This window comes from Loxodonta africana, chromosome 9, assembly GCF_030014295.1.
Source record: "Loxodonta africana isolate mLoxAfr1 chromosome 9, mLoxAfr1.hap2, whole genome shotgun sequence".
In the NCBI taxonomy this organism is placed as follows: Eukaryota; Metazoa; Chordata; class Mammalia; order Proboscidea; family Elephantidae; genus Loxodonta; species Loxodonta africana.
In genome coordinates, this window is record NC_087350.1 from 22,735,599 (window position 1) to 22,879,777 (window position 144,179).

At 40.6% G+C, this 144,179-nt stretch overlaps 2 protein-coding genes and 1 long non-coding RNA gene across 5 annotated transcripts; 2 read left to right on the forward strand and 1 right to left on the reverse strand.

Annotated features, from left to right (window-relative positions):
- Positions 1 to 36,838: 36,838 nt before the first annotated feature.
- On the reverse strand, positions 36,839 to 59,601 carry LOC111749811 (uncharacterized). The gene is made up of 3 exons (XR_002784989.2): positions 52,053 to 59,601; positions 47,754 to 47,873; positions 36,839 to 38,439 (listed from the first exon to the last, which is right to left on the reverse strand). It is a non-coding gene; the product is annotated as an uncharacterized LOC111749811 (long non-coding RNA).
- Positions 59,602 to 63,456: 3,855 nt separating this feature from the next.
- TUT7 (terminal uridylyl transferase 7) lies at positions 63,457 to 116,350 on the forward strand. 3 transcript variants are annotated; one of them, XM_064291156.1, is made up of 26 exons: positions 64,553 to 65,072; positions 69,172 to 69,353; positions 69,710 to 69,826; positions 70,547 to 70,724; positions 73,123 to 73,211; positions 74,885 to 74,936; positions 76,093 to 76,162; positions 77,097 to 77,223; positions 78,399 to 78,518; positions 80,896 to 81,069; positions 84,124 to 84,304; positions 85,712 to 86,802; positions 87,307 to 87,457; positions 88,852 to 88,938; positions 89,549 to 89,649; positions 91,304 to 91,361; positions 93,489 to 93,592; positions 94,054 to 94,143; positions 94,848 to 94,961; positions 95,123 to 95,200; positions 96,098 to 96,275; positions 98,418 to 98,465; positions 98,549 to 98,640; positions 99,492 to 99,607; positions 102,129 to 102,454; positions 115,995 to 116,350. In XM_064291156.1, the coding sequence occupies exons 1-26, from the start codon at positions 64,553 to 64,555 to the stop codon at positions 116,060 to 116,062; spliced, it is 4,512 nt and encodes a 1,503-aa protein (XP_064147226.1). In that variant the 3' UTR covers positions 116,063 to 116,350. The 3 variants fall into 3 exon arrangements, with proteins under 3 accessions (XP_064147229.1, XP_064147228.1, XP_064147226.1); XM_064291159.1 differs by lacking the exons at positions 84,124 to 84,304; positions 85,712 to 86,802 and having other exon boundaries at positions 63,457 to 65,072; XM_064291158.1 differs by lacking the exons at positions 96,098 to 96,275; positions 99,492 to 99,607; positions 102,129 to 102,454; positions 115,995 to 116,350 and having other exon boundaries at positions 63,457 to 65,072.
- Positions 116,351 to 121,429: 5,079 nt separating this feature from the next.
- ISCA1 (iron-sulfur cluster assembly 1) lies at positions 121,430 to 139,432 on the forward strand. Its single transcript, XM_064291160.1, has 4 exons — positions 121,430 to 121,589; positions 134,319 to 134,372; positions 136,196 to 136,301; positions 137,760 to 139,432. Exons 1-4 carry the CDS (start codon positions 121,509 to 121,511, stop codon positions 137,906 to 137,908), a joined length of 390 nt encoding a protein of 129 aa, XP_064147230.1. The 5' UTR covers positions 121,430 to 121,508; the 3' UTR covers positions 137,909 to 139,432.
- Positions 139,433 to 144,179: the final 4,747 nt, after the last annotated feature.

Genomic DNA, 144,179 nt, shown 5'->3' on the forward strand with positions numbered 1-144,179 from the left:
GGGAAGTTCTACTCTGTCCTACAGGGTCGCTATGAGTCGGAATCAAAGTGAAGGCAATGGGTTTATTTCTTTGTTTGATCACACTTGGAGAGCCCTGCTCTGAAGAAATTTAAAAAGTGACTGAACTTTTCCCATCTGGCCAGCGCATCTTTGGAACGCAATGTGAGAGAATATTTCCTAGGAGATGGGAAGATATTTATGACCCTCCAAGCTGTAGGTGAGTAAAGCAGGATAGACTTGGTAAACTAAATTGGTAAATTATGTTCTATCTTGGAAAAAAAATAGTATACACACACATACTCACTAAAGCTCCCTGAACTTTCTGGGGTTGTTAAAGTGACAGATTCCAAACCCAGAGAGTGCTGATATATCTGAAAAGGAATAATGTGAGCGATATGGGTGTTATTTCCAATCTTCGTTTTTATAAATACGCTTGGTGCTGCCGGAGTTCAAAGGAAGGAGAACGAACAACCGTAACCGTGTGATCCAGTTTCGGCGTAGAAAGAGCTTACAATAGTGACACTACCTCATATCGTCCTGGTTCTAAAATCATTCACCGCACTTCCATCGTTCTTTCCATTGAGTTACCTCATACTCTGCCCGACTCTCCCCTTAGCTTACTAATAAACCTGTCCATTGAGTAGATTCCAACTCATAGTGACTCTGTAGGACAGAGTAGAACTGCCCCATAGGGTTCCCAAGGAGTGGCTGGTGGATTTGAACTGCTGACTTTTTGGTTAGCAGCCAAGCTCTTAACCACTATGCCACCAGGACTCCATATATACAAATATACACATACATGGTGGCTTGCTTTGTTTTAAACTAGGTGCCATTGAATCAATCCCACCTCATGGCGACCCCATGTGTGTCTGAGTAGAACTGTGCACGATAGGGTTTTCAGTGGCTAATTTTGTGGTAGTATATTGCCAAGCTTTTCTTCTGAGGTGCCTCTGGGTGAACTCAAACTTCCAACCTTTTAGTTAGCATCCAAAAACATTAACAATTTATACCACCCAGGGACTCCCATGGCGACTATCCCTTGTCTAAATTTCTTTTTTGGGCCTGGAGCCTGAGGTGAACATGAATAGTTTATGGCTGGGTAAAGTAACTCTCCCCAAGGAGGACTTTTTTCCTGCTTCTTATTTAAAACATTAGTAATTAATCTAAACTGTCTTTCTTTTCAGGCATAGAAGAACCAGATTTGAACATTCTTCCTGCCCCATCTCCTACCCTTTCAGGAGAACAGGGAAGCATTTCTTCTGTCACACATTACCTTCTTGATTTTGTGACTTGTGTTCTCTGATGAATCCTTTGTTAGAACTCAGGCAGTTTGAACTCTGAGGTATCTGAGTGACAGGAAGTGACTTACTAAGATTTTTCCCCAGAGGACAAAGATTGGAACACAATGGTGATTTTGTAATAATATGAAAAGTGATTTTCTACATATAAATCACATAGGCATACGTTTCCAGGTTAAATATCCATAAGGTTCCAATTTAGGCTAGAAAGAAAAAAAAAAGCCACTCAACAATCTCATATGGTAGATTTGATACAGAACTAGTGAATTTTATTCAACATTCACCTCTAGGGAAAAAAAAAAAAGCTAGTACGATGAGTTGACTAAACCCCAAATATTTTGATGGTAAATTGTTAAAATATTTTCAAAGAAAAACTGTCAGGGGGAGAACCCTTCCCTAAAACACAAGTCTTAGATTCATGCTAATTTGTGGTCAGTTTGTCGACATTTAATAGCCCATTTCCAATTAGTTGCTTTGCCAAAATCTCCTCCTGGCCAAATGTCAGCAAGTAATGTATCCTTCGCTTTTTACTCAAAGAAGGGAGGAAAGAAAAAAGTCAGTCTGGCATCTAGATTTCTTCAAATTATTTCCCTGAAATGTTTAAGCAGCCCTGAAGTTGGAGCCTGAGTCCATTTATTTATTTAGAAACATGCATCAAGAGCCTACTAGGCGTCAGAGACCAATAAGGCCCTGCCTGCCCCTAAGGAAAAGGTCCCTGGGTGGCAAAACTAGTTTGCAGTTGACTGCTAACGGAAAGGTGGGTGGTTCGACCTCACCCAGGGGTACTGAGGAAGAAAGGCCTAGCTAGCTGCTTCGGTAAAGATGACAACCAAGAAAATCCGATGGATCAGTTCTTCTTTGTAACACATGGGGTCACCATGAGTCAGAATCAGCTCCACGGCAATGGGTTTGGTTTGGGTTTAGCCCTTTAGGAACTCATAGCGGAAGAAAATGGCACGTAAACACTTAGAATTAAATGTCTGAGTACTAGCACTAGCGCCAAACACTCCACAAACAACCCCATGCATTCACGACTCTTCTCCTCACTTCCAGGGATGAAGAGATTATTAATTGCATCTCTGTATATAGGAAATACGGGAATCTATCATAAGCGCTTTACGAGCATTATAGTAAGCCTAATCCCCACAATTTAGATAGGTATTATTTGTCCCATTTTACAGATAAGGAATACTGAGGTTTGGGATGTCTAAGGTCACATAGCTAGTAGGCAGGAAAGCCAGTGTTTGAACCCCCTCTGGCCACATGCTCCATGCTGTTTTTACTAGGCCATGTGCTAATATTTCTTAGTAAACTAAACCAGCATTCACTAGTCCTTTTGTTATACTTTTGGAGCTCTTTACTGAATTTTCAAGATAATCACTTCAGAAAATTATAACTCTTCATTCAACCATAGCATGAATTATAATAAACCATACAGAGTTTTAAGTTTCAGCTTTATAACCATACTCCCCCTGGAACCCAAAGACTTTGGTTTCCCAGAAGCTGTCCTGCAGGTCATGGGAATAACGCCACCATATCACCAGTCAGTGGTTAAGAGTTCAGCCACTAACCAAAAGGTTGGCAGTTCGAATCCACCACCCGCTGCTTAGAAACCTTATGGGGCAGTTCTCCTCTGCTCTATACTGTCACTATGAGTCGGAATCAACTGGACTGCAATGGGTTTGGGTTTTTTTATTTTTGTTTTTTAATTGCCAGCCCTCATTGTTTGTGGTTGGAACTACAACAGTATCTGATCCTGGTTCGAACAGAACAAGGGGGTATTGGTTGGTTTAAAGTTAAGAAGAGTATGCGTCAGGGTTGTATCCTTTCGCCATATTTATTTAATCTGTATGCTGAGCAAATAATCTGAGATGCTGGACTATATGAAGAATGGGACATCAGGATTGGAGAAAGATTAACTAACAACCTGTGTTGTGCAGATGACACAACCTTGCTTGCTAAATACGAAGGGGACTTGAAGCACTTACTGATGAAGATCAAAGACCACCTTCAGTATGGACTACACCTCAACATAAAGAAAAAAATCTTACAGTTGATGTTGCTTCGTGAAGCAACATTATGATAAACAGAGAAAAGATTGAAGTTGTGAAGGATTTCATCTTACTTGGATCCACAATCAACACCCATGGAACCAGCAGTCCAGAAATCAAAGGATGCATTGCATTCAGCAAATCTGCTGCAAAGGACCTCTTTCAAGTGTTAAAAAGCAAAGATGTCACTTTAAGGACTAAGGGGAGCCTGACCCAAGCCATGGTGTTTTCAATCGCCCCATGTGCATGTGAAAGCTGGACAGTGAATAAGGAAGACTGAAGAAGAACTGATGCCTTTGAATTATGGTGTTGGCGAAGAATATTGAATATACCTTGGACTTCCAGAAGAATGAACAAATCTGTCTTGGAAAAAGTACAGCCAGAATGCTCCTTAGAAGCAAAGGTGGTGAAACTTTGTCTGATGTACTTTGAACATGTTATCAGGAGGGACCAGTCATTCCCTAAAGAAGGACTTCATGCTGGGTGAAGCAGAGGGTCAGCAAAAAAGAGGAAGACCCTCAATGAGAGGGACTGACACTGTGGCTGCAACAACTGGCTCAAGCCTAACAACAATTGTGAGGATGGCACAGGACCAGGCAGTGCTTCATTCTGTTGTGCGTGGGGTCGTTGCGAGTCAGAACTGAATGGAGGGCACCTAACAACAACAACAACAAAACTATCCCTGCTAAGATCCATCAGGTTTTGCAGCAGGAGTTTACAAGTAGAGTGATTAGATGTTTAAATAATTGAAGTAGATGTTCAGTTCATTAAACTGCCAACTCACAAGTTCAGATAAGAAAGTTTTCCTCAATAGGTTCACCCCCCACTGAATTCCACACTAAACCAAACTCACAGGCGAGATGGCATTATGTCACCTTGGTCTCCAGTCACAGAAAATGTGAATCCATCTGATCAGGAGGCCTTCCTCCCACTCTCTATACCACAGGGCTCCCCTTTGGTCTCAGAGACTTACATTCAACTGACCTGCACAGCCATCCACAAATAGTGAATTTACCTGCTATCTTGACTGGTCTTTTAAGGGATACTTACAAATGAGTCACCTTTTTTAAAAAATACTCTCAAAGCCTCTGAGTATACATTGCAGAGAAGAGTCACCATTTTTAGAACAATTACACATAGTCATTTCCTTACCCTCCACTAAGACAGATGATAGATCGATAGATACATACAGACAGATATAGCTGCCATTGAATCAACTCCAACTCATGCCACGTTACATATAACAGAACAAAATATTGCCCAGTCCTGCGCCATCCTCGTGATTGCCAGCATGTCCAAGTCCCTCATTGCAGCTACTGTGCCAACCCATCTCACTGAGGGTCTCCCTCACCCTTGCTGGCCCTCTACTTCACCAAGTACAAATTCCTCTTCCAGTGATCTATCCTTCCTCATGACATGTCCAAAGCAAGTGAGTCAGACAATGCTCTGTTGTGATCGATAAGGCTTTCATTGGCTAATTTTTGGAAGTAGATTGCCATGGCTTTCTTCCTAGTCTGTCTTAGTCTGGAAGCTCCACTGAAACCTGTCCACCATGGGTGACCTGCTGGTATTTGAAATACTGGTGGCATAATTCCCAGAAGCATTTTGAGGGGAAGAGGAGAATCAGAAGCACACAAGCCACGACGGTACAACAAACCAACAGATGCATGGTGTCCCTGGACTAAAGGAGAAAACATACGTGACTGCAGCAAATTCAGTTGGTATGTGCTCCTGATTGTGCTTATTTTTAGGACAGTACGTTCCTTTTTCATGTCGGAAATATGACCAAATTAAAATCTACATTGTTTTGGCTACTGGAGATATTAAGAAATGATAGAAACAGAACTTTTACTGGTTTCATCCCATAAAATGTATAAAGACAATCTTATCTTTGGTGTTGAGAACAAGGTGTTATGAGATATTATTTCCTGGTACTTTTTTCCTAAAATAAAAACTGGTCTCATAATCTCCACCCTTCTGTCTGGTTAGGTGCCGTCAAGTTGCCCCTCCACCCCAACTCATTGCGACCTCATGTGCTGCAAAGTACAGCTATGCTCCTCTGAAAAGCTTTCTCGACTGTGATCTTTACAGAGCACTTTGCAGGACTTTCTTCCACAGAGCCACTGGGTGGGTTCAAATCACCAGCCTTTAGGTTAGTGGCCAGTTGCAAACCACTTGCACCACCCAGGCTCCTTCCACCCTTCAATACCTTGCCACTAATAATAGAATTATTAAGGGTTTAGTGTTTAATTTCATGATTGAGTTTTTGAGTGTGAGGGGGTATAAGGAAGTAAAGATGATTCTAGCTCAGGAATGGGGTGGATGGTCACTGATGGAGACAGAGATTAGAGGAAAAGAAGCATTTTGGGGGGAAGAGGAGAATCAGAAGCACAGGAGAAAAATCTACACTGGGATCAGATTTGGGAGTTACTCTGCTAAAGAGATATTGAAATGGGCTCTAAAAGCTTTACCCCACAAAAATATAGGGTGAGGAAGAGACTTCTTTGCAATCAGCGTGTTGAACAGATTTGTAACATTATACACACTAAGTGCGCTCATTTGCAGCTCCACATGGGATAGAGACAAATGCATACTAAAAAAGTCCATTGCCATTGAGTTGATTTCAACTCATATCAACCTTATAGGACAGAGTAGGACTGCCCCATAGGGTTTCCAAGGAGCGCCTGGTGGATTTGAACTGCCAATCTTTTAGTTAGCCAAGTAGCTCTTGACCACTGCACCACCAGGGTTTCCCCAAATGCATATAGTGGTGTTAAATCAATTTTACTCACTCCAAGACTCAGGTACATACAGCTTGTCTGAGAACTCGAGGCTGTGTGTACAAAGGACCAATGAACCTCTGGAGAAATAGCCAGTGTTAACTGATTCGAGGCCTATTCAATGTTAACGGGCCAAGGAAGACAAGAAGGTGGCTTCTGAATAAAGCACGTTTCTTTATTACCCTCCTAGTCTTCAGGGACACGTGCCCCATGTGCTAGGTTGACAAGGTTCCTAAAACCAAAGAAAAACTCACAGGTACCTTCACGGGGCTTACAGAGCACAAGATAGAACCCCATTGGTGCAATGGCTTTCTCAGAACTACCTCTGTGCAGAGGTTGGTGCCTTCAAAAAGATCACCGGCAATCTCGGTGTAAGTTTCTCTGCGGACAGCCCATTGGCACTGGTGCCATACTAGGTGAAGACATGGAGCATGGACGCTCACAACGCAGAGCTCAGAGACTCAATATCTTGTGTCGGGGCCATTGGGAGACTAGCTCTTCACTCTGCCGTTAGCAAAAACGGACAACACCACTCTATGACGCCACTTACAGAGAGCACTACCACCATATTAAGAATTCAAAGAGAGAAATGGCAGACGCCACATGGTATTCAAGAAATACATGTGAAATTATTCCATGAGGACTCCCAAAGCAATTGAAAGAGCATTTAAGAATCTAGGATTTCCTGAGTGTGTAACAGCAGAACCAGAGAAATACTGTTTAGTGGCTGCTCTTTTCATCTTAGTTTTACCCCCAGCCTGGTGTGACTTGCGGAATGCAAGTTATACTGATAAACTGGGTCACGTGAACAAAGTAAAAAAGGAGCTTTACAGCTCCCACCAGTCCCCCATGCATAAAGAAGTGGCCAGCTCCAAATCCAATCGCCCGTCACAGTACAGAGGTTTCTGATTTGTTCTCTTCTCTGAAAATGTAAAGATGGACACCACAATTCCTTTTTTACCCCTTCACAATGAAATGCTTACATGCAATCGTTCTTTTAGCCTGTCTTGGAGCCTTACGGGCCCCCTTTGCTTTGACGCAAGAAAGAAGACACTTGAAGGTTTCTGCTTTCTAACAGTCAGTGATCAGGAAAGAAAGTTTTTTTGGAGAATTCAAGGTAAACCTGAGACACAATAACAGACTCTGTTCTCACAGCTAACTGGGCGGACCTGGATGGTGCCCAGGTCTGAATTCACAGATAACACCAGGAAAGCATCCCCTTACATTCATGAAGGTTTCCCGCTACACAGGAGAAACTCTGGAATGTAACAGCTCAGCCTGCCTCGCCTAGATGAAGATCTGTCTCCCAAATTGAGTGCGTTTGTTTAAGCCCCTTTCCCCCCAAAAAAGTTAAAAGTTTAGTTCAGCTTTTGTTTTTTTTCCCCTTGGGGGCGGGGCGAAGAGATGGAATTTTATCAGGTTACTGGGAAGGCCATGGTGAGGATCTGCCAAAGAGTCCTGTTGCTCTCTTTTTATTTAAAAAACCAAAAGAAAAACTCCTGTTGATTTTGCAGTGGGAAGCCTGCCCACAGGACAAATTAGTTCAAGATGAAATGCAGTGGTTTGGCATTTCTGGAAATTTAATTCTCAGGTTTTGAAAAATCTGGGGAAAACAAGAAATCCTATTGTTCGAGTAGAATAAGTTAGCAGAGGGGTAGCAACCCGCTTGTAAGAAAAGCTCGCTTGCAAAAGGGAAAGAACATATGAAACGGAAAGGTTGTCTGTAAAAGAGCCATTTCAAATAACTAAATGGAGAGAATCTAAAACCTGGAGAGAAAAAACCACAGGAATAAAACAGCAGGAAGCTATGTCCAAGGAGCTGAAAGTCCTGTACAGTTTTTATACTTTGCTTCATTTTACCCAGATGTCAGAAGGAAGGTATCCAGGATCCTCTGACTGAGATTTTAAACAGACTCAGGACACCAGACCAGGGTTAAATACCTAAAGATAAAAATCTGCAGCAAAAGAGAATGAGAAAAGAGGAAGCAAGGTCAGGGACACAGGAGATGAGAACCAGGTCCGTGAGCCAAGATCAGGAACACTCAAGTCAGAGGAAAGGGGCAGGAATATCACCAGGGTTCAAGTTCACTTACTAAAAAAAGTCAAGACCAAAGAGGTCAAGGAATGCCTTAAAGCAGGGCTTTTCAAACTTTCCAAGGAACTCCTAATGATAAAGGAGAGTAATTCGTACCCTTGAAGATTCTATAGGTATAGCTCAAAGCAGACAGGTACACATCTAAGATGCATCAATTGGTCTCAACCTACCTGGAGCAAAGGAGAATGAAGAACCCCAAAGACACAAGGTAATTATGAGCCCAAGAGACAGAAAGGGCCACATAAACCAGAGACTACATCAGCGTGAGACCAGAAGAACTAGATGGTGCCCGGCTATAACCAATGACTCCCCTGAGAGGGAACACAACAGAGAATCCCTGATGGAGCAGGAGAACAGTGGGATGCAGACCTCAAATTCTTGTAAAAAGACCAGACTTAATGGTCTGAGTGAGACTAGAAGGACCCTGGAGGTCATGGTCTTCAAACCTTCTGTTAGCCCAAGACAGGAACCATTCACATAGCCAATTCTTCAGACAGGGATTGGACTGGACTGTAAGATAGAAAATAATACTGGTGAGGAGTGAGCTTGTTGGCTCAAGCAGGCACATGAGACTAAGTGGGCAGCTCCTGTCTGGAGGGGAGATGAGAAAGGCAGAGGGGGACAGAAGCTGACTGAATGGACACAGGGAATATAGGGTGGAGAGAAGGAGTGTGCTGTCTCATTAGGGGGAGAGCAACTCAGAGTATATAGCAAGGTGTATATAAATTTTTATATGAGAGATGGACTTGATTTGTAAACTTTCACTAAAGCACAATAAAAATCAAATTAAAAAAAAAGCAGACGGGCACAGGGGTGGCATTTTTAAATACCCTGTATCTTAAAAATTAATGCAAAATGGAAGTGCACAGGGCATTTTCAGGGCAGTGAAACTGTTCTGTATAATACTATAATGGTGAACACATGACACTGTGCATTTGTCAAAACCCCTAAGGCTGTATGACACAAAGAAGTGAACCCTAATGTCAACTATGGACTTTAGTTAATAATAATGTATCAGTACTGGTTCATTAATTGTACTGAATGTACCACAGGAATGCAAGATGTTAATTATAGGAGTAACGGGGGTGGGGAAGGAGCAGGAGGGAAGAGGTATATGGGAACTCTGTGCATTCTGCACAATTTTTCTGTAAAACTGTTTTAAAAAATAGTCTATATCTGGAGAGAAAAGTAAAGTTTATTAGCACTAGGAATATTATTTCCTTCTTCTCTTTAGGTGTCAGGAGCTTGAGAACAAGCTGAACTGCATTTGTTTTACAGATTCTCCTTAGCCTTGAAATTCTAACCAGCAAGAACCTTGTCGTTTAGTAGTTAACCTTGATTCTTAAAAGTAGACAAGTGTCAACTTTGGTGAAGGGAAAGATAACACACAGTATAGGGGAGGTCGGCACAACTTGACCAAGGCAAAGTCATAGATGTTTCCTAGACACATCCAAACACCTTGAGGGACTGAGTTACTGGGGCTGAAAGCTGGGGACCATAGTCTTGGGGGACATCTAGGTTAATTAGCATACCATAGTTCATAAAGCAAACGCTCTATATCCTACTTTGGTGAGTAGCATCTGGGGTCTTAAAAGCCTGCAAGTGGTCATCTAAGATAGATTTATTGGTCCCATCCCATCCAGAACAAAGGAGAATGAAGAAAACCAAAGACACAAGGAAAATATTAGCCCAGAGGACTAAAGGACCACAAGAACCAGAAACTCCACCAGCCTGAGCCTAGAAGAACTAGATGGTGCCCAGCTACTACCACAGACTGCTCTGACAGGGATCACAACAGAGAGTACTAGATAGACGTGAAGAAAAATGTAGAACAAAATTCAAACTCACAAAAAAGGATCAGACTTACTGTCTGACAGAGACTGGAGGAACCCCCGAGACTATGGCCCCCAGATACTCTGCAAACCCAGAGCTGAAACCACTCTCCCAAAGCCCACTTTTCAGACAAAGATTAGACAGGCTTATAAAACAAACAATAACACACGTGAGGAATGTACTTTAGTTCAAATATATGAGACCAAATGGGCAATTCCTGACCAAAAGCAAAATGAGAAGGCAGGAAGGGACAAGAACTAGATGAATGGACACAGGGAGCCCAGGGTAGAAAGAGAGTATTCTCACACTGTGGGGACTGCAACCAATGTCACAAAATAATATGTGTATAAATTGTTTTAATGGGAAACTAGGGCTGTAAGCTTTCACCTAAAGCACAATTAAAAAAAAGGAAAAAGTGGAAGGCTGCCCTTGAAAATTGGAATAATATAAGAGATGATTAAGATGCCCCACAAGCTTCACCACCCTAAGTTTTATATCGCTCCCATTGTCTTTAGGTGGATTCACGAGAATAATGCTAACCCCACGTTCTACCACCTACTCTGGAAGGCCTAAGGCTCTGGGGTGCTGGTGAAGGCAGGGAAGCAGTCTTAGCAGCAGGCTGTCCGGGTGACTCTAACCCTAGGCCAAAGTACTCAGGACACCGGACAGGGAATTTTTCCATCTTCCCAGGCCATAATTCCTTCCTGCTGAGTACCATGCGAGACATTCTACATATGTGGCTACAATGTGAATATGGAACACCTAAACTGCTAATCTGAAGTTGCAGATTAGCAGCTTGGCCCATCCAGTGGTACCCCAGAAGAAAAGGCCTGGCGATCTGCTTCTGTAAAGATTACAGCCACGAAAACCCCAGGGAGCAGTTTTACTCTGTAACACCTAGGTTCACCATGAGTTGAAATTAACTCAGCAGCAACTAACAACAACAACATTGAGTTGACCAAAGGCAGCAGGAGAAACAAGGTATCAGCAGAAGCTCTCTGGAGTTTACACCTCAAATTAATCTCGCTTTCTTGTAAATCGGAAAACCTGCTGGCATAGTGCTTAAGAGCTACGGCTGCTAACCAAAAGGTCAGTGGTTCAAATCCACCAAGCCCTCCTTGGAAACCAGATGAGGAATTTCTATAGGGTCACTACGAGTCAGAATTGACTCGAGGGCAACAGGTTTAGTTTTTAGGTTTTTTTTTTTCCCGTAAGTCAGATTTCTCCCTGTCATGATCACATTCTTTAAGGAACAAACCCTCCAAACTCCTTCCCAGAACTTTCTTCAAGGTGGACCTAACTCACCACATGGAAAATGCCTTTAATTACTCTTTGTGACATTTGCGCATGGTTTCACTCATTATAATTCTTTTACCAAAAGGAACCACAGCAATCGGAGAAGGCGGCACAGAGGGATCTTTGACTGTACTTGACCAGGTTTCTACCAGACAATGATAGATTGTAAACAAGCCCAGAGCTCTGTCAACATTTTCTCCTCTCTGTCTTACAATACAATAACCAGTAACTTGTTAGAACCTACTCAGCAGCAGCCAACATCAACAAACAGCAACAAAGTTTTCGTTGAGTTTAGTCCAACTCACAGCAGGCCCCTGTGTCTTAGTCATCTAGTGCTGCCATAACAGAGATACCACAAATGGATGGCTTTAACAAACGGAAATTTATTTTCTCACAGTCTAGTAGATTACAAGTCCAAATGCAAGGCACCAGCTCCAGGGGAAGGCTCTCTGTCTCTGTTGGCTCTGGAGGAAGATTATTGTCCTCAATCTTCCCCTGGTCGAGGAGCTTCTCAGGTGCAGGGACCCCGTGTCCAAAGGACACACTCTGCTTCTGGTGCTGCTTTCTTGGTGGTATGAGGTCCCCAATGCCCTGCTGGCTTCCCTTTCCTTTTATCTCTTGAGAGATAAAAGGTGGTGCAGGCCCCACCCCAGGGAAACTCCCTTTAATTTGGATCAGGGAGGTGACCTGAGTAAAAGCAGTGTTACAATCCCACCCTAATCCTCTCAACATAAAATTACAATCACAAAATGGAGGACAACCACACATGGTCTAACAAAGTCGATACGTGTTTTTGGGGAACACAGTTCAATCCATTACACCATGTATGTCAGAGTAGAGCAGTGCTCCACAGGGTTTTCAGTAGCTAGTTTTTCGGCAGCAGATCGCCAAGCCTTTCTTTGGAGGCACCTCTCGGTGGACTTGAACCTCCAGCCTTGGGTTATCAGCCAATTGTGTTAACTGTTGCACCACCCAGTGACTCCTTATAATACAACAATACTAACAGAATATACCTTTATTATAATTCTTTATTATAAATTATATAAGATAGCGACTGTCTACCCCTTTTTCCTACAGTGACAGCTTCTTAGTCAGGTCCAATTGCTGCACCCAAAAGCACAGTTTGACTGTTGATGATAACTTGGAACAAACGCTTATTGCCTCATTGTTCTTAGTGTCCCCACTTTGTCATGTTCCCATTAGCCCCCCCCCCCCCCCCCCCCCGCCAAAGAATTAACAGGATTTGTGGTTCAGGGCCTGTATTCCAGCTCCCAACTGGAGACTTCTCACACCCACAAAAGGAGCCCAAAGTACGACCATACATTTCTAACCATTGCACTCAAAATTGTATTGTATTCTGCCCCTTGCATCTCAAGCCCAGTCTGCAGAAAGTGGTCAGTCCCAGACAACTCAGGACATGGCTCGGGTGATACAGGGAGCATTCCCCAGCTGCATGGACCTCTGTCCTAGATGAGGCTCCGACAATGAATTACCTAAGACGTGCAGGATTTGGGGCGCCCTGAGCCTCCACAGTTTACTTACAGAAGCCACAGGGAGAGCTATCACACCACCTAACTCTCCACTGTGAGGAAAGGTGCTTTTGAAAAGGCTCATTGGAATAAATGCAATGGCCTGTCCTGTGCTCCGTTCTCTCATTAAACCACATTCTTCCATTTTCTCAGCAAGGCACATATTCTTCACTTGCTTAGAGCCCTAACTCCACAAACTGGCAAGTGCTTGCTAATTTAGGACTTCTTCCCTTTGGGAGTAAAACGCTGGTTTGAGTTTTTGCCTTCAACTTTCCATTGGCTGCAAACATCCTGAGCTGTTCCTATACTGGGAAAGGGGTGATGTTAGCTCTGTTTCCCTGCCCCATGGGCTGTGCCACCCCCCAAGGAAATCTGTGAACATTCACAACTGACAAACATATTTGAGAATATATCAAATCCTTGCCCTTGTGCAGTTCATCCTTTCCCCTGTGAATGAGAGCTGTCAAAAACAAATTAAGTAATTACATGGGGCTGCTGCAGCTGTGTGCATCCTTCTTGCACCCTATGACTTGTGGTTAAGGGGTGACTCCCTCCTTGCTTAGTTTTTGACATATTTATAATGGAAGGTGGCTTGTCAGGGCATGTTCTGGTGTTGCCAGAAAAAACAAAAAGTCAATGAAAATGATGTTAATGGCATGGCACAGCTCTAGAGTGTATGTGTACGTGTGCATGCGTGTGGGTATACAGTAAATGCTCTACCACCCTGTAAAAGTTATTCTGGTTAACTGGTTTTAGGAACTAATTAAAAAACACCCATAGAAATAGAGTGTCTGTCAATTTTCAAAGAACTCAATGAATAAAATATCTTTAGGACAAACTATAAAATTTACTAACTACAATTTATCATTTCTTTTAAAAAATGATCCTGGAAGATGAGTGTTTGATTATTTTTGTGATGGACAGATGGAAGAACAGAATAAGGGATAAAATGGAATAAAAATGGTTGACCATCCAGCATGTCTTGCATAAAACCTCCTGGATACTGATTTCCTCAAAATTCTTAGTTTCCTTAATTTCAGCATTCTGAAGTAATAAGGATGAGGGCAAAAAAGCAGGTATCATTTCAAGATTTGTGCCTACTTTCTTAGGGAAATTCCTCCATCTTGAGGGGGGTAATTTTCAACAAATTGGATTTTTACAGCTATGAAGCTACACAGATTTAATGAAAATCCAGGCAAAAGTCATCTGGAGAGAAGAAAGATTATTATATATATTAAACCCATTGCCGTTGAGTCAATTCCGACTCAAAGCAACCCTATAGGACAGAGTAGAACTGCCCCATATGGTTTCCAAGGAGCTCCTGGTGGATTTGAACTGCCGACCTTTTGGTTAGCAGCCATAGCTCTCAACCACTATGCTACCAGGGTTTCCTATTATATACATATAAAAGACCCATTGCTGTTGAGTTGATTCTGACGTATGGTGACTCTACTGTGTGTGTGTACTTTTTAATATAACAAAGCTTATATAAAAACATATCATCTGATTCATAATGTTAGAGCTTCAACTGGAGGCAACAACAAACACCAAAGAATGAAAGGACAACAAAGAAACACTAAGAAAGAGCACAGACAGAGCGTTCTAAATAGAAAAATCTCTGAGGCAAACAGGACTTTCCAGAACATGACTTTCTAAGTTGTTGTGGCGGGGTTGTCCTCTCATTATAAACATTTAGAAATGATGAGTAAAATGTAGCAAAAACAACAACAAATTAATAGAAAGCCAATCTAGAAAGACAAAATTCCTCATCTGCCAGGTAAGCAGAGAAGTCAAGGCAATGGGAGAAAGAGAAGTAGAGGGAGAAAGAGCAAGAGAAAGACCTGGGGGTACAATGGTTACGCACTCAGCTGCTAACCAAAAGGTCAACAGTTGGAGCCCACCAGCAGCTCCACGGGAGAAAAGATCTGGTCATCTGCTTCCATCAAGGTTTCAGCCTAGAAACCTTATAGAGCAGTTTTACTCTGTCCTGTTAGGGTTGCTCTGATTCAGAATCAACTCAACAGCACACAATAACAACAACAACAATAAATATAAATATATTATTGGTTCTGTTTCTCTGGAGGACCCTAACACAATAATTAATTTAAAAATATACATATTTAAAAAAATCTCACACTACAAAAAAGAAGGAAACCCTGGTGGCATAGCGGTTAAGTGCTACAGCTACTAACCAAAAGGTCAGCAGTTCGAAACCACAAAGCACTCCTCAGAAACTCTATGCGGCGGTTCTACTCTGTCCCATACAGTCGGTATTAGTCGGATTGACTCAATGGCAGTGGTTTTTGTTTCTGTTTTTTTTATGAAAAAGAACAGGCCAATTTGAAAAGATGCCAAACAGAACTACTAGAAATGAAAGACAAACTCATTGAATTTAAAAACAAATTAAAAAATTCACACTTAGACTTATTGATTTAAAAAACCTTCAGAACTTCAATGACAAAGAGACCAGAAAGTAAAGACAGATTAGCTATAAATAAATGGCAATTAGACTAACAACAGACTCTTCATCAGCAAAAATGATCCGAAAGGCAGTAGAATATCTTGAAAGCAATGAGGAAAAATAACCATCAGTGTAAAGTGTATTTCTTAGTTTCCTAGTACTGCTGTAACAGAAATACTACACGTGGTGGCTTTCAAGAGCAGAAATTTATTTTCTCACACTTCGGGAGGCTAGAAGTCTGAATTCAGGGCACTGACTCTAGGGGAAGGCTCTCACTCTCAGCTCTAGGGAAAGATTCTTGTTACTGTGAGCGTCAGTTCCTTATATCTTCAGGTGGCATGACATCTATCTTCCCCAATTTGTGCTTACTTGTCTCTGTGTCTATGCTGTTCCTTGTATCACTCAGAAGTGGTTAGGTTTAGAACACATCTTACACTGATACAGCTTCATTAACCTAGCAAAGAAACCCCTATTTCCAAGTAGGATTACGTCCATAGTATAGGGATCAGGATTACAGCACGTATTTTGGGGGGACATAATTCAATCCCTAACAGTGCATATCCGGTTAAATTATATAGGCATAAGGGTGAAATAAAACATTTTTAAATAGGCATTGAAAAAGTTACTACTCCCAATTCCTCACAGAAATGACTACGGGGTTGAACCATACGAAACTTCTGATATTTGATCATTTTTGACCCACAAAGCATACATAAAACATCCCAAAAGAACAAACTACGACAAAACTTTTTTTTTATACATATGGTCAGAATATGGTTGGCACAAGCAGCCATAAGAAATGTGGTCAAGTAGCAAGTGATATTTGCTTTACATCCTGGACTATTTATAGAAACTATTAAGTATTGATGATGAATAATAAGACAGCACTTACGTGTTCTGCTATAAATAACATGCACAATTTTAGCCAGTGTAAACACAATCCTAACAATTAGAATGAAAAAAGGCTTGAGATTACATCTGGTCCCCCAAAAAGTCAACTCCATGAAAAAAAAAAAAAAAGAAACAGGTTTCCATGTGATTAGAAAGCTTGCATGGGATTGAAATAAAGGTTGCAAACTCACCTGATTTTTACACAGTCCTATTTTATTGTGTGAGACCCCACGTGTTACAGAGTAAAACTGCTCCATAGGGCTTCCTTGGCTGTAATCTTTCCAAAAGCAGAGATTGCCAGGCCTTTCTTTCACAGTGCCACTGGGTGTGTTCAAACCTACAACTTTATGTCAGTAGTTGAGCATAAACTGTTTTCATCACCCAGGGATGGGGCCGCCATGAGTCAGAGTCGACTCGACAGCAATGTTTTTTTTTTTTACTGTATGGATGATGGTATGTTCTGTCGTGACTAACACATCTGGACTAGTGATCATTTCTAAAAGTTTATGGTTTCCTCACCACAGAAGACGCTAAACAACTTTGGGTGACATTAGGGAATCTATGCCCCCAGAAGAGCAAGCATTTGACTAGAAGAGGCTTTCCTCAGGTTTCATTTTTTGATAATCATGGCCCTGAAATTTTCATTTACCCCTAAATAACTCCTATTTCTCCGGCCCATTTTAACCAACTGAGTCCACTCAGAATTGTTGTGCAAATGTCATTTAGCTTTCCAACAACTCCACGGGCTCTACTCCAGGATTTAATCCGATGGTCTGGGCTGTCAGTTACTTTGCTTCATTCTCTTGACTGTGTATCTTGTGATATCTCATGAACGGGTTATGATCCTGCACCAGGGCATCAATTTCTAAGGGGCAGAAGGCCCATATTTTTTGTTTTGTGGAGAGTGTAGATAGACACATAGACAGCTGCCATCGAGTTGACGTTGACTTATGATGATCCTACATCATCCTCACGATTTCCAGCATACTTGAGTCCGTTGTGGCTACTGTGCCAACCCATCTCACCAACGACATCTCTTGCCCTCACTGGCCCTAACTTCCCCAAACATGATGTGCTCCTCCAGGGGTTGATCCGTCCTGATGACATGGAAACCCTGGTGATGCAGTGGTTAAGAGCTCTGGCTGCTAACCAAAAGGTCAGCAGTTTGAATCCACCAGGTGCTCCCTGGAAACTCTATGGAGCAGTTCTACTCTGTCCTATAAGGTCACTATGAGTTGGAATCAAGTTGACAGCAACGGATTTGGTTTGGGGTTTTTTTGGATGACATGTCCAAAACAGGTGAGTTGCACAATGTTTTATCGTGATTCATAGGTTTTTATTGGCTAATTCTCACAAGTGAGTCACCAGGCCTTTCTTCCTAGTCTGTCTCAGTCTGGAAACTCCACTGAAACCTGTCCACCCTGAGTGACCCTGTTGGTATTTGAAATACCAGTGGCATTGCTCCCAGCATCACAGCAACACACAAGCCACCACAGCATGACAAACTGACAGGCGGTAGAACACAAGGTAGACTACCCAAATAAAAAACAGTGAAAACCGTATAAAGATAGACAGAAAACAACCAAGAGCATTTTCTATCAAATCCTATCAGTTCAAGAAAATCCACTTCAAAAGCGTTCCTCGTAATCATTCTTTTGCATGGTGTTTGCCTTTATGATCCTGAGGATTAGAACTGAAGAACTGACATAGTGAGTTCCATTATTAAACCCAGAAACCAAACCCAGTGCCGTCGAGTCGATTCCGACTCATAGCGACCCTAGAGGACAGAGTAGAACTGCTCCGTCGAGTTTCCAAGGAGCATCTGGCAGATTCGAACTGCCGACCATTCAGGATCAATTATTTATTGAGCATCTGTAGTGTTCCTGGTGATGTGCTAGGCATTATGAAGAAACATAACAATACATCAACTGTGTCTTCAGACAATACAGCTTATCCAGGGAAACGAAACCATTTTTATAATAAAGTATTGGAAAAATATTTTTCAAGAATGAGGTACAATGAGGACATTTTCAGAAAAACAAAAATATACGGCTGTACTTCAGGCAAGAGGGTTATTACCTCAAATGGAAAGGCTAAGATATTAAAAAAAAAAAAAAAAAGGTGAGCAACGTTACTAGACTACTAAATAGGTAAGTCTAAACAAATTCACCATCTAAAACAATAATAATCTATTTTGTAAGAGAAAACATTCTAGAAATAAAATACAACTACAATAACATACAAGTTGAAAGGATATTAAACTTAGTTAAGCAAGTATTTTAAATTAGCTTTGGTACTGACTATAAGGAAAACCTGGTGGGGTAGTGGTTAAGAGCTACAGCTGCTAACCAAACGTTCATCAGTTCGAATCCGCCAAGCACTCCTTGGAAACTCTATGGGACAGTTCTACTCTGTCCTATAGGGGTCGCTATGAGTGGGAATCAACTCGACAACAAAGAATTTTTTTTTTTTCCACTGACTAAAAGGTAGCCCTGGTGGCGCAGTGATTAAGAGCTCAGGGGCTAACCAAAAGCTCAGCAGTTCAAACCCACCAGCCACTCCTTGGAAACCAAATAGAACAGTTCTACTCTGCCCCATAGGGTGGCTATGAGTCGGAATCAGCTTGACAGCAGTGGGTTTGTTTTGGTTTTAGTATCCCCTTGTTCTGTTCAAACTACTGCATCTTGTTCTATATACAGGTTCCACATGCGCACGATTAAGTGTTCTGGAATTCCCATTCTTCGCAATTTTATCCACAATTTGTTACAATCCACACAGCCGAATGCTTTTGCATAGTCAATAAAACAGGTAAACATCTTTCTGGTATTCTCTGCTCTCAGCCACGATTCATCTGACATCAGCGATGATATCCACCATTCCACGTCCTCGTCCAAATACTAAGCATACGCCAACACAAAAACCAGTCGCCACTGCGTCAATCCTGACTCATGGCGACCCCAAGTGTGCCACAGTGGAACTGTGGTCCATAAGATTTTCAAGGGCTGATATTTTGGAAGTGGATCAAGAGGACTTTCTACAGAGGTGTCTCTGGGTGTACTCGAACCTCCAACCTTTTGGCCAGCAGCCAAGTATGCTGTTTGCACCCCCCAGGGACTCCTATACACCAACAAGCAAAAGCTAAAATCACTATATAAGTATCAGACAAAATAGTCACAAAGGCAGTATGGTTTCTATTTCCTAGAAAACAGTGATTTTCACCAAACTTTGAAACTACCATGTCAACAGTAATGGCTCTTCAGACATCTTAACTCCATTTTCATCTTCAATCTCCATGACCCCCTAAACTGCTGTCTTCACTCCCCATAGACGTAGCCACTGAAATCCTCCTCTCAAAACCTGGTCCCTCATTCCCAGCTCTCTGCCTCTCTCTCCCATCTCTAAGCACAGTTTCCTTACTCTCTGGCTCTTCCTTTCTCCATCATGCTCAGCAAAGCCACTCCACTTCCTCAAACCCTCAAAACTCAACCTTTCCCATTGCACCCCAGTGTCAGGGATTTGACGAAACCAAAAACCAAATCTGTTCTCATCAGTTCTGATTCATGGCGACCCCATGCATTGCAGAGGAGAATTGTGCTACATACGGTTTTCATTGTCTGGTTTTTTGTAAGTAGATCACCAGGCCTTCCAAGGCATCCATGGGTGGATTCGAACCTCCAACATTTCGGTTAGTAGCTGAGTATGTTAACCATTTGCAACACCCAGGGGCTTCAGGGATTTGAGAGGCACCAATAAACAGCACCCAGTTTCCCTTCTTGAACCTTGCACCATTGCAAAATAAGAGAAAAGTAGATGGGAATGCAAAATACCACCTTTTTAAAAGGGAAAAACTTTGGTTCCCAGATTCTTACACTTAATGTCTTTTCTGAATACAGCGGCCAAAGACGTTTGCAGTGATTTTGTCACTATTAGTCTCTTTCACCGAGCATGTCACGTGGGGGCAAATAGTGATTAGCAATTAAGCATTAGACTAGAATTCTCCCTTCCAACCATAAAAACCGGAAACAAACATGTCAGAGAATTGCCCAGAAAAGGTGTGGGGTGGGGGCCTAAAAGTGTCAGCTAGAAAGAGCCAAAGAGAACAAGAACAAAAGAGTTTATTTACTATTTAACCCCTATTACTCCCAAAAATATTAACATCTTTTTGGAGTTGAGCATTTGCCTAAACCTGTCAGAGGGAAGGAGGAAGTCAGTTGAATCTCAATGACACAAATTCCTTTTCCTTTTTCAAAAGTAGAGAAAAAAGAAGAAAGAAAAAGATTTGTTGATGAGTACTGAATTTCTAGATCCTTCTTCTCAAAAACATTTTGAGCCAAGTAAGGCAGTGACTGTTATATAGAAGACCAGGATCCTAGGTCCAAAGCCTGTCTTTTCAGCCACAGGTACTAATTCACAAAAAACATAAACAAGAAAAACGCTAAATGAAGGAGCAGTTTAAACACCTGTTCCAGAAATAGAAGAGATAGCCCAAGACCACAAGTAACTGTTAAATAAATAGTATTCAAAAGAAATGCTAGAAATGTGGGCTGATAACATTATCGACACATTCATTTCAAAGCCAAAAGATAGCGAAGGCAAAGAAAAGAGCCCCCACAGTAAGACTATCAGAGCTAGGAAGTGGAAAGTACGGGAAAATTGAGGGGTGAAAGGAAAAGCTGAAGTGGCTGAAGGGGGTGCGGGTGGTGAGGCGGGGTCCTGCCTTGTCCACTCAGCCCGAGGCCCTGCTGAGAAGGAAGAATACCACTGTGGGAAGAGTCAGGGCGAAATAGCAAAGGAGTTACCTCTCTGATCGCCAGAGGTGGAGGCAGCAGGAGACAAACCCGGGAGACTGGAAAGGCCAGCAGGTAAGACGGAAGGCCAGCAGGTGAGACAAGCCGGAAGAACGCCTCCGAGCTGCCACACCGCAGCCCCACCGAAGGGTTAGGGTTAGAGAAAACACCCGATCCGATGCGCAAGGATTTTGCGTACCCAGAATCGAATCCAGTTACGAGGTTATTCAGGCCGGGTTTATGTGGGTTTGGTATACACGGCTCAGTCAGTTTGCTAGAGAAACAAAACCGAGGGACGGTATCAACATTCCACAGTGGTAATAAAGTATTTCACGCGTGGCTACTAATGGAAAGAATCCACCCAGAGGTGCCTCCAAAGAAAGGCCTGGCAGTCTATTTCTGAAAAAAATCAGCCGTTGAAAACCCTGAGAGCACCGTTTTTACTCCGACACACACACCAGGTCGCCATGAGTCAGAATGAGTGGTTGCCAAACGGTTTGGGGTTTTTTGTTTGTTTTTTAAAATGACTCTCTGAATACCTTAACATAACATCATTATTTCCAAAAATTCAACTCATACTCCCAGACTCTTTTCTCCCTAGATGAAATGAAATCTTGTTTATCTAGATTATTTTAATATTATTTAGCCTGAGGAGCCCTCGTGGTGCTGTGGCTAAAGCACTCAGCTGCTAACCGAAAGGTTGGCGATTCAAAATACCAGCGGCTCCTCGGAAGAAAGATGTGGCAGTCTGCTTCCTAAAGATTTACAGCCTCGGAAACCCTATGGGGTCGCTGTGAGTGGAAATCAACTCCACCAGGACGCGCTTCGTGTTGGGGAGGGGGCGTTTCAATTCTAGAAATCAAAGGACGGGTACACTGCTCCCTCTACTGGCCATAGGCTGCAGTTACAGATGAGTTTAACAGTTCTCAGCCTTATAGATTGCTTCTTCCCAATGACAAAGAAACGAACCGTGCAATTTCCTTGAAGTAAGTTTTTTAAAGAGTTAAGAATAAAAAATAAAAAAAAAATTATACCCTTAAAAATAAATTCTGTTCGTGTGATATTTGCTGGAACTACTGAAATTTTCAGATGTTGACTACCCTAAAGAGTCAAGGACTAGATAAGAGAAACTACGAAAGGAAAATAGAAAAAAAGCCTTTTTAGATGTTTCCAAGTGATTCAGGAGATAATATTGGAGCCATTATTCCCTGTCCCTGAGTATAAAGAATGGGCCCCAGCTGGAGCTGGATTCACAAGGACTCACAAGGACACATCAACTGGGTCCTGAGGTGTAAAGACAATAGCTGAAACAATCTTGGAAAGCATCTTTTAGGTAAACATAAACAAATCATAAAGCATACTTTCCACTCTTTTTCTGTTAGCATTTAATGAATATTAAGATTTCCTGGATCATGAAGACACTCCTGACTGTCATCGTTAAAACCCGTACCAATGATTATCAAGAAAGACAATTCAAAAGGTAGAATCACAGTGACTTAGCAGTTTCCAGCCAATCTGTGAAGAGGTGACGCTTTCGATGGTTTTGCCCATTTGAAATGTGAATGTATACTGATGTGCTGTAGTGTTCCTTGGACTCAGCAGACATGGCTCTGGCAGCACGCTCGTCCATTTCCCACTTTTGCCTCTTTGACTATATGACTAATAAAACCTTTCTTTTTGCTTTGCTCTAACTTTGTGATGTTTTTACACTAGAACAAAAGCAACGCTTCCCATCAGTCTCGTCTTAGTCCCTGCAGAACCTCTGCCTCGCTGTTCTCCCCCAACTGAAATGGACAGTGTTCTCATACCTCCCTGCTCTCCAGACTGCCTGGAAAGAGAATAGATGTAGAGATTTTTTTAAGTAAAAGTGAAAGCCCTGTGGCATTGCCAAGGGTTTTGCTCTAATGCCTTCAACTGACTGGATGAGACCCGCACACATTATGGAGGATGATCTTCTTTACTTCAAGTCAACTAATTTAGATGTTAACCACATCTACAAAACATCTTCACAGCAAACCGTACGTTAGTGTTTGATTAAATAAGTGGGTGCTATGAATTGGAATTGACTTGATGGCAATGGGTTTTTTTGTTGTTGTTGTTATAATCTAGCCAGGTTGGTATATAAAACCATCACAGATGGCTTAAAGACTCTGTTTCCCCCAATTGATTACCTAGCAAATGGTTCAAAGGTGATGCTCTAGAATATATCTTCCTCTTTCAAGGCCCCAATTTCACCCCTAACTCTCACTTTCAAAAAAGTTTCTAATTTTGATGAAGTCCAATTTATCTATTTGTTAATAAAAACCTAAAAACAGAACCTGTTGCCCTCAAAATCAATTCTGACTCAAAGCGAACTTATAGGACAGAGTAGGACTGCCCCATAGGGTTTCCAAGGAACAAGTGGCGGATTCGAACTGCCAACCTTTTTGGTTAGCAGCCGTAGCTCTTAACCACTGCACCACTAGGGCTCTATTTATTAAGAGGTAAAGTTAATTCTATGTTAAACATTTTGAAGAACGCCAAACTGTTTTCCACAGCAGCTGCATCAGCTTACAATCCCACCAACAATAGCTGAGGGTTCTAAATTACTACGGAGATTGTTGCACATATCTGTAAATATACTTAAAAACCACTGAACTGTAAACTTTAAATAGAAGAATTATGTGGTAGGTGAATTATATCTCATCTCAATAAAGCTGTTTTGACACCAAAGCAGGCACAACGACACTCAGAATAAATTGGACTTCATCAAAATTAAACACTTTTGTGCATCAAAGGACTTTATCAACAAAGCAAAGAAACAATCTACAGAAAGGGAGAAAATATTTGGTAACCATATATCTGATGAGATTTTAATATCCGGAATATATGACGAACTCCTACAACTCAATAACAAAAAGACAAACAATTCAACAAAAAAAATGGGCAAAAAACTTGAATAGACACATCACCAAAGACATACAAATGGCCAATGAGCAACGTCATTAGTCATTAGGGAAAAGCCAGTGAAAACCGCAATGAGATAGCACTTCACCCCCACTAGAATGACTATGGTCAGAAAAGCAGAAAACAGCAGGTGTTGGTGAGGATGTGGAGAATTTGGAATCCTCATGCAGTGTTAGTGGGATGTAAAATGGTGCAGCTGCTGTGGAAAACACTTTGGTAATTCCTCAAAAAGTTAAACATAGAATTACCATATGACCCACTCCGAGGCATATTCCCAAAAGACTCGAAAGAGACTCAGATACTTGTATACCAATGTTCACTGAAGCACTGTTCACAACAGACAAAAGGTGGAAAACACCTAAATGTCCATCAACAGATGAATGGATTAGGTGCACGGTTACTTAATATGGCCTTTCTAGCCATGCATAGCCACGCATAGCCTTTTGACTCCCACAAAATGATTGGGTGGGGCTATGCAAATAAGGCGCTGTAGCCTATAAGGTGATTGGACAGTCTGCTAATAATGCAAATAAGGTGCATGGAACCCTTGTAGTGGTGGGACCGTGCAAATAAGGTGTATAGAATCCTAAAGAGAGGATTGGTCAGTTTTGCCATCCTGCTAGGCTTAAAATGAGCCTTTCCAGAGGCTGGAAGGTGGGACCTCACTACCATCACAAGAAAAGCCAGGAACAGTGTTCATGCCCTTTGGACCCAGGATCCATGCACTGAGATCCTCCTAGACCCAGGAGACAGCTGTAACACCAGAAACAGTGCAAGATGGTGAGAAGTGGTGGCAGAGAATCAGCAGCAGCCGACCCAGGAGACCAGTCGGAGACGGTGCTGGGGGCTTCCCAGCTCACTGAGTGAGGCAGTTACAGTGGGTATGCGGACCCACGGAGCAAGAGAGCTGAGCTCCTTCAGGCAGGAGGCTTGCTGGTGGAGTGGGGTGCTTCTGGACACTTATCGGTGGGGCTAAAGAGCTCTGCAACACTTGCCAGGGCAGGGCAGAGACCAGGCCGAGGGGCCAGGGGCCAAGAGGCCAAGGCCAGTGAGAGACCTGCCTGTGGGCACAACCAAGAAGCTGTCCTGACTGAAGAACTGTATCCTGAGTCATGTCTGATCCTTAATTGTAACCTGTTACTTCCCTACGAAGCCCCATATTTGTGAGTATGCTCTGTGATTTCTGTGTGGCCATTGCGATGAATTATGGAACCCGGCAGAGAAGTAGAGAGTACCGTGGGATGGGATGGCTGGTGTCAGAAATGGTAAAAAGGTCGGAGTGTGGAGGTATGTTTGACCTCCACCTCATAGGAGTCAGCCGTGAGCTGATGTTGTTGGTGAAGCTGGAAGAAGTGGGACCCTGCACCCATTCCATTTTTACAATGGATAAACAAAATGTGGTGTATTCATACAATGGCCTATTATTCAGCCATAAAGAGAGATGAATTTCTGATACACACTACAACATGGATGAACCCTGAAAACAATATGCTGAACAAAATCAGACAGACACAAAAGAACAAACATTGTATGATCCCATTCATATGCAATACCTAGAATGGGCAATTGTATAAGACGGAAGTTTATTGGTGGTTACCAGGGGCCATGAGAGGAGGGGGAAAGTGCAGTTATTGTTTAAGGGATGCTGAGTTACTGTCAAGGGTAATGAAAAAATCCGGAAACAGTGGTGATGGTAGCACAGCAGGGTGAATGTAATTAGTGCCATGGAATTGTACACGTAAAAATGGTTGCAATTGCAAATGTTTTGTTATATATCTTTTACCACAATTTAAAAAAAAAAAAACTGTTTTAAAAAATCCAGTCTATCCTGGAAAACTGGAATGGTATAGTTCTTGTATTCGTTTTTCTTTTTAGCCCTCACAAGATGCTTTCTACATTGGAGGTGCCAAAATTACCCACGTAAATAAGTTCATAACACTTTTCATTGGTCACAAACCATTCCAATTGTTAGCTGAACTTTCTCAAGGGGTTCACAAGCTCCTTGAGGTGAAGTCTATGTCTTAGATCCGCATACATCCATGCTATCAGACGTTGGACGGTGATTGCCTTCATCACAAAATTGGCAGGCAGAGGTGCTCAGTGCCTTGAGTGGCCTATAGCTTCTGGCTCAGGAGGCAGCACTGTGCAGTGGTGGTGGTGGGGAGGGGAAACAATGCAGTCAGACCAGCTAGGTTTAAGCGCAGGTTCTACCATTTGATGATAATATGATCTTAGACAAATGACTTAATCTCCTTGAGCCTTGATTTTGTCTTGTGTAAATTGAGGATTAATAGTGATAGTAACACCTTATAAGATTGTGTGAGGTTTTGGCGAGGTAAGGTATGTAAAGCAGTTACCTGGCCTGTGGTAAGTGCTTATTATTCACTTAACCAACACTTAGTGGGCATCCACTTTAATTCCCTGCCCTCAAGGGGGAGAAGTAGAGGAAGAAAAGACATGTAAACAAACCAATGCAATAAAGTGCTCTCATGCTCTGAAAGAATTCCCAAGACAAGAAGGGAGGGAGGTGGAAAGGGGGTTTCCGTGTGGGAAGGGGAAGGGGCATAGGATATGAGAAAAGATCTCATAGAAGAAACACCACTTGAGAAGAGCTTTTATTTAAAAAAAAAAAAAAATTTTTTTTTAAGTTATTCGTCCACCAAGTTGAGGGAGATTGGGAATGGGGACATTTCAGACAGAGGGAATGATGAGAGGAAAGCATCATTTGTTCAGGGAGATGTGATCAGCTCAGCATGACAGAACTGCAGGTATTGGCAAAAAAAAAAAACAGTTGCCATCAAGTCAACTATGACTCATGGCGACCCCATGAGTGTCAAAGTAGAACTGCACTCCATAGGGTTTTCAGTGGCTCATTTTTCCAGACGTACATTGCCAGGCCTTTCTTCCAAGGCACCCCTGGGTAGACTCCAACCTCCAACCCTTCGGATAGCAGCTGGATGCAGCAGCTGGATGCGTTAACTGTTTATACCACCCGGGGACTCCAAAGCACAAGCACAGTAGCAGAAAACACTAGAGATGCAGGCAAAAGAAGGTCTTCTTTTCCTTTCTTTTCCTCTCCACCAGGACAGACTGAATTGCCTGGTGAATGGGAATCCACCCTTCCACTTTCAACGGAGGCACTTTCTTTGATTGGTTTTATTTGCGGCATTGCTGTCTTCAGAGGTCATAAGGCTAAACAGAAGAAGGCCTGAACCTTTGCCATGCTTCAAAATGCTTAAATATTTCCAAAGTGTTCCAGTAATTTTAATGCTGACATGGCCAGTCATTCATTGGTCAGTCATCATTGTGCACTTGAGGCCACAGGACAATTATTAGGAGTGAAAACTTTCCTTGAAAAATACATCTGCAGTTTCCGTTGTATGCTCCCATCATGCATTATTTCCACACTGGGCACCAGAGAGACCGAAACAAGATGCCTGCTCCCAGAGGAGTTCCCTCAGTTACCCAGAACAAGCTTCTGTACACAAGCCCTCATCATAGGTGATTATGGCCACGGGTTACTCCAGCGGTTCCTCCTAATTAATAGCTTAGAGTATTGAAGAAGCCAGAAGTGACCACAACACTCCAAGTTTTTGGAAACCCCCAGCTGGCTGAGTGTCAGCCTTCCATTTGAGTGAACCTTGGTGTGCTTTTTAACCACATCACCCTTTCCTGGAATCCAGCCCTTTGGCTGACACTCTTCTGCAGAGACAGAGTGTCCCTCTTGCAGCTCAAGAATATCATGTAGGGTTTTTTTCGTGCCTCAGCATTCCCATTTATCTTTCTTCCAGCTTCTTCAAATCCATTCTTATCTTCTCATCGAAATATGCTTGGTCTTGCCCCATTTTTTTTTCCTTCAGTTTATTATATCTAGAGGGGGTTTTTATTCTCCTTCAAAAGATTTACAGCCTCTGTTTTTCTCTGCCCCTTGATTTCTCTATTTCCCTTTTTCCCACTCTCCCTCCTCTCTTCCTCTCTTGCTCTCCCTTTCTTTTTCTTTTTTTTTTAATTGACTTCAGAAGAAAACAAATAAACCAAACCAAACCCATTGCTGTCGAACCAGTTCAAACTAACGGTGACCCCTTGTGTTACAGAGTAGAACTGCTCCACAGGGTTTTCTTGGCTGTAATCTTTACAGAAGCAGATGGCCAGGCCTTTCGGTGCCACTTTGTTGGTCTGAACCGCCAACCTTCAGGTTAGTAGCCAAGCGCAAACCGTTTGCACCACCTATAAACCTCTGAAAACAGATAGATGAATCATACACTGTGTTCCATGCATAGTCCTCTTTTATTTGGTCATTGTTTTTGTTTGTTTTTAATAACTTAATGTTGTTTTTGTTGTTGTTGTTGTGTGCCTTCGAGTAGATCAGAAATGCCCCATAGTGTATCCTAGGCTATTGGAGGAAGACTCATTAACAACCTGTGATATGCAGATGATACAACCTTGCTTGCTGAAAGTGAAGAGGACTTGAAGCACTTACTGATGAAGATCAAAGACCACAGTCTTCAGTATGGATTATGCCTCAGCATAAAGAAAACAAAAATTCTCACAACTGGACCAATAAGCAACAACATGATAAATGGAGAAAAGATAGATGCTGTCAAAGATTTCATTTTACCTGGGTCCACAATCAAGGCTCATGGAAGCAGCAGTCAAGAAATCAAATGACATGTGGCATTGAGAAAATCTCCTGCAAAAGACTTCTTCAAAGTGTTAAAAGGCAAAAATGTCGCTTTGAGGACTAAGGTGTGCCTGACCCAAGCATGGTATTTTTATCTACCTCATATGCATGCGAAAGCTGGACAATAAGGAAGACCATGGAAGAATGGATGCATTTGAATTATGGTGTTGGCGAAGAATATTGACTATACCAGAGACTGTCATAAGAACAAATCTGTCTTGGAGGAAACAGAGCCAGAATGCTCCTTGGAAGTGAGGACGGCAAAACTTCATCTCGTGTAATTTAAGCATGTTATCAGGAGGGACCAGTCCTGGAGAAAGACGTGATGCTTGGTAAAATAGAGGGTCAGCAAAAAGAGGAAGACCCTCAATGAGATGGATTGACACAGTGGCTGCAACAAAGGGCTCAAACACAGCAATGATTGTGAGTATGGCACAGGACCAGGCAGTGTTTCATTTTGTACACAGGATCGCTATGAGTCAGAACCAACTTGATAGCACCTAACAACAGCAACTTTACAGGAGCAGATCACAAGGTCTTTTCTCTCGTGGAGCCGCTGGGTAGATTGGAACCCCTGAACCTTTCAGTTAGCAGCCAAGTGCTTAAACACTGCATCACTGTGAATCTATCAACTATTGCAACACAAACTAGGATCTCAATAATATCTTACATATAACCATTTGGTAGCCCACTCTCCCACCCAATCCAGAAAAGGAGGGTGAGAATTGTTGCACAACTTTGAAGAACGTCATTAAATTATACATGTAAAAATTGTTGAACTGGTATATGTTCTGCTGTGTATTTTCTCAACAATAACAAAAAATAAAATAAATTTAAAAAAAAAGGAATTGCATTCAGTTGTGTCTACTTTAGTCTCTCCTTTAAGCTGGAATATTTCTTTAATCTTTCTTTGTCTTTCCTGACATTAACATTTTTTGAAGAATACAAGCCAGGTATTTTATAGAATGTCCTTCAGTTTGGATTTGCCTGGTGTTCCCTTATGATTAGATTCAGACTATGCATTTTTCACAGAAATAACACTGTGTCCTTTTTAGGGAATCACATCTGGTTGCTCCTTGTTGGGGACATTAGTTTTAGTCACTCGGATCCGGTGCTGATTTCTTTACTGTATGGTTTCATATTGTAGTATGTGAGGTCACCACGAGTCAGAGCCAACACAGCAACTAACAACAAATAATGGTTGCTATTTTTTATGTTTGCCTATATTCTTTGGGAAATTATTATTTCACTTCCTATTACATTGCTAAGATTTATCTATGTGTTTCATCTCATCTCATCTCTTTCTCTCTCTCTCTCTCTCTCGCATGCTCTCTCTCTCTTTCTCTCCACCTACCTCTTTTTCTCCCCCTTGATGTTCCCTTCCCACATACGTGTGCACACAAACACATATTTTCTTATCTTCTTTCTTCCATGTCTTTCATTTTCCAGGCACATCCTTACTCAAAATAAATTTGGAAGTATACAACTCTTAGCTGAAGTACATTCTCTTGTTTGATGACTACAGACTAAATCTCCAAAGAGCGGTATGTAAAGGGGCAAAAATATGTGTTGTTGAGCAGCCATCTAAGATGCATCAACTGGTCCCAACCCACCTGGAGCAAAGGAAAATGAAGAACACCAAAGGCACATGGAAAATATTGGCCCAAGAGACAAAAGGGCCACATAAACCAGAGACTTCATCAGCCTGAGACCAGAAGAACTAGACGGTGCCCACCTACCACCAATGACCACCCTGACAGGGAACGCAACAGAGAGTCCCAGATGGAGTGGGAGAAAAGTGTGGAGCAGAACTCAAATTCACATAAAAAGACCAGACTTAATGGTCTGACTAAGACTGGAAGAACCCCTGAAACTACGTCCCCTGGATACTCTGTTAACCCAGAACTAAAACCATTCCCAAAGCCCACTCTTCAGACAAAGATTAGACTGCACTATAAAACACTATAAAACTATAGTTGGAATTCACTCGATGGCAGTGGGTTGTTGATCTGGGTATAAAACAAAAATAATACTCATGAGGAGTGTGCTTCTTAGTTCAATCAGATACACAAGACCAAATGGGTGGCTCTTGTCCAGAGGCAGGGTGAAAAGGCAGGAAGGGACAGGAGCTGGTTGAATGGACACAGGGAACTCAGGGTGGAAGGGGGGAGTGTGCTGTCACATTGTAGGGATTGTTACTAGTGCCACATAACAATATATGTATAGATTTTTGTATGAGAAATTAACTTGAGCTGTAAACTTCCACCTAAAGCACAATTAAAAAAAGAAAGGGAAAAAAAGCCTGAAAAGTGTAAACCCTACCCCTGTCCTTCTCAGGAGAGTCAAGTTCCTTGAGCATCGCCTGGGTATTGCTTTTTTGAGGAGAGTAGACTCGACTAAAAAAAATAAAATATGTGTCGTTATGGAACTAGGTGGAGTCGCTGGGTGGTACAAATGGTTAACACTCTCAGTTGCTAACAAAAAGGTTGGAGGTTCAAGTGTACCCAGAGGCTCCTCAGAAAAAAGACCTGGTGATCTACTTCCAAAAAAATCATTCACTGAAAACCTTATGGAGCACAGTTCTACTCTGACACACATGGGGTCTCCATGAATCAGAACTGACTCGACAGCAACTGGGAAAAAAAAAAAGGGAACTCAGTGGCTCAGAAAAGAAACAGATCCAAAGGGATCAACAACGGAACCACTGGACCTTCACCTCTCTCACTCAATCAACCAACCAATCAACATTCATTAACTGAGTATCTATTAGTTCCCCCGCACCACACTTAGCTAGATGGAGGCATATGAAATACAAAACTACAAAGGGTTTACAAGCCCCATACTTCCCCTCCTATCAATGCACCCATGGAAATCTTTCTCATGTTTCAAGGCACAGCTCAAATGTCACCTCTCCTGTAAAGCTGCCCTTTATCGTTCTCATCCTAAGTACCTAGCTTGAGTACCTACTTTTTTCCAGTATTAGATGCTTGCCTCGCAGTAGTCCCAGAAGGTAGGAATTGCCATCTCCATTTTTCCAATAAGTGAACTGAGTCTCAAACTTTTAAAGAACTTGGGTATGGTCACACAATTATTAGTGCACACAGGTCTGACTTCCAAGTTCTTAGTCTTCTCACTGTTCCACATGGGTCCCAAGGGACTTAATTGCTTTTCTCTTAGAATTCTTGTAACATCTTGTTTATACCTCAGTTACGTGGTTATCATAGTTATGTTCACTTCCCTCCCCTGCAATTTATTTTATAATAAATTATAAGAAGTATAATTTATTATACTTGACCATAAAAATGAGCCTTATTCATCTTCGTGTTCCCAGAATTTACCAGAGTAACTACAAATAGTAGACAATGTTATTGATTGATCTGTGTCCTCCAAAAATACGTATTGTAAATCCTAACCCCTATACTTGTAGTTCAAACCCCTATACTTGCAGTTCAAATCTGCCAGACGCTCCTTGGAAACTGGGGCAGTTCTACTCTGTCCTACAGGGTTGCTATGAGTCAGAATCAACTCGACGGCAGTGGGTTTGGTTTGTTTTTTATACTTGTAGTAAACAGCCCTGGTGGCACAGTCATTAAGTGCTTGGCTGCTAACCAAAAGGTTGGCAATTCGAATTCACAAGCTGCTCCACAGGAGAAAGATGTGGCAATCTGCTTCTGTTTAGATTACAGCCTTGGAAACCCTATGGGGCAGTTCTACTCTGTTGGAATTGACTGGAAGATCTGGTTTTTGGTTTATACTTGTAATTTTAATCCCATTTGGGAATGAACTTTCTCTGTTACGTTAACAGGAGTTATCAGTGTAGGGTATGTTTTAAGCCAGTCACCTCTGGGATATGAAAAGAGCAGATTAGGACAGAGAAGTAAGCAGAGCTGGGGGAAGACTGAAGCCATACCACATGAAGATCACCAAGGAACCGTGGAACAAGAACTTTGCCCAGAGTCAACAGAAGGAGAAAGATTTCTCCTAGATCCAGGGCCTTAATTCAGACTTGTAGTCTTCTAAACTGGGAAAGAATAAATGTCTGTTTGCTAAAGCCACCTACGTGTGGTATTTCTGTTACAGCAGCAGTAGATAACTAAGACAGTCCATAAATGCATGATGAAAGAATGAAGGAGGGAAGAAACCTATTTGGAAATGACATCAACAGATGAAAAGTTGCTTCATGAACTGACATTATGAGGCCAAAGAGATATATAAATAGAATTATGTATTCATATAATTTTAAAAAGTGCCAGATTACACAGTAAAGGTAGAAAGTAAATTATTACCTAACAAGGACAGTACACAAACAGGACGGAGTAATCAATGTACATTTCCTACTCAAATGTAGTAGGAAGAATACATTCTGCAGCCATTTCTTTCCAAAGGGATGAATATATATACAAATACCATTATTATACAATATTTATTATACAAATATTATAGGACAGGAATGTGTTACGTTTATATACTGTTATACATATTTGTTATACAAACATATCTGGATGCCCTGAATTTAACAGTCCATAATTAATAACTTCATCTTGGTATCTCATTGAGAACACTAAAAACCTGTATGTTTTATGACAGCAAAAATGTAATACTATATTTTCAACCAGAAAACTTTTCAAGGACTCGCTATGACTTTTTCAAATTTTTTGTTATTCAAGTTTTCCTTACAAAATAACATAGCACGATTATCTCCACTTTTTTAAAAAAAAATATGCAGTAGAATGTTTTTCTTAGAGCTCTGCATAAAGCAAGGAGAAGGAATTTGTTTGATCTTTCGGCTGACTTTATACAGCAGATTCTACACTGTTGCTTGCCAGGGGAGGGCCTGACCTGCCAGCTCCTTATCCATGTGATTGTGGGAAAAGCAGACATAACATTATGGCTCAAACAGAACAAAGATGAGCTTACAAAAGTACATGGTTTAAATAATACCAGAGCTTTGGGACACAGATCTCTTTTTTCAAGATGTGAATCACATGTAACCATAATCATGATTGGTGGTGAGGAATTTTAAAAACAGAGTCTCCCCCCAGTCCTCCAGTTATACCACAGCTAAATCAGGTGATCCCAACACAGGATTCACATCCCACAAAAAGTGGAGTGTTTACAAAAACAAGATTCCCAAAGGACAAAGTACGCTTTTCCCAAAATCCATTCAAATTTTCAAGCCAACAGTTTTTTTCTGTGTTTTGTTTTCTATAAACTACCATCTCTTATTCTAAAATGAAAGGTTCACAGAAACACACATACACACAATTTTCACATGTAAGTTTCAGGGTTCTGACATACTTTAAATGCAGTCGTGTCTTAGAAGATAGAGGTCATGAATTCAAATCCATTACTGTAGTCTTATACACACACATACATAGTTTTTTTGCTTTGTTTTTTTTTAAGGAGTCCCTCAATGACTCAGAGGATTAAGCACTCAACCACTAGCCAAGAGGCTAGCAGTTGGAAGCCATTAAGAGGCACCCTGGAAGACAGGCCTGTCAATCTGCTTCTGAAAAGCCACTGCCTTGGAAACCCTGTGGGGCACAGTTCTACTCTGACAAGTGGAGCTGCCATGAGTTGGAATCAACTCGACACCAACTAACGACAACGAATACATTTTTTATTATGAAACTTTAAATCATGCACAAAAGTTGTAGGAGATATAGCATAACAAACCCAATGTACCCATCACCCAGCTATTCAAAAATTATTAGTGATACTAAACCCCTTGCCGTCAAGCAGATTCCAGCTCATAGCGACCCTTTAGGACAGAGTAGAACTGCCCCATAGGGTTTCCAAGGAGCGCCCGGTGGATTCAAACTGCCGATCTTTTGGTTAGTAGCCGTAGCTCTTAACCACTATGCTACCAAGGTTTCCATTATACTAGAGATTATATATTTAAATAAAAAGCTACACAGCCTACTATCCAGTACTGCCTATGCCCAGAGCAAACAAGACCACCACCAATCCTGGACGCTTTGTAGAATATGAGCTGTTTGACCTACAAACACATTAAGTTCTGCCATGAAATGCCTGCTTAGAATAGTTCTCCTAAATCCTTGTATAATAAAATTGTTGCTAAAAATTCATGCTGACTACAAAAATGTGATTTAAAAAGATTTTTCTTGTATTGTTTAAAGTTATGCATTTCCACTTTGTAAAACGTGCAAATACAATCATGTAAATTTGAATATAGAGAGTATTTCATAGTATCATGAAATAATCGTTCAGTTTCTTTGGTGTGATAATATCATGGTTAAGTAGGAAAACGACTATTTTTAGGAGACATGTAGTAAAGTATTTGAGGGAGAAATGTTACAACATCTGTAACTTGCTTTCAAATGGCTCACATGGTTGTGTCTTTGTGTAGATCAGGGGTTGACAAACTTTTTTTGTAGAGTCAGTAAATATTTTAGGCTTTGCCACAGTGTGCAGGCTCCTTGTGTAGATAGCTAAATAGAACAAAAATGGGAAAACCTTAATAATTATTGAATCTGAGTAAAGGGTACATAGGTGTTCCTTGTATTAGTGTTTTTTTTTTTTTTGTATGTTTGAAGATTTCCGTAATAAAAAAAATTGGAGAAATGCAAATGCTACAATTATAATGAAAATAAATCATTCGTAATACTAGCACCTAGATTAATGCCATTAGCATCTTGATAAATTACTTTTTACTTTCAGTTCTGTGTGTGTCTTCCAACTAAAATGAGATCGTACTCCATATAAAGTTTTATAGCCTGTCATTTTCATGTAATACTTATTCAAAAGCATTTTCACGTCATCATCATATTACTGGATACATAACGTTCTATTGAATAAGTGTTTTACAATGATTTAGCTATTTCACAATTATTGAACATTTAGTTTGTCCAGCTTTTCATGCTTACAAATAAGAATTTCCGTACGTGATTTTCATCTATTAATTCCCTCCTTAAGAAGAGACCCTTGATGACAAACTGAAAAAACCAGCTGTCGTTGCATCAACTCTGACTCCTGGTGACCCCATGTGAGTCTGAGTAGAACTGTGTTCCACTGGGGTTTTCGATGGCAGATTTTTTTGAAGTAAATTGCCAGGCCCTTCTTCCGAGGTACCTGTGAGCAAGAGCCCTGCTCTCTGACCTGCTGATCTTGAGTTCACCAGCCCCTGCAGCTATGTGAATCAGGAGAAGCCTTGCTGTCTTGCCTGCCAATCTCTGGGTGGACTTCAACTTCGAATATTTTGGTTAGCAGCCAAGCACATTAACCATCCAGGGATTCATTTGATGATAAGGAGCTGTAAAAAAATTACCAATTTTGTTGTGTGAGTGCGTGTTTCTTTTGTGAGCGGCTAGGAGTTAAAACAGTAAAAATTGATGGTCAATGTTGCAGAAAAGTATTTCAAATCTTTAGAGTCCTTGCGTAACAGTCATCTTGAGAGGATAAAGTGAAAATTGTGAATAATAAAAAATGAAGAAGGATATTTCATAACAGGCTTTAGGCATTAATGATTGTTTTTCTTCTCAATGTTTCTATGTTGACTTGCTGGCCTGATCTGGTCTGTCACCTGTCCATCCTCATCTACCTGGCTCCTTGCCCCTCACCTCACTCAAGCCACAGTGGCCTCTCGTTGACTCCTGCTCATCAGGCACACTCGCTCTGTCTGGAACACTCTTCCTCAGATATATACAGGGTCCACATCTCACTTCCTCAGGTCTCTCCTCCAATGACTCCTCAGATAGGCCAGTTCACCCTGACCATCCTAAAATGACCATACCCCATCATTCTTTATCCTAATATCCTACTTTCATTTTCTTCCCAGTACTTATCACTATTCAAACCTATGTTTATTGGCCTTTTGCTGTGTCTCCTAGTTGCCTGTAAGCTTCAGGAGGCATGCTGTTCACCTCTGTAACTCCTGTACAGCACCTGGCACTTAGTAGTTGTCCAATACATACTTGTTGTATGACAGACTGAATGAATACCAGGTTAGGGCCTGGCTATTACTCAAGCCTTGGCCTCGATTTACTAGAAGGATAGATCTCATCTTAAGAAACTATGCCAAGTGTTTGATATAACTGCAGTAGTGGTAAGAAAATATGCTCCAGAGCAACTCTTTCTACACACCTACTAGGTGTGTGAGTTCGGCCACCCATTTTGTGACTACTTTTTTCCCCCTATTTTCAATTTTTTATTTGAAAAAATTTTAACACTCCAACAAGAAATTTTTTCTGACAAGAATTTAATAACCAAAATATATATAAAATTTCAACAACTTAACAAAAAAAGACAAAAAACCCAATCATAAAATGGGCAAAAGGCTTGAATAGACATTTCACCAAGGAGGGCATTCAAATGTCCATCAAACACATGAAAAGATTCTCAGAGTCACTAGTTGTGATGGTTAAGATTGTCTGTCAACTTGGCTGGGCCATGATTCTCGGTGTTTATACGTGATCACCCCCATGATGGGATCTGCTGTGAGTAGCCAATCAGTTGAAAGGGAGTTTCCTTAAGCATGTGGCCTGCATCCGAATATAAGTGGACATTTTGGCTTTTGCCTCCTCTGGATCCTAGAGCTGGCTCCTGTTCATCCGACCTCTGGTTCTTGGGACTTCAGCTGGCAGCTTACCTGCCAATCCTGAGATGTGTCAATCTTCACAGCCTGTGAGCAAGAGCCCTGCTCTCTGACCTGCCAATCTTGGGTTCAGCAGCCCCTGCAGCTACGTGAATCAGGAGAAGCCTTGCGGTCTTGCCTGCTGATTTAGGATTTGTCGATCTTGACAACCTGTGAGCAAGAGCCCTGCTCTCCAACCTGCTGATCTTGGATTTGCCAGCCCCTGCAGCTACATGAATCAGGAGAAGTCTCTATCCTGATCCACAGACTTGGGATATTCCAGTCTCTACAATCGCCATTTCCTTGATATAAATCTCTACATATATTTATATACTTTACTGGTTTTGCGTCTCTAGAGAACCCAGCCTGAGACACTAGCCATCAGAGAAATGTAAATCAAAACCACAATGAGATACCATTTCACTCTCACTAAGATGGCTAAGATTAAAAAAAAAAAAACACAAACAATTGTTGTTGAGGATGTGGGAAAAATGGAACTCTTATCCATTGCTGGTGGGAATGCAAAATGGTACAGCTATTGTGGAAAACAGTGTGGTGGTTCCTCAAAAAACTAAAAATGGAACTATATGACCCAGCAATTCCACTCCTAGGTATATGCCCAAGACTTGAAAGCAGAGACTCAAACACTTATTCACCAATGTTCATTGCAGCACTATTCACAGTAGCCAAAAGGTGGAAACTACCTAAATGCCCATCAGCAGATAAACGGATAAACAAAATGTGGTACATACATACAATAGAATACTACTCGGCCAGTAGGAGAAATGAAGTCTTGATACATGCTGTGGTATGGATAGAGCTTGGAGACATTATGCTGAGTGAAATAAGCCAATCACAAAAGGACAAATGTTGTATGACCTTACTTTTACAAAAAGACAAGAAAAGGCAAATGCAAAAAAAAAAAAAAAAAAGGTAAAGCTACAGAAAAGTTACAAGAATAGTACAACGAACACCACATACCTTCTACCCAGGTTCATCAATAGTTAACATTTTGATACATTTGCTTGATTCCCTCACCCATATACTTATTGTTATTACTTATTATTATTGTTATATTTATTGTTATTCTGAGAATCCTGACAACATCACTCCTAAATTTCTTACTAAAACATCTGAAAACCACTGAAGGGCTGACTTCCTCAGGGCTTCCAATTTTCACATGAAATGCTGCTTGATCCTGAATGGCAGAAAAGACACAAAGAAATATTAACAAATCAGAGAGTTACTTTTAAGAACAGGGTCAAATTAAACACTTCACTTTGCCAACCGAAAGTCAACATCATATGTTAGGAGTTCGATTTAATAGTTTTTTTTTTTACTGCTGCCATCCTCACCCAGTAAAGACAGAGAATTCTGCCCAAAACACACTGCCTTAAAGAGCCTGACACATTAAAGTGTCATATCATGCCTCTATTGTAATTTAACTTTCTGTTATACCAACAGACTTTGTGGGAAAATTTAAGCCTTTGAACAGTTGTTTTATGAGTTTTTATTTAAATCTACTGCCCTCTAGTGTGGAGAAAAGAGAATTCTGGGCTCTGTAAAAAGAGAAACTGAATGTGTGTTAATTTTGCTCTCTTACTTGATTCAAAGCATTTTTTTTTTTGCAGAATAAACTCTTGGGAGCTATACTTACCATGGTCTTCCTGCTTTTATTTTAATTAAGTAAAACTTCTAAGGGAAAAAAAAATAGTATTTCAAAAATGAGATGATTTTTCAGATGACCCTGAAAACAAGCCAGGTAATAAGGATTAGTTTCCTAGTGACTCTCTGTCCCATTTGGCCTCAAGAGGAGTCACCTTTCACCCCATCACACACTATTTTGGGCCTTTGGCATGGTTATTTTACTTCTTTCTAGTGAAGAAGATTGAGAGGAGAAAAGAGGGAAAGAGAGAAAGTCAAAGGAAACAGAGAATGAGACAGGGTACAGATGATATTAAGAAAAAAAAAAGATAAAGGCAGTAAAGAGACTGGAAAATGGAATATAAATACAAGAAAGAAAGTGGAGAGGGAAAGTCATGCAATCGTAGAATAAGAGACCCAGAAGCCTAGAGAGACAGAGATAAAAGGAAAAAATGTTTTTGTTATTAGCTGCGGTCAAGTCAGCCTAGACTCATGGCAACCCCAGACACAACAGAAGGATACACTGCCCAGTCCTGCACCATCCCTGTGACCAATCGCAGATCAGAGCGTTGCAATCATAGGGTTTTCATTGGCTGGCTTTTGGGAGGGGATCACCAGGCCTTTCTTCCTAGACCATCTTAGTCTGAAAGCTTCACTGAAAGCTGTTCAACATCACAGAACATGCAAGCTTCCACTGACAGATGGGTGATGGTTGCGCATAAGATGCACTGGCCAAAAATGGAACCCGGGTCTCCCACATGGAGGGTGAGAATTCTATCACTCACCCACCAATGTCCCCCAATTAAGGGAGGCATCAGGGTAAAAAGGGGAAAGGAAAGAAACGGTGAAGGTGAAGGGTAGTGCTGGTCAGTTGGTTGTTCATTGGTTAGCCTCAAGAGGGGCCACTGGGCCAGGCCTACACACCTGGGGCCATTCACAGACCTTCAGCCTCCCCACGCCCCCACACATTCCTGATTCTCCCTACCTGCTTTATTCTTTCCGTGGCACTTATCACCTCCTTGCAATGCTGTGCTGCATAATTGACTTATTTCTGATGCTCGCTGTTCATAGTGTCTGCTTCTCCCCATCCCTGCTGAGAAGTAAGCTCCAAGAGAGCAGAGATGTTGTCTTTTTTGCCTTTCACTTTTCTGTTAACGAATAGAAGTCCCTGGATGATGCAAACAGTTAACTCACTTAGCTGTTAGCCACAATGTTGGAGGTTTGAGTCCACCCAGAGGCACCTCAGAAGAAAGCCCTGGTGATCTACGTCCAAAGAATCAGCGATTGAAAACCCTGCGGAGCACAGTCCCACTCTAACACGTACGGGGTCGCCAGGAGTCAGAGTCAACGTGACCGCAACCGGTTGGCTGCTTAACAGATACACCCCCAGTGCCTAGAGCAATGCCTGGCACATACACGGCAAACATTTAATAAATATTTATTGAATAAGTGAACAAAGGGATAAATGAAAGAATGGAGGGAACCCCCTAAAAATGGATAAGAAGATGTGTCTGCAACATTGGCTGTGCTTTGTGACTGTGACAGTTTTTTCATGGGGGCAGCCCACTGACGTTCAGTGACTGACCTTTGGCACATGCTTCCCTTTTGAGAGGATAAGAGCTATCACTTCTTGTAAATCACTGACTACATTTCTGCCCAAATAAATACTGCTGAACATTCTGAAAGTTAAATTTTAACATCAAACAAAGGGAAGCCTTTAGGAACCTTGTAATGCTAGAATCAATGCCATCTTTTAGAAACCACAAAGCAAATCAGAAGATACAGATTCTCACTCCAGCCTAAATGTTGGAAATAATGTTCTGGGACAATGAAGGCCAAGTTATAAAAGGTAATCTGGTGTAGCTTTTGTTCTATTTGACCTCTATCCTTTCCGCGTATTTTCTTCCTTTTAAATTATGCTAAATGTCTTAGTATCTTCCCAATTCCTGGCTGAAAAATATAAAGTGATGATGAGGAAATTCTGAGCCCTAATCATCAGGCTGCTGGCTCATAGGCTACAGAGGCCAACAAATCCCAAGATAGGCTGGCAATAAGGCAGGCCACTGGCTCAAGGCCTAATAACGGGAAGTCAGGTGATGACGAGCCAGATGCAGGATCCAGAGTGAGCAAAAAGACCCTTTTCTATCTAGAAGAGGCTGAGCCCCTTCTTCCTCCCACATGCTGCTTGTGGCTACGTCTAGGGTCTGTGAAGTAGGCAGCTCTGCTACTGCCCCAAAGGCTCTGATATAGGTCAGAACAGAATAGTAAGATAACTTCAAGGCCACACAAACTCTGGACTGAAATTCACTGCCTTTTCTATTTCCTAACTCAAGTTATATCCTGCTCCATTGCCCTGCATAACTCACCAGAGATTTTACAAAGAACACAGACAAAAGCCTAAAATACTCCAAATAATGCAAAGTCAACAATACAAAAATGCCCAAATTTGAACATGAACTCACAGCCATGATTACATTTTCAAAGAGAAGTTAAATTCCAAAAATGAAATCCTTTGAATCTGGTAAGTTAAAGTCAGAAGACATTTAAAGTTCAACAATTTCTCTCACTCAGATTTATCACATAGTAGGAATCTTCTCAAGAATATAATCCTGACAGCAGAACGGTCTCTTTCATGAGTGTTACAGAGGAACGATCATGGATCCCAGTGGTACAGAAGGCACTTCCAGGAGCAAGCCAGTGATTAGAGGTATGACCCACATTCAAGCTTACAGTGGGATGAACCCTGAGGGAGAAGCCATTGAAATGGTACCCAATGACTAAACAGGTGCTGTTGTATGTCCTTCTTGATTGCTGTAGCTCTGCTTTCTGGTCGAAATAAGGAATTTATCCCATGTCTTTACATACTCTCCAGCTCTATGCTCAGGAAGATGCTAGAACTGCCCAAGCAATGTTAGGCCATTGCCAGAACTACTGGTACACCAGGTGCCAACTGCCACATTGAGGGTTAGGCTCAAGCTCCCTTGGACAACAATCAGTTAAACGCTCTGTCACAGACCATCTAGTGTGCAGGCAGAAAAAATAAATAAACCAAACCCATTAGTGTAGAGTTGATTCAATTCCATCTCATAGCAACCTCACCCACCTCAAATGACAGATGGTGTTCTGTACATACAATCCTTTTCTATTAGCAAGGTTTTCCCAAACTGATGCTACACCAATCCACAGTTCTCAGGCTCTACAATTCCACACCCTGTGTTCAATGTCCTGAACCACTACCAGCCCTACAGTAGTGTTTCCCAAAGTTGTATTCATGGACCATCTGCACCAGAATCACCAGGGATGCTTGTTACAAAATGTAGATTCTGTACCCCACTCCAACCTACTGAACAGGAATCAAAATCTACATTTTTACTCACACTGAATTTGAGAATTTCAGCTGTATAGGATATAAAGGACTGCTTCTGTAGGTAGAACCTGGTGCATCTCATGCAGGTAATACAAGAGTGTACCCTTGTAGCTGTAGTGTCCAGCGGCGTCATGTTCCACGGCTCAGGTCTCCAACAGGACAGTGACAGAATGTTTAGCCAGTGCAACAAATTATTCTACTGTATGAAACTATTGTAGTGGAACAAGCCATGCGTCTCTTTAGGTTTAAAAAACAAAGAGTCTTACTATGGCAAAGAAAGCATTCTGCAAATGGGGAGACACAGTGCTGGGAGAAATTCAACAATGTGTTCTGGGGGGCTATAGGAATACAAAGACTTATGAAGGAAAAAACCACAAAAAGCACCTTATAGCTAAAACAATTTTGATTGGTTAACATTTACAAAGCTGCAGGTGGGAGGCACCTTGGCTGACCATCCTGGCAGGTGTGGAGATCTTTTGCAAGGATGGCTCCAGGTGACAGGATTCTGGCTGACCAGTAAAGGCACACGATTTCTGGTATCTAGACATCTGTAAGCCACGTTAAATTGAGTTACTTTAGCATTATGATGGAGAATTCTGTTGAAATATAAAATAAAATGTTCTAAGATGATTATAAGTAAAAACGCTAAGTATTCTAATGTTTAAGGAGGAAAAAAGGGTTTTTGATAAAGAAGAGCTATAACTTTGTAACATTAGTTTATTCTAAGTTTTAACAGGGATCAGGTCTCCCTCAGGTTTAGGCTGAACAAGGTTTTTAAAAAAAATGTAAGGACACAGGCACAGATTAAAAAGCAGTTTTTGAGGGAGGGCAAAGGGGGCATTTTCTGACAACTGGCATAGTTATTAGGGTCACGTGTTTAATACTTCTAACATCTGTATGATCTCTTTTTAACATCGGCCATTTCTAACTGAAAATGCTTCCTCTAGCAGCAAAACCTCATTTATCTAGGTAAGTCAGCATATAGTGGGAGGCTTTGAAAAAAATGACAAGCTGCATTACTTGACAGAAAAGAACTCAAAAATGAAGTCACTTAGGATAATAAAGGATTGGGTTCAGATCTTGGCTGGAAATTCCATTTGTGCCAAGAAGCTTCAGTTTTGGAAAGGCACTTTCTCACTCCCCCCTTTTGATCAAGAATTCTTTTGGGAATCCAATGATCACACTTAAGAGTATCTTTCTCTTGCTTGTACTTTGTCCTTGGGTCAGGATTGCTGTCTTGCTATTTATAGGGTCTCATCTTCAGGATGAGCTGGTCTCATGTCACCCACAAAGGAGTAACCCATCTTCTGGAAGGGTTAAAAAGGTAACTGCTTACCTTGTAAGTTATTTAAGACCCTGGACACAAACAAGAATTTGACCTCACACCTTGGTTAAATGTCTTCAGTCTATCAAGTTATTCCTTTCAATTTGGTCATGCTGTTATTCACTCCCCCTAATAGCAAGATCACTGAAAAACAGTATTTAAACAATAGTCTGGTGAAGAAACATGGTGAGATAATGCCCAGTCACCCTTTGCCTAGAGTCTTAAGAACTTGCAAATAACAAATTGATTCAATAACTTACAAAAATGCCTGCTATTGACTACATCATCCAGAGGCCAGAAGAACTAGATGGTGCCCAGCTACAACCAATGACTGCCCTGACAGGGAACACAACACAGAACCCCTGAGGGAGCAGGAGAGCAGTGGGATACAGACCCCAAATTCTCATAAGACCAGACTTACTGGTCTGAGACTGGAAGGACCCCAGTGGTCATGGCCCCCAGACCTTCTGTTGGCCCAGGACAGGAACCTTTCCCGAACCCAACTCTTCAGACATGGATTGGACCAGACAATGGGTTGGAGAGGGATGCCGGTGAGGAGTGAGCTTCTTGGCTCAGGTGGACACTTGAGACTATGTTGGCATCTCCTGCCTGGAGGGGAGATGAGAGGGTGGGGGGGGGATTAAAAGCTGGCGAAAAGGACACGAAACGAGAGAGTGGAGGGAGAGAGCAGGCTGTCTCATTAGGAGGAGAGTAATTGGGAGTGTGTAGCAATGTGTATGTAGGTTTTTGTGTGAGAGACTGACTTGATTTGTAAACTTTCACTTAAGGCACAATAAAAATTATTTTTTTAAAAAATGCCTGCTATCCGTCTGATGGTACCTGGCTATCCACTTGATGACAGCCCAGTCTCATCATTGGTATGATAGTGTCCAGGGTCTTAAATGACTTACAAGGTAAGCAGTCACCTTTTTAACACCAGAAGAATTCTTGATCAAAATGGAGGAGTAAGACAGGGCCGTTCCAAAACTGAGGCTTCTTGGCATGACTGGAATTTCTGGGTAAGATCTAAATCCAATCCTTTCTTGTCTTAAGTGACTCCACCTTAGAGTTCTTCTCTGTCATACAATGCAGCTTGTCATTTTTTTCAAAGCCTTCCACTATACCCTGACCTACCTAGATAAATGCGGTTTTGTTTTTACACCTGACATAAAAACTTTTGTTTGACTAGGATTTGAATTAAGACTCTTATTAATTTATTTAATTTGTATAAATTTTTATTTATTATTAAACCAATTAGAATAATACCATCCAGAGGTGAAAAACTATTATCTTTTCTTTTACATGTTATAAGACTCTTTGAAGAGTAATAATGTAAAGACCTTGTTGTACTAAATAAACAATTGATCTCTTTTAGTGTACTTTAAAATGGACTAATTTATGCGACTGAAAGTCTGATTTATGGCTTATACTTATACGAAACTTATACATAACAAACAAAACACACACACACATATTGTTAAGAAGTTAAAAACTTCAGGCAATGCTACAAACTACAAAAAGAAACCATTTGAAATATTTGGGGCTACCATGTTCTCTAATATATTTTTATGAAAAATCTTGAAAACAATAGTTGTTTCTAATTTTTTTAAATCTATATAAGCATCTATAAGCATCTGGAGCCCTGTTGGCACGGTAGTTAAGAGCTCAGCTACTAACCAAAAGGTCAGAAGTTCAAATTCACCAGCTGCTCGTTGGAAACTCTATGAGGCAGTTCTACTCTGTCTGATTGGGTCGCTATGAGTTGGAATTGACTAACAGCAACAGATTTGGTATGGGTTTTTATATAAGCATCTAGAATACATTATTTAAACGTTTAAATTCAAGAAGAGCTACAATTTCCTTCTTCTTTAAAACACTAGATTTTAACTGTGCAGGAGATAAAATTAGTAAATCAAGATAGGAAACTTGAAAAAGAGAAAGAGAAAAACCACATAAACGTGCTTCTATTTTTTAAAACACGTATAGCAATTCTTTAGTAACATTGACTTAACAGATAAATAAGTCTTAGATAAACTCATTAGGTTTTTAGGGTCTCAGGTAGAAGGATATTAGACCCTCTGACAAAACTTGAGTATTAAACAAAAATTCTCTGAAAAGGGCAATGTAAAGAGGAATTTATTTTCTTAAAGTGATCACTAAAGGTTTCTTAGAAAAAAAGGAAGTCATAAATAAAAAAGGAAGTTCAGACCAAGTAAGCTGTCTCCAAAAGAGCAGAGGGAATAGGTGCAGAGTTTGGACAAGTTTAGACAGAGTAGCTTCTGATTCTATGCAGTTAGCTAAACAATAGTATATTATTTTGATATTTTCTAAAAATTTAAATCTTAGGATATCAATTAAAATAGGCATTAGGTTTAAAAGAACCCTAACACAGTATTACTGCAACTTTGTTTTGAAGGTCAGGGCTCTCAGACCTAGTAAATTCTAATGAGGATTGCCGCGCAGTTTAGCTTTGCAGCTTACAGATTCTGAGATCCTACAGATTTGAAAACTCCCAGGAAAATAAGCTGTTTAGAACCTCATACTAAAAAAAAAAAACCTATTGAAGGTAAATTTTGTGTAAACAACTTTTGGGGACGTCTCCCCTGGTAAAATTCTTAAGGTAATAAAATGAAAACTGAGAAGAAAATGAAACAAACGGTAAAACAAACAATAATTCTCAAAGAACTCACTCTAGTTTTAAAGACTCAGTTTTTGAAGATTCAGCTGTAGAAAATTCAGTAGGATGTATAGATAGGGAACTGAAAGCAAAGGAGACAGAAAAAGGAGTGACAGGTGCTTGAGGTTTTACTCTGTAGAGAGGAGTTTTACTGTCCTGCTGATTTGGACCCTGTCTTAGTTATCTAGTGCTGCTATAAAAAAAAATACCACAAGTGAATGCTTTTAACAAACAAATTTATTCTCTCAGTCTAGGCTAGAAGTCTGAATTCAGGGTGCCAGCTCCAGGGGAAGTCTTTCTCTCCCTGTTGGCTCTGGAGAAGGGTCCTTGTCATCAATCTTCTCCTAGACTAAGAGCTTCTCAGTTCAAGGACCCTAGGTCCAAAGGATACACTATTCTCCTGGCTCTTGTTTCTTGGTAGTATGAGGTCCCCCTGTCTCTCTGCTGGCTTCTCTCTTTTAAATTCAAAAGAGATTGGCTTAAAACATAACCTAATCTTATAGATCGAGTCCTGCCTCATTAACTGCTACTAATCCCACCTCATTAACATCACAGAGGTAGGATTTACAACACATAGGAAAACCACATCAGATGACAAAATGGTGGACAATCCACAACACTGGGAATCATGACCTAGTCAAGTTAACAGATATTTTTGGAGGACACAGTTCAATCCATAACAGATCCCTCCTGGTATTAATTTAAAAGGCGATTCCATTTATTTACTTCCCAAGAAAAAAATTTGTTTAGACACGTCAAAAATTCTCTATTTGGGTTGTTTATCTTGTTCTCATATAAGGCATTTGTCTTTTCCTCTATTTTTCTCTCTTAAACATAGACTAGATATGCATCTGTTTTTCTCTCTTAAAGACAAAATAGGTATGCATGCAAACTTTAACCTGTTTCAGGGACTTTAAAGACCAGAAGACACACTCAAAGAGTACAGAAGGGCAAATGTCCAACTCCAGGTTGCCCTTCGAGTAGCAGGACCATAATGTTTGCTTATAAATTGTGCAGAAGTCCCCAAAGGGCATTCTCTGGTTTTCTATTTGTTATTCCCCATTTCCCTTGTTAACCAGAAGTGTGCACCAAAGTCAGAATCAAAATGTGTCCAGATTTGGGCTTGTAGGCAGAAACGCTTAATCCGAACAAGAGGACAATTTTTGCCAAAGTGTCCAGACCTGCAAGCAGAACACTTAACCCGAACCTGAAAGGGGGGCAGTCAATTACCGCTAATGGCACCCCAGTGGAGGGTAAATTTTTGTCTTGGGATCAAAAGTACCCAAACTTGCAAGCAGAGAACTTTGACCCAGACTTGCAAATGAACCAAGACTCAAGAGAACTAGAACACAGAGAAAAGGGAAAACAAATTCAGGCCAAATTAAAATTAATAATAATGAAAATACGCTAATAAGAATGAAAGTACACCACTAACAAAACTTGGAGGCCTTCAGATGCAACAAGTGAAGGTTCTTTTTTTTTTATCCAAGAGGTACTCACCCAGGCAGCTTCCAAAGGTCCACAGAAAAAGGAGAGCCCATTGGCTCAGCTGGATCCAAAGCCCGTTTTCCAGGCTTTCGGGGGGCTGTCAGAGGGAGTCTCCTATGGATCCCACGTTTTCTGAAACCAAATGTTGTAGTGTAAATACCACAAGTCTGTGTGAATTTAAAAACAATGAGTTTTATTCTGGCAAAGAAAGCATCCTGCAAAACAGGGAAACACATTGTTGCATTTTTCCCAATACTGTCTTTTTGTTGCAGAACGCTTTCTTTGCCAACAAAACTCTTTGTTTTTAAATTCAAACAGACTTGTAGTGTTTACACTACAACAAAACTCATCAGAATCTCCCCCTGGATCCCCTACCTTCCCAGGAAATGCCCTGTGGGACCACCTTCAATTAGCAAAGGTGAAGTGTCCCCTGAGCTTGAAAACGGGTCAGCCGTGCATCCACATACCAAGGTCCCTGGTATGAATTGAATTGTGTCCCCCAAAAAATATGTGTTGTAAATCTTATCTCCTATACCTGTGCATGTAATTCCATTTGGGGATAGAGTTTTTCGTTGTTGTGTTAATGGGGCCATATCAGTATAGAGTGTGTCTTAAACCAATCACTTTTGAGATGTAAATTGGCAGATTAGGCTCAGAAGCAAGCATAGACGAAGACAGATGTCACACCACATGAATATCACAAAGGACGGAGGAATAGAAGCTGAAAAGAGACAAGGACTTTCCCCAGAGCCAACAGGGAATGCCTTCCCCTACAGTCAGCACGCTGAATTCGGACTTCGAGACTCCTAACTATGAGAAAATAATTTGTTTGTTAAAGTCACCCACATGTGGCATTTCTGTTATAGCAGCACTGAGACAGTCCCCCACTAGCTTGGTAGGCTGGTCCTCTGAGGTGGCCGTAGTCCTCACCTCAGAAACCTACTGTCCATGGCTCCTAATCAGCCAATTTCAGAGTTCACAGCATTTCAACAATCCCCCTTAGCCTGATTACAGGATGAAAAATACAGCTCTAGGATTCTCTCCAAACCTTAGCTATCCAACAATGCACGAGGGCATCTCCAGGCTCCCCCAGCCCTCTCTGCACAGCTCACTTTGGTCCATGGCGGAAGGACCTTCCACCAACATTTCCACCTCTAGGAGAATGCTGACTGGGAAGAGCTTGAACTCCACTCTTCCTGCCATTTCAAAGGAAGAGATGCATCTGATCTGGTTGGTGAGAGCTGACATTTGAGGCCATGGGTCACTAGCAGGCAGGGGTTAAGGTCACTGTGCTTGTCCTTATACTCTGTGTGATAAACAGGAGAGGCCAGTCCCAGTAGAGTAAATCCATAACTCACCTCCTGCTCCACCTCCTCTGCCTGTGACTAGGCCTTTGAGTCAGGCTGGCTTATGGACTTGGCTAAATTCAGCTTGGCGGAGGGGTAGTAGGCTCCCCTCCAGCCTGTCAATCCAAAGCCATTCTCCATTTTAGTTTAAATGAGTGGCTTGGACTTAGAGTGCCACTGTGCCCTTACCCAACCCAGTGCAAAATTGGTACGTTGCTCCCCTTCTGGGTTTCAGCTCTTAAGCTTTCTTAAGCCTCTTCTCTTTTCCTCTGGCAGGAAAAGGGAGCAGAAATACGAGGGTAGAAGATAAAGGCTTTATTCCCCCCAAATCACTTTTAATAATAAGAAAAGTAGACATTCTGAAAAATATATTTCTTAAATAGAATATTTAGTTTTATACAAAACTCACTGTCTTGTTCTTCATTTTGTCCAAACGGATGAAAATTTTCTATCACCCTTCCATGAACCAGCACCGTATCTCTGACATACACTTTAGCTCTAAAATTCTATTTGTACTGTTGCTTCTGCCTCTACCTGGCCTTGGTACTGGGAGGGGATAATAGCAAGTTAGAGCAAAAGCCAGGACTCAGTGCCCTACAGGAGGCTTTGCACAGATGAATATTTGACAAAGAAAAAAATAAGGCCTGTTGTCCTGGGCAGAAGTGACCCAGGAGTTCTTCTGACCTAGAATTCCATCTGTTTATCTGAATCTTCCTGGACTCTGGGACATCCATGTGGAAAAATACCAGAAGGGACATATCCCCAGGGCGAACAGCACCAACAATGATTTCACAATGGGTAGCCAGTTTATTTTTACTGCATGAGGCTGTCCCTCAAATTCAGGTTTCTCTGCTTCATCTCCTTTGTGTTCATATTTATTAAAATGAAATTATAGAGTCCTGCTGGAGCTCCTGCCCTTATCTTAAACACACCAGGACGAAAGTTAAAAGGAACCTTAAGCTGATTTCACGTCATGATGTTCTCCAGGTATCAGGGTTCTTCAGGACTCATGTGTTTCTCTGAAAAATATTAACTTATCGTCCGCACCACTTTCCCAAGCAGAGAGGGAGAAGAACTCTGTGCCTCCACCCCTACATAAAAAAAACATTCTGCCTTTGCAAGCAACGGGTGCGTTTTTCAGCTGACATGTCCTAGATTGTTCTAAAAAGAGCAGCATCATGAGAAAATATGAGAACAGATGATTCAAAGGCTCCCTGGGCACTGCCATTGCCAGCTCATAATTACAGACATGGGAGTAGGCGGGACATCTGTATCCTGAGTCACTCCATGTTTCTAGGACAAAGTCATTAGCCTTCCTGCCACATAGCCTTTATGACCTGTATGCCAGCCCCACCGCTGGGTTCGCAGTGTGCTGTATAGCTTGAGTTTGCAACAGACTCCTCCCTACTCTCTCACAAAGTCAACATATCTTGGAGCCCTGGTGGAGATGCAGTTAAGAGCCTGGCTGCTAATCAAGAGGTCAGCAGTTCAAATCCACCAGCCACTCCTTGGTAACCCTATAGGGGAGTTCTACTCTATCCTATAGGGTCGCTGTAAGTTGGAATCAACTCGACGGGAACAGGTTTGATTTCTGAAGACATCTTAATTCATTACTGACTGCCTGCAGCCTGGAGATGATTAAGTACTATATTTTGAATAATGACTATGCAAAATGCCATAGATTGAATTATGTTCCCCCAAAAATGTATCAACTTGGTTAGGCCATGATTCCCGGTATTGTGTGGTTGTCCTCCATTTGGTGATATTTTTATGTTGAGAGAATTAGGGTGGGATTGTAACACCACCCTTACTCAGGTCACCTCCCTTTTCCAGTGTAAAGGGAGTTTCCCTGGGGTGTGGCCTGCACTCTCAAGAGATAAAAGGCAAGGGAAGCAAGCACAGAGTTGGGGATCTCATACCACCAAGAATGCAGCACCAGGGGCAGTGCCTGTCCTCTGGACCCGGGGTCCCCGTACCTGGGAAGCTCCTCGACCAGGGGAAGATTGAGGACCAGGACCTTCCTCCAGAGCCAACAGAGAAAGAAACCCTTCCCCCAGAGCCAATGCCCTGAATTTGGACTTTTAGCCTAGTTTACTGCAAGAAAATAAACTTCTCTTTGTTAAAGCCATCCACATGTGGTATTTCTGTTATAGCAGCACTAGATGACTTAAGGCACAAACGCAACATCTGTATGCATTTTGGGGCGGAAAAGGTAAATAACCTTAAAACCCTATAATGAAGGAGGTACTGGAATAAAGACAGTTCAATAGGTTGCAATGGCTGAGGAGCAATATTGAGGATTTGTGTACTTCTGTACTACATAATATAATCTTGGTTTTATTAAAAAGTACAAAATTATGTATTAGATGCTATTACATGGAATATGCGGAGTTAATGCTTAAAGGATATAGAGTTTCTATTTGGGGTGATAAAAAAGTTTTGGAAACAAATAGTGGTCACGGTTGCACAACGTTGTGAATGTAATTAATGCCACTGAATTGTACACTTAAAAATGGTTAAAACCTCAAATGTGTTAAAGATATTTTACCACCACAAAAAGAAAGGTGCAAAAAAGAAAAGTCCCAAACCTATATATGTTTCTGGCCTTAATTCTCTAAGATCTGAAATGATACCAATTGAGGGATATTGACTTGCGCTGGAAGAGATGCTAGGGAAAAGTCAAAAGAGACTCAGTTTTGTTTTTTTTTTTAAATTATAAAAACAGCTATTCCAAAAGAGGGCTAATTGAGGTTTTTTAAAAATTAATGAGTAACAAAAAACATGATTACAAAAGAGAAGTGACATTGATGAGTGAAAACAAGAGCTAACAGCAATTCTGTGTGATTCATCTGGGGAAATTTCACTGTTTATACAGACAGAGTAAACATATTTGTTGATTTAACAGAACACTGCTTTTAATTCCCCAACCCCCCAGGTAGGTAAACAGCCAAACATTTAGGCTCACAGGACTTGGTAGGAGATGAAGGTTCAAATTCTGGCTCATAGCAGTTGTCTTAGGAAGAGCTTCTCATCCTAGGTTCCAGTCTCTGCATATATGATGGGGACCATGGTGCTACCTGTTTTAAAGGATACAGTGAGTCACTGCCACAGTAGAGTTCCCAGCACACAGAAAATACTCGACATATGTTGGGATGGACTAGATGGCCACTTATGATTGTCAGTTTCTCTAAACAAAGTATAGAATCTAGTATAGAATCAAACAAAAGCAAAAACAGCATCACGTGAAATCCTTGCACGAGGTAGCTCTGGGTGGAGAAATGCATCAAAACCTGAAAGATAAACTGAGGATGGCAGAAATACTTGCTTTAGAAACTTAGGAAGATGTGCTCAAGTGTTTGTGAGCTGCTCCCAGGTCCCATTTGGTAACTCCAGAATTAAGTCAGCCTGTCCTGAATCTGGAAACTCTAGTGGCATAGTGGTTAAGTGCTACAGCTGCTAACTAAAGGGATGGCAGTTCGAATCCACCAGGCGCTCCTTGGAAACTCTATAGGGCAGTTCTACTCTGTCCTGTAGGGTCGCTGAGTCATAATAGACTCGACAGCACTGAGTTTGGGTTTAGTTTGGTCCTGAATCTGTTTTGCCCAGGGGTCTTCAAAGGAACTCTTGAGAATGTGGTATTTTCTACTATGTTGTCTGAGAGTAGAAACGGGGAGAGACTGGGGTGGCTGGAAAGCTAACTGTATGTGTCTTAGTAAGCTTGAGAAAATTATTCTCACTTTGATCCCTCCCTCCATCAACCTCTCCTCAAATGGCATGGGCTAGAGCACTGGACAGTCTCCAAATGTGACCAGAAATACAATCACTCTAATGTAACATAAAGAAAATGTACTCTAAGCAGCTGGTACTAGAATTTTTCTTGTACGAGATCCATCTTTGCTGAGAAAACGGCTGGGTCAACCCATTTGGAGAAGGGGAGTCCCCGTAGGGGCATGGATATTGGCTGGCACTGTGATTTCCCCAAACCACCCTGCACGGGGCCAGATATGTGTGACACTCCTGAAGGAGAGGAGGAACAGACGACGGAAGAGAAAGTTTGGGAAAAAAGAAAAGGAAAGCCAAAGAAATGGCGGGAGGCCACGTACTGATGGAAGGGATTACCTACCTCTCAAACTGTCACTAAAGCCACTAAATCCATGGAGGTTTATGAGTGGGTTATGAGTATGTGTAAGAAACACAGAACATACATGTGGAAATAGGAGACAGATGGGCAACGTGGTCTCAGTTGATAACTACCGCTTGCCTTCGCGTTGGCTCCCACTCATGGCGGCCCCATGTGTGTCAGAGTAGAGCTGTGCTCCGTAGGGTTGTCAATGGCTGATTTTTTTGGAAAGAGATCACCAGGCTTTTCTTCTGAGGTACCTCTGGGTGGACTAGAACCTCTAATCTTTTGGTTAGCAGCTAAACACATTAACTGTGGACACCACTCAGGGACCCCCAGTTGATAATTAGGTTATATAAAATAATACATGATTAAATATGCATATATCTACCAAAGGCTCAAAATGTTATAAGCAGATATGGAAAAGTGAAAAAGGATCTAGAGAAGATGAGAGGATGTGACAATGACATACCAACCCAAGGGAATTGCCATGCAAATGCATGGGTGCCACCATGCATTCATTAATCCAATCAATAACTGCTGAACTCCTACTATGTGCCAGGCACTGTACTAGGCTGCTGTCTTGGTCAGGGTTCTCCAAAGAAACAAAACCAATAAGATATCCTTATCTTAATGAACTGGCTCACCTGACTGTGGGGGCTGGAAAGCCCAAAATTTGTAGGTTAAGCAACAGGCTGGAAACTCCAGCAGTCTTGACTCAGAAATTGGTAGGCCAGGTGGCTGGCTGGAAATTCTGGCAGGATGTCTATTTAGTTTTGAAACAGAATCCTTCTCCCTTGGGAAACTTTGGTTTTTGCTCCTAAGACTTTCAACTGATGGGATGAGGCCCATTATGGAGGATAATCTGCTTTACTTAAGGTTAACTGATTGCAACTGTTAATCACATCTACAAAATTCTGTCACAGCAACATCTAGACCGATGTGTGACCAAACAACTGGGCATCGCAGCCTACCCAAGTCGACACACAGAATTAACCATCACAGCTGAGGAACACAACGGTGAGCCGAGACAGAGTTCTTGCTCTCCTGAAGCTTACACTTATCTAAGAGAGACAGACATTAAGTAATTGCACAAACATCTGTAAAACTGAGGTACATGGTACTGTGAGAGAATAAAACAGGGAGACTGGCCCAGGTGGGGAGATCACAGAAGCTTCCCTGAAGAAGCCATGTATCATCTAAGTGCTGAATGATAAGATGATAAGTAGGTGAGGAAAGGGAGGAAAAGTGCTCCAGGAAGAAGAACATGTGTAAAAGCCTCGAGGAAACAAGTTTGAGGATTGAGAGAAGGCAAAATGTGGTGAGGGCAAAGAGCCCACGGAAGAATGGGCAACATAAAGCTGGAGGGTGGGGAAGGACCTGGCTTTTCCGGGACTGCACAGCATGTTAAGGAGTTTAGTCTTTGGGAATAACGGGGGGTCACCAAAGGGAAATTGAGAGGAACACCCGACAAAGTCTGGAAAAATGGCAGACGAGTAGTTTGTCCCAACTTACCTCCCTTCTTCACAGACCGTAAGTTTGGCTTAGTCTGAGAAACTGAGTATGCTCAAAATCACAACAAAAAGAGAGTTTCATTAACATACCCACAAGGCCATTCACTGCAGCATTATTTATAATAGCAAAATATTAGAAATAACCCAAAGACGCATACATAGGAGTTTGGCTGAATAAACTATGGTACATTCTACTCCATGGTACACTTGCTCCATGGACTACTATGCAGCTGAAAAACTAAAAAGTGAAAATATTTCTATGAATTGACATAAACTGATTGCTGTAATATATTACCATAACATGCTAACTTAATAATTCTACTTAAATAATCAGGAATTTTAAAAGGAATTTTCTATCAACACACAAGAAAAATCCCAAATTCTGAACCACTACTAAAACAAAAATGCCTGGGTTGTAAACTCAGAATATAGCAGTTAATCTTTAGTTAAAGAATACTGGATAGAGTCAAAGACTTGCTAAATTTAAATATACTGCACATGAAGTGGAAACCATGGTGGCACAGTCGTTAAGTGCTACAACTGCTACCCAAAAATTAGGCAGTTCAAATCCACCAGGCTCTCCTTGGAAACTCTATGGGCCAATTCTACTCTGACCTATAGGGTCGCTATGAGTCAGAATCAACTCGAAGGCAGTGGGTTTGGTTTTGGTTTTGCATGTGAAGTATGTAACAGATGTGACATTCCTATAAATACAGTAAAATTAGAAAACAAAAATGTTCATATCACTATAAAGGAGAATATTTACATACACGTAATCCCTAAACTGGAGCCCTAGTGGCTCAGCGGTTAAGAGCTACGATGGCTGTTAATCAAACGGTCAGCAGTTTGAATCCACCAGTCGCTCTTTGGAAACCATATGGGACAGTTCTACTCTGTCCTGTAGAATTGCTATGAGAAAGAATCGACTCAATGGCAACAGGTTTTTTTTGGTTAATCCCCACACTGATTTTTACTGAGACTATATTTGGGTTTTTATAGATTAAGGTATAGTCTCAATTAAAATAAGAATTGAATAAACCATGAAACATATTGCCATTTTGCTGTTGTTTTCTTCTCCTTGTAATAGCACAGCCCTGAAAAATTTGAAAGAACTTAATATTTTACAGATCTGGATACTGGTTTTTCACAAGGTGAAAACTGTGATATAAGTGATAACAACTTATATGATGGAATTAAAAGATTTTGTAGTATTTTCTTTAACAATAGTTTATCATAAGACCCATCACACTACTTGAATTTTGTATGTAGATCCATTTATTTTTTAATGTAAGACACAATAACTTCATTGACAATTTCAGCTGCTATTATTGACTTAATGTAAAGTTTTCTCCATCCTAAAATTCATTTAAAAAGAAGGATTACAATGAATTACGAAGGTTTATCTAATCTGGCATGGCTATCATTAGAATCATTATACTCATAGCGACCCTAAAGAACAGACTACAGCTGCCCCATAGGGTTTCCAAGGAGCAACTGGTGGATTCAAACTTTTGGTTAGCAGCCGTGGCTCTTAACAACCACTACATCACCAGGGTTTCTGCTGAGTCGGAATCGACTCAAAGGCAACAGGTTTGGTTTTGTTTTATCATTAGAATATAAATTATATAAAAATCTTGATTATAACAACATAATGAGTAATTTTACTAAAGTGAAAAAAAAAAGTGAAGACAAGAAAAATAAATTTCATGGAATTAAAAAAAGAAGACTGAGTTCTATCAATTCTTGGTCACATAACTATAGGCAAGTCTCCAAACTTCTCTCAGCCTGTCACCTCTTCTATAAAATGAGGTAATAACCCTTGACCCACATACTTTTTGGGATTAAAGTAAGAGTCTTTTGTAACAGAGCGATGTATCAAATAGAGAGACCATTAGTAACTTTTCTTCAAGTAACACAAGACACAATTTATTTCAGGTAATGACTTTTATTTTAACTTCACCTAACAAATTGTTTGGCAATATGGTTACAAAATAACACTTTATCTCTGAAGTTACTGCCTTCTTTAAAAAAAACTGTTGCCATTGAGTCCATTCCAACTCATAGAGATCCTATAGGACAGAGGAGAACTGCCCTAAAGGGTTCTCCAAGGATCAGCTGGTAGATTCAAACTGGTAACGTTTTGGTTAACAGCCAAGCTCTTAACCACTGCACCAACAGAGCACTAGAAAACTACTTGCATGCATGGAAACAAGACAGTCTACAGAAAAGAGTTTTGTTTCATTTTATTGCAGCACAGATGAAGACTTAATACAAGCATTATCGCCAAAGTTTTATTTCTAGTTTTAAAAGGAAAAGGACATACGAAATGATGCTCCATTCATAAAAGGAGAAGTGCATTTTAAAACTATACAAGAAAACCCATTGCCATCGAGTCAATCCCAACGCATAGTGACCCTACAGGACAGAGTAGAACTGGCCCATAGGGTTCTAAGGAGCAGGTGGTGGGTTGGAATTCCCGAACTTTTGGTTAGTAGACAAGTACTTAACCACTGTGCCACCAGTGCTTCACCAAAACTAAAACTGTAAGAGATGTTATTTCTCCTCTATGCATTTGGCGCAGATATCAATGCTTGACAAAACACTGAGGTCGTGGGGAAACAGACTCGCATTCACTACTTGTGGATATAAAATGGCACAACTCCTATGGAGCGAAACCGGGAAATATCTAGCAAAACTACACGTGTATTTACCCTTTAGCCCAGAAATCACATTTCTAGGAACTTATCTGAAAAACACCTCCAACAATAGAAGCATATACACAAGGCCAATCATTGTAGCATTACTTGTAATAGCAAAATACTGGAAATAACCCAAACGCCCATACCTAGGAGTTCTGTTTAATAAACTATCGCATATTTACTCCATGGAGTACTAGACAAATGAAAAATTAAAAAATGAAAAATATTTTTATAAACTGACATGAACTAGTTTCCGTAATATATTACTGAATATATTCAGTAAAAAACAAAAACAAAATACCAAGGTGCTAAAGACTATATGCAGAATGCTACATTTTGTGTGTGAAACTGAAACATATATATATACATATGTATATATATATATGCATATGTCTAAATATGTATATCTATATACAGAGAGAGACACAAAGAAACACAGGAAAGATAAACCAGAAATGAATGAATCTGGATACTTATGGGAGGTGTGGAGAAGGAGGGATGGAAAGGGGATGGGATTTATCTGAATATAACTTTCTATATAGTTTTGAATTTTGAACCTGGTTAGTATTTCACATGTTCAAAAAATAAATCAACAAAAGTAGGAGAACTTGAAAGTGAAAAAAACGAATGAACTTGATTACAATCAAATTGTTAACATCATTACAAAGAAAAAAAGAATTAAAAAAAAACTTTCAAACAGTAAGAGAGTGCTCTGCCTGAACACTTTTAATGGGATATATTCTAAGGGCAAAAAAAAATCTCAGGCTTTACTTGTTGATTTGCTTCCTAGTATTATCAAGTGCAGCAATCCTGAAACTATTTTGTATATTGCAGGACTCAGCACGTGAGTAAACATATTGATATGTTGAGGAACTAGAAGTATCACTGGGGGAGAAGGAAGACACAAATATGGATTGGAGGAAGGAGAAAAAGAGCCCTATACTATTGGACAGGGTGTCAATTAGAGGTATCAGTATGAACTCATGATTAAAAAAAAAAGTTTCCTAGTTATTTCTATTGAAAGAGCCTAACAGCAGTTTCACCCCAGAGCAATGAGCACACATAGCACCCAGACCTTGCTTTCTAAACACCATTCTTCAGGCCCTTTGGAAAAATGATTAATTTCAAGGTGATTCTGGAGCATTTTGTGCCAGAACTGACGGAAGTGCTGAAAAACTGAGGAAGACACGTCAAGAAGATTTAAGAACCAGCTTAAGGCTGCCACTGGGCAAATTTGGGACAATTTGAGCATCAAAATAGGTAATGACAGGAATGAATTATTACACGCTGTATAAAACAGAATCCATGACTCCACACTTACATTAAAAGGAAATTTTTAAAGGAATTAGGAAGACAAAGGAAAGCCCTTTTTTCAAGAAGAGTGCCAACTAATAAATGTAGAAGGAATGACAAATAGAAAATCACCATTTTACAACTGGTGGCACAGTGGTTAAAAGCTTGGCTGTTAACCAAAAGGTTAGCAGTTCAAATCCACCAGTCACTCCCTAGAAACCCTATGTGGCAGTTCTACTCTGTCCTACAGAGTTGCTATGAGTCGGAATCAACTCAACAGCAACACATTTTTTAAATTTTATATTAATATTTGATTCAAGAGAGAATCATCAGTGGATACTAAAACCATTCTCATAGATTGAATTGTGTCCCCCCAAAAGACGTGTATCAATTTGGCTAGGGCATGACTGCCAGTATTGCGTGACTGTCTACCATTTTGTCATCTAATATGATTTTCCTATGTGTTGTAAATTCTACCTCTACGATGTTAAAGAAGCAGGACTCAATCTACAAGACTGGATTGTGTCTTGAGCCAAACACTTTTGAGATATAATAGAGAAGCGAGCAGAGGTGGGGGACCTCGTACCACCAAGAAAGCAGCGCCAGGAGCACAGCACGTCCTTTGGACCTGGGGTTCCTGTGCGAAGAAGCTCCTAGTCCGGGGAAGATCGATGACAAGAACCTTCCTCCAGAGCCACAGAGAAAGCATTGCCCTGGAGTTGACACCCTGAATTTGGACTTCTAGACTACCAGACCATGAGAGAATAAACTTCTGTTTGTTAAAGCCAATCACTTGTGGCATTTCTGTTACAGCAGCACTAGATGACTAAGACAACCACTGAGAGAAAGGTATAGGAATATAGGATATTCACAGTCTCAAACTATCATTCCACAAGTTACTAATTGCAAAAAAAAAAAAAAAAAGGAGAAATCTGGTAGACACCACTTTAACCAAATGATCAAACTTATCATCAATAAAATAACAAATTCACATCATACGTCCTCCGATGTGATGCACTGAGAAGGGCATATCATCTGTGCAGTCTCCCTGCCAAAAATGTTTAATCTAAATCCAGTCACAAGAAACAATCAGACATCTGGGAAAGACATTCTGCAATGAACAAGCCTGGCGTGCTAATAATTTCAAATATAAGAATCAGCACAAAGCCAATTCCTATGAAGCAAAGGTCCAATATATGCAGATCTCCACATTCTCCAAGCTGAGTACCAATCCGTCTCCAACACCAGTCACTTCCGTCCCCTTAGTACCCTTCCCTCTCCCATTTTAGTTCAACAATTTGATGCAATGTCTCATAGAACTCACAAACTTTACTTACACTTAAGTGGTTTATTAGGAAAGTAACAAGATATAATTTGGGATCAGGGTCAGCAGGTTAAAACTCAGGACCAGGATCAGCAAGCACTTGCAGGCAGCATCCATTCTTCAGTGCAGGTCAGCTCCTCTTAGCCACGCAGGCCTCCTCGTCTCCTCTCAGCCCTGCTGCCTGTCACCACAAGCTCTGCCTGGACCCCTTCCGGGCCTCTCGCTGCCTTCAGTGTTCCAGTCCTTGACCCACGTTACAGCTGTTTTAGGAGGTTCCTTGCCTCCTCTCTTTCTCACTGCTCCCTCCTATCTGAAAAAAACCTGCAGGGTTGGCTGCTTATACACACAAAGGCCTCATCAATTTCAAGGCATGGCCCTCCCACCAAGGCCACAAACTGACCAATCCCCTCTGGATAGAGCAGAAACATTTCATTTGCACAGTAGGCTACAGATACTTCATTCGCAGCGTCTACTGACCAATCCCTGCAAGGTGCACACCAATCACAGGACAGGCTGCAGCCCAGGACTAGACAAAAAGTAACAAGTTATTTACAGCTTACCCAGAAAAGGTCAATAAATCTAAACAAAAATAACAAAACCCTCTAGGGTAGAAAACTAGGGCAAGGGTATTAAGGGAAAAGTCTCTCAAGCTGTTTTTCCACAAAGAACCAAAGCAAAAGGCCACATAAAGGAACTCATTTCACCACAACTGGACGCTTTAAAGAGGTCAGTATCATGAAAGAACAAACAAAAAAGGCTGGCAACCTGTTCTAGATTAAAGAACACTAAGGAGACATGACAACTAAATGCAATGTATGTTCCTTGCTCAAATCTTAAATTGAAAAAAAAAAAAAAAAAAAAAAGGTTAACCCCAATGCCTAGCTCCAAGAGCAGGCCTGATGGTCTAAAGCAGCGGTTCTCAACTGGGGGGTGATTTTGCTCCCCCGGAGGCCTTTGGCAATGCCTGGAGACATTTTTGATTGTCACAATTAGGAGGGGGATGTAATTGAGTGGATAGAGGCCAGGGATGCTGCTAAACATCCTATAACACACAGAATAGACCTCCACGACAACTATCCAACCCACACATCAACAGTCCCTGTAGAGGTGGAAAAACCCTGGTCTAGAGGTAATGACATCCCCCTTGCCAGCGACTTATTCCACAGGCCCAGGTTTGATTTGTGGCCAATGCACGTCAAGCACAGCCAGCACTCATTAGTGGAGGCTTGCACGTTGCCTCCACAGATTTCAGGCTGAACAGGTTTCAGACTTCCAGACTAAGAGCTTCCAGACTAAAGAGACACTAAAAAGAAAGGCTTGGTGATCTATTTCTGAAAATCTGCCAATAAAAACCCTACGAATCACAACGGTCTGGTCTGCAACCAATCATGGGGATGATGCAAGACTGGGCAGCATCTTGTCCCGTGGTGCATGGGGTCACCATGAGTTGGGGCCAACCTGACAGCAGCTAACAACAACAAGGATACTAAAGATGTACAATGAAGTCTGCAAGTTTCTTGGCAAGTTCTTCCTGGCTTCTGGAGGCCACCTTCTTTTCTGCTGGACATTGTGGTGGGCAGATGTAAAGTCAGGAACTGCCACTGCCATTGCGCAACTCTAAGGGCAGCATCTTGTTGTACAGAGCTTCTTTTACTCTCAAAATGAATCTTAAAGACAACTAATTAGGAGAGGTCAGACTTTGGGAAAACACAGTCAAGAAAATGCAATTAAAGTATTTTAAGCCCTTAAAAAGACCTGCTCCTCTAAAACTGTAGGCAACTGAGTCAGACTTTAGTTTCTAAAGCAGTTCTTCTGTACAAGAATTACTCACCTGGGTATGGTGACACCACTGGCACATAACAAATATAATCACATACAAACACACCCGCTTTAGAATATAAAGGACATCGTTTGCCTGTCAAACAGATTATTAGCTTAATTCTTATGCATTTTCAGTACCAACGCACCTGAATAAGGAATTATACAAAGGTTGTACAAATGTGTTTTAATTAAATCACCTTTGGTATACCCAGGTGGTTAAGAACACTGACCCTGCTTGATTGCCCGAGGTTTTAATTCCAATTGTGCTATTTACTTCACTGTAGGTGGTAAAGTTTTACCATCTTTAAAATGCAGATAATGATATTCATAGCTGCTGTGAGGATTAAATTCCTAAAACCCTTACGACAGTGTCTGGCAGTACCAAATACTAAATGTGTTCATTTTTACACTAAAATGAATGTGTTCACTATTATTTTAAGACCGTGGCCCCAAAAAGTGTGATAGATTTAAATGCTCTTGAAAATCAGAGAATCTAAAACTGTCAAAATATCTCAACACTCCCTAATCCTATTAGTTGATTAATGCTTTCAAAATATTTACAACACCGCTGAGAGCAAAGAAGGTAATACAGCCAAAAACCCACCACCCTAGTTGGTTTGCTAGTTCAAGGACTGCACCCTTCAGTTCAAAAATTCAAGTATTACCCTCCCTGACCATCCTTTACGATTACAAGTATCTTTCAAAATACACTGAAAAAAATTTTAAGCAAAACTAATCCTGACACAATCTAAAAAAAAAGCAGACCACATTCTTTGACCACCTTGAGGTTGCGATGCACAGTGGATGCTTGAACTCTGGCCTTTCTGCATGTTCGGTAATTAAGACTCCACTGAAACTTTAAATCACTCAGAATTATCAGAAAAACAGCCATCGCGTTTCGAGGCCTCAGACCTAGGCTTAATTTCCCCTGGAAAGCCATTTAGGAGCATCCTGGGGCCACGCCGAGCCTCCTCCCTGGCTGACGAGAGCCGGCTGCGCCCTGACCGCTGGGCTCCGGGTTTCCCTCCGGAGAACCGGCTTCCTCCCTTGGCCTCATTCGGTGCTTTCGAAACCTAAAGGCAACTGAGAAAGCGGAAGCGAGGCGATGCGAGGTGCCAGGAAGGGCACCGCGGCCGGTTACGCAGCTTCCGCACGAACCGCGGACAGGGGAGAGCCAAGCCAAAGAACTGCCTGCCACCCTTCGACCGCCACGGTCGCCTGAGCTCAGAAGCGCGCTCCTCCCAAGAGGGGAGCGGACGCCGGGACCCAAAAGTAAGAGCTCGCCGGCGGCGGAAGCGCCGGCCGGGTGGGCCCGCGGCAGTGGGCGGGCCTCTCGGGCGCGGCGCGCGTTTCCGCCGTGCACGGCGGAGCGCTGGGGCGGAGACACCGCCGTCTCCCAATCGCGCACAATGAGACAGAGCTGAGCGCCGGAAGTGGGGCCGAAAGAAAACACGGAGAGGGAGCCCGGCCGGGACAGGAAGAAGCAGGGGACCGCGGCGGAGGTGGTGAGTGCTCAGGGGCTGCTTCTCTCCGCGTTCCTCCCAGGCTGTCCTCCGGTGGGTTCCCCCGGTCTCTAGAGCAGAGGTCGGGCCTGGCCCCGGAGGTACGTTGGCTCCACCCTCCGCCGCCCCAGTTTCGATAACCGGGGAGTTCCCGTGCCGGCGAGGAGTGGGTTTTGGGGTTCGAGTCCGTGTTTTCACTTTGTGACAGAGCCTACGGGGACAGTAGAAGGGATTTGGATCGAGCCACTGGGCTCCAGCTGCCTGGACAGCCGGGTGGGACCCCGGAACCCCATCGAGGAGGCAGGTCACTTCCTGCTTTCTGGTCCCGGCGGTGGCTTCGTGGCCGGGAGTGCGGGAACGCCTCCTCTTTCTCCGCCTCCGGCCCCGAAGGGTGTGGAAACTGAGGCAGATTGGGGGTAGGATCGTCAGATAGGACTCGAAGAGGTCGTAATTCCGCAGGGAATTGTTCATGACACGACCACACTTGTTTGGGGCTGGAGGATGAGGAGTGGGGAGATTAGCTGGAGCTGTCCCTTGGTCGGGAACCCGTCCCCTTTAACTGGTGCTGTACCTTGGTGGGACCCAGCCACATTGCAGCCGAAGTGATCATAGCCGGTCTGTTGTGAATGGTGGTGATGAAGGGAGCAGAGGCCCCGAGGTACGAGGTACGAAGACGTGCAAAAGTTGAGTTGAGAGAAGATGTATTCCGTTCACGTAAAGTTTCTGTTGCTTTAACTCTTTAGTTAAAAATGATTGTCAACTTCCTTTTTAGATAGTATAGTTTTGTAATTATATAGGCTTGGCTTGCGATTTTCTTTGAAAAAGAAACGCATTTGTTATATAGGTAAAAGCCCACCAACTTGGTTTAATAACATTTACTATAATACAGTTCTCAAGACAGTAGGAGCTCCCCTTTATCATGTTAAGTAGGAAGAACTAATTTTCATGAAGATTCTTATTGAGCCAAGCTTCCTCTCTTCTAGTGTAATGCACTGATTATTGGCAATGTGATGGAGATGATTTTATTAAAACAAAAAGTAGGAAAGGAAGAGTTTCTGGTAGGCTTTTGGGCATCCCTGCGGTAAATACGTGGTATTTTATGTACTTGGTGTCATACGTTGTTGTTATGGTTTGATTTTTCCCCAAAATGCCTTCTTTCAGGTGCAGAGTAAGAAAATTGAAGTCAAAGACCATGGGAGATGCAACAAAACCATATTTTGTGAAGCGCGCTAAAGACCGAGGGACAGTAGATGATGATGATTTCAGAAGGGGTCACCCCCAACAAGATTATTTAATAATGGATGATTATGCTAAAGGCCATAGCGTTAAAATGGAAAAAGGCCTTCCAAAAAAAAAAGTAACCCCAGGGAACTATGGGAATACTCCCAGAAAAGGACAGTATGCTGTTTCCAACAATCTGTATGCGTTTAAAAACCCAATTTACAGCCAACCAGCTTGGATAAATGACAGCCACAGAGATCAGAGTAAGAAAAGGCTTTCTGATGAACTTCCTGGCAATTCAGACAATTGGAGGGAATTCAAACCTGGACCTAGAATTCCTGTTACAAGCCGACCAAGAAAAGACTCCTTTCAAGAAAGTGAAGATGGTTATAGGTGGCAAGATGGGAGAGGCTGCAGAATTGTAAGACGACTGTTTCATAAAGAACTAACGAGCCTAGAAACTATGTCAGAAATGGAAGCCGGAAGTCCCGGTAATGTGTTCCAATTTGTGAAGTTACAACTCTGAAGTCAACAATGTCTTTTCTTTTTCATTCAAATGAGTTTTGTTTTCAACAGTGCAGTTCCGGTTTTTCATAGTTCCTGCATTACAGAAGTAGTCACTTATTTAATGTGATTCAGCTTCAACACATTTCATATATTTTGTCCCTTTAAAAGCTTACTTTGCCATGAAGCTCATTTTAGTAAACATTTGCCATTGGTGCTTTTTATCGGAGTTAGTAACCATATCTCCCTTGGGACTATATTAAAATTTTTGAGTGGTGTGTATGTGTTTCAAAAATTATATATTATAATTTTGTATTTGAATAACGAATGTGTCTGTAATACAAGTAATAAAACGTAAAGCTAAAAAAAAATCTGATTTAATGTAAAAAGCGCAATGTATTTTGCGGCATGCATATATCATGCCACGGAAGGGATATATGTCTCTGGGAGGTTAAAGATTTTTTTTTTCCTTTCTTTAAAAGGAGCGTGGCAAACAGAGGCAGAGGAACATAAGTTTAGAAAGTAAAAAATGCAATAAAAACTTTGTTTAGTTTCAGTAAAACCAAAACCTTCATATGCTTGGTAATATTTGTCCCAAAGGCATAAATTAGAAAAAAATATTTAGTCTGAAAATGCAAATTGTAATTGGAAAATGGGCTTTTAAGTTTATTGGCTGAAGGCATAGAATGGCTTGCAAATTAGCCAGCACTTTAAAATTTTTTTTTTAATTTAAATGCTTTTGGGAGATGTAAGCATGTCCCAGGTCTCCAGCTTCTCTTTCCCTTCATGTTCCCTCACAGTGACCAATTTGTACATGTGTATGTTACCTGTAAGCATTTGTGTTTGTGACTCTGGCCATGTAGGGTATCTTTTTTACTTCTCGCATAGAATATTTAAAGGAAAAGTCATATCTTTGGATGAAAACCCCAAGCGTTTGTTAGTATTAAATCAGGGAAAAGGTGCTGTTTTATATCTTTTTTTATTTATTTTTATTGTGGTAAATATATAGGTGACAAAATATTTGCTATTTCAGCAATTTTCACGGGTACAGTTCAGTGACATTATCCACTGCTGTCGAGTCAATTCTGACTCATAGCGACCCTATAGGACAGAGTAGAACTGCCCCATAGAGTTTCCAAGGAGCACCTGGCGGATTTGAACTGCAGACCCCTTGGTTAGCAGCCGTAGCACCTAACCATTACGCCAGCGGGGTTTCCTCAGTGACTTTATGTTCATCTTATTCAACCATCACCATTAACGTTTTATATCTTGAGAAAATACCAAGTACGAAGAGGCAGAAACAACGAGTGGCCATATAGAATGGCTTGCAAACTGGCCAGCGCTTTAAAAAATTTTTACATTTAAATGCTTTTAGGTGATGTGGGCGTTTTTCCACTAAAGGAATTCCTTTATTTTCCAAAAAAAGAATCATAATCTAGGGAAAAATAAAATGTTCACCTCTTTAAATCTTTAAGCTAAAAAGAACTTGAAGGGGCTGTGCTGCCCTCTGTCTTGATATATCGAAGGCGGAATAGCAGTTTTATTAATCAGACAACTGCAGCGTGGTGAGGTTAAGTTTATCCAGACTTGTTCATGCGGAGTCATAGACGAGGAAGTGCAACTGAAATCTTGCCCTCTGCTTAACTCTGGCCTTTAACTCAGCCTCTGCTTGACCTGCAATCCTGATGGAGGGAAACTGAACATTTTCTGTATTACTGATGGGTTTTGTATTTTTTTGTTTTGTTTTTGTATTTGTGAAGAAAAAGTTTGCAAATACTTAATTATTTTTGTATGACTGTGTCCAGCTGGGCTGTGCAAATATAATTTAGTTACTTCTCATTGGTCTTTTAGAAAAGAAAAAGTTGGCCATGAACGGCATTTTAAAATGAAACGTTTATAGATTAAAAAAAAGATTGCAACTAGACAGATATTAAAAAAGACCATTTATAGACTGAAAATCTCTTGAATGTATTCTTGTTTGGTTTTAAAAAGAAGAAGTTACTTTTAAGTATTTTTGAACAGGAAGTACATTTTTAGTATCCTTAAGTTGAAGACAGTCCAGAAGCTTGCCTGCTTTCTCTAAATGAAATGCAAGTATGTACTTTCACAGTTGCTAAATGAAGAGCTATTCAGTTTCTATCCCTTGAAAAAGCTTCATGAAGGAAATATTAAGCTTCGATAGAACCCTGTTTACTCTAGAGAGAAGAAATTCAGTTTAAGGTATAAACTTTGCATGTCATTCAAAAGACCCTAGAAAGAATTCTTAAAGGGACTGAAATTTGCCATAAATCATACCTGTATCTTAATAAGGAAGGGTCTTATTAAATGATGTAAGAAGATGTAATGAAAATTATCTTAGAATTGCCTTATTTTTTAATACTGTTTTTTAGTTCTGTATTGTTGCCCCACACTTCATCTCCCAAATGTCCAAGATTGCCAGTTTAATTTATTTGGGACAGTGTCGTTAATGATCTTAACAGGAAACATCCACTCAGGTGCACATGTTCTTTGTGAATGGGATCACAAGCCAAATGCATGTAATAAATGGGAAACTGAGAATATCGGCCATAGAGAGCTTGTATTACAGCACACAGCATGGACCACGTAGCCTTCCTCTTTAAGTAACAATGGGAGCTTTTCAGCAGTACCCAGCTTGGGCTTCCAAGACCCCATTCTATGAGATTTTATTCTACTGCTTTTTACCATACAGGCCTGTGAAATGCGGTTGAAAAGGTTATATTGTAGTGTGAGTTCTCAAATGTTCTAGATATGAGTTGGTATACTACAAGAAAAGGTTTTAGTAATTTATTTTGAAATCTTATATTGTTAGAGAAAAGCCTGAATTTCAGAATTACATCTATGTGGCCCTGGGGAAGTTACTTATTCTATCATTTTCTGACTATGCAATGGGGATAATAGCATCCCTGACATAGGACTGTTGCTAACAGCAATAGCTTTTTTAAAAATTGGAGGTCCTATACCTCCTTTTTCTGACAATTTTTTTTTCAAAGGATTCATTTTAATTGCTGTACAATTAATGACTTAATTGAAAACATTACAGAAATTGCCTCGTGGGGCATTTCAATAGGTTTGTATTTTAAAGACTAATTTTTAGTAGGCCATTTAAAACCTTAATACATTTATTAGAATTCTAACTTGGGAAATAAAATTTACTTTAATGTTATGTGTTAATGGTAGCCTCATTTTGAGAACTTATCAAAGCTATTTAAAATAATTTTTATAATTTAATCCCACAGTCATCTTGAGTGTCATAGATTGAAAAGTTTTGTTTAAAGAGGAGCAGATTGGCTTATTAGTTGTAAGACTTGTGGAACTAACAACTAAGCTTATGAACAAATGAATTTGTACTCAGAGAAAACTTATTTCAACTACTAATTGTTTTTCTCCTTTGAAATATGCTGAGTGTGCAGGCAGTTCAAAGAAGCTAAAATGAATGTAAAGATAAAACGGAAAATAGTTTATTTCAGTATATGCAGTGTTGGCCTGGGTCTTGGTATTAGTATTTAATTAGGAAGGGGAAGCCGCCCAATTGCCATTTGTGTCATCAAAAGTTAAATCTGCAACTACATGATTGACTTTTTACTCCAGAAAAAGACATAGTTGATTCCTGAGTTCAGGGCGGGGGGCAGGGGTAGTGTCCATTTTTGCCCTCTTGAGATTGTTCACTTCCCAAATAGGAAAGCAGATGCGGATGGTTTTGATTCAGGTATACTAGAATATGTTAAATTACAAGAATATGTGGCCTCAGAAGATTGTCCTTTTTACTATTGCTTGAATATGTTCAGCTGTATATCAGGAAGAGATGATAAAATTAAATTGCATCATCAAAGTAAAATTTTCTGAACGTTTTCAAAAAAGATGATTTCCATGGATTGATTGTATCCAGTGGATAAATATTCAGGCAGTTTATCCACAGGCGAGCTACCGTTTCTTTTTCATCTATGTTCGGTCTAAGATATTATTCACTCTATCACATTTTTAAATTAATAAATAATGTAAGTTTTGCTTTGTACTTAGGAGTGACATTATTCAATATTGCCAATAATATTTTCCCCCCAACTTAAGAAAACAAGAAGCAGAGGTCCAGACCTAGGAAGCCCAGGCGAACTAGAAATGAGGAAAATGAGCAAGACGAAAGCTTGGAAGGCCCCGTGATCGATGAGTCGGTCCTTTCTGTGAAGGAGCTCCTGGGCTTACAGCAGGCTGAGGAGCGACTGAGAAGAGACTGCATTGACAGGCTAAAAAGGGTAACGTCTTTGTACAAATCTTGAAGTCCTGATTTCCGTCTGAACTATGCTAGTAATCGTCTGAACTATGCTAGTAATCGGGAGTAGACGTTTTGGTGAATTAGCCGTCTTACGTTATTGGTATTTAAATACCACGAGTTAAAAATTATATTCACTTTGCTTTAACAGAATTAAGAATAATTGCTGACCTACTTAAATCAAAATGACTATTGAGGATAGTGATAAAGGGAGACAATAATACGTTAAAATACATTAGAAATGTATTAAAATTAAAAATAAAGGGGAAATTATTTTCTGGCTAATATTTACCTGTATGTTTGGAGATGTATCTATCTATAAATCTCTTCAAATTATAGCGACCACGAAACTTCCCTACAGCAAAATACACCTGCAAACTCTGTGATGTTTTAATTGAATCCATTGCATTTGCCCATAAACATATCAAAGAGAAGAGGCACAAGAAAAACATCAAGGTAAGTTGAATGTAGCCCAATCAAATACACTTAGGTGTCAGCTGTTGTTATTATCATCTTCTTCACTTTCTTCTTAAGGCTATGATTTTAATACCAAACCAAATGAAACCTGTTGGCATTGAGTCAACTCTAACTCATAGCGACCTTAGGACAGAGTAAAACTGCCTGATAAGCTTCCAGGGAGAAGCTGGTCAATTCGAACTGCTGCCCTCTTGGTTAGCAGCTGTAGCTCTTAACCACTGCACCACCAGGGCTTAAAAGCTTTGCTAACTAAGTTTATCGATTTATTTAAGCCAAAATATTTTATGCTTGTAATTACTTCACAACCTGTATTTACTGAATTTATTTTAGCTGGAATATTTTATACTTGTCAAATATGTTTTGCTGGACAATATTGTGAATATGAGGATAATATCAGTGTGTGAAGTCATTGGTAGGACTTAGCTATACGTCCTAGGCCAGTAATAATATGCAGTGAGTTTGAAATTGCTGTTTTTATTATTCTGCCTTTGTACGTTCTGTTCCTGCCTACCCTGTATTATCTCTGATCCATGTTACGCTGATTGAAAGGTGTGTATGCTGATAGCATGAAGACTAACTCAGCTAAGATGAGAAAGAAGATTAAGATACCAGCAAATTCTACAGTTTAGTCTCAGTGAAGTGTTAGAAGGTAAAAAAACTCGTGTGAGCCATTTTTAATCTCAGTATTTGTCTTTCAAGGAAAAGCAAGAAGAGGAGTTGCTCACTACGTTACCTCCACCAGCACCCTCCCAGATAAATGCAGTTGGCATTGCCATTGACAAAGTGGTACAGGAGTTTGGCTTACACAATGAGAACTTGGAACAGAGACGAGGAATTAAACATATCATGGAAAATGTGTTCCAACACAAGTTACCAGGTATTTTCTAGATTTGTTTTTCTCTGTAGTGCCTAAAAGTACCTCATTCATTTTAACCACTGGGAGTAATTCACACCTACTAAAAATGGATTTGCCAGGACCTGAAGCTCTTGGCTTGTTTATTTGTTTTTTCTGGCTTCCACCAAGATGACAAAGGCCTACATGCATTGTGATTAAACCTGTTTTTATTATAAATGCTTTAGTATAAGGTGCTATTAAACCAAAATTCGTTGCCTCAAGTCATTTCCGACTCCGAGCAACCCTGTAAGGCAGAGCACAACAGCCCAGAGGGTTTCCAAGGCTGTACTCTTTACGGAAGCAGACTGCCATATCTTTCTCCCGTGGAGCAGCTGGTAGGTTTGAATTAGCGACCCTTCACTTCGCAACCAAGCACTTTAATCACAGTGCCACCAGGACTCCTTAAGCTGCTACTAACAGCCTCTAATATAAACTAAATACCCCATATTACTGGGGCACTTTGGGACTCTTTTTTTTTTTCCCCCCCTACCTGTCTAAATTTACACAATATTTTTGAGTTAAAGAGATGTCTTTGGGGTCATTTTCTGGGCATTCCTGCTCAAAAAAGGTTTTGTTTTCACCAAACTTAAAAACGTTACACATAAAATTGAGCTTTGAAAACTAACTTGTAACGTAGTTCGTGTACTGTTGAATTTATTTTACAGGTTAATAGTGAAATAACAGGTTTTCCCCCACTGTCTGAAAGTAGAGCATTCCTGTAAAAAACTCTCGTAAGCCGAAATGGCATAAAGCAAAGAAGCAATTACGATTTTTTTTGTCTGAGAAAACTTGTTGAGCATTCCCAGACCTAAAAAATAACCTAGCAAATAACACAGAACACCTAAAATGGTACTAACAGACCTATGGGGGCCTTGATGCTGAGTGTAGTTCCTGGGGAAGGATCCCTGCTCAGGGTGCTTGCTGCCTCTTTAATGGCTCGTTGCAAAATAAATGCTGAACACTATTTTTGCTTTTCGCCTTCTTTCACAAGGCAAATGAAAACAGGTACTAACGTAGGTGTTTTGGAAAAGAGAAGTGGCGTAAAGTGAACTTTCGAAAAGCGAGGAATACCCGTGTTTACTGTCTTCTACCTATTTTTAATCTTTGGTCTTTTGGGAGATAGGGAAGACTGGAGTGTGCTGTTTAGACAGCGGTAAGGCCAGGTATGTCTGACGAAATTGCCAACCCCGGACAGCACCCCAAACTTACTGGCAGTTCCTGTTTGGGTAAACGATTGATTAGAAAAGCTTAATCATTCTCAGTCCTTGCAGTGCCTCAGAATTACCTGTGGAGCCATAGACAGCTGTTTTTAGAATGCTCCACAAGTGATTCTGATCCACAGCCTGGGTTGGGTTCATTATTTAACTGTACCACATCATCAGCCACAGAAGTCCTCGTACCTCTGAAAGATCATTCGTGTGGTGTTCTTAAGGTATATATATTTTCATAAGAATGGTGGGCGGGGGGAGGTGAGCTATAATGTCCCTGTAGGACATGATATGGGTAAATCTTCCGTTATGTTGTAGACATGTTCCCGAAAAGTCACTTGTAATTTCAATGATTTTTGCCATACATTTCCACTGTAAAATTCAATCTTCTTTGTCATGGAAGCTTGTTAAAACCCAAGGAACTTCTTTGAATCAGCAAACTTAAGGAAAAAAACAAAATCCTGTGATGTGAAAGGATAATTTTTCTTGGCACAGTGGCAGCAAAATACTAAAAATACCAAAATACCAATGAACATAAATTTATATTCAAATACAGGCAGTTCACATAAACACACATCTTCTGAAGAGTGACGAGCTTGGTGCTCTTGTAATTATTCTTCAGTGTTTTTCTAAAGGAATTATGTTAAATGATTTTTATATGTAATCTAAGGAGTAATTCATACTGGAAAATAATTCCATGCTAAAAGATTGTTTTTATGCATACAGTTTTACTGAAAAATACTCTGTGTAATAAATTACACCTAAGTGTGTTTTCTTAAAGGTGAAAAATATTTCCATTAACTGTAGCTCTGTAATATACTATAACTATAAAAGAAAGTTTCAGTTTTCATTTTTAAAAAACCTTGCAAGTAGTGTTTTCTGCATAAAATGCGATCATGATAAGGTAGGAGTTTTAACATGTTTTGAAACTGACGTGAAAGAGGTGTCTGTTAAGCTAAACTGTAATCAACATAGCCTTCCCTGTTAAATAAAATAAAATGAGAGCAAGAAAAAGAGCTGCCTGTTCCTGTCCTTCGTTTATGCCAGTCTTGAATACAGTTTTGCTGTTGTGTGTAGTTTAAATTGATGGTTCCATTTCTGAAATAACAATGTTTATTACTTTTGAGAAATTTTACTTTAATGGTTGATTTTTATTTATTTACTTTTTTTAGATTGTTCCCTAAGATTATATGGGTCATCCTGTAGCCGATTTGGCTTCAAAAATTCGGATGTAAACATTGACATTGAATTTCCAGCCATTGTAAGTACAGAATGAAATTTCTGAATATTCACAGAAAATTCATTCTTTCCAATGTGAACTGCATGTAAATACATTCTAGGTACTTGAAGTAGAATGGCGGCACCTTCTGTCCCACAGCTTCTGTCTTGATGCCTCTACCTGCCTTCAGTTTCAGAGCATTTTGGAAAATACAGATATTGAGTGGCTTTTATGTTTAACATTGACCACTGGTTTTCTAACCATGTGAGCCTAGTAGGCTATTGGGTTCTATTAACTTGAAAAGAATGAGTTCTCTCGATAAAATCAACTTTCCAACGTCAGGGAAGGATTTCAGATTTTAAACAGTACAGGTATGTAAACATCTATGACTGAAAAGCTCGTTTTGCCCTTAGTTTCCTCTTTTACATACCTGTTCAAAATGACAATGTTTTCAAAGAACCACATGTAGCCTAGATTTCTGGTTTAAACATAATTCAAAAAGATGTTGATGAGTGAAAATTTTAAAACCGGAAGGCATTTTAGTAGATGACTTACATTTATCCTTAGGCTGTTCCTGCGGGCCAGTTTACAGATGATTCGTATTCAGTCACTTGAGTTGCCTGTTAAAAATACAGATTTCTGGGCCCCTCTCTCAGATACTGTATTTCACAGCCTCTCACTCCTTGCCATACGTAACTGCTATAGCTGAATGGTCATCTAACCAATTGGTTTTACTATTAGTCTTAAAAAACCTCACCAGTGATTTACCAACCAAGGAAGTTATTTTGATCTGACCCCGTTCATTCATTTAGCAACTATTTACTGAGCCTTTGTTGTGTGCCAAACACTATGCTAGATTCTGGAGAACAAAACAGGTATGATTCCTCCCTCATGGACCTCATCCTTGTGAAGCAGATAGTTACATATGTAATAATGAGAACTGTGCAAAGAAACAAGGTTGTAGAAAATAACAAGGGATGTGAAATGATGGAGCAGTCACAGAGGCTTCTTTGTGGAGGTAACATTTAAAGGGAGCTCTAAAAGATGAAGAGGAACTAGGGCGATGGAGAGGGAGTGAAAGAGTGCTTCAGGCAGGGGGAACAGCACTTCCAAGCACCCTAAGTCACTTAGGAGATTGGCTGTTCAAGGAGCTAAAAGAAGGACAATATAGCCATGATAAAGAGACCAAGGAAAAGAAGAGCATGAGATTAGAATGGAGAGGTGGGTTGGGGCCCAACATGCAGCATATTGTAGGCTGGGGTAAAGAATTTAGACTTTGACCTAAGTGCAGCAAGAAGCCATTGGAGGGGCATGACCATGGTTTTAAATGATTTTGGTTCCTGTGTGGAGCAGCACCGGGAGAAAGGCAAGAGTAGAGTAGGAGACCAGTAAGCATTCTGTTGGATTGGTTTAAGCTAGAGGTAATAATGTTAGCAGTTTGACAACTTCAGCTACAGCTTAGAGATTTGCTAAGATACTGAACCAGTCAGAAGTTAACTGTGTAGTAGGTCTCTTCTGCCCATACTCATCTTTGTTTGGGGCTCATCTGTCTGCCTTGGGGTAATACGCACACACAGCATGATGATTGATTACTCTGGTAGCAACGTGCATTTCTGATTTGGAAAGCACTTGGGGAACTTCAGATGACTATGTATTATCTCAGTGAAGCAAAGTACTTACAGCTTATTTGATGTATTCATTGATTTATTTCCTAGATGTCTCAACCAGATGTCCTCTTACTTGTTCAGGAATGTTTAAAGAATAGTGGTAAGGCCAAAATTTTTTAATGTTTACTCTCAAATTTTTCTTTTGTCTGTGGTTTGAGTGTATCTTATTTCTCAAACTTTGAAAATAGGAAAAATCATGTTTTTTACTGATTTATGTAAGTAATATCCAAAGTAGATACCCATGACTTGTTAGCAAATTAAAGAGTCCTCTTTGTAGATCTGCTATGCAGAACAACCATTTCTTAAGTTTTTACTTGAGAATTTTCTTATTTAAGAGTTAAGTGAGCCCTAGACCAGGAGGGCTCTTTTTTTTTTTTTGACCAGGAGGGCTCAGAAATGTAAAATATGTAAATTAAATGTAAAATACGTAAATTTGCTTTTAAGGGAAAACTAAAAGATAATCTACTTTTCAAATGAATACTTTACAAAAGGTATGTAGGTATGGCCCACACTGATAAATGACTCCACAAGTAGTTGTTCCCAATTAGGTTTATCAGTTATCAGGCATGATGTCCAGCTTGGGGTTTTCTGGCTTTTTATGGTTTACGTCCTGAAACCTGTTGCCATCGAGTCAATTCTGATTCATAGCGACCCTATAGGACAGTAGAACTGCCCCATAGGGTTTCCAAGGCTGCAATCTTTACAGAAGCAGACTGCCACGTGTTTTTCCCAAGGAGCGTCTGGTGCGTTCTGATCACCAACCTTTCAGTTAGCAGCCGAACACTTAACCACGCACCGCCAGGACTCATTATGGTTTACAGACGTCATCTGTCTCATCCATCAAATTAGTCTTTCCCAGCCTTCTTGTTTTGGTTGAATAAAATATTTGAATTTGTCTTCTTCAGTCAATGTATATTTGACCCTGAACTTTTTTTAGTAGGTTTTGCAACAGTTTTGTTTTTAAATGTCCTGTTCATTTATCTAATTCTCTTATCCATGTGACATTTAAATATTCTGATCTAATTATACAGTCATTTCTAATCGAACATTTGCAAAAGAAGAGTTTTAAATTAATTTGATCACTTGATTCTTGAGTATGGTATTTTTTTTCCTTTTTGAGTCATTTCAGAGTTTATTTAAAGTAGTAGTCTTTAAAAGGGCCAAATAGATAAGTCATAACTGGTACTTCTACCTTATCTTGTTTTTTTAAACAAAAGTTTAACTGACCTTCTTAATATTTTTTCTTCTCTCCTCAGATTCTTTTATCGATGTCGATGCAGATTTCCATGCTAGAGTGCCGGTGGTGGTGTGCAGAGAAAAGCAAAGGTCTCAGCTTCTTTAAGCTATTTAAGTATTAAATGCCATCTTTTTTTTAGCAATAGCACATGTACTTCAAACCTGTTGCCGTCGAGCTGACTCCAACTCATAGCGACCATATAGGACAGACTAGAACTGTCCCCTAGGGCTTCCAAGGAGCTGCTGGTGGATTCAGACTGCCAACCTTTTGGTTAGCAGCCAAGCTCATAACCATTGCCTAACGTCCAGTTCCTAGAATTATAAACTCTTTATGTGGTTATTTCAGGTGCTTACTGCTGGCATTCTTCCTATGCTTTTGGCACTTGATGCAAAAGGGAGAAGAATGTTTATTTTTAAAAGAGTAAAAGTACTTAAAAGGAGAAAAAAACGTGTTAACCCATTTCAACTGGGTTAAAAAACAACTTGATCAAAAGGTCACTTGCTCTAATCTCATTTATCGCCATCCTTTTTAGCAGCACTCGTGGCGGTGCTGAGTAACAATTAGTGTGACTTCACCCGTGTATCTCTCCCTCCATCTGGAAGCATTACCATCATCACTAAAAGGATGGCTTGTAGGTTGTAATGATTCTTCATTAGGCAGATTCCTCCCACTCTTGGGAAACACTCTTTTATTGTTACACAGATGAATCATGCCCTCATTTGAAACATTTTACAATATTTTCCTTATTTGCATTGCACCCCAAAATAGCTTTAATATATAAAAACACAAAGTTTTAGTTCTGAAAAATGAAGTTTACTCAGAAAATAGCTGCCATGTTTTGTTTTTTTTAAAACCAGTTTCTTAAATGACCCATACAAGTTAAGTGGGTTTTTACTTATTCTGTTTTAAAGTATTTATTAAATCATTGTAGAAATCAGCTGTTGTTAGGGTAAAATGTATCTGTGTAACACTTTTTTCCTTCTCTTTTTCCCTCCCTCCCTTGCTTCCTCCCACCCCCAACAGTGGTCTTCTTTGTAAAGTGAGTGCAGGAAATGAAAATGCTTGTCTGACAACGAATCATTTAACTGCCCTTGGAAAACTAGAACCAAAACTGGTTCCTCTGGTGATTGCGTTTAGGTACTGGGCGAAGGTAGGTTTGAGTTTTTCAAGTGCATGAATACATTTTATGTATGCATAAGCAATGTGCTTTGATTTTTACTCAGTTACTTTAAATGTTTTGTCGGCATTTTCTAGACATTGAGATTATGATATCTGAGTAACAGAGCAGACATCTTAAGGTTTAAAGCATGGAAAATCAGTGTTTGTATTTCACTACAGCAGTATTCCTCAAAAGATCAAAATGATCTATAGTGCTTATTAAAAACCGGACTTCTGGCCCAAGTTCCAGGGCTGTGACCCAAGGATTTGCATTTCAGCTGGTTTCTCGAGGTGATTTTTAGGCACAAGAAAAGTTCGAGATAAAGCACAAAAGCTTCTCCTACCATTTCCAGTAATACTCCCAGAGACTCTCCCACAGGGGAAAGGCACTCTCTGATCTTGCTTACATTTCCGTAATATAGTATCCCAGTTGAATGGCTTTAATAAATATTAGGGCATTTAGCATTCCCCTGAAATGAAGGTCAAATCATGATTATAAAATGGAGAGTCTCCGTGGGTGTGTTTTAGAGAGAAGCAAAAGCTTAATTGATGAAGGTACAGAGGTAACAATGCGTAAGTCCTGTTGCTTGCGTCCAGGATGAGCAGAGGATGCCTCACTCATAACTTGGTGAATTGATGATGACAATATGCTGTTTTTTGAAAGCTGTTTCACCACTAAGTAGGCCATGCTTTTTTGGTTGTTATTTTTTTTTTTCTGTTAGTACTGATGAATTTGCCCACATTTCCTGCCCAAATTGCCTTTGTGGCCAGAGCATTCATTTACAAGGCAAAACCAGTTGCCTTGTACTTTGAATGGAACCATCGATTTGACTTCATTAACATGTGTTTAAGTCAAGTGAATGGGCTTATCAGGGCTGTCTAAGAATAAAGCAGCAAACATTTTTTTAGGGCCTCCCAGAAGTTAACTTTAGTTATACTTAGAACAGGATTGAATATTTGAAGTGGAAATTGTCATGCAAAACTGGGGAATGTGGTTGCCACCGGGTGTAAGGAAGTTTTCTGTTTCCTCCCTGTGCTGTTTGGTTTTGAGGAGTCACTGTAAATCAAGTCATAACGCGGGAATAAAGTCACAGGTTTTAGGCCAAATGGTATAAATGGCAAGTTGTTAACAAAAATAATGCTTTTCTTGTTTTCTCTTCTCTGTAGCTTTGCAGTATAGATCGCCCTGAAGAAGGTGGCTTGCCACCTTACGTGTTTGCCCTGATGGCCATTTTCTTTCTTCAGCAGAGGAAAGAGCCCCTTCTACCTGTTTACCTAGGATCATGGGTATGAAATTTTTATTTATGTATCTCATATTGATTTTATTACAGGTCCATAATCCCTTAAGCATAATTACAAAATCTAAAAACCTAACCGGAACTGACATGAATTTACTTATGCCACTAATGTGAATATTTGTGTGTTTCACTGCTGAGATATTAACATGTGTGATTACAAGGTGCTGTCCAGTACCCTGCTAGGAGCATTATTACATTTTCTAAAACCCAGAAGTTCAGGACCATTGAAACATATGGACCTGAGAGTTTCAGATAAGAGACTGTGAACCTGTGTTAAATTTATCATTTGGTGCACATTTTCTTTGGTCAGTTTTCTAATTTGATACTTGAATTTATGTATCACCTCCAAACAAACTGTAGGAAGCATTTGATTGACTGTAATTTACTTTCTATTTCTAATCTTTTATTTCTTTTTATTCCTTATACCAGGAAAAATAAAAGACAATATAAGTGTTGAGGTTGCTACCTATACCACAAGATGCAGAGCTTAACAGTCAACTCTTGAGTGATAATTGATGTCTTTAGGATGAATTAAACTTCAGTAATGTGACCCTCTTTCTTTGTGGATAAATTAATGTTCAGCTATTCAAAATAGCAAGATTTAAGAAGAAACAGTCTCACAGAGTCAAAATTATGTTCACTATCTTGGAAACCTCATTTTTAATCCCTTTCTTCGTAAGGAGCCCTGGTAGCTTGCGGTGGTTAAGGGCTACGGCTGCTAAGTAAAATTTTGGCAGTTCACATCCAGCAGCCGCTCCTTGGAAACCCTACGGAGCAGTTCTCCTCTGTCCTGTAGGGTCACTGTGAATCAGAATCAGTTCTACAACAATGGGTTTTTTGGTTTATCTGGATATAATCTTATATGTACTTTTTATAGAAAGACCCAGTTGGTGAAAAGTTTACTTTGGCACATCAAGTATTTTAGCAACCTTTCTTCTTACTGTACATAGGTTTCTCTCATTGTTCAAGGAAGATAATATGTTCTGGAGTAGTAGTTCTTAACTATAGTGCATGCCAAAAATATGGCTATAGAGGATTTTTTCATTATACTTAGTAGACTGAGAATTAAGCAGGGAACTTTATCTGCCAGGTCTTAAGAATAAAGACTAAAGTAAAATAAGCCACATATATACCCAGTGGTGAGAGAGAGAAACAAATAAATACCTATGAAGTGGTGGTAATTTCTCTGAGGAACAATAAACCTGGGTAAGGACAGAGAACAAAAGAAGGGGGAAGCTATTTTGAGAAAGCTGTATTTGAACAGAGCCTGAAAAAAGTGAGAGAGTGAGCCATATGATTGTTTAGGGGGAGAGCATTCAAGCAGAAAAAAACCCAGTAGAGGGAATAGGAAATGTCAGTCCTGAGCAAGGATAGGAGCTGGGTCAGAGAGGTGGGAAAGGGCCAGATTGCACAGGGCCTTTTTGGCCCCATAAAGGACTTGGGAGTTTCATCTTGAGTAAGAGAGAGTAGGAGCAAGGTAAGAGCAAAGTAAGGAGGTGACATGAAGTCTAACGTTATAGAAAGATTACTTCATCTGCTAAACCAATGAAGTACTCCCATTTTTTGTGGAACTACATTCAGGAAATGGAATATCACATACACCCTTCAACTCATTATGTACATGAATCTGTTTAAAGGCTATGATAAAAATCCTGTTGTATGTTAAAGAAGCCCGTTGAACCTTGTTTAACATTTCCCAGACCTTTAAGCCCATTTTCTTTTGCATTAACACCTGTTAATAGCCTGTAGAATGTTTTTGCAATTTCCTTTTTAACCAGAATTAACTATTTAAAATTACGAGCTTTGTATCTCAGCGGTTCTAGTTTTTACAGTTTGCAGATTCTTAAAAATAGCGTTAGTATAACAACTGTTTACATTCATTGAGCATTTACTATGTGCCAGATTCTGTGTCCAAGCGCTTTCTGTGCATTATTTCGTATCATCACAGCTGTGCCACGAAGGAGGTTTTAGTGTTAATCACTTTTTACAGAAACCTGAGGCCTAAAAAGAATAAGTACCTTACCTGAGGTCACACAACTGGAACTTGAGAGAGCTGAGATTTGGGCCAAGATGGTTTTATTCCAGAACCCATGGTCTTAGCCAGGAGGCCATGTTCTTCTCTTAGAATCTTTATGAAAGAATTACTTTGCAAAGTCTCAACTTCTTTTGCAAAGCACAGCCTTGTTTTTTTACTTGAAAAAAACATGTTTTTAATTCACAGATGTCTCAGGAATTCCATAAATTATATCATCTGTATTTTCAGTGAACTGAGTATATTGTCTTTTCAATGATTCTAAAATTAATAAGCTCTGATATGATATAAAATTATTTCTACCTTATGATCGTATTTGCCTCATTTTTTCTAGATTGAAGGATTTTCATTAAACAAACTAGGAAACTTCAACCTTAAAGATATCGAGAAAGATGTGGTGGTGTGGGAATATGCTGATGCTGCCACGGGGGATGCAGACCCAGCCAAAGAAGAGTCGCCCAGAGGGCCCAGAGATGTGCCCGGAGACGTGCCGGTTAAGAGGGGACAGGTGTGCAAGCTCTTTTCTGTTATTACCACCTGTTTCTAGCTCAGGTGTTAATTGCGGTGTCCACAGGTTAATCGGTCTTTCTCTGTTTGCTCAGCATCGTACCTATTTCATGACTATTTCATTTCCTAGTGCTCCCTTGGAAACCCTGGTGGTATAGTGGTTAAGTACTACAGCTGCTAACCAAGAGGTCAGCAGTTTGAATCCGCCAGATGCTCCTTGGAAACTCTGTGGGGCAGTTCTACTCTGTCCCACAGGGTCGCTATGAGTCGGAATCAACTCGACGGCAGTGGGTTTGGTTTTTTTGGTTTAAAATAAATATTATTTTTTGGTTTAGTGCTCCCTTAAATAGGCAAGTAGTGAGGGAAGGTAAAATTCAGATCATTAAATCCACAGACAGTTCTATGGTTTCTTCTCTGTGCAAGAATTCAAAGATAAACCCTTTCCTCAAAAAACTTTGATTTTAGATGGTTTTAAAAGGCTTATATATATGAAAATTTAATTGAACTCAAATTACAAAGTAACAGTGAATAAGTATATGATTTAAATGTACTTGTCTTCATACCCTTGGGGTGGGAAGAATTTATTTATGAACAAGGAAAGAATTGCCAATAGAATTTCAAAGAAAAATCTGTGCAATATAATTAAACTAGTAATAAGAATAGGATTCTGTCCCAAATTTGGGAATGGCCCCTATCCATGACCCTTTGGGGTAAAATGACACTAATACCCACAAAATAACTTTAGAGACCAAGATTCACAAACAAGCCATACACGAACAAGTCATGTCACTCTTCCAGTCCATAGTTTACTCATGTCTAAAAGGAAGAGGTTATGGTAAATCATGGATTTTTTTAGTTCGTGTTTTCTAGAATCCCTGAGCATAGAGGAAAAGAAGGGAGGTGGAGCCACCCTACCCCTGCAGCCACCAGAATAGCAACGCTTTTCTGATTTCTACCTTGGGGGTCCAGTAGTGGATAAGATACAGGTGGTGAAGTCGGAATATAGGTATTCATATTCCAAACCCTCCCATTTTCATACCCCAAGCCCTCCCATTTCCTAGCTTGTTCTTGGGCACCTTACTTAATTAACCTTTCGGTGCTCCAGTTTCCTCACCTGTAAATTGGCATAACATGGTACCCTCTCATAGGGTTATTAATTTATAGAAGGCTTAGCTCAGTGCCAAGCATGTGGTAAGCACTTAAGGAACCTTAGCTGTAGTTGTTGTTTCATTTGAAAAAGAAAGTGTTCTCTACTGAGAAAAAAAAAAAAAGTTTACTAGTAGCCTAGATACTCCCAAGGTCTGTTTAGTTCATGTTGTGATATTATTCAAGTCATTTCAGTGAGATGCTTAAAGTTACTTAATTCTGAAAGAGGTTTGTGGATAAAGAGGTGAAACTCACGGCTTTCAGTTTCTGGAGGTTTTCTTTGTGTCCTCATCTGTAGTGGTTGGGACCTGAACAACTTCGGTTTTCAAGCACATCTGCTTTGTAAATCTATCAGATGACTGTATCTTATTTGATGGAACCTTTGTGGTTGGTATTTAGTGATTAATAAAATGCCATACCACTAGTTTTGAAGCTTGATATTATAAAGTGAGATTGCAAACAGTTGGTATATCTTGGAAAAAAAATTTTTTTTTTACTGTGAATTACAGGGATAAGGTGAAGGAAAAGCTATTGCTATAAATCCAATGAAATATTTTTACATTTTATGGTATCTGGAGAGATTAATCCTGCTTCCGCTTCTGAAATTGAGAGAGAGCTAGATGTTGTTGAGATTGCATAGTATGGTGAAAGGTACTATACTGGGACCGGGAAATGTTATCCCACCACTGACTAGCGGAGTGACCCTCTGACCTGTCGTCTGAACTCGATGGGCTTCAGTTCCCTCTCCTTGTAAATAAGGGAGTTGAACTGGAGTACCTCATGGGAGCATCTTGCAGTTTCTGTCATGTTTCAATGATATAAAGATTTCTTGTATGTAAAAAGGCTATAGCTAAGTGAGAAAATACAGACAACCCAGTCTGTCAGATGGTCTCCCTTGCTTCTGATTTAATCCCCATAACTATCCTGTGTTATAGGTGGTATCATCCCTACTCTGCAGATAATGATAGCGACCACTTTTTGAACACTGTGTGCCAGGCACTGTCCTAAGCACTTTACAGACATTATCTCATTCAGTCCTCCCAACAACCCTATGAGGTGGGTACTGTTATCCCATTTTTCAGATGAGGAAACCAAGCTTTAGATAGGTTATGTACCTTGACCAGGATCTTACACAGCTAGTTGGATTTCACACCTAAGCTTGTCTATTCCCAAGCCAGTTCTCTTAGCTACTGTGCTCTACTGCCAGCCTGAGAATGAAGAAGCTAAGTCACTGTGGAGTGGCAGAATCAGTATTTGGACCCAGTTTTTTTTTCTATTCAGAGTCCCATGTGCTTTCTAATGTAGTACATCACGGGATGTTACAATTTAAGATTTATGACTGTGATAGTCATGACTGAACTGTAGTCTATGACAGTACTAGTCCTGCAAATCTGTGACTAGTATCAGTTTCTGATATCAACGCTCAGCTTTAAAAGTAATTGCCACTAGCAGATTCCGTGTGCTTGTGTGGTTTATTGAGGCAAGTGAGAGGAGCTTTTTCCCTTTTTCTCAGCACATTTAGCTGCTGTCATTCTCTGTGTGTCTGTAACTGTTTACAGGTGCCCTCAAGCAGCAGGAACAGGAAGAGTTCAGTGCTGAGAGTGTTAGGAACCCATGCACAGTCCTCTCCCCCATTACTAATCTTTCAAAACTGAAAGAAGAGCTCTCTGTTTAAATAAAACTGACCCTGTCTACTCCTATGATAACGACTCTGTTAACATACTATAAACCCAAGGGCACAGTGAAGTAATACTGTTTTCCAGCAAGCAAAATAGAACATGGAATTTGATTCATGTTGTCGTGGCTAAGATTTTTCGGATTTTTTAATTTGATACTTGGGTGATCACTCATTTTTCAGATTGCGCTGACCTCCGAGATAACCTGTATGTTTTCTCTTTGCTGTTAATAGGTACCATTGATATTTGATTTAAAGCACCAGCCTTCAGTACCAGTTGGGCAGCTCTGGGTGGAATTGCTTCGATTCTATGCTTTAGAATTTAATTTGGCTGATTTAGTGATAAGCATACGTGTCAAAGAATCTGTATCTCGTGAATCAAAGGACTGGCCCAAAAAGCGCATTGCCGTTGAAGGTATCTGAAAATGTTTACCTTTAACTCCCCCCTTTTTTCCCCCACCAAAGGCACCAGTCTAACAGCATGCCTTTTATTTCAGTCTCTTCTCAGCTCCTATGTGTAAGGTAGGCCTGGTCTCAGGTGAAATAAGTAGTCAGAATCCTGCATGTGTTTCACTGAGTCACTCCAAGGATCCAAACATTTCATCCTGCATTTTTTAAATGCCACAACAAAACACCTTAGTTACTTAAGCAGCTAAAATAATGGCTGGACAAGTCTTGCTTTCTTTGTAAATTGCTTAACAACTTAAAAGCATCCAAGTGTTTCCCAGCGATGTGTGAACTCCCCCTTCCTCTTCACTGTTCTGACTTGTGGATTTTAAATTCAGTACTTTCGTGGTTGGTTGTTGATGTTGTTTAGTTTTGCAAAGATAAGGAAAATACTGTCCCTGGAAAGATAATAATCTAAATTACCTGGGTATCTATGCTTAGCTGGATTCCTCTCCATAGAGGGAAAGAATAGTTATTTATGAAAGGTCTGCGATAACATTTAGAACTTATTCATAAAAACACTTCCTTAGCGAAGGCTCATTCTGTGGAAACTACGCTATAAAAGACGCACTGATAAGCTCTGGAGACTTCGTTAACAGGACTAGCTCTTCTTGGCTTTTCAAAGTCAGGAGGTTGAAACCCCTCTAGAAATCTTAATTCTCCTCCTTTAAGCAATTTTAAGAACCTCCTCAATGGAATTCTCTTACATTTGCTTGATTTTTTTTTTTTTTCAAGCTTTCTGTTGCATAAGAGGGTTTTTTTGCATAAATTCTGTGTGCAGTCATGGGGATCTCACATTTTTAAACCCTCCCCTGCAGTTTCTGTGGCTCAGCTCTTCTGGCCTATTGCCTAACCCGCTGGAGTTCTAGGGGAGGAGAAAAGATTGAGAGAAGTGGTGTCTCCTCCTGGTGCCTCCCTCTCGCCCCTGAAACTCAGTCCAGCCAGTTCAGTGATGGGGCTCCCCAGGGCAGAAGAGTGGAGGTAAGCTCTACAAAGCACAGGGCCTGGCTGAGTGGGGAGGCAGAGCCCTCAGCAGTGCCTGCCGGGAAGACCTCCCTTCCCGAGGGCACAAGAGCCAGGCCGGTGGCCGTCTACTCTACCTCCACAGTCACAGAGCAAAATAGCAAAGGGGCACTGGTTCTGAGCAGAGTGGCTTCTCTTCTTAGAGAAGATACTTAAGAAAACATGTCTTGTTTCTTTTTGATCCCTTCAACTGTTTTTTCTTGCTCCCCACCTGTTTTTTTTTTTTTTTTAAAGCATATAGAATACATGATAACCTTTGCTATTTATTTATTGTCCGATTTTATCAATAGCCAGTTAATTTTTAAAACACAAAATACAAATGTGTGACATAGTGGATTTTATTTTGTTACAGATCCCTACTCTGTTAAAAGGAATGTGGCGAGGACCCTAAATAATCAACCTGTGTTTGAATATGTCCTTCATTGCTTAAGAACAACATATAAATATTTTGCTCTTCCACATAAAATTACAAAATCCAGCCTTCTAAAGCCTGTGAGTGCAGTTACAGGCATTTCAGAACATTCTAAAGAAGTAACAAATCATGATCCAGGTGTACAAGCAGAAGGTGACAAGTTTAAAAACTCAGTTTTGGCCCAGGGTCCTGGTGCTATGAAACCATCTGCAGACACAGCCAAGGTACAGCCACTTGCTCTTAAACAGCCTGCTGATCACTTTGGAGGCCCAGCAACAGAGGAAATGGGGAACATGCACATTGACATAAGCCTGGAAAATTCCGACTGTGTCGAGGCAGAGGCAACTTGTGGTGATCCAGAGGACGTTACTGCGCACTGTCAAGAAACAGGAGGTGAACAGGAGAAATTAAAAATTGAAAGGGAGGGCCAGCATCATCTGACTGCTCATGGTCAAGATTTAAACAGCAACAAACATGGAGAACTTGCTATCTGTGGCAGCACACATAGCGAGACGGACAGGACTTTGGATTTAGAAGGTTTCCGAAATGTTACAGTCCGGGGGCGTGATGGATTTGTTACTATAGTTGTCAAGACCGATGTTGACGAAGAAAGCATAGAAGGTACGGATGAACTAGAAGACTCTCTAAACCACTTTGCCCCTTCAGTACAGAGCCAGACATCAGAAATCATTCACTCTGAAGAAGAGGAGGAAGATGAGGAGGAGGAAGAGGAGCCCAGGCTCACCATTCACCAAAGGGAAGATGAGGATGGCATTGCTAACGAAGATGAGTTAGACAACACCTACACTGGGTCGGGGGAGGAGGACGCCGTGTCTGAAGAGGATGAGGAATTGGGCGAGGCTGCCAAGGATGAAGACTTGAGAGAATGTGGGGAACAAGCAGATGGAACTGTGCTTGTGGAACTGAATAAAATAAGTCTTAAGGAAAAAAACGAACATGAGGAAAATTCAGCTGAGGACCAGTCTGCTCTCTTTTATGAATTTAGTAAACTTATCTTCACCAAAGGCAAGGTAATCAGTGCCACTACAAGACAGAGCAATTGTGAGGATGGAGCAGTACTGGGCGGTGTTTCAGTCTATTGTGCATGGGGTCACTGTGGGTCAGAGCCAGCTCAACAGCACCTAATAACACTAGACATAGAGCTAGGGGATTTTAATGCGTGGAATTTCAGTTTTCATATACTAGAACAGGGCTTTCCCCACCTTGTAGTGGTTAATGAGTTGATGTTTCATTGTAATACAACCCCTTGGTACACTTCCCTTCTTAACATTCATAGGAGTTTGAGTAAGAGAAAGGAGATACTGTTAGCAGTGAAAATAACTGCCTTTTTCTCCTGAGTGTACCTACGGGCGTCCCCCACTCTCAGCTGGCATACAGTAGCTGCATGTTATTATTTTCAGTATTGTAAAGTGGAGACTAGAATGTATCCTTTAAGAAAAATGTTCAAGAATCTCTTTGCTTGGTTTGGGAGAGTTTTCTCTCAAGTCTGGTTTTGCTTTTCCATGTCCCTGCAGTCTCCTACTGTGGTGTGCAGTTTATGCAAACGAGAGGGTCATCTAAAGAAGGACTGTCCTGAAGACTTCAAACGAATCCAGCTGGAGCCACTGCCACCATTAACACCCAAATTTTCAAGTATCCTAGATCAAGTTTGCATCCAGTGTTACAGTAAGTTGTTCACATTTCTTTTGCTTTGTCAAAATAGTAAATTGACATTAACTCGAGTCATCTGAATCACTAACCTGTAACGTCCGTAAGGTCTTAAGGACTAAGTCTGTTCCATTCTCCATTATATCCACAGTGGTCTGTTTAATGCCTGCCCGTTCAACACGTGCGTTAAATAATTGTCGAAGAAGGGAGGGAGGACAGATTCTTTTACTCTTGAGGTTAGAGTACTAGTATTTCCCAACTGGCTTCCCTTGGAATTCTTCTAGGTGCAGTTTGATAGTAGTTTGGAACAATAGATGCTTCACAGGCCAAGTAGGGAATAGCCCTGCACACTGCCCTTCTGTAGGAGTTTACTGGGCACGTTAGCATAATACGGTTTCTGAGAAATAGTATAATTTTTAAATCCTATCTGACTCTTTGGTCCAGTGTTTTCAGATTTTGCACGTGGAATACTTTTTAATTAACAGTAATTAATAGCCCTCATGGAGCCCTGGTGGCACAGTAATTAAGGGCACAACCAAAAGGTCAGTAGTTCGAATCCACCAGCCTCCTTGGAAACCCTACAGGGCAATTCTACTTTGTCCTTTAAGGTCGCTATGAGTCAGAATTGACCTGACGGCAACGAGTTTGGGGTTTTTTTGTTTTGTTTTTGGAATAGCCAACATAACAGCCTTTTAAAGAAGACTAGTTTGGGGAAGCATTGGTATACAGAGGACTTAAAGTTCTACAAAAAAAAAAAATATTTAAAAGAGAGGCATGTGGTTGCTTGGAGTAGAAGAACCTTAATACATCAGATAACTACATTTTGACATGTCCACTTGTGCCAAAAGATACTTGTTTTAAATCAGTGGTTTTTTTTTTTTTGAACCATTTTGGAGGTTATGAGCTATGAAAAAAACTGGGTTATCCCAAGACAAAAATACATGCAGTGAAACCTGTGAGAGCCAGAACTCAGTAGGTCTGCCTTGTTTTTTGGTTCTTGCATGATTCCTGTCGCTCATTTTAGTGGAACATATTTGAGTTTTCCTTCTCTGACAGGTTTCTGCATTACATAGGTTCCAGCTTTCCCAGATTTTATGGTGTGTACATACACGCAAACTTGTATTTACACCCTGAAGACCACCTTTATAGACCACTGTGGCAGGTGGGGGGGTGTGGGTCTCTGAAACCCAGGTGCAGAACTTTGTTCAGATTAGTTTCCATTTCAAGAGCAGTCTTTAAGAAAAAGGTATCCTCTTTATTTTGCAGCGCTAATGTTGTCTACCAAGAAGACACAAAATTTAGGGTTTTTTTGAAGCTTATTTTATTGTATAGAAGATACCATTATATTTCAGCTTTTCCAGGAATGTCAGTAGTCCTTTTTTTTCCTGAATGTGTCTGTTTATTCTAAACAGAGGATTTTTCTCCAACAACTTCAGAAGATCAGACTCGTGAGCATATTCGGCAAAACCTAGAAAGTTTCATAAGACAAGAGTTTCCAGGTAAATCATTTTTAAGAAAAGAAAGGTAGCGTGACCTTTCAGAATGAGTGCTTGAGTTGTAAGCACATTAATTTTGAGAATATAAAGTAATTTTTGGTGATGGCGGGCCCAGGGTTCGGCTGTTTTTTGTGGTATACCTAGGATGGTCTTTGCCTGCCAAATCTGAGTTTGCCAACCAAGAAGGCAGTACAAATGTACTGTTTCTATTAGCAGATGCCATTAAGTGAATCTCATCTAGTGATATATTTAGTCAGAGTTCACAGCTCCAAAAAGTGAACTTGTTTAGAAGGTAGTAAGCTTACATTATCAAAGGCATTGAGGTGATCTGCGTATTCCTTGAAACGTTCTTGGATTTGAGAGTAAAGCGGCACGTGGTTATCTTTTATGCCATGTATACCTTGTATTTTGGGTTTTTTACCTTGTATTTAATTATAGTCAACTTTGAGAGAAAAAAAATTAGAATAAATGACTGCTTAATAGAACATCATAATTATGAGATTAAGTGGAATAGTTAACAACTGGATATTTTTGATTCGTGGGGGGGCCATTTTGATCAGAAAATTAAATGTACTCAGGTAATTAGTTATTACTTTTCATATATCCCTAACAGGAACTAAATTGAGCTTGTTTGGCTCCTCCAGAAATGGATTTGGGTTCAAACAGAGTGACCTCGACGTCTGTATGACGATTAACGGACATGAGACTGCTGAGGTACCGTGACCACATAAAACTTCTATTTGCTCTTGGCAGTGTCATTTGACCAGCCTTAACTGACAGTGCAGCTCGGAGTTTTCCAGATTTCTGCAGGGCGTACCAGTCTGTCTGGCCAAATACATTAAGAAGAAGCTTAGAGATAAACGTGAGGAGGAGAAAGCACTAGATCTTCAATCTGTAGTACAAAAGGGATTTGAAAGCAACATTTGGAAATTCTGCAAAGTGAAGCCAGCCCTTGTGTTGTCCCATTGGCATGGCCACTTGGCTGATTTTGAGGCACACACCCCACAAGGGTATCTGTGATGCTTTTTACCAGGCAGGCAATGTGGTACATTGACAAGAGTGCTAAATGTATAGGACAAAGACCTGGATTTGAGACAGACTTGGTTTTGTCAGTGCCTAAACATGTGGTCTTGAGTAGATCACCAAAAAATGGAAATAGTAATTTCTGTTCTTAGAAAATTGTGCATATCACCTTGGATCAAGTGTGTCAGGATTCAGAGAACTAGGGCCTGTGGACCAAATTCAGCCCACGGCCTGTTTTTGTAAATAAAGTTTTATTGCCACACAGCTATGCCCACTAATTTGCATATTGTCTGTGGCTGCCTTCACTCTGTAACTGCAAAGCTGAGTAGTTGTAACAGGCTGTTTGGCCCACAAAGCTGAAAATATTTACTCTGTAGCCCTTTACAGAAAAAGCTTGCTGGCCCCTGAAATATATGAAAGCATTTATGGAACATAAAGTACTGTATAAAGTCTGAGAAAATATTAAGCTTTTTTTTTTTTTTTTTTTGCTTTTAGTAACAGTCCAGATGATATATATATATGCAAATGAGTGATGCAGCAAATTGATCAAGATATTTTTATACCTGCTTTTAGTTTCAAGTCTTTGTCTTATGAAGATGTATCTGATTTGGGAAAATAGCCAAAAGTTATCTAGCTTGAGTTTCATGAATAAAGTTGATAAGAAAGCTTGGGTCCCACACGTGGAATGACCTTTTTATACCCCCTCAAAATTGGTTTTTTGTATAGCTTATAAATGAGTTTTGAGGGCATTTCCAAAGTAAAATGTCAAATATGTTTTAGAATGTATATAACCATCAAAAGGTAGTTAAGTATGATTTTTTGAACTAGTAATCATATTTCTATATGACTTTATTTTTGGCTAGCCCTGTGGGGAAATAATGTGAGCATAATCACTCTCCACAGCAATTCACAGCTCTTAGTTAAACTATAATGAAGGTTTAGTTGAAACAAGGAGCACGGGGCACAGAAGCCCCTCTTATTTATTCTGGCGCCCAGGATACCGACGAGTGATATTACGTAGTGGGGAAGAATGGAGGTTCCTGCCCATCTTTCCGAGACTGTGCGGGCGCTCTAGGCCCACAGGGTTCCTGCCCAGTTTTACCCTTTTTTGCACCTACAAAAGCACTTAGTAAATAGGGTGTTCAGTAGTTTTTCTATCCGTACGGTATTTCCTGTGAATACTGATCCCCTACTACCTCTGATGTTTGCCTAACAGGGAACAGTGTACATAGGATGAGTTGAAACTAGTTCTATTATTTCTGAAGATAATGGAAGCTATTTATGACCAGGTTTAAGAACCTGTCTTCCGTTTTTTATTCAGTACTTCATGCCATCTTTGTTGCAGGGGTTGGACTGTGTAAGAACTATTGAAGAATTAGCAAGATTCCTCAGAAAACATTCAGGTACCTCTATAAACTTTTTTTAATAGCATTTTACGTACTTAGAATTTACTAATGCCAGTGAAGCAGTATAATGCTGAATTACAGCGTATTTGCAGCATTGGTGTCTTAAAAAATTGTCTGTGAATAAGTGTGAAGCCCTGAGGAATTGGTGATTTGTGTGCATTTTGTTGCCTAGTGCAGTTTTATTTCAAGACAAAGCATATACCAGACAGGCAAGAAATTCTGGGAGTGATCTGGCCTTATCAACATTGTACAAAGGAAAGTGTAAGTGTCTCTCCCAGATGCGTAAAGTGTAATGGGAAACACTCCGGACTGGGACTGCAGATTGTATTTGCAGCTTTTCTGTTCAACAGGCTGTGTGACCCTGAACAAGTCACCTAACTTCACTCGATCTCTTTCTCCTCACCTATAAATTGAGAAAAATGAAACAGATAATTAAGTGCAGGGCCTAGCATAGTCCACCAAATGAAAAAAGAATGAACTCATTGCCATCCAGTTTATTCCAACGCATAACAACCCTATAGGACAGAGTAGAACTGTCCCACAAGGTTTCCAAGGAGCAGCTGGTGGGTTCGAACTACTGACCTTTTTGGTCAGCAGGCAAGCTCTTAACCACTACAAAGTACTCCAGTGAATATGTGCTTCCTTTCCCTTCTTCCACCAGCATGAGTCAGATTTCTTCTATCTTCCCTACAGACTTTTTTTTTCTGAAATTTCTTCTATCTTCTACATAGACATTTCTCCTGCATTCTAGAATACTGTCTGTCTACCTTCTAGATACCACCATGTAGCTACCAGCAGAAATGCACACTCAGTCATCTCAGAATGAACTCATCTTTCTCTTTACCACCTCCGTGGTCCCGCAGCCACACCGCCATTTCCTGCCCTTCTTTCTGAATCCCTTTTCTTGGCTTTTGAGTCAACAAAATGTGTGAAGTGTTAATTAGCTTGTCCTCGACTATGTACAGAAGTTTGGAGTCAGTCATACTTAGATTTGAATCTCAGCTGCACCTTCCTAAGCAAGTCATTTAATTTCTCTGAGCTTCTATTTCCTCTTAAGTGGAAGTGATAAAGCCTTGGGAGGTAATGTTTAGTTCTAAAGGTCCTTTGCATATACCTTTTACATACGAGGTGCTCAGTAAATGGTAATTTCTACTGTTAAAGCCCCCGTTCCCTTATCACCCTACCCCCACCTCCGTTTGCTTTTCCACTGCCACCCCGAGAGTTCAAGCCCAGTCATTTTTCATAAGTAGTCACCCTGCCTCCATTCCTGTGCCTCCAGTCTGTCCATTGCCAGGAGCATCGTCTGGGTGGATGTGACCAGTGATCCTCTCCAACGTATGCTGGCTTATTGGCTTCTCTTTTTTTCCTCAGGATACTTCTTAGCAGGATATATACATTCTTTATTTGGGTTCTTCTCAATTTCTACCCCATCTCTTATTATTCCTCTCCCTCAAATCTGTTCTCCAGCCAGTACAATTGCATGGAAGTTCCTTGAATGTGCCATTTTATTTGGGCGTGTACCCTTTTCATGTGCAGTTTTCCTTGCCTGCTAAGTCCCCTCAACTCCACTTTTTGCCTGTTGTTCTCTTTGAACGCCTGTTTCGGGGGGGAAAAAAACATACATAGTTCTCTCCTCTCCCATTGGTATTGATTTTTTTTTTTTTTTTTTACTACTTTGTAATTTCTAGCTCCAGGGTAAGTAGCTTGTTTTGATGATTCAGATGACTGCACCGTTGACTTTTCTCTAAATTAAATATGCTCATATGGACAAATAGGCAGACCCCATATAAGCCAGACTCTAGTACTTTCCTCTGTTTTGGTGTTTATCAGAGTGACACCCCCCCCCACACACACACATGCATACCTGATCCAGTAAATTGCTGGAAGGCAATGACAGCCTTGTTCATGCCTATAGTTCAAATACTGATCTGCTAAACAAAATGTAAACTTTGCCAGAAGTCTTCCCAGACCTTTGTTGATAGCAGAGAATTCTTTGACTAGCCCTCGGTGAATGCAGTGACACAGGCCAAAGTTAGGTTTACAAGGTTTTATATTACAGTATTAGCATACAAACCAGTTATATCCCCCAGGTGTTGTATTGATATGATCTTATTTCCCAACCAGGTCTGAGAAACATCTTACCTATTACAACAGCAAAGGTGCCAATTGTAAAGTTTATCCATTCAAGAAGTGGTCTGGAAGTGGATATCAGTCTGTATAACACATTGGTAAGATTTTCTCCAGGATTTTTCTTTAGGAAGGTTAAGGAGAACAAATGTCTCTGAACTTAGAAAATCTTCAAGTTGAATGAGCCATTCATTTTATGTTACTCGTTCTTTCAGCATTTATTTAGTGAGTACTTGCTATGTCAGACAGTATTCTGAGACTGGACATATAACAGCATTAAATTAACCTTAGTATTCATTCTAATAGCCCTTATTTTCTGGGAGATGTTCAGACTGAAAACACATTAACAGAGTGTGAGTCATGAAATCAGATGTTACCTATAATTCTTAGTTATTATCTGTTAAATTATGAAGTTTACCTTTGGGGAAAAAATAAACTAACTTCAATCTTAATGTCTTCTTAAAATGGATCACAATGTAAACCTTGTATTGCCAGAATATTCTATTTTAAAATTTTTTTCTTCTAACTGATAACCTTATAGAGTAATTTTTCCTTTTAACAGGCCCTTCACAATACAAGGCTCTTAGCTGCTTATTCAGCCATCGACCCCAGAGTGAAATACTTGTGCTATACCATGAAAGTATTTACAAAGGTGAGTACCCTTCCTGTTGTGATTCATCAGGAAATTTTATTACATCTTCAAACCTTGTTAAAAACATAAGCTGTATTTTTAAAAAATCATACCAGAAACCAAACCACTTGCCACCGAGTCAATTTCTACTCATAGCAACCCTGTCTGACCAAATAGAACCCCCCCAGGGGTTTCCAAGGCTGGGAACCTTTATAGAAGCAGGTTGCCACATCTTTCTCCCACAGAGCAACTGATGGTTTCAAACCACCAACCTTTTGGTTAGTAGCCAAGTGTTTAACCACTGCACCACTGGGACTCCTTCAAAGAATCATAGAGTTTCCAAGGAGCACTTGGTGGATTCAAACTGCTGACCTTGTAGCTCTTGACCACTACATCACCAGGGTTTCTGTTAAAGAACCATAGCCATGTCAAATTCATCCCGTTTTTTTTGTTTTTGGCAAGCCTGACTCAGCTAGCTACAGTTTAGTTGCTTTTTAAATTTTACATGACAGTCTAGTCTTGATTGTGGCTGATATTTTTGCTGCTTTGTTGTTATTCTGAGGTTGGTTGGTTTGACTGATTGGTTTTTTGTTCGGTTGTCATATTTTCACGTTTGAAAACGGGACTTTTATTTTAGTCCTCTAAGTAAAATCTGCCTTGCATGGCCATTCCTTACTTTTAGCAGAAAACACTGGTGATCTTTGCTTTGTTTCCTCTCCCTCTAGATGTGTGATATCGGTGATGCATCTAGAGGCAGCTTATCATCATATGCATACACTCTTATGGTGCTATATTTTCTCCAGCAGAGGAACCCACCAGTCATTCCTGTCCTTCAAGAGGTATGAATAAAAGACCTTGTATTTCTCATCTGTAAATCTCGGTGATCTCTGCTCTAAAATCCTTTGATTCTGTAGCTAAATTTTCAACTCTTTTCCTACAAGTTTTTGTTTCAATGAATTTAGTTTATACTCCAGACTAATATTTTATAAATTAATTTCAGATATATAAAGATGAAAAGAAACCTGAAATATTTGTTGATGGCTGGAATACTTACTTTTTTGATCAGATAGATGAACTGGTACGTATTTTAAGAGCAAAGATCTATTTACATCTTTGACTAAAAGTTAGCTCTTAATAGGCAGTCGTGTAGATCAGCCCTGTTACTGCTCGGCGGGTTTGTGTGTGTTATGATAGTGGGAGACTGCACACACAGGTGTTCTATTTGAAGCGGAAAACATTCTCAGACCAGGGAAGTTTCTAGGGGCTATATCCAGGATTTCTTTAATGCCTAATAAGTCCCCATAGTTAGGTAGCTTATATAGGGTCGCTGAGAGTCAGTACCTACTTGATGGCCCGTAACAACAACAAGAGCAGGTAGCTTTGTTCAAAATGAATGAATATTTGCACTTACGATTTTGTCCTGAGAGTTTGGAAAGACTTTCTTTGAGTTATAGAAACCTAGGAGTCATCAAAACTCTTGGAATTTATTTTTACTTCTTCCACCAATAGACTATGTAAGGAGGCATGGTGATGCAGTGGTTAAAGCACTTGGCTGTTAACTGAAAGATTGGTGGTTTGCACCCATCAGCCGCTCCGTGGGAGAAAGGCGACAATCTGCTTCTGTAAAGATTACAGCCTTGGAAACCCTACGGGGCAGTTCTTCTCTGTCCTTATAGGGTTGCTACGAGTTGGAATTGACTCAATGACAATGAGTTATGGGCTAACAGACTGTGTTCTCAGGCTTGGCATTTAAAACCCTGCCCTCTCCCTATCTCCAAGTCCTAGGTTAGTAGTGAATGAATTCATGTACGTTGCGTTTTACAATATGAAAGGGAAGGTATATAATCATATGTTTTATTTATTTACATTTTACTTAATTAGAAATATGTCCTAATTTATTCCCTAAGATCAAATGAATAGTCATATTAGCACTTGCGTATACAGCATGATATCCCTTGTTTCCTTTTACTTCTAGCCCGCCTATTGGCCAGAATATGGCAAAAATACAGAATCTGTTGGGCAGCTATGGTTGGGACTTCTTCGTTTCTACACAGAGAACTTTGATTTTAAAGAACATGTTATTAGCATCAGGAGAAAAAGTTTGCTTACAACTTTTAAGAAACAGTGGACCTCAAAATACATTGTTATTGAAGGTACAGATAAAACCCAACTTAAAATTGAATCAAATGTAGAGTTTTCACTCTGAGGGCAATGCCGTTCATCCTTACGGAGCTCTTGGGACTGCTGTGGTCTGCTGCTTGGATGTGCAGTGCAGCCGCCTGGCAGCCGTCCACCCTAGGCAGGCTTGTCCCTTTGCAGCCTGAAGAATTTTCAGTGATTGGTGCCTGCATTTGGGGCCTCTCACAAACCTGAAAGTCTTTGTGCACTGTGACAAATCTTTTACTGTTGTTGGACATGTCCTGGAAAATAAGCCATCTTCAAGAGAGTAGGATTTTCTTTTTTAAAGCTTCTTAATTGAGGGTTTGAAGAGTACACTAAACTTTCAAGGTCCTTGTTTGCTCTTGATGGAGGAACTTACCTACTAATGATTATATGTCAATTTTGGGTGTACTGAGGCCTTTTCTTTCTCCACCTGAACGTGAGACTGCAAGGAGCCATTAATGTTTATAGTTGATGACTTGTTCTCAGTTTGTGGGCTTTTACTTTTAAAAGGACAAAATGGAGTTAAAATACTTACAACTGACCTCAGAAATGGCTTAAGAAATATTTTGTTAATTTTAATAGTATTCTTTTTTTTTTTTTTAATAACATCAGCCAAGTAAAATGATGTGTTTCTCTAGGCTGTGCTTTCCTCATTCCTTCTACCTATTGACGGTATTAAAATATGTGAAACATTTGGAAAATGAAATTTAACTTTCTAGGATCTCATACGTCAAATACATAGAACTTCATTTTATTTCTTTTCCTCACCACAGTGCTTTCTTATGGTCTGACCATTAACGTTTTGTTTTAACTTTTCAACCCTTATCTTTGGCTTTTTAATTTTCGCAATCCTTTCAAATGAGCACTTAGTGATAGACTTAGTTAGAAAGACTTTCTACATGCTTATGATAGAACCGAGGAATTTCAATGGTAGTGGTAAAAAAAAAAAAGTGGTAGTAGTGTATTTATTGTTAAATAGTTAATACTGAGGTATTTGTACTACACAAATACCCCCACACGTGCACACATAAAATCACCATAAGAAAGCATAGTGACCATGGAATCCAGACTTTCTGGAGCCTTTGAGGCTGGATGGACCCCCAAAACTATTCCCTGAAGTCTTCTTTGAACCAATAAATAATTGGTAAAGTACAATTGCTTTGAGCATTGTGCTTTTTTAAAGAATTTTTTATATGAGATTAAGTTGACAGTGGCAACTCGAAAGATTGGATGGGAAGCTTAGGGGGTAGTGGGTTTGAGATAATGGTGGTGGAATAATGTGGAAAAAGATAGTGAGAATGTGGCACAACTTGAGAATGTAACCAGTGTCACTCAATTACACATGTAGAAGTTGTTGAAATGGTCTGTCTTTGGCTGTGTATACTTTCATCAAAAGTAAAAAAGAAAAGCATAGTGACTGACTTAAGAAGAGAGTCTTCTCATTTGTAGCAATTCTTAGAGTAGAGCTAAGCTGAGGGCAGGGCCCTGTGGTGTAAACTGTTAATGAGTCTGCATCCCAGTGTGGCCCACCTCAGTTACTGTGCCGTACAAGTGTAACCAACCACCTGAAGGAAGAGACCTCTTTTTACTTCTTCACTCCTTTTGGCTTGTACTAGATACATGCAGTTCTCAATGACATCATACCCCCCGCCCCCCAAAAATGGGCTTTTTGTGTGTGTGTGTGTGTGTGTGTGCATTCTTATGTTTTCAGGCATGTAGAAAATAGTCAGATGTGTATGCATAATATTTTAAATTATGAATTGTTATGTAGTTATTTAAAGTCATATACAGAATAGTATGTTAGTTGAAAAATAGTGCTTTCACTCCTGTTTATTTCATGAAACAATTTCTTTAAACGTCTAATACATCATTTGGATTCAAATATAAGGCAACACTCTTTCTGATGGACACCTTTGGGGAAAACTTTATTTAGGAGTATCTATTACTTTTTTTTTTTTACTTAGCTGTGTTACAGATTTTAAACTCATTTAAAAGCCAGTCATTTAATACTTTTAATGCTGACAAAAGCATGTGGCACTTTCTCCTTGTTCCATGTACCTCACCTACTAGGTGACTAGCGGCACATTCTATTTCATTATCTTAACTTGCTTTCTTTAATTTCCTTTACTTAGATCCCTTTGATTTGAATCATAATCTTGGAGCTGGATTATCAAGGAAAAGTAAGTTACTTTGTTTGTAAATTTTAATGAGATCCGTTTTCCTTATAATCCACCTAACTGGGCTCCTACTCCTTTCTCCTTAGTGACAAATTTTATAATGAAAGCTTTTATTAATGGGAGAAGAGTATTTGGAAGTCCAGTCAAAGGATTTCCAAAGGACTATCCCTCCAAAATGGTAAGTGTCTCTTGAATACCGAAACAGTTCTGAAAGCCTTTATTAAGCACCTATTTTGTACACATTGCTTCAGTCATAAATACTCTGAAATTCTGGTGAGTCTCGCCAAGGTAAGTGGTTACAATACAAAAGAATTCCTAAAGATTTATTTTTTTCAACATCCCTGTTTTGGGGCCATCCAAAAGGAGAACAGGGAGAAATAATAAGACTTGAAATTTGGGAGAAAATGAATCCTTGTGCTGCTTCTCCCTCCCCTTGGTAAAGCATCATAGGTGGCATCGCTGTTCTCCAGCTTCAGCTTCGTGCTGGTCTCAGCCAAGCCTGGCTTGCTCATATTTAAGGATGTGCTCCACTCCATGATGGCAAAGGAGAGGCAGTCTAGATTCTTTTAGTTTGCTTGCAAAGAATCATAAACCCCCTTGGCAGGGCTTGAAGAACGGCAGAACTGCCGGTGATAGAACTGTCCGTTTTGCTGTGACTTGGTAGTCATGTTTTTAAGGAACTGTACTTGTACTTGTTTAAAACAAAACAAAAATTACATTATAAAATTTTATTAAAAAAGTATGCCTTTTTTTTTTAGAAGTGTGCCGATAAAAAGAGTTGACCTTTATGGTTAGGGCAGAAGAGTGCTCTGCCTGATTAAATGGAATTAAAAAAAATGGATCTAGGTAAAATCATCCTGAACTAGATCTTTTAAAGGTTTTAGATTTTCTTGAAATTACACAATATAAATAATATTTATTAAAAATAACAGCATCTTGAAGATGAGATATCAGATCCCTGTTTGATATCTGCTTAGTTTCTGTGTTTTGTTCTCACACTGACAGACTTCTCCATCTGTGTTCCCCCAGGAGTATTTTTTTGATCCAGATGTACTAACCGAAGGAGAGTTGGCGCCAAATGATAGGTGTTGCCGAATTTGTGGGAAAATCGGACACTTCATGAAGGACTGTCCTCTGAGGAGAAAGTAGGTTAATATAGAAGAGGGATGGTTTTATTTTACTTTCTTACTATTTCAGCTTTTGAATGAGATTCTGTTGAAACGGAGGAAATAAATGTATATAAAATCCAGCAGTTTTCAGATAATATTTTTTTTAACTTTAATTAAAAATGAAGTGATTCAAAATATGGTTTTAAGTGCAGGTGACTAGCTTTGATTCAGGTGTATGTTACCCTTTCCTAATTTTGATCATGGCCCCGATCAGGGGTGAATTATCCAGTAAGCAAGGTAAGTATGGTGCTTACCTTGCTGACCAGATCATCTGTAGTGGCCGATTCATATTTTTTCACCACATCAAAGATTCTGCTTCTAGGTATGGCTGGCATCTGTTTCTCCCAACCCCACAGCACCTTCCTACAGAATCAAAGCCTCTTTTTAAATTTACAATCCCTGACAGCGGCAGAGGACCCAGTAAGCAAGGTAATCGCGGGCTTAGTCATGCTTCATAACTAACCTGTAGTGAACAATTGTTCACTGCCGATGAACTATTAAGCAAGGTAAGCCCTGTGCTTATTGCATAATCTGCCCCTGGCCCAAATCGTTAGCCTTCCAATAGGGATGGAAGGAAAAAAGGGGAAACTAAAATTCTCGCTTTTACAGCAGTTAAAATTTCAGAATCATTTCAATCAATGGAAAGAAAATGAGTTCCTTCAGATGTCATCTCTTATAACAACTGAGGCATGCAATGTTAGGATTTATACTAACAGCTCACTGTAGTATAGCATCCTTCATCTGTACTCAGCTTAACTCTACACTAGTAAATGCTATGGAGTCCCTGGGTGATACAGACAGTTAACATGTTTGGCTGCTAACCAAAAGGTTGGAGGTTCAAGTTCATACAGCTATGTCAGAAGAAAGGCCTGGAGATCTACTTCTAAAACGTCAGCCATTGAAAACCTTTTGGACTGTGTACAAGCCAACACCTCACGGGGTTTAGTTCCCTTGGTTTGGTGGTTTAGGATCATGGTTTCATGGGCCATCCCAGTCAATTGGCCCGATAGCATGTTTAGTGCTTCTGTTCTACCTCCTAATTCATTGCACAGTGCCTGGGGTCTTAAAAGCTTGCAAGCAACCATCCAAGGCACAACAGTTGATCTCTATTTGCCTGGAGCAACAGAGGAAGGAGAGTCAGGAACAGGCGGAGGAAATGGAGTGTGTGGCTAATTGCCTCTGTGAGCAGCCGCCTCCTTTGCCATGAGACCAGAAGAACTGGATGGTGCTCTGCTACCATTGCTGAACGTTTTGATGAAAGATTCTGTAGAGGAATCCTGATCAAAAGGAGAGAAATGCAGGACAGAATTTTGAATTCTCATGAAATCCATACTTTCTGGAGCCATGGAGGGTGGATGAACCTCTGAAACTATTGCCCTAAGATAATCTTTAAAAAACCTTAAGCCAAAAATGTCACCCGAAGACTTCTTAAAACCAAGCAGTAGTTTAGCTTAACTAGTAAAAAATGTCTGCCTTGAGCATTGTGCACTTTTCAGAACTATCTATATGGGATCAAAGTGACAACAGCAACTCAAAAGGTAGGAACCTTAGGGGGCAGCGAGTTTGTGTTAATGGGAGAGAAACAACTCAGAAAATAAAGATGAGAATGGTTGCACAACTGGAAGAATGTGATCAGTGTCACTGAAATGTATAAGTAGAAGTTTGAACTGGTGTGTGTTTTGTGGTGTATATTCTGAACAGCAGCAAAAAAAATTATTTAAAAAAAAAACCCCAGCGGAGCACAGTTCTGCTCTGACGCGCGGGGTTCCCGTGAGTCGGGGTCGACTGAACAGCAACGGGTTTTTAATCAATGCTGTGAGTAGATAACCTACTCAGTTTGGTCACCATGGTTTCTTCTTGTAGCTTTCATTAGGGTGGCGGGGGGGTTGTTTTTGGTTGCTTGCATAGGGTATGTTATTTTTGATGGTGATGGTGGTAGATTTTTCACTCTACGCTAGTATCTTATTTCAAGGCATGTTCACCAAAATAAGTCTTCAGCTGGAATTTGACAAGCTCTTTTTTAGTCCTTTTGTTCATTCAGGTAATAGTCCTTAACCCTATAGGGTAAGGAAGAAATGATTTTGACATTTTACAGTCATTGTTCCCTTGTGGAACTTAAAGTTTCATATCTTGAATTTCTAGTGCTGCCTAGTAAAGAATGCTAACGCACCAGAAAGGTTATTCAAGAATGCATCCCAGAGTTGGGTAGTTTGAGTTGCGGTACATCAGTATCAAAGTAGGTATTGAACCAAGGAGTTCCACTAATTGGAAAACTTGTTTTTGTGACATGAGAGCCATTGTGTGAATACAGAAAAAAAAAACTACATCTTTAAGCTCTGAGGTAGCTTCTGAGTAAAAAAGATGACTTAGGTGTGTTAAATTCTTGTTTTTCCCTTTGATGCTTTCCATTTGTGGTTATCTCTTATATCTGGAGGTATCTTAATATTTTGTTAGGTTTCTGTTCAGATTTTTCCAACTAGTATTGTATCTTCTACAGAGTGAGGCGGCGGCGAGATCAGGAAGATACCCCAAACCAAAGATACCCTGAGAGCAAAGAAAAAAGAAGCAAAGAAGACAAAGAAATTCAAAACAAGTGCACAGAAAGGGAGGTGTCAGCAAAAGAGGATAAGCCCCTGCAGTGCACACCTCAGAAAGCTAAGCCAGTGAGGGCCGCTGTCGACCTGGGGAGAGAGAAGCTTCTCAGGCCTCCAGTGGAGAAGTGGAAGAGACAGGATGACAGAGACTTAAGAGAAAAACGTTGTTTTATTTGTGGAAGAGAAGGGCACATTAAAAAAGAATGCCCACAGTTTAAAGGCTCTCCAGGTATGGACACCAACTACACCTTGATGTTTGCATTGACATCTTAAGGGAAGCCTCTTCTTTAGAGTTCTTTTTTATTTTAATTATTTTATTTTTTATGCATGTGTGTATATGTATAATTACATATATACTTTTTAAAAGTGGGCTTTGTTTTTAAGAAAGTAAAATCCCCCTCTTTAATTCTGAACCTCTGTATGCCTTAAATACTTATTCCTAATTTTGTATATAGTCTTATGAAAGTCAATTGGTTGACTTTTCTAAGATTTTTCTGACATGAAAAGTTCCCTAGTCATTCCAAATGTCTAAAAACATAGACGAAGTGACCAGAACACAAATTACTACTTGAGCCTCACTGCTCAGTGTGTGAACTTAGGATATCAAAGCACCGTTGGACAGGTAAGAGGCGGAAGCTGGAGTTGCCTTGGGATACCGTACTCTGTACCCAGGTGAGCCAGTTGTACTTCCTTTAAATACACATACCACATGCATAGCAGAGGGAATAGATGGAAATACAGCAGTTGCTGTCGAGGTGACCCTGATTCAGAACAATCCCATGTGTGTCAGAGTGGAATATGCTTCATGTGGTTTTCAGTGGCTGATTTTTCAGTAGATCGCCAGGCTTTTCTTCTGAGGTGCCTCTAGGTGAACTGGAACTGCCAGCCTTTTGTTAACATCTGAGTTTGTTAACAGTTTGCACGACTCAGGAAGTATACTATTAACAGTGAGTATATCTGCAAGGGGAAGGGGTGGTTATGGAGCATTTTATCCAGTTTTTATAGTGAGTTTGACTACTCTTGTGATGAGGAAGACTACATCAATTAGTTCAAAATTATCCACAAATCTTGCCCCTTTGAGTTGTTAAATGTGAATTGGCTGTTTCTGTTAAATGGGCAAGTGGCCATTGTGGGCACCTTTTTAACAAACTATATCAAAAGTAATGAACTTTATATGTGTTAAATAAGTTATAATTTACAAAGCAGTTTGCACATTCTTTCAGAACAAACCTGTGAAAGCATAGAAGAGAATCTTGGGGAAGTAATTTTTTTGATTCTTCATAGAAACCCAGAACTGAAATAATAAGCCTATGGCTATCTTCAGTTAATATGCTTGTGGAAAAAAAGGCAGTGCCGCTTAACAATATCCTTAAAATACTCCATTGTTAATTACTTCTAAGGAACTCAGGCAAATTCAGACTTTTTTGCCCTGACATGGGACACAGCAAAAAGAAACTATTTTATGATTGTAAGAGGAAAACCTATTTAAAAGAAATTAAAATAATAGCAATAGCTAACATTCATTGAGCATTTACAATGGTCAGGCACCATTTTATGCACTTTACATGAATTATCTCATTTAATTTCACAGCAGTAGTATGGTGCTATTAAGTGTGGTGTTATTAATATCCCCATTTTACAAATGAGAAAACTTCAGTATAGATAAGATTTAATATAGTTTTATCAAAATTATTTTTGTCAGCTACCCTTCATAGGAGTGCAAGTTCTGTGCTTACTGATAGCGGACAGCAAATTAGCATATGCTCCGCTTTGGGAGGACAGAGCAGTGAAGAAACTTCTTGTGTGCTCCCCTAGCTTAGGTCTATCAGTAGACAAGTTTTAACTTCTCTACTAAAGAAGTTCTCGAAATAATTAGAGCAGGCAACCTGGCCAGCTTGGAGGCAGCAGCAAATCAGAAAGACAGAGGTATCCTGCGAGTATCAAACCTGAGGAGAAGCACTCACCTAGAGTCTTGGTTTCTTCAGAATGCAGCATTTACACGCCAATTTAGGAGTCACCCGTTACAGAAGTAAAAACGAAGGCTGTTAGTGGTTAAGTGCTACAGCTGCTAACCAAAAAGTCGGCAGTTCGAATCCGCCAGGCGCTCCTTAGAAACCATGGGGCAGTTCTACTCTGTCCTATAGGGTCACTATGAGTCGGAATCGACTCAATGGCACTGGGTTGGGTGGTAGGACTAGAGTGAATTTCCTTCAATAGCTTCTTCCTGCCTAAAAATGATGCAGCTCCTTCTTGTTTCTTCAAATATGTTGTTTTGTCCACACAATATGCTGAGTGGACCTTCTGTCATATTAATAGGAAATCTTTATGTGAAAGGCAGGTCTGTGGCTTCCAATTTAAAGTGGGAACAAAAAAACGCTAATTTTTTTCTTTAGGTTTATCTAAATCAGATTGTGTATTTGGGCCCCCTTCTTCACCTAGCTCTTTGAGACCAGCTGGTACTTTTTTTTCAGGTAAATGTAGCTCAAAACTCAGAAGGAAGCCATTCTCTCTTTTGTTTACTCAGGAAGCCCTTGCTGAGTGCTGGTGGCTCTATGCCAGGTCCTTGGTTAGGTGCTGGCACAGCCGCAGGCTTGGCTCCTTCCTTCTGACTGGCCCTCGCCGCTCTTTCCCTCTGCGCCCTCAGTGCTGTGTGGCAGGCTTGCTGCACACTGGGTGGCAGGGAAGCTCTTAAGTATCCCTGCAGCTGAGTCCTGCTACTAATTTGCTTGCAGAATTTTGCTGCTCACATTCCTAGTTTCAGCTGCCCTTCTTGGATGTGGTTACAATTTTAAGGCTGTTTCAGATGCTGTTCCTTTCGATTTTGAGTCCCCAGTCAGCTATGTGGGTTTTAAAAAGCAAATGTATTGTTATTTTCTTTACTGCATAGTTTACCAAACGCCTTTTGACCCACTTCCTCAGGAACTGGACATCAAACTCACTTTAGGGAACTTTTAAAATTACAGCTGCCCTGTTCCCATCTCTATTTCCTAAACCTGACTCATAAGTGGTTAGGCTTGGGCCTGTGTATTTTGAAATATTCCTGTTGATTCTTATTCCACTCCTGAGTAAGAACCATAGTCTTCAGTTATTTGTACCTCAACCATGCTTTTTGTTTCTGCTTTGAAGTTGCCACTGTCTTGCCAGCAGTGTATTCTCCTCACAGAGATATCTGCCATATACTAAAATAAGGAAGGAAAGTAACTATTAGCCTGAACTCTGCTCTTTACCTCTCTGCCACTTCATTCATTCATTTAACAAAAAATGTTAAGCTCCACTTGCTGAGTGCCAGGCACTAGCCTAGACACTGAGAATATGGCAGTGAGCAAGCAAAGCTCTTGTTCTTATTTACTCAACATTCTTGTCAGCGGAGATAGATGATAAAGAGATCCGTAAATAATATTTCATGTGACGATGGGTGCTTAGAAGAACTGCAAAGCAGAAAAAGGAAAAGGGAATGTTGGCTAGGGAGGTGGCCTCTATGACAAAGTAACATTTACACAAAGAATTGAATAAAATGAAGAAACAAGTCAAAGGGGAAATGGTGTTAGGCTGTTGTCTGCAGCTCCTGGGCTATCACTGAGACCTGTGTGGCAGGAGTGGAATGAGCAAGAGGGAGGGTGGTACAAGGTGAGGTAGGTGGGCCTGGATCATGAAGCACCTTGTGGCAATGGCAGAGACTAGTTGCTTTTTGCTAAGTGAGATGAGATGCTACTGGAGGATTGTGAGCAAAGGAATGCTGTTATCTGGATTCTGTTTTTAAAAGTCCATTTTATGGCTGCGGTGTGGAGGCAAGGGTGGAAACTCATAAGACAAATATGAGGCTACTGCAGTAGCTCAGGAGAGAGCTAATGACGGTTAGACTTGGGTGGTAGTGGTGAAGGAAACGAGGAGTGGTCAATTGTGGATATGTTGAAGGTAGAACCAGCAAGATTTGTTGATGGTTAGATGGTAAAGCATGAGACAAAAATGAGTCAGAGATGACACTGTGATTTTTGGCCTGAACATCTAGAAGGATGGAGGTCACACTTACTGAGCAGAAGACAGGAGGAGCAGATTTGGGGGTGAAATTGAGTTCCATTTTAGCCATGGTAAGTTTAAGATACCCAGTAGCTATCCAGGTAGAGATGACAAGTAGTCAGTTGGAGGTATAAGCCTGTCGTATATCAAAGAATCATCACCCTTACCCAGTGGTATACATGTGTTACCAATGTACGGATAGTGTGGATAGTGTTTAAAGCCCTGCATCAGGATGAGATCACCTGGGCAGTAAATGCAGATGGAAAAGAGAAATGCATTTAGAGACTGGGGGGAAATAAGACAGAGAAAAAGTGATCAGTGAGGTGGAAGAATCAAGAGAGTTGGATCCTGGAGTCCAAATGAAAAAAAAAAAAAAAAAACGCTTCAAAGAAGAGGGATTTACCATTTGTATGTGATGTTGTTCATAGGTCCAGTGCCATGTAGACTGAGATTAGGCATTGGATTTGGCAGCATAGAAGTCACTAGAGACTTTGAAAAGAGCCATTTCTTTGGGGTGGAGGGGAGAAAAACCTGAAAGCCATGAGTTCAAGAAATGCTGGAAGAGGAATTGTGGGCTACTTAACCTCTGCTGTTTGGAAACCCCAGTGGCGTAGTGGTTAAGTACTACGGCTGCTAACCAAGAGGTCGGCAGCTCAAATCTACCAGGCGCTCCTTGGAAACTCTATGTGGCAGTTCTACTCTGTCCTATAGGGTTGCTATGAGTCGGAATCAACTTGACAGCAGTGGGTTTGGTTTTTTGGTATGTGTGAAGTATCAGAGCCTACAGGAAGAAGCTATGGGGGGCTGGACTGAAGCTCTGAAGGCCTTTTACTGGTGTTTGAAGAGTACCTGGCAGTCCTGAAAGGAAAGGGAGAAAATTGAGGGAGGCAGGGAAACAAAGTAACTTCAACATACTGAGTAACTTTTTTAGCTTTTATTAGGAAGAAGGAATGAAGCTGGCCCATAGATACCCTTAATAACTTTGCTCAGTACAAAAAAAAAAAAACCCACTGCCATCGGTCGATTCCAACTCATAGCGACCCTATAGGACAGTAGAACTGCCCCATAGAATTTCCAGGGAGCACCTGGCGGCTTTGAATTGCTGACCTTTTGGTTAGCAGCCGTGGCACTTAACCACTACGCCACCAGGGTTTGCTCAATGGCTGTGGTTAAAGGAGGGAAATTACGTAAGCGAATAGAATATGTGTAGTCTCTTTGAACTATACAGTTTATGAGAAAAGTTAAGTTTTTTGAAGTTTTAAAAGTTCATTGTTTAACCTGACATTTATGTAAGTAAGATATAAAACAGCGCACATATTGTATGCTCATCTTTTACGTATATTTATTGCTAATGAGTAAACAACATTTGCTTTTAGATTGGAGAGAGATCTACATTAGTTACTGAGTATACAGCCTTAGCCAATCTTTCTATCCATTGTCAGTTATTGATAAGTACCAGTCCCAATTCACGGCAGCCTCCCACATCCCACAGTAGAGCTCTTTTCTGGTTTTACTAACCGGGTCTGTAATAAGCAAGATCCCAGGAACCTCAGGCGGGAGAAGCTGAAGCTAAGAAAGGTCCTGGCTAGGTCTGTTTGGTTATCTATATTGAATGTCGTAAACATGAGAAAAAATAAATAGATTTAAGTAAGTGCCTGTCAGTAGCAAGATGAATTTTCGGGTAAATAAAATGATCAGAATAGAACCAGGCATTTATTTTTCTGATACGTGAATTTGATAGTTGGGTGTTTTGGTTTTTTTTTTTAATGTTTGAAGTGGCATTAAATCTGTTTACAATCAAAATATAAAAGAAATAATGGTTGATGGTGGCATGCAGAATGAGATGGGATTATTCAAAAAGAAATACGAATCTTCAAAGAGTGACTGCCCTTCCCCAGAGTTGAATGCTGTATGTGAGAAGTGAGGAAGCAGGCAGCTCTGTGAGAACACGTGATCAAAACTATTTCCTGGAGAGGTTTTGTAATCGTTCTCAGTGGAACAAGTATGACGTAAAAATAAGAAAAGCTCTACTGGGGAAAAACTCCCCAAGTCAAACAGAAGTGAAATCAGAATGGGGCCGAGTGTGTGGTGACTTGATTGATCATGGTGACGTTTTATATAGGAAAAAAAATCTCACCTTCTTAGTCGAAGTGTTTGTTTACCAAGGACGAGGTAGCAAGCATAGAACATGGAACATAAGAACATAGGCCCTGCTGGCAGCTTGCCTAGGTGTGACTCTAGATTGGTGATCTTGAGCAGCATACTCACCCCCCTACATGCCTCAGTTTTCTCATCTGTAGAAAGGGGATAATAATAGTAATATCTAAGTTGTTAGGTTATTGAGAAATCCATGTCACGGCACTTAGAAAGCAGAAAATATGTGATAGGGGTCATGGTCGTGGTGGTTGCACCAATGTATTATTCCTGCTAGCATAGTTCCTGCTAAAAATTTTATACATCCTGAAAGTAGAATTTTAATATAGTTTTTTTTTTAAGTGGGGGAACGTACAGTTGCTAGACATATATCTAGAAACGGTGCTTCCTTTCCGTAGTACTACGTATGTCTGTGACCCACTGGTAGTTTCCTAAAGAGTGCCTGTTAGCATGGACAGCCCGGCTTCTCACACACTTGCCGTATAGACCTTAGGCAAGAAAGTCAGTTTCTCTGAGAACTGAGCTCCAGGTGTCACGCCTGTAAAATGGGTGATAGCACCATCTGCCTCCTAAGGTGCTGAGAAGATCAAAGCACTCAGCATAGTAAGCACGAGTTCTCTTTTCTCTCCTGATACTGTCTCCATTCCCTTCCACTAGGCTACATACAGAGCCATGGTGGCGCAGTGCTTAAGAGCTCGGTGTCTAACCAAAAAGGTCAGCAGTTCAAATCCACCAGCCACTCCTTGGAAACCCTATGGGACAGTTCTTCTCTGTCCTATAGGGTCACTGAGTCAGAGCCGACTCGACGACACCTAACAACCACAGGCTACATGTAGTTCTTAACTTCCAAACTAGATAGCAGCCATTGCTATTGAGTTGATTTCGAATCATAGCAACCCTGATGCCATGAATTGCCTAGTTTTTCATTATTCCCTCTCTCCCTACTCCCTCCCCCCAAGCTAACACAGTGCCTTTAAGTTCTATTGATGAGATGTGTGCTCATTTTGAAGGAATAAAGAAGACTGAGAGGATGCTCAAGAACATGAGCTGTAGAGTCAGACATGCTTGCACTTGAAATCCAACTCAATCATTCACTACCTGTGTGGCCTCTCTCAAGTTATCCAACCACTCTGTGCCTCAGTTTCTTTATAAATTAGGGCTAATACGTCACAGCGTTATAAGGATTAACTTCATATACATAAAGCACTTAGCATTTGGCACATATCAACCACACCAAAAACCCACTGCCATCAAGTTGATTCCAACTCATAGTGACCCCCCCATAGGACAGAGTAGAACTGCCCCACAGTTTCCAAGGAGCACCTGGTGGATTTGAACTGCCAGTCTTTTGATTAGCAGCTGTAGCTCTTAACTACTACGCCACCAGGGTTTCTGAACCTTGCTGTAATTTTTATCTTCTAACTTACAGTATAAATATATAGTAGAAGTTTTTAACAAACAGGAATATATATACTACCATTGTCATAACTGATTTTTATGCATAAACTGGTAGACTGCATTACGTATAGTAATTTATTTAGCATGAGAATCTTAAAAAAGCTTTTCTTCTGTATTCCTTAACCGCCGCCTTTTTTTGCAAAGAAAATTACTTTCAAAAAAAAAAAAACAAACCTGTGTCTTTAATTTCATGGTTTAAAATCTTAAAAATTGGAGCTGCTATAAAAGATTGATGGATGTCATCTCTCCCTCATGATGCTGTATACTTATTTAAAAACCTACTTTTTTTTTTTTAATCTGATCTTCATGATACCAAAAAAACCAAATCTGTTGCTGTCGAGTCGATTGCGACTCATAGCGACCCTATGGGACAGAGTAGAACTGCCCCATAGAGTTTCCGAGGAGCACCTGGTGGATTCGAACTGCTTACCTCCTGGTTAGCAGCCATAGCACTTAACCACTACGCTACCAGGGTTTCCGATCTTTATGATAGTAAATAAAAAATAATAGGAATACTTTTTTTTTTTTTTTTAACAGTTTGGCACAATCTCATTGCCAGTGAATATAGACCATTCTTTTTGATAAACTTCCTTGATATTCCAGTGTATAGATACACCATTATTTATTTAATCACTCCTTATTAATGGACATTTAGGCTGTTCCCATTTATTTGGTATATCAAGTGTCTTCAAAACCTTTTTTGCTTGCATATTCTCCCCCCAAATTTTGAAAGCCCATATATCTCCTTGCACATTTTTAAATTGGCATCCAGATTTTTCATCATCTTTGCAAAGTATGTAATTTCTGGGGTTCTTTGGGTAAATATTGACATTTTAACATAAAACTTTTAAATCAGCCTGAAAAGTATCAAAGGGAATATGAATACCATTGTTTTTGATACCTGCCAACATCCGTTTTCAGTTCTTCTTTAACAGGCTGAAAGTTCAAGTATTTTATTGATCAGCCTATCATCTGCAATATATTTCTATGAATTTGGGGGTTTTTTTTACTTTTCTCAAGTCTCAAAGTATAAAAATTCTTCTAAATTGAGTTTTTATATTTATTAGAATATATAACTGATCAACTGTGTTACAATTTCTATTGAAAATAATTTTTTACGTTTGCCTATTGAAATGACTCATTTAATGAGATAAGTGGGCTTTTCCCCCTATGCATTCGTGTGTTTTTGGATGAATGTTATTCCATGTGTATGAAACATGCTCTTTATGATTTCTGTTCCTCATTTTTTTGCTTTTATAGCTGTTAAGCATTCAGAAGCTTCTCTGGTCTGTGATAGTAAATTCAAAATAATAGAAGTAACTTGTTTTAATGACTTAGGGATGGAAGATGTATTACAGCAGTGTCAATTACTTTAATTCCTTTTGAATAAAATGACCAAAAATCACAGTTATGTACCATCAGAAATTATTTGTAATGATCATCAGCTATCAATGGGACTTTATGAAAGCTGAGAATTTAGATTTTTATTAGAAGCAATCACATTTAGCCCAGATATCAGCCTTATGTTTGCCTTTGCATCACCCCAGGTTTTTCTCACCTCGGGGCATGACACCACAGTAAGATTTGAATGGGTAGGAGATTCACTGTTCTTCTGTAAAGCAGAAGAGTAATTGTGAAAGGGGAGTTGGAAAGGAAAATCGGTATGATTTTCAAATATTTGAGAACGAGGCCTGAAGCCTTGACCACGAAGGCATTCTAGGGCCTGTCAGTTTTAAGAAAGACAACCTACAGAAGTTGAGGAGGTAGAAATGAACTCTGTCCTTGCCCACATGCCCGGCCAAGTAGGCTCAGGGATGTACAGACCCTAGTTTGATGACTATTTATGTGTATAGAACAGTATAATGAATATTTGCATATTTGCCTACTTATTTCCCAAGGACAAACTCCCAGTTAAGAGAATGATAGGTTAAAAAGTGTGCACATTTTGACAGTGATGTCAGTAATGTCAAAAGGTTGTGATTGTTGAAAATCCCAAAGAGCTGATGACAACCTGTTTCTCGCTGTCATTGGGGGATAGCCTTTTTTATTTTGCCAGTCTGTTTGAAGTTCTGTGATTGCCATTGAACTCTAACATTTTCCTTGGGTTTTCATTTGTGTTTCTTCATGTTTGTGTCTTTGGGCCAAGGTTTGTGTTAGAGTACCCATGTTTTTTTTGGAGCTCTTTGTCAGGCGTGTTACAGCATCTCTCACCACCACCCCATTTATAGTTCTTCCAACCTCACTGATGATGTGTTTCACCATCAAGATGTTTGTTTATTTGTTTGATCTAGCAGGTTGGAGGGCAGGGGGAGTTGAGTTACGCTTACAAATTTTATAAATTTTCTCCTGGGTTATATAAGAGTTTATATTCTATTTTTTTACATGCATATATTTTATTTGACACTTCTTCAGGTATAATGGAATTTTGTTTAATATAGATAATTACATGTTTATATGTGTATGTTAATAGAAAGGAGTGTTTTCTTAACATTGTCTTCATTATGGAAAATATAAAAAGGTACAAATAATAATATAACAACCCATCTTCTACTAGAGAATTGGCATTTAAATTTCTTTTTAATAAAAGATCACTAAGATGGTAGAGGAAACCCTGGAGGCACAGTGGTTAAGAGCTACAGGTGCTAACAAAAAGGTCAGCAGTTGGAATCCACCAGGCACTCCTTGGAAACTCTATGCGGCAGTTCTACCCTGTCCTATAGGGTCACTATGAGCCAGAATCAACTTCATGGCAGCAGGTTTGGTTTTTGGTTTAAGATGGTAGAAGTCCCCTTTGACTGCCTCTGTTATGTCTGTCATGTCCCCCACCCCAGAGGCTGTTTAAGTAACCTTTCAGTTCTTTTTTTAAACTTCTTAACTCTTACATATTTATCCCTTAGCATGTATCCTTGGTAAATTTTTTAACTTAAATTCATATGTAATTAACAAACTGATTGTGACATCTACATGCTGCTGCATGTAGAAACCCTGGTGGCATAGTGGATAAGTGCTATAGCTGCTAACTAAAAGGTTGACAGTTCACATCCACGAGGTGCTCCTTGGAAACCCTATGAGGCAGTTCTACTCTGTCCTGTATGGTCACTGTGAGTCAGAACTGATGGCAATGGGGTTTTTTTTGTGGTATATAGATTTAGTTTTTTTTCTTTTACCCTATTCCGTCGTATGAATACAGAGTGTTTTATTTATCCGTTACCCAGTACATGGGCCTTTAGGTTGTGTCTGATTTTTGCTGTCACAGGCAGTGCTATAGTGAACATCCTTGTGCAGGTCTCCTTGAGCACGTGTGAGGGATTCTATAGAGTTTGTGTACCTGGAAGTCAGATTGGTAGGTTATAGCACGTATGCATTTTCAGTTCACTCAGATACTGTCAAATCACCCCTTTAGTGGCTGAACAGTTGCCACTCCCACCAGCAGTAGTGTATGGGTTCTTATTTCCACCCATCCTTGCAAATACTTGATTTTGTGAGACTTTTTTTGTGTTTGCAAATCTGATGGCTGGCAAATACTTTGGTGTTGTCCTAATGTGTATTTTCTAGACTCTGGTGATGTTGAGCACCTTTTCATATGTTTACTGCCTATCTGGAGTTCCTCTTCTCTGAATTGCCTGCTCAAATTATTGCTCATTTTTCCATTGCATACTCTTTCGCGTATTCATTTGTAAATATTCTTCATTTATTCTGAATACTGCTCCCTTGTTATATACATTCCAAATATCTTCTTCCATTACACCTAGTCCCTCTGCATTTTTTGTTTCAAGTTTTTAATTGTGCGATAATGAAATGATTGGTTTTTTGGGAGCATATGGTTCATGATGTGCGGTTCATCTTTAAGAAACCCTACCCTAACCTGAGACCATAAAGACATCCATTTGTATTTTCTTTTAATAGGTTTAAAGCTTTGTTCTCATATTTTAGTATTTAATCTACCTGGAATTCATATGTGGTAAAGTATGAGATAGGGATCTTGTCCTTTTTCCCCCAAAGCCTGTTCTCAATACTTTGTGCACTTCAGAATGTCAAAGATGTGTGCCTGTAGACCAATAGACGCTCTCTGGTATAATAAATACTACAGTAGAGTGCTTTGTTTCTTCCTGACGTATTACAAAATCCCCTGACTGATATTACTTATTTTTCACTGTGAGTTGATTATATAGATACTTTGCTTTGAAAAGTTGTGCTGTCTTTTTGTATACGTTTTTACTTGTATACTTAATATGTGTACTTTAGAAAATTTAGGAAGTATGATTGAATAAAATAGAAACCACCCATGTACTCCCTCCATTCTAGCATTAACCATTACTTAGATTTGGAGGCGAAGACTTGCTGACTTTATATCAATGTAATAATAGTAGCTAACATTTACTGAGTACTTTCTGTGTGCCAGGTACTGCTCCAGTTGCTTTACATGTATTGATTCATTTAATCTTCACAATAACTCCAAGGGAGTAGGTGTAATTACTGCCCTCATTTCATGGATAAGTAAAATGAGGCCTCAAATATATGATTGGTGGAGTATTTTTGTTTGTTTTTAAGTTTTGGTTTTTATGAAAATGCTATACATGTGGTTTTATAACTTGCTCTTTTTATGTTATTTATTCTCCTTCAGGAGCCCTGGTGGCTCAGTGGTTAAGAGCTCAGGCTGCTAACTAAAAGGTTAGCCATTCGAATCCACCAGCTGCTCCTTAGAAACCCTATGAGGCAGTTCTGATCTGTCTTGTAGGGTTGTTATGAGTTGGAACTGACTCTACAGCATCTAACAACATTCTCCTTCTATGCCTGCCTAGTGTTTTATTGGGTGCATGGTCCATAATATACTTGGCCATAGCACAAGGGTTAGACATTTCGGTTGTTTGTATATGTACATTATTGTCAATGTTTATATGAATGTTCATTTAGAAAATTTCTAAGCCTCTCCCTACCCTGATTTACTTTCTTGTTACAATTTAATACTCAAAAATCGGTATCATGTTTCAATTTACATTTCTTTGCTTACCCATTGATGCTGGACTTTTTTTCATACACTCATATGCCATTTTTTCCTCTGTCATGTATCGCTTTTTCTTCACCCAGCTACCTGTTGTTTTCATCTTTTTGTCCCTTGATTTATAAATTCTTTACATACTAGCAAATTCTGGTGTGCTTAGGAAACGTCCTAACCCTAAGATTCACTAGTTGCTTCTTTTACTTTGATAGCTTCCCTTGCATTTAAATCTAATTCATTTGTAATTACATGGGGAGGAAGGGTATGGTATGAGGAAGGAAAAGTCCCCCACGAAAAAAAAATTTAATTACTTGACATAATACCAGTTAATGAATAATTCATGCTTTCCCCCATTGATTTGAAATACCATTGTCATAATATACTATTTTCTTACGATCACTTCAGAATTTCTCAACTGTCTCTTCTGTTTCATTGATCTGTTTGTTCAGAACCAAGATTTATTCATTTTTCTGTGGTGTCTCTAATTAGCAACTCTCATTGATGTCCTTCACCTGTAAATGCAATAAATTTTCTTTTTCCCCTTGGTATATCACTGAGTTATTACAATGTCACCACCCACCATATCTGTAGAGTAATGATGCAAGATATTTTTGGCCAAAGAATTCTTTGCAGTCTATTTCTGTTTGGTTGCGAATGAGGACACTGATCAATGCAAAGGAGCCTTTGAAAAATTGGATTCACCTGGCCCTCTGCACCAACACGGGAATAATTGTTAGGTGTCATCAAGTCAGCTCCAATTCAGCGACCCTGTCTGTGTACAACAGAATGAGACGTTGCCCAGTCCTGTGCCATCCTCACAGTCGTTGCCATGTTGCCCATTGTTGCAGCCACTTTGTCAATCCAAACATGAAAATAGTGGACATGAAAATGTATTAAAATTAATCACTCTAGCAACTTGTCTTCGTTTAAAAAGAATTTTGACTAAGCTTGTGTGTAATAGGTCATGTTCCATATGTAACTTTTCTCTCTAGCCTAATTATTTGATTCAAAACAAGTGACCATTTCCTCTGTGAAAAAAATATCTGTGAATAGTTAACAATAAGAAGTAATTTCATAGCTTTCGAGGTAAAGTGAGGCTTGTTTTATTTATGCTGGGTTTGTTTTTTTCCCCCTTTTCTAGGTAGCCTTTCCAGTAAATATATGACTCAGGGAAAAGTCTCACCGAAGAGGACCCAACAGGAATCATGAGGGAATGAAAATGAAGCATTCTGGCCATCCAGGCATTCATATTCTCAGAAAATTAGGTTCACTTCACAGGACACAGCAGCATAGATCAGGCTTCAACTTAACATTTAAGGGAAATGTCAAGATTTTTTTAATTTAATGAAATTGTTAATGAGGAAAAAAAATTTTTAATAGAATCTTATCTACCACAGATTCCCATAGATTTAAGGATTTTAATAGAAAGCCATGATGTATGTATTTAAGCCAGGTTTAAAAAAAAAAAAAAAGATGTAACTATGGGCCAGTATTCAATGAATACAGTTCAATGGTTTTTAATTCTTTGAAAGCACACTAAAATGGTGTGCTGATGAACCCCAAGTAAATTAACCTTTTTTTCCCTATAAATCCCTTTTTTGTTTTGAAGAGGGGAAATTATATTTATTGTTGTTTACGGAATCCTTGTGTGGAAGTGTATCAAATATGTGTGAACTACTACTGTATTTACAACTCGCAAACATTTTATTGCTATTTGTAGAAAAAGTGAAAACCTGAACATGAGTACCTATTTATGAGCCTTTGACGGATGAGTGGCACCCCCTGAGGGTTTAGGTGTCATCCCGCTCTAATTTTAAGAAAGTTGACACATAACTACTATGCTCACAGAAATGAAATAAGGAAAATCAAGTGGTCCTGTTAGCCTCTCAAAACATTTTCAAAGGAAAAATGACAAAATAAAAATGCTTTTTACTTTTTATGAATTCAGAAATGAGGGTGGAGAACTTTTAAAAATCCCTGCAGATTAAAGAGGCTGTCTCTGCCAGTCCCGAGTTTGGTGGATTCATTTCTGCTCTCACCGGAGCCCTCGCGGAACTGTTGCTCTCCCTTCACACCACCTTCAAAAGTACTGCGTGGTCAGAATTCTGGCTCGGTTTATTGATCATTCTGAAATAAAATCAAATTTTCAGCCTGTAATTTTATCCACATTATTTCCTAGCAAAGGAGTTCTCAATTTCCTGAGAAAAACAGATCGAGGAATAAGGACAGGACAGGCCTGCTCCTCTTTAATGAGAGTGCACACTGAGTGCCCGTGACATGCACTCGTCTTGAGTTCACTGCGCTCACTTACACCCACTGTGTACTGAGAACTGCAGTGTACAAGCTCAAGGCGCAGCCGTACGGGCATGGATGGATACCTACGGGAGGGATGCTAAGGGCCAGCTGGGTGAGTATTCTCAGATACCTGCAGGCTCAGGGCATACATGCTGACATGCCCTTTTTAAGAAAACAAGACATTCCAGCTAAAAAGGAATCATCAGAATTACAAACTTTAGAATTAGGAAGTCATGTTAGGAAGAATGTGATCTTGCCTTATTTGTTTTTAACACAAACTCGTGAATTAAAGTGAATTGTGCAACCTGGGCTGAAACTTGGCTTTACAGGACTTTACTATTCTGATGTCTTCTCTTGCCTCTGTGCATGAAAGTCACCTTGACTGGACATACAGTTCTTGTCACACGTTCTTTGAAAAGCCTATAGATGATGCTGTTTTGTCTTCTGCGACCTGAGGCCAGCCTAATTTTTGTTCCCTTGTAGGTCATAATTTTCTGCCTGGATGCTTCTATGCTTTTTGTCTCTGTAATTAAGGGGGGAAATTGCCACACTATTGACATCTCTTCAGTGACTTTTGTCCAAAAAAAAAGAAAGTGATCCAATATGTTTTCCTACTCAGATTTTTTTTTTTTTCAATTTCAGAAACTGTCTTATAATAGAATTTTTTTTTTTTTCTCAAAAACACTCCTGTCTTTTCTCAGTATTTCTCCCTTTATCATCTCCATCGTTTTCTTCGTACTAGAAAAACTTCTCAAATTTCATCTCTGTATCACTGGCTCAATCTTTATAGAGTTATTCTGCTCTTTTCTGTTTCTAATGGAAATTTTCATTTTCTTGAACTTACCCACCTTTTCTTCTCATCTTCACTTTGCTTTTATGTTCTCTTCATAGAAACCATGTTTTCTTGTATCCTGTTGAAGATACTAAAAGTTCTCCAAATTTTATTCTGATTCCTATAGTAGATATTTTTTAGAGAGATGGGCTTCCTCTGAACCTTCAAAATAATATTCCCTTACTCCTTTTCTGCCCAGTGTATTGGGGTTTTTGTTTGCTTTTCAATTCCTCACGCTGAATCCATTGGAAAATGACCAGTAGAACTGGTGAATGGATTGCCCTTGGTTCTTTGCTCCCTTCATTTGGATGCTGGTCAGAGCCCCTTCATAGCATCCAGCTAGAGAACAGGTGTGTCTGCTGTACACTTGGTTCAGTTCCCAGGGCTCAGCTATCTTTCACATACAGCTGGTCTGTCTCTCTTAAGCGCCACAGATGCCCCACTACCAAGGTTCTTCCTCTTTCAGAAACAAAGTATGAAACCCTTTCTTATATGGCAGTGGTCCAGCGGCCTCAACCCACACTGTTAATCTCTTGCTTAGTACATACAGTAGCAGCAATTTGCAGATTTCAATGTTTTTTAAATGTGCTTAGATAATTTGTTTTATTTTTCATTTTGAAATGTGTTCCACAAATGGCTTTTTTTTTGGGGGGGGGGGAGTTGAATTTAACCAACCCCATAAAATGTAAGGATGTACCTTTTTGTTTTGGATAGCAGCAGCCAAGAACTAAACGTGCTTCACTGAGTGAAAGTTTAGATTTAATTAGGGTTCTGACTCTACTGGTTTTCCAGCACTGTGTGTGTCAAGTCCCTTAACCTCTTGGCAGTTTGTTTTATTGCCTGTAAAATGGTGATCACTCCTGCACTTCCAGTCACCAGAATCAAGTGAGGTATTACTAGGGAAACACTGTTGTTGTTGAGAGTGTACCCAGCAAACCATCACACCAATTCAACAGTTTCTACATGGATCATTTAGTGATATTGATTATATTTTTCCAGTTGTGCATTCTCACCCCCCCACATTAACATAAATTTACTGTCCCTTAAGTTTCCTATCTATCATGTTGCTGTTTTCAGTTTGATCCCATATAGATAGTTCTTTAAAGAGCATAATGCTCAAGGCAGACATGTTTTACTAGTTAAACTATGGTTTTAAGAAGACTTCAGGGAATATTTCTGGTTTAAGGTTTAAAGATTACCTCAGGGCAATAGTTTCAGGGGTTCATCCAACCTTCGTGGCTCCAGGAAGTCAAAACACTTTTTTTTTTTAAATGTTGGAACTGAAACTAAATCCCGAAGCATAGTGTTGAACATTTCCCTATGCTAAGTCTTTACTTAGCCCTCAAACTCCCTTCAAAGGCTTCCACACCCACCTCATTCCACACCACAGGGCAGCTGCTGCTCTGAGATAAACTCATATTGCTTGGTAATCAGGAAAAACTTCTAACACCAGCTTATTTTGCAAACCTGCAAAACAGCTAACCTAATTAAAAACTGATCAGTGCATATTAGGATACGCAGGAAACTGAATCACAAAATTTAGCAGCCACTCTGCCATCGTTGCCCTGAACAAAGCATTTAAACCTCGTTTATAAAATAGCCATGCCTATGCTCCTAGCGTATTCACCTCAGAGATGTGAGGCTAGTGTGACTTAATGTACTCAAGGTTCTTTTGAAGCCTATAGAATGCTACACAACCATATTCTATTACAATAGCTGAAGTGATGCATGGCATCTTTAAACATCCATTTAACAATTAGCAATGCTTATTGAGTGTTGCTAGGTTCCAGGCAGTCTTCTAAGGGCTTTTCATGTATCAACTCATTTCATCCTCACAACATCTGTATGAGAAAGGCATGAGAAGTAAAATGCCTTACCCCAAATCACCCAGCTAGCCAACGATGAAGGGACAAGCCCACCACACTACCACCTCTCAATCCCCCCGTTTCTTCGGTGTACTGCCAGAGTTAGGAATCACCATCCTTTTATAGGAGCCCTGGTGGCACAGTGGTTAAGAACTACGTCTGCTAACCAACAATAATTTGAATCCACCAGCCGCTCCTTGGAAACCCCATAGGGCAGTTCTACTCTGTCCTATAGGGTCGCTATGAGTCGGAATCCACTACTACTGGTTTTTTTGTTCGTTTTTTGGTCCTTTTATAGACTATGGAATTGCATTTCATTTAGCAGACGCAGAACTTAAAGGCACTTTGAACTGCCCTTTATGATCTTGTAGACTCTAGGGGATGAAAGAAAAAAATGGCTCTAAAAAGGACTTCATTAGTCTTTTTATGTCAGAACACTGAGCAAGAACCACCTACCCTCCTCCCCAGCACCATTCCACAGAACCCTCTGCTTCCTTTCCCCCTTAACCTCTTAACACTTGCAGAAGAAATGCTGCCTGCCCTGATCTTCTCACCAACTGCTGCTAACCCTGCTGCACTTCCAGCCTCCCACCTGGACCTCTAATTCTGCCTGGATCCTCTGGTTTGCTGGACTTCCTGCGTCTGCCCGAGCCTGCTGACCAGTGCCTGGTGGGCAGTGGGTGCTCTGGAATATTTGCTGAATTAACAGAATTAAGCCCCATTTTATTTGTAACCTGAGCAATCAGGACACGGTCTGACAAACAGGTGATCTATGGAATCATTTGATTGGTACTCACTATAAATGTGAGTATTCAGTGCTGTGGAATTACATCTTACCGTAGGATTCCTCCTTCAACGACTCATGCGGTACAGCTTGGGGTGCAGGTGAGGGCCAGGAAGCGGGGGAGTTTACTTATTGGACAAATTTCTGGCCCAACTCTAACCTCTGAGGAACTGCCTGGCTGTACCAAAAGGAAGAACGAAAATATATGTAGACGTCTGGGCACTGGAACTATTCTGCCTTTGAGAACCATCAGCTCTCCTTGCTGGGTTGCCTTTCCTCTCTGTTCTTAAGCCTCTGTTGTTAGCTGCCCTCAGGTCACCCCAGGCTCATGGTGACACCATGCACAACTGAACAAAACGCTGCCCAATCCTGTGCCATCCCCATAATCAGCTGCAGATTGGATTGTTAGGAGCCCTGGGGATTTCATTTTGTCATCCGTCGGGTTTTCAACGTTTGATTTTTGGAAGTAGATCACGCCTTTACAGCCTATTAATGCGTTTGTTATTGTGAGGATCAAAAGAGGTGACGCCGCACCTTGCCCAGGGGTCAAGCCTTGAAGCGCAGCGTCGCCAGAGTCAGCAAGGTCAAGAAAGTCACTTCGCGTCTCCCAACCGCTCTCTGACGTCACACCGAGAACCACCTCTGGCGGAGGAGACCTGCCTCCTCGCTCCTGCGCTCCCCAGCCTCCGACCGCGCCGGCCCGCCCGTCACTCACGCGGCCCAGCCAATGGCAGCGGAGGACGGCAGGGGGCGGGACGGCGCCGGGTGGGGCGGGGCCTGGCGGCGTGCGCAGGAGCTTGTGGCGTCAGTGTGCGCGCGGTGTCCATGGAGAGAGGCTGAGCGGTCGGAGCTCCGGCCGGAGCCACCGGGGCGGCCAAGATGTCGGCTTCGTTAGTCCGAGCCACTGTCCGCGCTGTGAGCAAGAGGAAGCTGCAGCCCACCCGGGCCGCCCTCACCCTGGTGAGTGCGGGGGACGCGCGGCCGGGGCCGTGACATTGGTTCACCTCCGCCCCCTACGAGGAGCGGTCACGGTGACTGAGAGTGGGGACGTAGAGGGCGCAGACGCGGCTGAGCGGCGCGACGCCGGGCCCGGCTCCGCAGGCGAGTCGCCGCTTTTCCCTTCTCGGCTCCCTAGTGGGAGAAACACCTCGCTGCGCGGTGGGAACTACGTTTCCCTGCAGGCCGTGCGGCCGCCGCGTGGGGCGGGGAATGGGCGGTGCGCGTGTCTCCCAGGCCTGCCCTGCGCCGTCCGTGTCCTTAATTAGGGCCGAGGAACGACCCCTAAAGCCTTGTTCCTTGTGAGTTTTGCTGGGCTCTAGTTGCTTGATGTCTAATGTCGTTTAGAGGTGGACTGTGCTAATTAAGTACCAGGGATATTTGGATGAATAAGTCCAGATTCCTCCCTGGGTGGCGTGAACGTGCCTAAGCGCTCTACTGCCAGACGGAAGATGGGTGTTTTGAACCTACCCAGAGGCGCTTGGAAGACAGGCCATCTGCTTTCGAAAGATCACAGCCTTGAAAACGCTATAGAGCTGTTTTACTCTGCACACGTGGGGTCGCCGTGATTTGGAATCTACTCAGTGGCAAATAACGGACAATAACAACAACATGTCTTAGGGTGCTTGGGGAGGGGCCAGTCTCACCCAGCGACGGCGCGGTAAATACAGCGAGAGTCTGTAATGAGAGCACAGCCATAACAAAGCCCACCCCCCTTTCTGTGCACAAAGGGTTACTTCCTGCTGTCCTGAGATCCTTTGTGAAACACCTTCTGTGCACCCCGCCTCCCCCAAGCAATCCTAGGCTGCAGTAGGCTCCTAACATAGGACAAAGAAGGGTAAAGATTGCTCCCCTGAGGGAGTTTACAGTGTTTTCAGGGTGAAAGGTCACACACACTCAAGAAGCAGGAGAATTTACTATTCATATATTATCTGCTCTGTACTGTATTTGCACGATTTTTTAAATTGAAGTATAATTCATATAACATAAAACTTACCTCTTTAAAATGTACAGCTCTGGATTTTGTACATTCCTGGTGTTGTGGTGCAGCTGTCACTTTTCCCTAGTTTAAAACGTTTTCATCAACCCAAGAGGAAACCTCATAGCCATAAAGCAGTCGTTTGTGTTTGTAACTTTGAAAAAAATTCATTTTATAGGAAAACATTCTTCATACAAAGTTAAGGAGAAGCCTTTGTGCAAGCATTTAGCACCTGAGACTGGGAAAATAGTTTATTTAAATTGAACTATGGATTCCTTTCAGCCCTATTGCCAGAAAATCAGTTGTAGCAAAATAGAAGAAAGTCATGATCAGGTGGGAGAATTCGTTTTTGTAAGGGATCAGTGTTTTAGGCCTTTAAGGAGACTATGTGGTTATATAGTACTGTGTTCTGTGTGATATTTTTTGGTACCAGCAATCTCATATTCATGTCTGGAAGAGTACATTATCTGGCCTTACAATTTACCGGAGTCTTGAAATCACAAGGAACCAGACAATCTCAGCAAAAATATTCAAAATTCAGAAGAATTATCCTGCCGATAATGGTTAAGCCAGAAAGATTCAGGAGGTGGGGGAGACTTTTTTTGCCTGTCTTTCTCCACCATTGATGTCTTACCTGTTCTTTCAAAAATATGAGTCATTTTCTTCCTGTCTGTTCCTACTCATTCAGCAGATGTTTATCAAGACCTAGAAATAAATAACCAACAATTGTCTGTCATTTTGTCATACTGTGGTGGCTTCTGTGTTCCTGTAATGCTGGAAGCTGTGCCACCAGTATTGCGAATACCAGCAAGGTCACCCATAGTGGACGAGTTTCTGCAGAGCTTCCAGACTAAGGCAGACCAGAAAGAAGAACATGACGATCTACTTGTAAAGATATTGGTCAAAGAAAACCTTACGGATAGCAGCAAGACATTGTCTGATACAGTGCCAGAAGATGAGCCCTGCAGGTGGGAAGGCACTCAAAATATGAATGAAGAACAGCTACCTCCTCAAAGTAGAGTCAGCCTTAATGATGTGGGTGGAGTAAAACTTTCAGAACCTTCATGTGCTGCTGTGGCACAACTCAAAATGAGAAGAGTTGCAAACATCATTAATAATCAACATGGAATGTATGAAGTATGAACGTAGGAAAATCGGAAATCATCAAAAACAAAATCGAACACTTGAAGACACCCTAGGCATTAGTGAGTTGAAATGGACTGGAATTGGCCGTTTTCAGTTGCACGGTCATGTGGTCTAGAATGCCGGGAATGACAGATTGAACAGGAATGATGTTGTATTCATTGTCAAAAAGAACATTTCAAGGTCTAACTGAAGTACAATGCTGTCCATACGCCTGTAAGGGAGTTTAGTTAATATGAATGTTATTCAACTTTACGCACCAACCGCTAACCCCAAAGATGAAGGAATTGAAGATTTTTTACCAACTTCTGCAGTCTGAAATTAACCAGACATGCAGTCAAGATGCATTGATAATGGTTGTCTTAGTTATCTAGTACTGCTATCACAGAAATACCGTAAGTGGATGGCTTCAACAAACAAGTTTATTCTTTCACAATCCAGTAGGCCAAAAGTCCAAATTGAGGGCATCATCTCCAGGGGAAGGCTTTTTCTCTCAGCTCTGGAAGGAAGGGCTTTCTTATCAATCTTCCCCTGGTGTGGGAACCTTCTCAGTGCAGGGACCCCAGGTCCAAAGGACACGCTCTGCTCCTGGCACTACTTTTTTGGTGGTACAAGGTTTACCTGTTGCTCTGCTCACTTCTGCCTTTTTATCTTAAAAGACATTGACTTAAGATACAACCTAATGTTGTAGCTTGAGTCTTGCCTTATTAACATAACTGTCTCTAATCCTGCCTCATTAACATCATGGAGGTAGGATTTACAGCACATGGGACAATCACAGCAGATGACAGAATGGTGGACAATCACACAGTACTGGGAATCATGCCCTAGCTAAGTTGGCACATTTTGGGGGGACACAATTGAGTCTGTAAAACTGGTGATTGGAATGCGAAAACTGGAAACAAGGAAGGGTTGGTAGTTGGAAAATATGGCCTTGGTGTTAGAAATGATGCCAGAGATTGCATGATAGAATTTTGTAAAACCAATGACCTATTCATTGTGGTGTGATTAATTACTTTTGTGTGTGGCCTTTCTAGCCATGGTCTTGTGACTTCCACCTGGGTGATTGGGTGAGGCTGTGCAAATAAAATAATTGAGGTCCACTGAGGGGATTGGTCAGTTTTTTTTTTTGTTTTTTTTTTTTTCTTTAAAGAGAGCCAATTTCAGAGCAGCAAGGAGAGCCCATTATCACCAAAGAAGGAGAGACTTGAAGCAGAGACCACAGGAAATGGTTCAGTGGGCTTCCCAGCCCACGGAGCAGGAAAGTTGAGTGCCTTTGGGCAGAGACTGAGGGCCTGGGAGAAGTCTATGCCTGATTGATGAATTTGGGACTTGCCAGCCTCTACAACCATGTGAGCCATTTCCTTTATATGGTTCCTGAGTTCCGTGAGATGTTGCAGCAAATTAGGGAACTCAAAGACGGGGAAAGTACTGAGAAGAGAAGGAGTAGTTGATGCTAGAGAAGATGGGAGTGGTACAGCAGCTTGAAAAAGTTAGGCATTTGAGACATCTTTAACCTCCATCTCATATGAACCAGCTTTATGTTGATCTTTATAAAAGAAATTGTTTATTTGACTTTTTTCAGCAACATAAATGGTGACTATACACATGGACCTTGCTGGATGGAATATACAGGAATCAAATTGACTACTTCTATGAAAGTGACCATGGAGAAGCTCAATATCGTCAGTCAAAACAAGGCCAGGGGCTGACTGTGGAACAGACCATCAATTGCTCATATACAAGTTCAAGTTGAAGCTGAAGAAAATTAAAACCAGTCCGTGAGAGCCAAAGCATGACCTTGAGTATAACCCACCTCAATTTAGAGACCATCTCAGTAAGAGATTTGACGCATTGAGTGCTAATGACTGAAGAGCAGATGACTTGTGGGATGACATCAAGGATGTCATATATGAAGAAAGCACAAGGTCATTAAAAAAGACAGGAGGGAAAGAAAAGACCAAAATGGATGTCAGAAGAGACTCTGCAAGTTGCTCTTGAACATAGAGTAGCTAAAGCAAATGGGAGAAATGATGAAGTAAAAGAGCTAAATGAAAGACTTCAAAGGGTGACTTGAGAAGACAAAGTATTATACTGAAATATGCAAAGACCTGGAGTTAGAAAACCAACAGGGAAGGACATGCTTAGCATTTCTCAGGATGAAAGAACTGAAGAAAAAATTCAAGCCTCAAGTTGCAATATTGAAGGATTCTATTGGCAGGAAGCTTCAAAAGAAAGATGGAAGGAATACACTGAGTCATTGTGCCAAAAAGAATTGGTCAATGTTCAGCTATTTCAGGAGGTAGCATATGTTCAAGAACCAGTGGTACTGAAGGAAGAAGTCCAGGCCGCAGTAAAGGCTTTGGCAAAAAGCAAAGCTCCAGGAATTGACAGAATACCAATTGAGATGTTTCAACAAATGAACATAACACTGGAATCACGCCCTTCTCTATACCATGAAATTTGGAAGACAGCTACCTGGCCAGCCAACTGGAAGACTTGAGCCTGTTCCAAAGAAAGGTGCTCCAACAGAATGTGGAAATTATCAAGCAATATTATTAATATCACAAGTAAAATTTTGCTGAAGTAATTCAAAAATGGCTGCAGTAGTACATCGACAGGGAACTGCGAGAAATTTAAGCTAGATTCAGAAAGAGGACATGCAACAAGGGATATCATTGCTGAAATCAGATGAATTTTGGCTGAAAAAAGAGATTACCAAAAAGATGTTTATCTGTATATTATTCACTGTGCAAAGGCATTCATTCAACTTTGTGATTCATAACAAATTATGGATAACATTGTGAAGAATGTGAATTCTAGAACACTTAATTGTGCTCATGGAGAGCCTGCATATAGACCAAGAGGCAGTCGTTAGAAAAGAACAAGGGAATACTGTATTTTAAAATCAAGAAAGGTGTATGTCTGGGTTGTATCCTTTCACTGTACTTACTCAATCTGTATGCTGAGCAAATAATCCAAGAAGTTGGACTATATGAAAAAACGTGGCATTAGGATTGGGGAACGCTCATTAACAACCTGTGATATGCAGATGGCACAACCTTGCTTGCTGAAAGTGAAAAGGACTTGAAGCACTTATGATGAAAATCAAAGACTACAGCCTTCAATATGGACTACACCTCAACATAAAGAAAATAAAAACCCTCACACCTGGACCAGTAAGCAACATCATGATAAATGGAGAAAAGATTGAGTTATCAAGGATTTCATTTTACTTGGATCCACAGTTGACCACCATGAAGGCAGCAGACAGGAAACCAGTTGACATTTTGCATTAGGTAGATGTGCTGCAAAAGACCTCTTTCAGTTGACTCATATGCATGTGAAAGCTGGACTATGAATAAGGAAGACCAAAGACGAATTGATGCCTTTGAATTATGGTATTGACGAAGAATATTGAATGCACCGTGGACTGCCAGAAGAGTGAACAAATCTATCTTGAAAGAAATACAGCCAGAATGCTCCTCAGAAGCGAGGACGACCACTTTGGTGAATGGCGTCTGGGGTCGTAAAAGCTTACGAGCAGCCATCTAAGATTCATTGATTGGTACTTGGAGCACAGGAGAATGAAGAACATCAAAGAAGGGAAATATCAGCCCAAGAGACAAAAGGGCCACTTAACCAGAGATTTCATCAACCTGAGACCAGAAGAACTAGATGGTGCCCAGCTGCCACCAATGACTGCCCTGACAGGGGGCACAACAGAGAGTCCCTGTTGGAGCAGGAGAAAAGTGTGGTGCAAAACTCAAATTCATGTAAAAAGACCAGACTTAATTGTCTAATTAAGACTTGAGGAACCCTTGAAGCCATGGCCCCTGCACACTCAACAACCCAGAACTAAAACCATTCCTGAAGCTCACTCTTGAAAGATTAGACTAGGCTATAAAAGATAAAATAATATTCTTGAAGAGTGTGCTTCTTAGTTCAGGCAGGTACATGAGAACAAATGGGCGGCTCCTGTCTATAGGCAGGATGAGAAGGCAGAAGGGGACAGGAGCTGGTCAGATGGACATAGGAAATCCGGAGCGGAAAGGTCCTGGAGTGTGCTGTCAAATTATAGGGATTGCAATTAGTGTGATATAGCAATATGTATATAAATTTTTATATGAATAATTAACTTGAGTTATAAACTTTGACCTGAAGTACAATTAAAAAAATAAGGAAGTGAGGATGAAGAGACTTTGTCTCCCATCGTTTGGACAGGAGGGCCCAGGCCCTGAAGAACATCATGCGTGGTAAGGTAGAGGGTCAGCAAAAAGGAGGAAGACCCTCAATGAGATGGATTGATACCGTGGCTACAACAGGGGTCTCAGACATAGCAATGACTGTGAGGATGTTGCAGGATCAGGCAGTGTTTCTGTTGTTTATAGGGTCACTGTGAGTCGGAACCAACTTGACAGCACCAAACAGAAATAAATGTAACAGTTCCTGCCCCAGGGTAACAACACATCTCACATTCTCAGAACCAGCTTACTCCCTTGTGCCTGACTACACATTATCATTTACCAGGCTAATTGAAAAACAGAACAAAACAATGCTTTGTCATAATTCTCAGTTCACCAGGGGTCCTTTTTGCTTGATTGAGTTGTTCCAGTTAACTTGCAGAGTCCATGTCTGAATTCATTCTACTTAACTGTATGGCAGCCTTTAGAAGCTCCTTTCCTTTTGATCTTTCTTACCAGCTGGTACCAGAGAAAAATCACATTAGCGCTACTCTCTGCCAATAGTGTTTGCATCCATTTTTGTCCTAGATTTACGTTCCCTCAAGACACCGTGGCATATATGCTGTTTGTGCTTGGTTTTCCAAACATTTTTTACCACTGCAGGTTCTGTTAAATTGAAAAGCAGTGAGGTGATCAGAGGGCTAATGAAAGGAGACACATAAGAGGAAACAAACAGGTAATTTAATAAAACTAGTAAGAAAAAATAAATGTTACCTTTATGTATGGGGTGATACATTGTAAATTTTCACCTCTGGAATTTGACATGTTGCAACAGTTCTGTGCAGTCAGCTATCACTTCAGCTGGAGGAAAAGTGATTGATGAGATGGAAAAGTGTCAACACAAATTATCCGAGTTAATTGATGTTAATCCAGCATCAGACTGGTGGTTTCCTTGAAAGGGCTTAGACCGGGGACAGGCTGCCCGTGAAACGTTTATGCACACCAGTGACGGTTCCTTGAGTGAGGTCTTTAAGACTCCCACCCACCGCATCCAAGTGAGTACCCCTGAACATCTGCAGAGAATTTAAGAGAGCAGCGTCCCTCTTCTCTTCCCCTCATTTTCCTGCATCCTCGGGAATTGACAGATGGAATTGAATTTGTAGGAGCCAGAGTAAATGTGCTTGCATAACCTAAAGATTTTGTGCTACCCTGCTGGCAGAAGCTTTGTTTTCATTGAAGAGACACCATCAGTGTGCAAGTCAGAATTAGCGCATATAGGACAAGAGGTGTACCCGCAACTGCACATAAAGCAGCTGTTAGTGTAGATGTATTTACAAGAGAAAATAAAGCTTTCTTTGGATGAATATTTTAAGAGCAAGAGTCAGACAATATTGCCAATATTTGCAGTTCTCTCCTGAAACATACCTATCATATGTTGTCGTTGTTAGGTGCCACTGAGTTGATTTTTGACTCATCATGACCCCATGTGACAGAGGAGAACTGCCTCATAGGGTTTTCTTGGCTGTAGTCTTTACAGAAGCAGATCGCCAGGTCTTCCTCCCCAGGGAGCTCTGGGGTAGGCTCGAACCACTAGCCTTTCAGTTCAAAGCCAAACGCTTAAGTATTGCGCCCCCAGGTTTCCTTCCTTTCAGAGTGTCACTTTGGGATACAAATGGTCTTAAGGAACCAGTTTTGTGTTAAGTAGAGTTGGTCCTATATCCCCAATACAGAATGTATTTCAAGCAGTTGGGCCAGTCATATTGGGCCTTGCTAATTCTCTTTAATCCCTCACAGATGACGTGATTTCTCACAGGTGTGTACTCTAGTTTTCTCAACAAAGCCAACCCCTGCTCTACCTTCTGAATTTGATTTATAGCTCACATCACTATTGTACCACTCCCTTGTTCTTCGAAATTTCACGTTAAGTTTTTATAAGGTAGTGACTATGTCTTATGTTTATTTTTTATTCCTGTAATGCAGCCTTTCTCAACCAAAGTTCTGTGGGAGAATTGAGCCTTACAGAAAATGACTTGAGTGACTTCTCAGTCCTCCCCAGGATGGTACATACCCAGTATTAGTCTAATGCACACGAGAGAAGTTAATTCATTAAGTACAGCTGATGCCTTAGGGCAGTAGGGCTTAACTGTCTTGGGGAACCCACTTGAGGAGGGCCGGGAAATGCTTAATATGATGTTAAATACATTCAGGCCAATCATGAGTTGCTAATTCATAGAGCCCCGGTGGTACTGTGGATAAAGTGATCCGTTGCTAACTGAAAGGTCGTTTTTTCAAAACCATCAGTAGCTCCTTGGTAGAAAGACATGGCAGTCTGCTTCTGCAAAAGATTTACAACCTCAGAAACCCTATGGGGTCTCTATGAGTTGGGATTGACTTGATGGCAATAGGTTTGGTTTTGGTTTTTTTTTTTTTTTTTTTGGTAATTCATAGGACCAGCACCAGAAGTCACTTGGAACAGCGGCCAGAGACGTGTCATCAAGTACTGGCTTTGTCTCTGAAGGCAGTTTAAGGGAATAATAACCAAAACCAAACCTGTTGCTGTCAAGTTGATTCCAGCTCATGGTGACCCCATGTGCTACAGGGTAGAACTCCGTAGTGTTTTCATGGCTGCACTCTTTACAGAAGCAGATCATTAGGCCTTTTCTTCTGCAGCATCGTTGCATGAGTGCAAGCCACAAACCTTTATGTTAGTAACCAAAAACCAAACCCGTTGCTGTTGAGTCAATTCTGACTCATAGTGACCCTATAGGACAGAGTAGAACTGCCCCGTACGGTTTCCGAGGAGCGCCTGCTGGATTCGAACTGCCAACCTTTTTGGCTAACAGCCACAGCTTTTTAACCACTACGTCACCAGGATTTCCTTTATGTTAGGAGATGAGCACAAACCATTTGTGCCACCCAGGGACCTAAGGGTAGGCTGTTATTGCTGTTAGTTGCTGTCAGATCAGTTCTGACTCATGGCGACCCCATGTGTGCATGCAGAGTAGAGCGGCTCCGTAGTTTCCAAGGCTGTGACCTTTCAGAAACAGATGGCCGGCTCTGTCTCCTGAGGCACCTCCTGCTGGTTTCCAGCTGCCAACTTTTCGGCTAGTAGATGAGCACCTAACCGGATGCACCACTAAATGTCTAACAATGAGGGGATGGTTAAGTAAATTAGAGTAGATCCTGTTGGTGAAATATGTAGTCATTGTAAATAATGATTAAAAAAATACATTTTCAAGCCGTGACTCTTGGTTCTTTCACATACTAGTTCTGTGACCCTGTGACCCCGTGCACATTACTTAACCTTTAATGCCTGAGTCGCACAGTTTTACCAGTAAGGATGATGCATGTAAACCATTACGCACCGTTCCCTCGGGGCTGTTCAGTGTCATGGAGTTGGTCTCAGCTCCTCACGCCGCGCAGCAGCAGAGCTGCCCCACAGGGGGTTCTTGGCTTTAATTTTCACAGCAGTTTGCCGGGGCTTTCTCCTTTGGGACCACTGAGTGGGTTTGAACTGACAGCTTTTCAGTTACCAGCAGAGTGCTTAACCCTTGCCACCAGGGCTCCTTATTAAGCACCTGGAAGGCACTTAATGAGTGGCAAATGTGTGTTTACTACTATGTATCAAATGAGAAACATGACATAGTACGTTTTTAAAGGTAGGCTACAAAATTGTGTATATATACTGTGATCACAACTATATATCTGTGTATATATACACCAATAGGAAAGGACAAGGTTTGAAAAAACACCGTAATGCCAGCAATGGTGGTTAAAGAGCGAAAATAATATTGGCGCTTTTTCATTGGCTGCTATTTACCTACCACTTTGTTAACATTAAAATGTCCAGTTTATAATGAAATTAAAATCAGTTGTAGTTGACCCATTTTCAGTATATATAATCATGGAGTCGATTGAATTAAAACTTCGCATTTTAATTTTGTTTTCTCACACACCAAAAAAATGAAAAACTACTTGGGGAGTTATTTAAGGAAATACACTGTTTAGGATGAAAAGTTTCTGTTATAAGGAACAGAAACTTATACTGCATTGAATAAAGTAAGAGTTATGTTGCTATGAAGTAGTTACTAAGACCCCTTCATCTGCAGTGTCTTTTCCCCTAATTTTAACAACAAAAACAGCCTGGGAATTTATTAAAAAAAAAAAAAAAAAGCCAAGGTAGTCACATTCAGATACTCTTCCCCTTTAAAGAGAGTCATGTTCCTCTAGTTTAGTGTGTGACCCACATGTGTTTTGTTTAGATGGTTGCAGAGGTCGTGCGGCGGGTTTTTATTCCACCAAATATTTTCCCATGGTTACGCCTATTTTTAACTTATCAGAAATCTTTTTTGTTCGACAGTCATTAAATTAATCTCTTCAGCACTCACATACAAAATGTGACTGGGAAAATTTACAAATGGAAGGTAAGAAGACTACAGTGAGAACTTCACTGTGATCATTTAGAAGGGTAAATGAGCACTTTAAAAAGCAATCTTTTTATAGCCCCACGGTTATGCGAGGTTGATATGCTGTCATTTCAGAAAACGGGGAGGGGTCATAATCCTGCCCTTCTTCCTTCCTCCCTGTGTTGTCAGGCTGCTTGACTCAGGTTTTATTTTATTTTTTTATCGTGTTTTAGGTGAAAGTTTACAAAGTTAGCTTCTCATTCAAAAATTCACGCACAGATTGTTTTGTGACAGTGGTTGCAATCCCCAAACGATGTCAGCACTCGACTCCTGTCCCTTCCTGCCTTCTCTTTGCTTTTGGGCAGGTGTTGCCCATTTGGTCTCGTATACTTGATTGAGCTAAGAAGCTGTTTCTTATGGGTGTTACTGTTTTATAGGCCTGTCTAATCTTTGGCTGAAAGGTGGACTTCAGGAGTGGCTTTAGTTCTGAATTAGCAGGGTGTCTGGGGGCCATAATCTCTGGGGTTCCTTCAGTCTCTGTGTGACCAGTAAATCTGGCCTTTTTTTTTTTTGTGGATTTGAATTTTGTTCTACATTTTTCTCCCACTCTGTCCAGGACGTTGTATTGTGATCCTTGTCAGAGTGGTCCGTTGGTGGTAGCCGGGCACCACCTAGTTCTGGTGTCAGGCTGGTGGACGCTGTTTCGCGTGGTCGTTTTAGTCCTTTGGGCTAGTATTTTCCTTGTGTCTTGTTTTGAAAGAATGATGGGAAAAGGCCTTTAGGGATACCTCCTGGTAATGATTTTTTTTTTTACCTTTTTTTACGGTGATACACACCCCATATATTAATAATTAAAATGAATGTTTGACTAAACAGAGCTCACCTTTTTTAAGTGCAATGCATTGTTTTCTTCTCTCTTCTACCTTATGTTTAAAAAGAAAAAAAAAAATGCTGGTCTTGACCTCCTAAATTGGTTTCCTGACACTTCTAAATGGGACCCAGACTCTGTTTAAACATCACCTGGTCAAGTTCTCCCCTCTGCGCCCCCAGCCATCCCTTGGGTCTGCTCCCTCAGCACAGAGTTGAGTTCTGGCTACTCCTACCTCTGAGTAATGGTTCGTCATCTCCAGACTCTGGGATTTCACAGACCTGTAAAATGTCCCTACAGACAGCTGGAGGACCAGCATAGCATTGCCAGCTGAAGGAGTTAATAGAGCAGAAAGGAGGAAGGACATCATCTGTGTTCATCACTGTAATAACAGCTGGCATGTGCCTGGTACTGCTCTGAATGCTTTTAATCCTGACAAGAACCCTGAGGAGGGACCGGTTGTTGCCCTTTTACAGATAAGGGACAAGTAAACCAAGTAACGGGACTCCCACTGGGACACAGCTGGGAAGTGGACCAGGAATGCAAACAGAGCCTGGTCTTAACAGACTCCTTCCCAGGAAAGTAGGGGTGGGAAACCCTGAAAAACTATTCCTGTTTCTGTTTGTCTAGATATTCAGAACATTTAATCCAGATAACAATCGATAGGAAAAACCTGACTGTTGGCTTCCCCATGAGGAGGCACTGTATCCATTCATTGACCGTTTGAGTGCTCCTGTGTGTCAGGCAGGGTGCTTGTTGCTGGGCATATAGTAGGTGAACCGAATAGATGTTGCCAGAAGAAATCAGCCTAATGATGGAAGTAGATAGTACCACAGAGATTATGGCAGAGGGGAACCTGGCCCTGGGAGAGTGAGATTAGAAGGGTGTTGCCATCAGATGTTTTAAAAATAAAGAAGGTGATTTGAATTTAATAAAGTTCTTGTGTTTCTGTATAAAATAAATCTGCAAGGTACTCTGGCAAGAATGGAGCATAAATTCGTCACATGAATTTGTTAAAACTAGACTTGAACAGCCTTCCTGGCTAGGAAATAGTAGCCTTGGAAGAATGTAGGTTTTTGTAGTCAAAAACTTAATGCCGTGCTCTTTTTTCAGACACCTTCAGCAGTCCAGAAGATAAAGCAGCTTCTTAAAGATAAGCCTGAACATGTGAGTAAAATAATATTCAGACAAATATTTTGTAAAAAACTAAAGTTCTATTTTCAGAATGAATTTACCTTGTGATAAATTGTATGTTTTCATTAAAGGATTTTGCTTTAAGAAGTAATGTATGTTGATGATTTTTAAAAAGTAGTAAAAAAGGGTGCTTAATGAAAAGGAAGCATTTCTCAGCCTGGATGCTTCATCCTCGTTCTTCCATCCGAGCAGCCACCTCCCAGGGTCCTTCCATGGACAGTCTGTGTATTTTACCTGCTCAGACCTGGGCTTCTCAACCTCGGCCCTAGTGACATTTTGGGCCCGATAATTGTTTGGTGGAGGTGGTGTTTATCAGTGTCCCTGCCTCTACCCTCTAGATACCAGTAGTCCCCCTCCCCCCAAGTTATGACAACCAAAAATACACCTGTGCTCGTGTGTATCTCCCTTCTCCTACTCAGCTGAGAGCATAGCGTACCTGCCGTGCTTATTATTACTACGCCCGAATAATAAATCTGGAAGATCTTCCCATGTCATTACATAAAGGTAGCTCGTTCTTTCTTGTGGCCGCATGTATTGAGCAGGTTTGATTTATTTAACCAATCTCACATTTGAAAGGTCCTTTGAGGTTCCATTTGGTGCTGCCATAAGCATCATTCCTTAGTGGCTGCAGTGTGCCAGGCACGTTGTCATGGATGCGTGAGCATGCTGTAGTGTGTCTACGTAGGACATGCCCCTAGACGTGCAGTTGTTGGGTAAGGGGTGTGGGCGTGATCTGAATTTTAGTGCATTGTTACTTGCCTGTGTAGTACGTGTAAAGTAGTTCAAGTACTAATTAGACCGTTGATGTTAATAATAGACTGCTGAGTGGCATCTGAGCTGGTTTGCACAGCCTACAATAAGTGTGGCGGGAGTTCCGGCACCTCCTATAAAAGGAAGCCAGTGTCCAGCTCCATTCGGGTAGACTCATGACTGGAGTACACATTGACCAAATGAAGGAAGAATTTAACTTCTTAGATTTTCAGGCGTGTTTGTTTGGAAAAGGGATGGCTTGTGCCATAGATTACACCCCATGAAGTGCTGGCTCCAGGCACCTAAAGTTGTGTTTTCACGTGTTCACTGAGTCACTCTGTGCTCCTCTTCATCTGGGAGCTGCCTCTAAACTTTATTTCAAGTTAAATGCCCATATCCACTCTTGATATTTGGGCTTCCTGCTTGCAAAAGTGAAAACTAGGTTGAACAAATAACTTAGGCGTGTGCTCCACAATTTCAGCTAGACAACTTATTCATCGTGCTGAGTACGTGACATTCCTACACACTTGCTCTAAGCAGTCACTCTCAGTGGGCGTTCTTCTGGTTGTCTAAGGACAGGAGAGACTGCTCTGAATGCTGCCAGTCATCAAAATTTCCCCAAAGAAGTAGGGAATAATTTTATTTCTGCTGTAAATAAAATTTATGTTCAGTTTATATATATATATAGCAGGGGCTAGAAGAAAACACGAAAAAACATATGCTGTTTTGTTAGGGTAGTGGTAATAATAGGGTTTTTTTCCCCCTCTGTATTGTGTATATATTAATTGTCTTTTTATTCTTTTTGGATCCCTGTTAGTGTTATAATGATGTTTGTACAGTAGTTAATTTTTATAAAATGCTGACTCCCCACTCCGTACTTACTACTGAAACATTTTATAACCAGAAATCTAATATTTATCATACTTTTTAAAAAGCTTATGAGAAAAGTGAATAATATTAAATATGTTTTTTAATAACATTATATAATGTAAATGTTTAATCTGTAACACTTTAAAATTAAGTGCACATCTGCATTTCTCTTCCAGGTAGGTGTGAAAGTTGGTGTTCGAACCAGGGGTTGCAATGGCCTTTCTTATACTTTAGAATATACAAAGACAAAAGGAGATTCTGATGAAGAAGTTGTTCAAGATGGTGAATATTTACCAAACTTTTTCTGGGTACTGTGTTTTGCATAGCATGAAGTAAATGGTAAAACTAATAGTAGGAAGGACATAGAGTGCTCACTGTGTGCTGGGCAGTTGGATTTAGGCACCACAATTGAATGAAGTTGTACTGTATTATCCCCATTTTGCAGATGAAGTAACTGAGGCACAGAGGGGAAGTACTTTGCCTAAGGTCACACAGCTAATAAGTGACGTGGTAAAAATTTGAACCCAGATAAACACCAGAGCCTGTGCTCTTATGACTGAGTGATGGATTATTGGATACGCTTGTTTGTTTATCTCCATTTCAAAAGGTCATCTGTTTATCTTCTTTCCCAGAAAGTTTTTAAGATGCTGAAACCTCACAGTGAACAAACCAGTCATTTTTGCTTGAAGCAGCAATTTTACATCAATGTCAAAAAGTAATGTCAACTCACGTTTTTTAAAGAATTCTGTATTTCCAGTTCTTATTTTTTATTAAAAATATCAGAGCTTTACTTACTTTATTTGCCAAGCTACCTCCCTCTCAATAACCTGATAAAACGCATTTAAAACAAAGTAAATAATGCTACAACTCTCCGGGAACTTCGTTTGTGGGCTTGGCAGGAGTGGTTTTGTGCATTGGAGGTGAGGTGGGATGTCAGCTAGCTTGCGATCCTTGCCTCTGTGTGAGGCGTGGGTTCCCAAGCCTCCTTTCATTTTAGTAAACTGAAGTTACTGATCAATAAAGACATTTTTTTAAGGTATTACTATTAAAATCAACTCAAATTATCTTATACCTTAAGATTTTTATCCTAAAATTAAAGAAATGGGGATTTAAGAATTATGAATGGTTTATATTTAAATAATGACTGACTTTCTCGTAAGAAAACTTTCTTTAGATATTTCATCTTGGCTATAGTCAAACCGATTTTGTTTACAAAGATAGGGTATGATCACCAGTTTTCCACCCTGTGACCAGAGGAACTGTAGCCACTGTACTGACTAGTCTTACTAAAATGGCCTCATTACGCCACAGTTCTTTGTGTGTCCCTAGGCTTGGCCGTGTGCCGTGTGTATAAAAGCTGCTGCAGGGTTTTCATAAATTCTTCATCTTTGCAAAATTGTCACTGACAAATATATGTTTCTTAATGTTGCCAGTTGGAACAATGGATAAAAAAAAAAAATGCAATGAAAGGAAAATTCTAGCTCTGTGCATGGAATTGGCATGGAATTGACTATTGTAAAACTCCCCCCGACACAGATTCACATGGGAAATGGGGCAGACAGGAAAGTGACCACTTAGTCTCATAAAGGAAATAGTGAAACATATTCAGAAGCTTCCTGTCTGAGTTGCTTGAAGCAGCAGTTAGTGGTTCTCTGTCCAGGTGCTCTTGTGCTCTGACTTGGCGGGTTAGCTCCGTAAGGCGCGCAGGCTTTATCTGACGCATGTTTTCTTTTCCCCAAGGGGTCAGAGTGTTCATCGAAAAGAAAGCACAGCTAACCCTTTTAGGAACAGAAATGGACTACGTAGAAGACAAATTATCCAGTGAATTTGTGTTCAATAACCCAAACATCAAAGGAACATGTGGCTGTGGAGAAAGCTTTAATGTCTGAAACCTTGGGACTACTCTGGCTGTGGGCTCCAGGGGTGCTCACGGGAACTTCGGGCTTACTGAGGAAACCATGTGACTGTCACAATCCTAGATTCACAATGCATGGCTGCCTTTTGAGGAAAAGAAAAGGAACGCATTTGAAAACGAAGCCAGCGTGTTGAATTCGAGAAGACGTGACGCTTGTATCCTCCTTAGGGGATGGAACGAGGAACCATTGTTCTCGTTGGATCATTTTTCTGTTCTGTAAAGGAAAAAGAATCCTTCCCAGCACTTAACTTCTTGTATCCTTTGTGTTAGAACCAGTCTCATCAAAGTCACCTTCCTGGTGGCATTTCAGGAAACGTCTTCTTCCTGGGCATGCGCTCATTAGGTCTTTGTTGAAAGCTTGAACTGCACAGCTCCCTAGCCATTCCCCGACCAAGTTGATGACCCTTAAGACTTCTTAGAACTGTCGTACAGAAGAATTCCGAATGCTGGTATCAAAAGGTGTAGAAATCACTCCACCCACCTATTTTCTTAATCCATTCCCGTCTCCACCCTAAATGTCTGCTCAAAGATTGGATCTTGAGCTGACTTCAATTCTTTTCATTCAAAGGACTCTTAAAGCCATCCAGCCCACCCCTCAGTTCTGTAGCTGAGGAAGCCAAACCCCAGGGAAGCTAAGGCTCGTCCACCCTCACGCTGCAAGTTAGGGGCCGAGCCAGACTCTCCGCCACATCTCCCTTTCCCTGTCGGTGGGTCGTCCTCTACGCCTTTAGCCCGTCAGAGACGTTACGTGGGTGGCCTGGCTTCTCCGTCTGGTCCACACTTGGATAAAATTTCTTAGTAATTTGATATAGATCATGGTAATTTTATTTTTATTCTGAATTGGAAGAATTGTAAAACCCATTTATGCGGATTACCTTTTTTTTTTTTTTTGAACTATGAAGCAGTGGTTTACCCTAGCAGGTAAGACCTAGCAGCCCAGAGTTAGCCTTTGGAACATACAGGTTACTGTGAAGCAGAACACAGGTCTTTTCTGAAAATTCCCAGTGTGCTGACACTTTCTGCATCTTAAATCCAGTTGCAAAATTTTAAACCTGACATTTTGTCCTAGCATTTTTATCACCAACTTTTCTGTAATAGTGTTCACTTTGTCATTTAGTTATTGATTTTCCCGGGTTTGACGTACAGGTACTCTGTGAGTTGGCATATATGTTGTTTTTGAAAGCTGACTCTCGTGAACTGAAGTAGTGCTGTTAGCCTTGATGTTTGCCTTGTTCCCTGAAGCGCCCGGCACAAATGCACCAAACCTAGGGCTCGTATCAGTGCTCCTGAGTTCGTATCATTACCAGAATTGTCGATCCACTTATAATTTGTGCAGCACTATATTATGTAGAAATTGAGTTGTCAATAAAACATGTGGCCTCTCTGTGATTGTAAAATGGGCTTTTCTTGTTGAGGGAGAAGGGTTTGGAGTAGTAATGGCTAGAAAGCCAAAAAAAAAAACACACACACCAAATTGGCCATGAGTGTCAGAATAGAACTGTGCTCCGTAGATTTTTCAGAAGTAGATCACCAGACCTTTCTTCCAAGGCACCTTTGGGTGGATTTGAACCTCCAGCCTTTCAGTTCGTAGCTGAGCACTTAACCTTTTGCACCACCCAGAGACTCCTACTAGCAGATATAAAACCATTGCTGTCAAGGTGATTTTGACTCATAGCCCTGCAGGAGAGAGTACAGCTGCCACATAGGATTTCCAGGCTGTCATCTTTACAGGAACAGATGGCCACATCTTTCTCCCGTGGAACAACTGGTGGGTTCAAACCGTTAATTGCTGTATTTTTGTAGTCAGTCTTCCGCCCAGTTCTGTTGCATCCAGAGTTTTTTAGTTGCTGCCTTTTTCATGTAACCCTTAGAGAGAACCATTTCACATGCTCTGTTCTTCAGAATTCTCATAGTTTCCTCCTTCCTTATTAGCCTTTCCTTTCCTCCTTGTTTCACTATGAGAATCATCCACTCCATCCAGGCTGCTCCCTCCAGCCTACCTCACAGCTTGCTTCCTCATTCTCACATGTCATGATCCTTTTTCTGGACTGCTTCCCCACCTCTGCATCACCCACCAGGCCCAGCTTTGCAAAGCTCACCTCCAAGAAGGCCTCCGTGGTTCACTTCAGACACGTTAGTAAGCACCTACTCTGCCCCAACCCTGGGGCTTCCCAGGTAATCAGCCCCTGACCTCGAAGACCTGAGACGCCAGCAGATGAGGCACACAGGTGGACATTATCAAGGTAGTTAGTGGGTTTAGTAGCCTATGTTGCATACTTATTGCATTCCAGGAACTGTTCTGATTAAGTCTTCACGACAATCCTGTCAAGTAGGTCTGACTGTTAATCTCTCTTCATAGGCAAGAACACTGAGGTACAGACTGGGTAAATATTTTGCCAAAGTTAACACAGCAAATGGCCAAGTTCAAATGCCTCCCATGCCATCAGCTTCCAGACGGTTTGCTCTCGGCAGTTGTGGGGCTGTATACATTGTGAGAACCGAGACTGGTGTGCACAGAGCCAGGTGTGCATGTAAAAAGGCGCCAGAGGTCACAACACCTGAGCCCAGTCTTAAAAGATGTAAGGTTTGGGGGAGGAGGCAAGACAAACCCAGAGAGGTTTGAATGAGACAGTGTATGTGGGGAATGAAGCCCTTGGAGACAAAGGTAAGGGGCAGCAGATAAAGTCAATGGAGAAGGCAGAAGGCCTGATTTAGTTCTTTCTGTAGGTTCCGTCGATGTTGGGGAGCTACTGGCAGTTCTTACAAAGGAGTCCCCAGAAGACAAATTTGGTAACTTGGCTGCACTGTGGAGCGTGGAGTAGCTGGGATGATAGGGAGGACAGGAGCAAGTGATTGCAAACCCTCAGATAGGACGTGAGGAGGGAAACAGCGTAAGGTAGGTTAGGAGGTGAGATCTGCAGGACTCGATGAACAGACTGGCCTCAACAGGACTGTTCTGCAGCTTTGGCTAATCACGTCATCGCAGTACTTACATTGGTGGTTTTTTGGTTTCGTCTCCACAACAGTGAGTGGTTCTTGAGGGCAGGAGTTAGACTGCGCCTTTGGTGCTCTCTTAGCACTGGGCACTTTGTGATGGTTGTAATGGTTAATACTAGGGCCGTTATCAAAGCTGTATTGTCAAGCTGTAGCCATAAGCAGGAAGGTTCAATCCAGTCTGTCATAGTCCTTCATCCAAGCTCTACTCACAGACTGGGGGTTCCTGCGCAAGGTCATCTGATAGTGCCCTGTGTGTCACGGAGACAGTCAGCCGCCTCTGGAAGGAGCCACCTGTAGAGGCAGATCTGCTTGTTCATACAATCAGTTTAGAAAATCAGCATGCTGAATTGAATGGCTTGAGACACGGGATGGTTACAAGTACACCTTGGAGAATTTCAGAAGACGGGTCTGCTGTGTGTCAAGTGACAGCACCTCCCAGCCCTTCTACCACGAATAGTGAGAATGAATTTGTTCTCAAAGAGGAAGTAGGGGCAGGGGTTGAAAAATGCCTTACAAGATCAAAAGTCCCTGCAAGATCTCCAGTACTTCCTAGGTTTCATTCAGCAGGAAATATCTCAAAAAATAGCCTTGCTTGTCATGTTTGGATACCTGAGAGATCAGGAAATACAAAGGCCTGTGATGTTGTGCTGCCTAGTAACACCATGTAACAGCTGCGAGGGTCTTCTAGTCTCCAGACTTTTTCATTCTCATTGCCTGATTTGAACCTCAGGGCAGACTTGGCATGGGCTGCGCTGATGTTGGGATAGATAGTGGGTGCTGGAGTGCAGAGGTGTAGGTTTGGGGGTGAGACCTATCTGGATTGGAATCCTGACTTTCATTTTGTAGCCTTGCGGCCTCAGGTTAGGTAATTTCTCTGAGTCCATTTCCCCTTGTGTAGAATAGTCTCAGAATTTCGGAAAGTTTGATGAGCTAATGACACACAGTATCCAGCTAAGAGTAAATACTCAATTGTTGTAGTTTTAGTTCCCTTTACCGGTTTCCCTGGATTTATTTTTATTGTGATAAAATATATATAATACAACATTTGCCATTTTAACCATTTTTAAGTGTACAATTCAGTGACATTAATTACAGTCTCCACTTTGTACAGCCATCGCCTCTATCCATTTGCAGATTCTTACATCACCGTACCGGAAATGCAGTACACCTCAAGCAATAAGTCCTGTTTTTCCCTACACCAGCCCCGGTAACCATTAATAAGCTTTGGTTGGTATGCATTTGCCTGTTTTAGACATTTCACGTAAGTGGGATCAGACAATATTTGTGCTTTTGCGTCTGACTTGTTACACCCAGCATATTTTCGGGATTCATCCATGACCTAGCATGTACCAGAACTTCATTTTTCTTGTAGCTGAATAATATTCCGTTGTTATGTATATACCACATTTTGTTTATCCATTCATCTGTTGATGGACACTTGAGTTGTTACTACACTAATGGGTTATTTATTTTTTATTTTGTTGTCGAGAACATACACAGCAAAGCATACGCCAGCAGTTTCTACATACACAGCTCAGTGACACTGAGTACATTCTTCAAGTCGTGCAACCATTCTCACTCTCCTTTTATGAGTTGTTCCTCCCCATTAACATAAACTCCCTTCCCCCTATGGTTCCTATCTAATCTTTCCAGTTTGATCCCACATAGAGCATAATGCTCAAGGCAGACATTTTTACTATTTAAGCTGAAGTATTGTTTGGTTTCAAGAAGGCTTCAGGGAATATTTTTGGTTTAAGATTTGAAGATTATTGTAGGGCAGTAGTTTCAGAAGTTCATCCAAACTTCATGGCTCGGGAAGACTGGAATCTGTGAGGATTTGAAATTCCGTTCTGCGTTTTCCTTACTTTGATCAGGATTCTCCTATAAAATCTTTCACCAAAATGTTCAGTAATGGTAGCCGGGTGCCATCCAGTTCTTCTGGTCTCACACCAAAGGAGGCAGTTTTTGTAGAGGCAATTAGCCACACATTCCATTTCCCCTTCCTTTCCTGAGTTTCATTTCTGTGTTACTCCAGGTGAATAGAGACCATTTGTTGTGCCTCGGATAGACACTTGCAAGCTTTTAAGACCCCAGGCACTACACAACTGAAAAGCCCTAAACACGTTATTAGTCCAGTTACCTGGAATGTCCCATGAAACCATAACCTTAAACCTCCAAAGAACCAAATCCCATGAGGTGTTTGGTTGTACATGAGCAGCCTCGGCAACTACTCTTGTAAATATGCCTATCACACAACTTTGGCCAATTCAACTTTATAGGCATACAACTTATTGACGTCACAATAATTGGCTGTGCAACCGTAAATCAGTGCAATTTCTCCATCACTGGGAACCAAAACTCAGTTCTCCCTAAGCAATAATCCCCCTTTTTCCCCTTCCATCCTGCCCCTGGTAACCACTAATAAACTTGGTCTGTATACATTTGTCTTTTCTTGTCTTTTTATATAAGTGAGGTCATCCGATATTTGTGACTGACTTATTTCACTCAGCATAATGTCTTCTAGCTTCATCCACATGGTGGTATGTATCAACACATCATTTCTCCTAGTGGCTAACTAATGGGTTATGATTCACACCAAGAGTTTATGGAAATGAGAGTTTCAGCACAGGGACATATTGTCCCATACTAAAATCTGGCAGAAATTTGCCTTATTCCTTTCACAATAACTTATAAATTAGATGTAAAGATAATAATACAGAGAAATTTTATTTGATTAATAGCTGATTCACCATTAAGAAATTCTCATGTACAAAAATGCTAGCAAGTGGCCATCTAAGATGCATCAATTGGTCTCAACCCACCTGGAGCAAAAGCGAATGAAGAACACCAAAGATTCAAGGTAAATATATGCCCAGGAAACTACATCAGCATGAGACCGGAAGAACTAGATAGTGTCCGACTACCCCTGATGACTGCCCTGACAGGGAACGTAACAGAATCTCTGATGGAGCAGGAGAACAGTGGGATGCAGACCTCAAATTCTTGTAAAAAGACCAGACTTAATGGTCTGACTGTGACTGGAGGAACCCCAGAGGTCATGGCCTCTGAACCCTCTGTTAGCCCAAGACTGGAACCATCCCTGAAGCCAATTCTTCGAACAGGTATTGGACTGGACTATAAGACAAAATGATACTGATGATGAGTGCGCTTCTTGGCTCAAAGTAGATACATGAAGCTATGTGGGCATCTTCTATCTGGAGGCAAGATGAGAAGGCAGAGGGAGACAG

What these genes read in the sequence shown, in the direction of transcription:
- ISCA1 (XM_064291160.1), top strand. Translation starts at nt 121,509, where the DNA reads ATGTCGGCTTCGTTAGTCCGAGCCACTGTCCGCGCTGTGAGCAAGAGG. An exon ending in CCCGGGCCGCCCTCACCCTG is followed by an intron (nt 121,590 to 134,318) that starts GTGAGTGCGGGG and finishes CTCTTTTTTCAG; the next exon opens with ACACCTTCAGCAGTCCAGAA. An exon ending in TTAAAGATAAGCCTGAACAT is followed by an intron (nt 134,373 to 136,195) that starts GTGAGTAAAATA and finishes TTTCTCTTCCAG; the next exon opens with GTAGGTGTGAAAGTTGGTGT.
- TUT7 (XM_064291156.1), top strand. Translation starts at nt 64,553, where the DNA reads ATGGGAGATGCAACAAAACCATATTTTGTGAAGCGCGCTAAAGACCGA. An exon ending in GTTCCAACACAAGTTACCAG is followed by an intron (nt 70,725 to 73,122) that starts GTATTTTCTAGA and finishes TACTTTTTTTAG; the next exon opens with ATTGTTCCCTAAGATTATAT. An exon ending in GTGTGCAGAGAAAAGCAAAG is followed by an intron (nt 76,163 to 77,096) that starts GTCTCAGCTTCT and finishes CACCCCCAACAG; the next exon opens with TGGTCTTCTTTGTAAAGTGA.